Here is a 127,011-nt window from a genome sequence, read left to right on the forward strand (position 1 = left end):
GTTGCATATTTTAAAAAAAAACCCTAAAAACCTAACATATTTCCTAAGAAACCCGAAATCTCGATCATTTATCTTTAAAACAAAATAAAGTTTTGATTTTACCCCTCAATTCACTACACCTAAGAGAGACTCATAAACTGAAGGCCTAAAATAATCCCAAATTTAAAATCTAGAAAAAGCTCATTGTGTTCATCATATCTTTCAAGGGCCAATTGAATTATTGGTGATGTAGTCCTACCATTCGGCGATGTACTTTAATTTTTTAATAAACAAATTAATCAAACTCTTCATAGGCAGATTGTAGTGGAAATTTGGAATGTCGAATATTATTTTAGTTTATCTTTCGAACTCCAGATGAACCTATAGAAGACCAACCTTGATACCTAGATCACATTAGCATTCTTCAAGTTGTGGTTCTTGCTTCAAAATTTGCTCATTATATATAGGATCAATCATTGGAGTTGGTAGTGCAGCTTGATTAATTCCTAGGTTGATATTTGACACTAAATCTTTGTTGTTGTGAGCACCCTTTTCTCGATGAATGATATTTTTAAAATAGTTGCAATCCCTTATTTCTGGTGACCTCTCCTAGAATTCCATAGATATCTTCTCAAATACCTTCCATGGATTGATTTACGCTTTGGTTAAAATATTGTTTCATAGCTTCTATAATTTATGGTAATGGATTATCGATCACATGAGTAGATTTTGGTGACATTGTGACTGATGAATCTTGTAAAATTCTTATACCACTTGATATAAGTTAAAGGCAAAAGAAAACATATTAATCAAATAAAAAAAATAAAAATCAAGGGGGGAGAAGGGGAAAAAAAAAATAAAAACGGAAAAAATAGAGGGTGAGAGAATGTTCACTCTCTTAGGGAGCACCCTAAAATATCTCTTCACAAGATTTTAAATAAACTCTTTTTTTCTCTCTTCTTTTGATCTAAGAGTTACATATTTATATAAAAAAAAAAACAACCCTAAAAACCTAACTTGGTCCCTATGATACCCTAATTAAATCCCAACCTTTCATCTTTTAAAAAATAAAGTTTCAATTTTACCCTGAAGTTCTTTACAACTAAAAAAGATACAAACACAGCTAAAGAAAACTAGAAACCCAAACTAATTGCAAATCTAAATTCTAGAAAATAGTAAAATAAAAAAAGAAATTCATTACATTAGGATTTGAGAATTCACTATGAGGATCCATGCTCTGTTTGAGGCTCTGAGCCTTGTATGCTGAGAGTAGCGCCCGTTGCATACTTGGTACATGGTTTTAATGGTACATATTGCCCTACTAAAAGTAGGGATCGACGTAGACGATACTTCTTGCTTTCTATTTTCTTTATGTTGTACTTTTTTATGGAAAAGGTTTATATAGAACCGAAGCTCTAAACAATCAAATTAGAGCCCACCTCAAAATTTCACTAAGAAGATATTGTTTTGATGCTCAAATATCCTCAAATTAGTCATCTCAACATCAAGTTGCACGGATATGAAAAAAAATAGATTTCAAGTTTTGGAAATAGCGCATCTTGTAACGCAATTTCATATCATCAACTTTCAAGATTTTCAAGTTTTCATAGAGTTTGAAACTTTAAAGTTTATAAATAAAGATGGAGATATATTTTAAGGCTATCGCAAATATTTAGAGCATTGAAACTACATTTTTCGACACTATTTGAAGGTGTGCTTTACTTTGAATGTTTAGAGCTACGGTTCTATACAAACCACACCCTTTTTTTTTTTTTTATCTTTGCTTTCATACAAAAAAAAGAAAAAAAAGAAAGAAAAAGAGGAGAAAAGATAGAGAAGCACATATTCAACCATTATTTATGTGCTACACTTGCCATATTAGTTGCCATTCTTAGGATTTGCTTGTAGTATTTAGTTCTATAAAATATTTGCCAACTATATTTCATTTTCATAAGAAGATTTGCCTGCAATATTTTATTTAGATAGAATATTTGCTCGATTATTTTGCTATGTGCCTGTGATTGTTGTACCACATCTACTGAGTGTAATTTTCTACACATCTCGCACACACCAATCAAAAAATCATTTCAAAAATTCTAAAAACCCCCTAAAACCGGTGATAAGGTTGTGAGGGGCATGTAGCTCACTAGGGTCGAGACGTTTGGAGTTCACACAATCTTAAGGTGATAACCCTTCCGTTAATCCCATCTTTAAAAGCACCCCACAATAGTAAGACCCCATAGCACTCCCATAAGGGTTGGCTCAGGACTTATGTGGACCTACTTTAACCCGAATCACATTTCAGCTTTTTCATAGTTTGGAACCCCATCTTGAGCCGTCTACTCTTAAAATTAAGGGTAAGTTTTCCAAATCTTTGTGTGGTGGTTGCTTGGACTAGCTAAACCCCATGGCTCATGCGATGAGTCCATCGCCTCATCCCCATCTCCTTCCAAGGCATTGAGCCACCAGCCAGAGAGGAACCATGTCCCATGGACCTATGAGATTGTGGCCAACAATCCAGTTGCCTAACTTAGCATTCCCCATTAGTACTACTAAGGAACCATGGGCCACAAAATGAACATGGTTTGGAGCATAAAACCAAGAACGAAACACCAGTTGGGTTAGTCTAGTCAAACTGAGGTACGAACCTCAAACAACCTCTAGCTAGTTGGCCCGATTCGAGTTAACCCTGATGACCAACCATCATCCAACAACTCATTTCCAAGTCGTCTCACTAAGCAAAACTCCTAGTAGAGAATCTGGTTTAGACTGTCAAGTTTCTCACGAATTGAACCTAAACCCATCAAACCATAACTTGCCTCAGAGGTGTAGGTCATCACATTGAACCACAAAATTCACATCAATTGTGTTGGCTCTCAAACCTCATTTAGTGAGAGCTCTGTCTTGTAAGCTTATCTCCACAACTTAGCATGTCAGGGCTGCAATATTTGAACACCAGACAACCGATAAATTCAACTCAACAACCTTGTTAACCAACAACCAACATATCCAATCCAATCGGTTCCTTGAGCCCAATCTATGGTGCGATCTAGCCAATTCGCCTATCAAGTGCGAATAAAGTCGTACCAAGAAAGATTAGGTAACAAGTCAGCTACCCAAGTCATCGTGTTGTCGATAACTCTATTATCCAAGATGGAGGAAAATGTAAAAACCCTTCATGGCACCCTCGAGAGAATGGGAATTTATGATTTCTCTTCGACACCTAGGAGCTCTGTACAGGAAACCCTTGGAAATTTGGGAAGATCTTTCAGTCCGATTCATCATATCAGAATTCAAATATAAATTCTCTATAAAAAGTGATCTAAAATCATATATAGGCACCAATTTGCTCACAATACTAGCCCTACCCAATAGGCCTCATTGCCTTGAGGTGATGTTCTAATATAACCTATCGAGAGAACCACTTTTATAGTATTGAGAGTTAATGAAAAATCATCCTCACATCACCCCCGACGAGATGTTCAGGCATTTTCTTTACACTATCACAAGGCCAAACCTTGGTGAATTAACTACCATGAGATAGGAGACCGGCGAGTCTATCACTAACTATGTCACTGGGTTTAAAAACACTGCTTCTCGGATCATTGAGTGTCCACTTTCAATTCTAGTCAAGATTAAGTTGGTTATCAAGAATGCTCGCTCGAGTGCAAGTACTTCTTCAATAATGGATTCATGCCCTTCTCGTTTGACTCCATATTAGAGTGAGTTGAACTCTATGAATGGGCTAAGGGCATACGGCCAGCATCGAACCGATAGAAGGCCAAGTCCTAGCCGTATCCCTATAAGTGCATAGTGAAAATGAGGACTCAACCAATAGAGAAGTCAACATGATCGATAAACCACGGGAGAAAGTAAAATGCCGCACCTAGGGAATTCACACTCATAGAAGAACAGATGAGAGACGTCCTAGAGAAATTACTGGAGCATAAACTTGTTGAATTGCCTACACCTTGGAATCCTCCTCTCTCTATTGAGAATAAATCAAAGTGGTGTGAGTGGTATCAAAATTATACTCATCACACCAAGGACTGCCTTGCCTTTAGGCAATACAGTTTAGGGCCTAATCAATAAATGTATCAGAAGTCGTGGAAAATGATGCTAACAACAAAGAGGAAGAAACAACTCTAACTGCCTAAACAAATGTCGAGGCTAACCTGGTGTTGGGGGTGATTTTTGGGCACCCAAAATCAAGATGCAAAATAAGAAATCAACGAATGGGATTAATCTCAAATCAAATAGTCCTAAAGTGCATGCAAGCTTAACGGACAAAAGGACCTAATGGATGTTCAATCAATATGTAATTTGTGGAAATGTTTCTATGAACCGAACTTACCCCACAAGGCCTCATATGCCTTGAAAGTTTTGTAGTTGGTTATCATATATCTTGACTGTCAAATATACTCAGGGATTGTCACAAATCGCATTTTGAGACCAAACAATGGGATCAATGATTCCAGGGCCATTATATGCCTCTCGGCCTTATTTAGGAGAAGTTTGAATAAAGTTGGCAAGTTTTGAGGGATTCTTTCAATTAGCGAACATACTCCAAGGCAGTCATAGATTTATTTTGAGATCAAACAATGAAATCAATGAATGTCAAATATACTTAGGGATTGTGACAAATCTCATTTTGAGACCAGACTATGGAATCCATGATTCCAACGCCGTTATATGCTTCTCCGCTTTATGTAAGGGACGTTTGAATATAAGTTGGCAGTTTTGATGGATTCTTTCAATTATCGAACATACTTCAAGACTGTCACAGATCTGATTTTGTGATCAGACAATAGGATCAATGATCCCAGGGCTATCATATGCCCCCCAGGGCTATCGACAATAGGATCAATAGGATCAAAGACTTCATTTGCTAAAAGGTCTTTAAACGGTTGAACTATGAGTGTATAGAAACCAATTCTCTTGACTTGGACTACAATGTAAACAAAAACAAGCCAATACACCTTGAAAATTTTCAACACACTTTAAAATTACAATGTGTATAAACAAAATTTTCCGCAAGGTCACTGTAACTTCAGTGAACTATTGACTTTCAAATACACTCCATTGAGAGGAGACAACTCAATTAGGGTCCCTTGCATATGAACAAAGTAAGTTACAAAAGGGGATCATCAAACTACACATGTCTAGTATGCATTTGAAAAGTCTGCACCACTCAAACTTGCAAAGCAAAATTATTTAAATAACAAGAGATGAGGTGATAAGTTTATATTACGTGCAATTAAAGGAAAATTTGACCGATCCTATGACAAAAGGCCTTTCAATGCGATAATAACAAGTTGTTCACGTAGTTAGTTGGTTAGCAAACAAGATATAAATATCACAAGCACCCATTCTAAAGAAATTCATCAATGGATGAATCTAGTAAGGAGGACATGTATATGAGGAACTTGAGCAATACTTTTAATAAATTCATTTAATGAAGTTTTGTTAGAGTGTTATATATGCAAGGGCTTGACCTATATAATTGTAGAAGTAAGGTTACTCTTCATGAGATAGGACTTATTTCTAGAGCACTTACGAATCGGGAAACAAGCACATAGCCCCCAATATGCTCGTAGTAAAAACCCTAAGAGATTTATGTTATTTGTGTGTTGTGCTTTAGGCTTATTGAATAAGATTCTTGTTTTAAAGATATGCATTACCATGGGTCTTGATGGATTAAATCACATGCTAATTGAGGCTCGCGTCGATAGATAAATACATGGTGTGCAAATAATGTATGGATGCCTAATGTTTTCATAAAAATTTCAAATAAGTGCAGGAAATTGTTATACTTCGGCATTGAAGAAATACTGGGTATTATTCAAAAAATAATAAGAAAAATTTTACACAAGGGTCAGGCCCTAAACAATCAAATTAAAGTGTTCCTCAAAATTCACTAGAAGAGGTTGTTTTGATGCTCAAAAATCCTCGAATTGATCATTTCGACCTCAATATGCATGAACATGAGAAAAAAATGATTTTAAATGTTGGAAATAGTGTATCTGGTAATACATTTTCTGGACCGTCAATTTTCAAGATTTTCAAATGTTCATAGGTCTACTCGATCTACACTAATCTTGAAATTTTAAATTTTATAATTATAGATAAAAATAAATTTCGAGGCCTCATGAAGATTTCTAGTATTGAAACAATATCTTTTTTTTTGACAATATTACAAAATTTTATTACTTAAAATTAATTACAAATAGATCATATATGAAGAAGCTCATATGCCACAATTGTCTCTTCTAAGTGACCCCAAGCTTTGCCGAACCATCTGCTAAATCATTTGCTTCCCTAGAGACATGATTAAAAGAGATTGTTAGTAATTGACACAACTCCAAAATCTCAGCCCAGAGAGAATAAAATCTTCAAGGTGGTTTTGCAAATTTGATACACAAATTGATAACATTATCTGTATCGCCCTCCACCAAGACTGCAAACCCCATAATCGTTTTCTTGATACATCTCAAGCCTTGTAATATACCACGAAACTCTGCTTCATTTGATGAAGCCACCCCACAAGGCCCAGCATAAGAGAGAAGAATGGCCCCACTTGAATCTCTCAGGACTCCTCCAAAGCCGGCTGGAATCGGATTACCAAAAGAGCTATGATCAAAATTTATCTTTATACAACCTTCTTCTGGAGGATGTCACATTCCCTTAGGCTTAACCTTCTATGTTTTATTTGTGACCACACTCTTCAAATTCACCGATATGTCTGTCTTATAAATACCTATTTTTTCTCTTGATACCGACAATCAATGCCAAACGCGATATAAAATGCTCTCTTTAATCTTCATCATAACACAGATTTTCCCATCAAAAGTTCTACAGTTTCTTTCCCTACAAACTTCCAACAAAATAGCTGCTCTAAATACTATCCCTACAATCGAACGACATTTTTTCGTAATCCTGGAATATCCATTTGAAACAAGAGCTCTCCATGACTTATCGGCATCACCATTTGAATTCCCATCTTAACAAAGTCCCTCTCCCAAATAGTTCTTGTAAAAGAGCAATGCAAGAACAAGTAATCACAATTTTCTTCATCATCTTTACAAAGCAGACAAACGTTTTCCATCACTCGTCCTTTCTTTTGCAAATTATCTACATTTAGAGTTTTCTCTTGAAGGAGGACCATAGAAAAGTTTGAACCTTATGAGGGGCAGCTATTTTCCACACCCCATTCATAGAGTGTGACAAATCTCTATGCCTATTATTATAAAAATTATCTACATTTAGAGTTTTCTCTTGAAGGACCCATAGAAAAGTTTGAACCTTATGAATTTTCCACACCCCATTCAAAGAGTGTGACAAATCTCTATGCCTATTATTATAAGCAACATATATACTAATCTAACCGAAAAGACACCACCATCATTCTCAACCTCCCATATCACCTCATCTTTTAAATCCGTCGCAATATAACGGAGTTTAAATCATCCAGTAAAGCTGCAAATTCTTCACCCACTTCATCCGAAACCTTTTCATACAGAAATGACAAGTGCCAAACTTGGCAATTATTCATCATAGAACAACATTCCACTACCTTGGCTGCTTGGTTCACCATTCTTGCATACACCTACGGAAAGGCTAACTTCAACATGCTCTTTCCAATCCATTTGTGATGCCATAAGCTAATATTCTCTTCAGTACCCAGCAGCCACCTTACATTCCGCCTTACTGCCTCTTTAACTCTCACCACAGCCTTCCAATAATATGAGGCTTTCCAAAAATCTGAGGCTTGAACTCTTCTCATTTGGAGTACGACACTATGGAATCTCTGAAAACCCTATATTTCTCTCTTACCACCGCTCTTTTAATACTATTTGAAGGTGCGCCGTATTTTGATTGGTTAGAGCCTCAACTTTATACAAACTACACCCAAAATAATATCCTTTAAAGTCATAGCTATCGGAAAAGATTGTATTGTATATAGAGAGAATGTTAAGGATTTTTAGCTCCAATTTGATGAATGAGGCAAAGAGAGTGGAGATTAGGTTTCATCATCTTCACGTGCTCATGCAACCAAGGTGAGAGAAGGCCTACTTGCTGCATGCTAAACACATTTACAAGGGAATTGACCGAACCCGATTGAACACAACCCCAAAATAAAAAAAGTATATATTTAAATACGTTTATATATTATATTATGTTAAATATATACCTCTTTTATTTAAATATTATAACTAAAATATATGGTTATATTTATTTAAATATTATATATTAAAATATTAATTAAATAAGGGTGCGGTTTACATAGAGCCTAAGCTCTAAACAATCAAATTAGAACCTACCTTCAAATGGTATCGAGAAATGTGGTTTCAATATTGGAAATCTTTATGATAGCCTTGAAATATCTTTTTATATTTAAAAGCTTAAAAAATAGTGTAGATCTATAGATCTGAAAACTTGAAAATCTTGAAAATTGACGGTCCAAAAATGTGTTACAAAATATACTATTTCAAAATCTTGAAATCTATTTTTTTCTCATGTCCATTCTTCTTGATGTCGAGATGATCAATTTGAAGGTATTTGAACATCAAAACAACCTCTCCTAGTGAAATTTTTGAGATAGGCTCAAATTTGATTGTTTAGAGCCGCGACTCTATATAAACTTTCCCATTAAATAATAACACTATTCGGGGTGGGTCCACTTGGACCTTGCTCCGGAACGACCTGCCAAGTTCAATGTTTGGACCCATACCCGGACCCCGTTCGTCGGGTCCCAGGTCCATTGCCACCCCTAGGTATATATGTAGGTACATGCGATTGGGCACAAGGGCAGCTAAGGAACACGTTGTACTCTGTATGCTCGCAGCTGCACACTGAGTCCACGTTTATGTGTATGTTGGGTTCATGGTTCGCATTATGTTTTGCACAGCTAGTCAAACCTAGTTGGTGGAAACTCCCATTCAAGAGAAACCATAACGGTGGGTGGTAGGGAACCCCACTGGAGTGCTTGATACCACACTATTTGGTAGTATAGATGAATGCTAAAATGTGAAAAAATCCACTCCCAATATTGTGATTGCTATAGAATTGTTTGGATGCGAAATAAACTGTTGATAGTGCGACTCCCTTCACTCTAAGGTGCTCCCACATGGTGAGACTTTTTTCTTTTTTTAAAATATTTAACGGTAACTTTTCATTGATGGGATGACAAATTACGAAGAAAAAGCAACAAAGAAAAAAAAAAGAAAAAAGCAAAGTTGAAAAGCACATGGTGAGACTTTTAGCTACATGAATGCATCAATGTCGGTTGTCTCTCTGCTAATGGATGAATGTGAACTATTGTGGCTCTTCTAGGTATTCAGTTACATGTTCACTGCAACTATCAGTCATTTTATGATCGTTAAAATCTAGAATAAAAAAAATCACTTCCTTTCAATTACATATAATGGTGGTAAGGTTTTTTTTTTGAGAAAAGTCTCTAAACAATCAAATTTGAGCCTATCTAAAAAATTTCACTAGAAGAGGTTGTTTTGATGTTCAAATATCTTCAAATTGATCATCTTGACATCAAAAAGCATGGACAAGAGAAAAAAATAGATTTCAAGTTTTAGAAATAATGTATTTGTTAACACATTTTTGGACCGTCAATTTTCAAGATTTTCAAGTTTTCATAGATCTGCCTATCTACACTCTGTCTATCTACACAATTTTTGAAGCTTTAATAAGTATAAATAAATATAAAAACATATTTTAAGGCTATCACAAAGATTTCTAATATTGAAACCACATTTTTTTATACTATTTGAAGGTAGGCTCTATACAAACCGCACCCTTTTGTTTTTTTTGGGTAATTCAGTGGGAAGATAAACCCCTACCATTTTTTCAAGTAAATTACTAGTTACGAGTTAGCTTTCTAAAAGTATTAGTAAGATAGTGTTAGCGGTGAGAATAGAAACCACAACGTGTTAACTAGAATATGGGGTGCTACCACAGTGACTCTAAAATAATTTACTTGAATTTACTATTTATATAGACAGACATGCATGTTCAATTTTCAATCCATCATCTCTCTTTTGCTAACGCTTTGTCTACCAAAGGCAACTCTGGTACTCTGGATTCCTACCATTTAACTAGGCATTCAGATGACACATTTGCCACTAAGTATCTATCGGTCAGGGGCATATATCTTCTTGAGAAAACAACTATTCATACCTAAAAATAGGAAGATCTTTAGTTGCTGAAAATGTTTGACAAATTGTTTCATACATCATATGCTCTGTTTCACCCTCCTTTTTATCAAGAACAAAGCCCCCCATGGTCCAAGCCTCTCACGCTTAAATCTATGAACCATAAGGAAAACCATCAAATGGAGGATAGTTGATCGTCTTGATCAATGTTTAAAACAAGCGTAACCACCTTGAATTGCTAGGGGACCGATTCCTAGTTGACCGACCTGATTGTGGTGATTTATGAGTCGAAATATTGTATAGATATAGCAGAAAATAGTGAAAAATTTTAAAAAGAAAAAGAAGAAAAGGAGCAACCAAGCAATTGCTCCCCAAGCAATTCCAAGGTTCGCTGGCTCGCTCACCACCAATTCTGAACTGTGATTCCGAGTTGGCTCAAGAATTTTAAAAACACTGGTCACAAAAAAAAAGAAATATTGGTTTCTATGCCCAAAGTTTGAATAATTAATTGACGAGCTCTTATACGTATTCATGCTGATATAACAAAAATATATAAATTAATTAATGAGGTGTCCCAGATGTAAGAAAAGGGGGTTACCACCTAGGATTTGAACATATTGGAAAGATCAATGGTTTGCAAGACAGAAGTCTCCATGCAAGGTTTCCTTAAGTCCTAAAAAAAATGGGCTTTACTTCATGCATTCTTCGATGACTGTTATGGGGATGTTCCAGTCAAGACTACCAAGGGGTGCTTAATGATCATGTAGTCCCTAATATAATCAAGCAGACTTTGATTACAAGGGATTGTATTCTATAAATTTGTTTATATTTGATCAAAAAGACCACAATCATTATTCGTTGTTAGATAAAATTCAGCTAAAATCCTTTTATAGAGTTCGAGAGATTTCTTTAGACTTTGAACAAAGTCAATAGTTACATTTCCAATTGTCTGATTTCACATGTAACAGTTGACAAATTGTGACATTCTCATGCCAAACATAAATTGCCGTATTGTATACGTTTCCTTGAGACAGTAGGCAAGTGACCCAAATCAAAGATGACCCAATCTTCTAATACAACACCAACTAACATAATACTATAAACTTAGTGCCTTTATAGATGACTCTTATCATCTCATACTTAATTTATTGTACATGGTAACCATATGAACACATGAACTGTGGTTGAAAATGGTCATCACCGTCCAATGAATTGCTTGGACCCTTAACAAGAAAGCAAGAGAGTGGATCACCTCTCCCTCCATCAGTCACCAACCTAAAGTCGGACATGATGGCCCTTAATCACGTATTTCATATACTCGTGGATCATAGTGTACTTCCCTCAGGTATAAGGTCCAGTGCAAAGTGTTCCAAGTGCTCTTTTTGTAACCCAACTTTAGGGCATAAGGGGAATAGTGGAAAAAGGAACACATGTAATTATCTAAGTTTAATATTCGAGTTTCCTCCCACTTAGTTTCAGTTATCAACTCAAAAGGATTTGTTCATAATTTCATATGCAGAATAAGAGCTTCTAAAAATGACTTCTTTCACAGTGATTTTGAAAGCATTCTTTGAAAACCCCTCACCGAAGAAGAATTCTATCTCATCCCTTCTGCTCAAATTCACAAACTAAACTTATCCATTTATCCATTTAAGGAACTGTATACTATGATCCACATGACCATAGAAAAACCTATGTGAAATTGCATCCTAGACCACTGGATACACAGTGATAACAAAATGGTGCGACCTACAAGAACATGACATGTGCTCAAAGGAAGGTTCCACTCTCTCTCCATCACCACCAACCATTCATTGGACACACAAAGACACCCCACCATGATCTCGTGGATTATCATCGTCATTATTATCCATGCCTTACCCCAACTATCTGGGGTCGGCTACACGAATCATGTTTTGTTCAGGATTAGGATTCTAATCAGGAATAGATACAGCATAGTTTTATGCTGACTGCCCCAACCTAAAACAACTCTCCTCTTTGATCCGGGCTTGGGACTGGCATGAACAGCTTGTGACGCGCCATTACCAACCATAGTCTCCTGAGTGATTTTGAGAATTAACAAAGGCTAGAAGAGCACCTTGGATATGCAAGGAGCTTGTTATTCCTTCAACTCCATATGGGCGTTTAAGCAAGGAACTTGTTATTCCTTCAACTCCATATGGGCGTTTAAGCCACTAAAAGTATGCAGAGGAGGTCCCAGCCCTCGCAGAGTTTTGAGCAACCAGAGCTTACTAAAATGGTTCAAGAGTGACTTTGCAAGACTGACCACCCCCACTTAAACCTGCAATGAAATAAACCGAGTTTAAGAAAGCAGTAGAACTCTTTTCATATAGATCTGGTCTCCGTGTATATTTATGCACTTTTCTTCAGTACTATAACTTTGACATACTGTCATAAAAAGTATCTTTTATGCATTAAAACATACATAATTTTCTTTCTCAGGAACCGATATTATCATTTTTACAAAATGAAAACAAGCATGCAAAAGAGTTGTTCCATTCTTTAGTAATTAAAAATATATATGATCTTCTTTTTGTGAAAACTCAGAAACTATTACATGGTTTCTGTAAAATGAAAACAAACAAGCAAGGAAAAGTGTTCGAACTGTTTAGTTTTCTCCATAAGTTAACATCTGGAGCATTTTACATTGTTTTTGTAATGGGAAACTAATAGACAAGCTTATGACAAATGACAAAGTTTTATAGAATCTTTCATCACACAGGTTCATTGTCCAATCAGAGATGAATTCAGTACTGAGTTCCAAATTACAATTTAATTTGTGAATCGATTACTTAATTAGCAAAAACAAAGAAGCAGCATTTAGCAACACAATGAATAACAAAATAACACAATAAAATAAACAAACTTTTTGTTGTTAGTTCAGAAAATAAAACAATGAGATAATAGCATTACCCCCACAAGTCCTTAAATTTCTAGAATCTGCTTAGGCTATCCAGCTGGTAGTAGAGAAACCGTAAATATCCTCATTCAACAATAAATAAATAAATAAATAAAACCCATAAAAGTACAATGATGATGTTTGGCTGAAAGTGGGGATGACAGGAAGCAGACGAGAAAACTAAATTATTATATTACAGATTTGTTAAGTACATTCAACCAGCAACCAACAAGAACTCAATCAAGAGAGAGAGAGAGAACAAAAAAGCATACAACAAATGTGTAATTAACAACATTGTAATAGAAACCACTCAAGAACATAACCTCGCTAGAGAAAAACCGAGCAAATAAAGCTAGCTAACCTTCATTTCATATCTCACCTCAAACAGATCTTCTAACTCAAGCCTTTACAGGTGAAAATAAAAAAGAAAGAAAACAATATAAACATATATGTAATAATGAAGTAACAGAAAGAAAAAGAGAAATCAGTTAGTGAGACCATCGGATGATTGTTTCTTGCCAAGATGCACATTGCCACCATTGTAGAGAGAGAAGCAGATTTTGTGGATTTCTTGTCAACTAATACAATTTCAAGTCAATCACTGGTTCGTTTTATTGGAGGGTTGGGAAGTGGCATCCATAGCACTGGGACCAGCAGTTTGAGAGAGGGGCATGTCATGGTTGTGTTTACCCTCATATGTAGAGATAAAAGCTCGTGGGTCATTCGATGCACGCTCGACATGCTTCCTTACATTGCACCTCAGGCTGGTGCATCTGTAATAACTTCTGAAATAACACAGACACCAGGCAGAACCAGCAGGGAAGGAATCAGCCTTCTCTCTAAACCAGAGAGGCTATTACAAGATACCTAAAAGAAGCATACATAAATAGATGTGTGCAAAACGACATGCTTGGAAAAACCTATCTATAGTTTTTGTGTGTGTATATATAAGAGAGAGAGAGAGAGAGAGAGAGAGAGAGAGAGAGAGAGAAACCTCTGTGACATTAGAAAAACTTGGAGTCTGAGGATAGTAAGCTTTTTTAAGAGGTATGGGAATCAAATAATTCACAAGGTTTAAAAGATCTGGTAACTAGAGTATGACATTGATAGTTATATTTGTCTTTAATGGTTCTTTAATGGCAGTATGGCCAAATTTTTACATAAAAAAGTTCCTGTGCATGTCTAGCACATTCATGCATGTGCGTGCATATAAGTAAGGAATTACTTTCAAGCAGATAAATCCATATCTGTATGGGGTGTGCATCTGTGTTTCTGTCTGATAATTATTCAGGGTAATAATTTGAATCACAAACATAAAAAACAATCTGCAATCTATTTATTGAGTGGACATTTCTTCAAAAATGAAAGATAGAGAAATCTAAAGAACCACGAAAAGAAATTAAACACAGGGACACATAAGCTCTTGTGTCAGAACTTCAAGGCTCAAAGATGACATGAAGATTTACCTAGGGTATGGATTTCCTTTCACTACTTTTTGCCCATATTTTCGCCAACGAAATCCATCCTCCAAAATTTCAGATTCCGAAGTCTTCACCACCACGTGAGGGTCATGATCGCCCCCCAGGGTTGCACTCACTTCTTTACCTTTGTTCTCTGTCTTCCTGAAAATCCATGACGATAATATCATCAATATCTAACACAAGAGAGACAGCAGTCGAACACTCAAGAAAAGAACAAAGTAGAAAGAATCCAAACAAAATCACAAACACAAATAGGCCTACGCGCGCAGACTTAATACAGTAAAATCTACGTATGCTTCCAGCCGAAGTCTCTCTCTCTCTCTCTCTCTCTCTCTCTCTCTCTCACACACACACACACACACAGACATCGATAGTGAGATCAAATAACAAGTCCCGAAAATAAAATACAAATACATGACTATGCATGTTTTGGTTAACTTGTGAGGGGGTGTGTGTGTGGTGGGTATCGGCGTAGTGTGGGTGCGTGGGTGTGGGTGTGTGTGGGTGGGTATGTGAGAGAGAGAGAGAGAGAGAGACAAGAGAGTCCAAAGAGAGAGAGAGAGAGTCCACCTTCTCTTGTTATTGGGTTCTTCACCATCCCTGTCTTCTCCTCTGGTCCCTTCTTCACAATCCTCACTCATCCCACATGAATTATCAGGACTCCCAACCACACCAGTCAGTGGCTCATTCGGAAATGCTGATTTCCCATGATTGTAAACCTGGTTCCCCGATATATCCATGTCATTCTGATTCTCCAATAGACCAGCATCAAAACCTTTGGTTCTATCTCCACTTGAATCCCATAAGTGACCACTGGTTTCACGAGCAGCTCCCTCAATCATAGAAGCCTCAATCGGCAACCCTGATGAAGCTCTCTTAGGTGGCTGAGGTTTCACGTGATTGTGCTCTCCTTTATAGACAATTTCAGCAATCTGGCCATTAAAAGATCTCTCCACCTTCTTCTTAACAGGGCAATTGGGGTGTGTACATTTGTAATAGCTCCTTGGATACTCGCTCCCCTTCACCTGCTTTTGCCCATATTTTCTCCAGTTATATCCATCATAAGATGGTTTCTGGTTGTGCTCATGGCTCTGAGAACTTTCTCTCACTAAATCGTTTGGTGGATTAGTTTCCATGGGCACTATGGACCTCTGGTGAGGAAATGGAGAGGTGGGTTGGGCATGGATCTGTACTTTTAGTGGGTTCAAAGTTTGTGCTTGAGGTTGTGCTTGGAGTTGGGATTGTGCTTGACGCAATGCTTGTTGATGACTGGTTTTGAAGTTTCCCTGTGGATAATCAAAGCTCAGTTTCTCTCTCTTCCGTACATCAAGGATAAAAGGTTTTGTCTTCTTAGCAATGTATAAAAAATGGAAAGCCGAACAAAAATGGATTTTCAGGGCATTTAATCAAAATCCAGCTTCTATCTTCTGATCAAACTTTGTTTCTTTCTCTTCTTTTGTTTGCAGAGTGAATACATAAGATTTTGCTTGATCACTATTCAATTTTAGGAATATCATTTTGGTTCCCTCCATTAATTGTCTCGAAAGTGAGAGAAAAGAATCAAATACTTTCTACATGAAAATCTAATGGTTTAGCTTTGAAGGAATTTCCAAACCCATACAGATGACCATAAAGGACTCAGGTGATTTGCACCAGGCCTGTGGGTGGCCTTTCCTCAAATCTTGTGAGTAATTCTGTAAATACTTTAATCATATCAATATATATTGTGACCTTTATAAAAACAAAAAAGAAAAAAAAAATACGGTATGTCATTGGAGGTATTGGTGTATTTGTAAGCACTTAGAAAGCAGTAAATTCATCCTTTTGCTTTGAACGGAGAAAGTTGAGAAAGCATCTCCAAAAGTAAGAAATGGTGGGTTTTGAAGAATAAGAATCGAGAAAGGGCCTCCAAAAGTGAAAATAAATGAAAAAAATCGCTTACTGAATCAGAAAAGTAGAGCTTTCTTTTTAAGGAAAATCCATAATTTTATTCTCATTAGCAAAAATATAAAAACCCTCTTCACAGTGAACAAATAAATCAAACTATCAAAATAATACAAGCTTTCAACTTTAGACAGAGAAGAAATTAAAGAATCAAGGAAATTTGGAGTAGATTTTCGAACCAAATTAGGCAAGAATGCGGCAGTAGTCCTTGAAACAAGCTTGGCCATGGGCTTGTATATCACACTAGATCTACTCTCCGGCTTCGAAACCTTAACAGAAGAACCAGAGGCTTGGGGCATAGGTATCTCCCCCTGTAAATTTTTACCATAAATTGAAAAGACAAAAGGATTACACTTCCAGAAAACCTAAAAAAAGCCAGTGAACTAGTCTCCTGAAAAGGACAGAATAAGAAATTGAGGGGAAAAGGACAGAAAACCCATAAAAGAGAAGAAGAGAAAAGAAGGAGAAGAACCCACCTGAGATGAAGGTAGCCAACCTGGTATCTGGTTCAAAGGGGGCTTGAACCTAACTGTTTTTGGTCTAATGGCTACTGTGGCCTCTGCACACGACCTCGGAGGAGAGGCGTTAATGGCACCAGCAAGAAGCTTAGAGAAAGACCCGAAACCAGAGCAAGATGGCCTTGTAGCAACTGGTCTCGCCACCGCAGCAGGCCTTTCCACCACTCTGTCTTCCATTTTGTTATTTTCTCTCTCTAAGATTCAGTCTTTTTGCTTCGAAATGGGAGCTTCTCAGCTTCAGGCGCCATTAGAACTCACCCAATTAGCTTCGATCCGTCTACGAATTCGTAGGCTCGCTGGTTTTGTAGAGAGAGAAACATGTAGGGTCAAGTAAAAAGCTCCCAGTTCTCTTTCAGTAGTTTTTAGAGAGAGAACATGAGGTGAAGAGCTTCAATATTGCTGCAATATTTTTGGTTTTTGTTTTGATTTGTAGAGAGAGAAAGAGAGATTGTGATTATCTCGTGTGAAGATAGAGAGAAAATAAAAAGGAATAGCTTACATAAGGTTACAATCTTTTGCAGAAATAATACATCTTGTAAGACATTATAAAGGGTGCACTTGCATACGGATGCATCCCAGCTGCAAAGGTAAGGTGCACTTTCAAATTTTATCATGGTATACTTTCAAATTTTATCATGGTATATAATTTTGATGTAAAATATTTTTAGGATTATTTTAAAATTTATTTTTATTTTTAATTATAAAATTTTAAATTTTAAAAATAGTTAAAATTAAATAGATAGATAAATATATGAAAATCTTGAAAGTAAACGTTGTAGATAATAAATTGTAAAATGCACTATTTTTAAAATTTAAAACCTTTTTATTTTTCATGGTCATACATCTTGATTTTGAGATGATCAATCAAAAAGTTTTTCAACATTAAAACTACCTTTTCTAATAGATTTTTGAAGTGCATCCGTAGTTCTATATTATAAGGTTGCATCTTTATATAAACTTTTTCCTTATTTAAACGATTTGGTTTCTATGCAGCCAAGCCCGTGTATGTAGAAATATGAGCCTATTGATAAATCTATTTTTATGATGAATTTTAAGGCTTAATTTTTAAAGATATGTAATCTCTAACATGGAGACCATAAATATGAAAAAATAAATAAGTTTTAAATACTATATATAAGTTTTAAATAACTAGAAATACTAATTCTAATTAAAAAACATTCGGACGAAACACTTACTTGAATCTATCTTTAAAATGGACGCTTTACATTTTCTGGACCGCATATGTAAAAATGTGGCCCAGCTTGCATGAAACAATTTTTCTTATTTAAACCATCAATTTTCAAGATTTTCATATGTTTATATATTTACTTGACTTCAACTATTTTTGGAGTTTAAAATTTTATAATTAGATATGAAAATAGATTTTGAAATAATCTTAAGAATTTTTTACACTAAAATTACATGTTATGATAAAATTTGGAGGTGCGCTTTAATTGGATTGTTTTAAAGTATCTAAAGTTACAAAATTCTAATTTATCAAAAGATAAATTAATTTTACAGCCACCCAACGTTTTAGTAATCCACCCAATGGCTTTCATTGCATGAGGGGCTGGGTACCACTGGTTCTCACTTTGTTAGGAAGATAACTAATAATATGGCATTTCTAGCAATATGATCGAGAAGTATATTTCAAGCTCAGAAAAATGAAGCATTTCAAGCTTGGAAAATACTTAGATTTATACTTATCATGGATTTTTCAATAAGTGTTTGGAAACTTGGAGATCTATGTCAGATCGCTCAAGTTGCTGATCTAAGTCGGTTCAAATTGGTGATCTCGAAACATTAAAAAAAATTAAAATTAAAAGAATATAATTGAAGTTAATAAGAAGAATATAGGGAAAAACCTAAAACAATATTAGATAAGTTTAAAAAAATATATTAGTTTTAGGGTGTGGACCGAACTGGTGCTAATACCTTCTTGGAAGATTAAATCCTAGCCTATTCCCTTTCCAAATCAGTTGGTTTTTCTATTTTAATTCTTGAAAGTCATCAATCTACGTTGTTTTTGTAACTTCAAGTTCATGATTTGATGCCAGAACAGATTGGACTATCAAATCCTCATGGATCATCAGACCTTCATTAATTTTTAGATCTCCAAGTTGATGAATTTGATGCATTTTAAGTTATAATACCATACTATGTCGGCTAAACTAATAAAATGCTTTCCCCTCACTAAGATGGAGAGAATAGTTCTAGCCAATGTTATTATATTCGCTTTGCTTCCACTGAAGAGAGCAAAGTCTTCAGATTTTTTACCCAAACCAAAGTGAAATGAAGCTCTGGTACATCTGCTTCAGGCTGCTTTGACACACTTTGGTTTGATTAAGCCTATTCGGTCAAAGCACAAAATTACCTTTTTTTTTAATTATTTTTCTCAAAATTTTTATTTATAAAATTTGTATTATTATTTTTAATATATTTTTATACATAAATGTATACTTCATTCATATCAATTTTTAAAAAAATTAAAAAATCTTCCACTAAATCAACTGAAGCATCAAATTGCTACATTTTTCCACAAACAAAAAAGGTCGCTCCAAAGCAACATTGGCCACAGCTAGTTCTAGTAATTTAGCTAGTACTCCCAATGCTATTGGGTAATGCATGAAGCTCCAAATCTTACTATTAGAACAGTAAACTAAAATGATTGTTCTTTCATAAACAGGACAATTGTACCCTCAACAACCCGTTAATATTTCAAAATCCCATGGTACTGATTAATTAGATGCCTCTACTCTAACTTTGTTAAGGGAAAGTATAGAATGGGACTATTTACCTTTAATACAAAGTGTTCACATTAATATTGATCATTGGATGTGATATTGGGTGGTTGCAATTATTCTATTGACCAAGCTCAAAGGTAAATGGTATCCCCGTATACAATATCTTTTATTAAATACATGAAATCCTATTTTTAAACTTTTATAAAATTGAGGACTTTCATTCAAATCATTGTTTTGAAATCTGGCCATTTTTTATCTAGATCATCGATTTAGATAGGAATTAGTCAGGGCGAATTGGTTCTGGCATGATATAGGTCCTTGCCTAGTACCCCCAAAAACTCCCCCACTTATAAATTTCTTCTTTCGTTTTTTTAAGCTCTTAAGCTTGTCTAATATTTTTTTGGGTCCTTTTTAATCCCATCCCATAAACCCCAATTTTTATTTGTTTATTTATTAGTATTTTTTATATCAATTCAGACCAATCCGGACTTGATCCATGTCGCCAATCCAGCGTTCGGATACAAATTTGTGAGTGAACGATCCCATTCACTAATCTGTGATTTAAAACACTGATTCAAATAGATGGTGAGATTCCGTGATGGGTTTATGGGCAGAAGTCTCTGCTGCGTGCCTTGGGGGATTTTGAAATGGAAAATTGTTTCATGCAGGCTGGACCACATTTCTACAATATGCGGTCCAAAGGTATAAATCTTCCATCTTAAAGATGGATGCAATAGGTAGTTTATCTAAAACAAGTGTAACTAATGGTCCAAATGTTTTCTTAATATAATTATTGTTTCTAATTTCCAATTTATATATTTATTTTTCATACTCATAATCTCCATATCAAAAATTATGTATTCTCTAAAAATTAGGATCAAATTATATTTTAAAAATATATTTATAGCCAAGCCCACATTTCTACATGCCCTTTTAATTTGGGGCTTGTTTTTTGCCATAACTTAAATGGCGAGGGACATTTTAGTCTCCAGGGCGATATTAATCATCTTCACAGATGACTTGGGAAGTAAAGACTAATCCATCATTTAAATACTATAATAAAGTTTTCCCTACTACTTAATTATAAAAATCTTTGGAAAAATAAAATGCCCCACGAAAATCCAGGCACTTTTTTTTTACTTTATGTTTGCTTAAGGAAAGACAAGACAATCACGGATTACACGATAAGGCATCTGTCAAATTTCTCCTTTACTTTTTTTTTTTTTTTTTTGAGTGTTAACTTCTTGTGTGAAATGTCTTTGGTAGTAAGCTTTGTTTCTTTCGAGCTTGGTCTTTTATAAGAAGCTGTATATTTGATATTGGGTGGTAGATCATGTAGACATGGTGCAGATCTTTCCTAGGAAAAGGTCATGGTACATGGCATCTTAGGCAACTATGATGAATTTTTTATACTCATAATGTAGGTATGATCCATATATCATAATCAACCATAGAACTGTACGATTCTATCCTCTATATCAACCGATTATTATTATTTTTTTAAAAAAATTAGAATAAAAAATGGGACAAGTTCTGACCAGTTATTTGATAGAACTGGCCGGTTTGACCTGTTCCCGATATTTAGCAGGACCGATCGCCCCCGATGATTCCCAATCTGAATCAAGCGATCCGGATTCGAATCGACGTTTTTTTAAACCTTGCTTCATATTGAACATTGTCATAGATGTTTGGTTTCTAGCTAATCACCCATGGTTAGAAACTGAACATGGCAGTTTTTATACAATCAATTACGACCATCCATTTTTCAAAATACATGGTATAAGATGTTTTGCTATGCGCACTGTACGGATCCATGTGTCATAGTATGAAGTTTGTGTTTTAGTTGAATTAGCCCCACTAAATAAACATGCCCTTTCTGTTCAAAGTAAGGAAGTTGTCTATAAAGAGACCATTTACCTTTTAAGCTAAGAGGTTGCAGCTATTCTCTCTCATTAAACCTCAAGTTGGATGGCTTGGGGTGAGTCATGAAGTCCAAGAAATTTTTTTTTTGAATATTGTGTCTAATCAATGACACTTTTACAACCATTCATTTTGAAGTCTAAGAAATAAAAATGATTGTGACCTCCTTGTACAAAAGGTCAAATGCTCTCTTTGTAGACAATCCCTCAAAATAGACATTCCCTTAGCGTTCAAAATCCTTTCATATATTTTAGTACAATTGTTTACATACATTTGAAGCATATATTTTAGTAAAATTATTTATATATATTGTTTATCAGGTTAATATGAAAAGTGTATATGTAATCAGTATATATAAGAAGGATCGGTACCATATCTTGTATTTTATGGTAAGTCTGGATATAGTATGGGTATCTATGATGTAGTTTCTATTATTGTCATAAATAATTTGTCTATAAAATACAAATTTGTATATTCATATCAATCAATAGACACTGAATCTCTTCAGAGAAACACTAAGATGGTCGCAGTTTCCTATATCGTTTGAGCCCCAATTTGAATGCCATAATATTGCCCCTTATTGTTGCATGGTACAGATGAAATAGTATTTCTGAACTGGTATCTATGTAAAAGAGTATCTATGAACTGGTATCTATGTAAAAGCCACATGATTTTCAAAGTACCACCAGCCAGGGTGAAGAAGACTCAAACTTAAGATGTAATAGTAGGAAATATTTTGTTTTAAGAAGGAGACCATATAAGTATGGAAAAGAGCCTTTTGGGGAGAGTGAATATACATATGAAGTGGAGAGGCGCCATTTTTCTCCAGATTCGCCTCTTTTGGCCATGGTCACTACTCCTGGGCTCGCCCCGACTTTGATTTTGGTTGATTGGGCTGTGAAATTGTCAGAACCCTTGGTTTATGATTTCACGTCGGGAATGATGTGAAGAATGTGAACCCATGGTTAGTTTTGAGGAAGGCAGATCACTATGAAAAATTGTGGCTTGCTTAATCCGTTCCCTTCACAACACATACTGGGAGAGTAGGATGTAGGAAATGGCCTATTCATGGAGTAATGCATCCTATGTCACAATATTTATTTAAAGGGTTTTGTTAGGCTACATCTTTGATATTTTTGGACTTTTAGATACCTTTATCTTATATGTAATAACTTTTTTTCTAGGGGTATTTTAAGTAATTAGTCAAGTGTAAAATATAAATTTTTAATAGAAACAAAAGCATTTATTAGCAATAGTGGGCAATTTCACCATTTGTGACATCTCCCTCAAGATGCATTAAGTATTTGTTAACTATTAATAGAATGCCACTATTTTTTTAATAAAAATATCCATTTTATCCTTCTAAATGACAAAAAATGCCCCTACTTGAAAATTTTCATATTACAATTCTAGGGTATTTAAATGTCCAAAAATATTGATGAATTTAAGGGCGCGTTTGTTTTCTCGAAAGATATCTTCTCGAAAGTTGAATGTTTTTAAATCTTTTGGAAAGTTAAATGTTTTGGACTAGAATGTTTAAATAAATTTTGGGTGCTGTGTTTGATAACATATACATATTAAAGCAATATAAATATATAACATAATATAATATAATATAATATAATATATAATATATAATATATAATATAATATGTTTTATATATTTTATTTATGTAGATTTGTATTATATAACATATAATATAATATTTATTATATAATAGATAGTATAATATACGATATTTGTATATTATGAATATAATATTTATATTATTATTTGTTATATTATATATAATATTTATTTAATAGAATAACTATGTTATCTATAATATTATATATATATATATATATATATATATATATATATATATATATATATATATATTATAATATTTAGTATAATATAAAGAGTAATGTTCCTATGAGACCCTCCCACCCCAAATGATCACTATTAAATTTGATACGGATCTCTAAAAAAATCAAATCCTACACCCATGTGATAACTTTTCTAGAGATCTGTACCAAATTTAATGGTGATCCTTTGAGGTCCTACATATATGGGTGTGAGAGGGTCTCATATGATCATTACTCTAATATAAATACACAATATTAGTGTTATTAATAGAGTAATGATCCTATGAGACCCTCCGACACCCATGTGTGTAGGACTCTAAATGATCACCATTAAATTTGATATAGATCTCTAAAAATGTTATCACATGACTTGACTTTTCTAGAGATTTGTGCTATTTTATTGGTGATCTTTTGGGGTTGCATACACATAGGTGTGGGAGGGTCTCATAAGATCATTACTCTTATTAATATGATATAATATAATATGAGTAATGACACTATGAGACCCTACCACACCCATGTAAATAGGATCTAAATGATCACTATTAAATTTTGACACAGATCTCTTGAAATGTTATCATATGGGTGTGAGAATTGGGTGAATGGGTTTATTGATAATTTTTCTAAAAATCTGTATCAAAATTTAATGGTGAACTTTTGAAGTCCTAGTGTGGGAGGGTCTCGTAGTATCGTTACTCTTTATATCATGCACAGGAAACATTGATCAGTAAATTTTTTTAAAAAAATTAAATTTCTAATTATTTTTTAACAAAGGAATGAGATCTTTTGTTGAAAGAGTAGTTTCTTAACTTTTCATAAAAAATGTGAAACAAGCGCGCAGCTTTTTAAAAATTTGAAATAATACGTTAAAAAAAAACATCACTTAAAACTCTCCCGTCTCCATTGATAGCAAATTCCCGTTATCCCACTCCTTAAAATATCACCAAAATACACACACAAGTGTGCTAAACTCAAATGAGCCAAGGAAAGGCAAGGACGCATTTTACCCGAAACTCGTCAAACAGCCCCCTGCCATCCACGTTGTATAGAGAGAGAGCACTTATTCCAAAGATGCAATGTTTAAAAGTACGTGAAAATCAGTACGGATCGCGTGATCGGCGCTTTGAATCAGGTGAATTGATTGTATTTGGTTTTAAAAAATATTAAAAATTAAAATTATTTAAAAATATAGTTTTTTAGGTTAAAAGAAATAGCAAGAATTTACAAATTTTTAATTTTTTTATCAAAAATATGTAAATATTCATGATATGTTTCTTAACCAAAGCAACCTTATTTATTCTTTAAAACGACTTCAGAGTCTGCCGCCTATAAGCAAAAACCCAAAATATTAAAATAGAACAAGAAGCATCATGAAAACTAAGAAAAATATACGTAATAGTTTATAATTAATTATTAATTATGCTGTTCCTTTTGATTTAGGTTCCGAAAGCCACCTTTTTTAAAATAAAAATTATGAATTCAAGTATCAGAAATCTAGAATTCTACTAATACAAGTTAAGGTTTGGTGGAAAACTACATTTTATTTTAGCGTAACCCAATATCTCATACCTTTAATAAGATCTTCAATTACCTCCAACAAAAAACAAAGTTCCTCCACCATCAAAAATGAAAATTGAAAACCACATGTGAGAGAGAGAATAGATCATGTCAGCCTATTGGCGGATGGAATAGTATAAGCCCAACAATCCAGATTAAATATGGGCCGATTTGATGGTCGCAAGTGTATTTTGTATTTAAATTTTATTTATTTTTTATAAATATAAATTACTTTAAATTTGGAGCATCCATTCTTCACATCAAGATACACTTAATATAAATATTAACAAAAACAATTAGAGTGATTTACTTACGGACCCTAAATATTTTTTTAAAATACGAAATGCTCCATTTATAAGTAGAACTTACAAAGAAGTTTGTTCACCCCACCTTTTTTTATTTTTTCAAAATTGTCCCTCTGTCTAAAGACATCCTCAGACTCAATTTTAAACTTTTTTTTTCTTTAGCTGTTTTTGTTAGTAGGGCACTACCATAAAGCTTGGAGTACTGCCATACTAATGAAAGAAGTAAAAAAAAAAAAAATAATAATTCGGATCGAGAATTCTATCATCAAACAGAAGGGCAATTTTGACAAAAAAAAAAAAGGCAAGTTGACTGGCCTTCATTATAATTTTGCCTATAAATGGATCATTCCTTATTTTAGAAAAAATTTTAATGTCCGTATGTAAATCACTCAAAAAATTATTCGCAAAAAATAATTAAACAAAATGCCCATATAACTTTTAGGCAACGTTCTAAGAATCGGACGAGGCCACTCGGACTCGACCGAGTATCTCATCTTATGAGTGAGGCAAGTTTTAGGCGAATGAATTGTACATCATATATCTTAGTTTAATTGTATTAATGCCTCAAATTTAAATCAGAAGAGTTGGAATCAGTGTTTAAAAACCGTCGAGTCGAACCGGACTCGCCCGGTTCGACTCGAGAATCGGTCATAGACGTATCGAATCGCTCAAAAAGTCGAGAATCGCCCGTTTCTAGAGAGAACTGGGCGATTCTGTACAGTGACTCGCCGATTCATTGTACTGAATCGGCGAGTCCTGTGAAGAACACGGGCTGCATAGTGTTCTTCGCGGGATTCTTCAAAATTTATCATTTTTTGATCATTTTTCTTGTTTTTTTTGGCATGTGATCAAATATATAGGCTTTAAACAGCTTTATTCAGCTTTTTCACGTATTAAATGGTTGAGAAATTTTGTGTTTTTGGATCACGAAAGTTGCATTTTTAGGGTTTTCGCCTTTCCTTGTGTTTCATGCCAAATAGGGCATGAATCTGTCAAAATTTGTAGACATTTTGATCGTAAAGTTGTTCATCAAAACCTTCTCTTACAAATTTGTGATAATCGTTGAGAAAAACAGAGTTATTTGGAGATTGAAGGCTCGGGGTTCGCAAAACCAGGTACGAAGTTTGGTTTTTTTTGTTTTTTTCGCCATATGATTAATTTCACTGCATATTTTGAAGATAATGAGTTCAATTTGTAGGGTTTTTAATCTTTATTGTGTCTATTATGATTTAACATATTCAATTTTATTTAATTTGGTCAATTACAACATGATTTTTTAGATGAACACAGTGATGTCTGTGAAAAAACATTTCTGCTGTTTTTTTTTTTTTTTTCCACCTTTCGATTTTTTGTTCATGATATATTACAAATAATGTGTTAGATTTCTAGTTTTTTTAATCATTATAGTGTTGTTTATAATTAGATGTATTCAATTTGATCTGATTTATTCAATTTGAGGTTCATTTTTTAGATTCAATGACTGTTGTCTGTGAAGAACTGCGTTTTTTTTTTTGCTCAATTTAATCGATTTGATTTGATTTATTGATGATAATGTGTTCAAAATTTAGGGTTTTGATTCCTTATATTGTTGTTTATCATAAAATGTACTCAATTGAATGTAATATATTAGCTTAGAGGTGGATTTTTGAGTTAAAATGGCTTATGTAAGATGGCTCTGTGGAGAACATAATTTTTTTTTGTAATCCATGATCAAATTTTTTGTTTTTTTGTTTTTTTGTAATCCATGATAGAATTTTTTGTAATCCATGATCGAATTTTTTGTAATCCATGATCGAAATGTTTGTTTTTTTTTTTTGTAATCCATGATCGAATTTTTTGTTTTTTGTTTTTTTTGTAACCCATGATAGAGTTTTTGTAATCCATGATCGAATTTTTTGTAATCCATGATTGAATTGTTTTTTTTCTTTTTTTGTAATCCTTGATAGAATTTTTTGTTTTTTTTGTTTTTTTTTGTTTTTTGTAATCGATGATCGAATTTTATGTAATCCATGATCGAATTTTTTGTAATCCATAATCGAATTTTTTGTATTCCATGATTGAATTTTTTGAAAATTTGTGATTTTTTTTTTTAATCCATGATCGAATTTTTTGTATTCCATGATTGAATTTTTTGAAAATTTGTGATTTTTTTTTTTTAAATCCATGATCGAATTTTTTTTTTTTAATCCATGATCGAATTTTTTGAAAACTTGTGATTTTTTTTTCTTAATCCATGATTGAATTTTTTGAAAATTTGTGATTTTTTTTTTTTAAATCCATGATCAAATTTTTTTTTGTAATCAATGATCGAATTTTTTGAAAATTTGTTAATTTTTTTTTTTAATCCATGATCGAATTTTTTTTTGTAATCCATGATCGAATTTTTAGAAAATTTGCGGTACTTTTTTTTTAATTTTTATTTTATCCATGATTGAATTTTTTGAAAAATGATGATTTTCCGAAAAGATGTGAAAATCGTGATAAGGTTTTGATTATCATGATGTATTAAACCCAATTTTCAATTTTTATTGTTTGAGTTTGCAGTACTTTTTTTTTTTTTTTTCCATGTTCGAATTTTTTGAAAAATGATGATTTTCCGGAAAGATGTGAAAATCGTGACAAGGTTTTAATTATCATGAGGTATTAAACCATATTTAAAATTTTTATTGTTAAAGTTTTTGTTGAAAAAATTGTATGTTGATAGATTATTTTTGCAAAAAAATGCATGTTATTATATTTTTAATGCAAAACTGTATTTTTTTAATCTGTTGTTAATGCATTTTTTAGTTGGAATGACTGATGTTAGGTGGCTCTGTGAAGAATTGTTTTTATTATTAACTTTTTAATACAAAAAATGTGTGTTCTTGATAATTGAGTTGTAGCCATGTTTGGAGCTTGTATTTTGTATTATATGATCCTGAATGTTTGTAATTGATATGTACGAAAATATTATTGTCAATAGAGGTATTTTGTAATAACAAATAACAACAAATATGACTACATGAACTACCCCAACATGTTATCACTACACATGGTGATTATTTTTCTTGTTGAACTGTTAGGTTAATTTTTAACTTTTTACATCTTAAAACAGTTGAATCATGTCAAGATCTGCAGAAGACCCTGCATGGCAACATGGGGTTAGACTTGATCCCAACAAAAAAGGTAAAATTATTTGTAATTACTGTCAAAGAGTGATAAGTAGTGGGATACATAGGTTCAAGCAACATTTGGCAAGGGTTAAGGGAGATGTTTTTGCATGCACTAATGTCCCTAGTAATGTAAAACAACAGATGGCGACAATTCTTAATGCTAACAAAAGTAAAAAAATTACCAAACATAGGATGAATGATGAGATAGCTAGTTTATATACGCCATCAAGCATGAATGATGCATAAGAGCAATATAATATTGACCTAGAAGAGCAATATAATAATGATCTGGACATGGCCACAAGATTGAGTTTACATGAACAATATCAGAGGGAACGTGGGTTTAGAATGCCCTGTGGGTCTAGCTCAGACATGCATAGTGGGCCTAGCTCAGACATGTATGGCGGGCCCAGCACGAGCATGTATGGCGGGCCCAGCTCAAATATGTATGGAGGGGTTGGTGGCAATATGTATCAAGGAGAATCAGATGTTGAAGAAATTGTTTCTATGTTACCTAGGAGTGCCCCCAAAAGGTATAACTTTTTTGTCTAGCAAAGAAGTATCAGGGACGAAAAAGGATGCAAACTTCTACGTACGACTATATGATCATATAGTGGAGGAGGTGGGAGATAAGCATGTAGTCCAGTTTATTATGGACAATGCGCGTGCATGTGTTTCTACGGGCAGCAAGTTGATGGATAAGAGGAAGCATCTAGTATGGACCCGTGTGCTGCAGACAGCATCGATCTAATGTTAGAGGAGATCGGTGAGATCAAAATTGCGAAGGAGACTCTAGAAGAAGCAAGGTTGGTGTCGAGATTTATATACAACCACTCTTAAATTTTATTTTTGTTTAGAGAACACTCTAAGGAAAAAGAGAAATCAGGCCTGCCATAACCCGCTTTGCGACCGATTACTTAGCTGTGGACTCTATTCGAGACTCTGAAGGTGCATTAAAGAGATTGTTTACCTGTGAAGAGTGGTTAAATGACCGCCTCTCGAAGTCCAGTACCGGTATAAAAGTGGACAACATAGTCTCAAATAGGCGGTTTTGGTCTCGATGTTCCAGCGTTGTAGAGGCCACTGCCCCTTTAGTCACGATGTTAAGAATGGTGGATGTTGACAAGAAAGCTACCATGGGTATCCTTTATGAAGGTATTGAGAGGGCGAAATCAGCTATTGGGGAGAAGTGTAGTTTTGCTAGCAAAATGATCGAGATTATAGAAAGGAGGTGGAACACCAAATTTGGACGTCCAATTCATTATGCTGGTAAATATATATTTATATCATTACAATGTTTCATTTTAAATAATTTTTTTATGAAATTGTAAATGACATTTTTCTATCTATATATTTTGTAGGTTACTACTTCAACCCAAAATTTTTCTATTTGACACCTGAACATCCCCACAAGATTATGGAAGGAGTCAGATACATTATTGCAAGGTTAGAGAGAAGCCATCGAAACCAAGTAGCAGCAATACAAGAGGTATTATTTAATGTTTGGGTAAGAACTTCATTGAGTTGTTATATTTGTGAGAAATAATGCACTAAAACGTAATATATTTGTTTTAGCTTGCTATGTATAGGGATGCTATAGGATCCTTCGGAACTAGACTTGCTAGGAATTTTCGAACTATGATGGATCCAGGTTATTCCCTCGCTAATATTTTGTTCATTCATATATTTAATCTTATGAATTGTTCTTGCCCGTACAATGCTTTTTGCATTTTAATCCAGCTGAATGGTCGGAGATATATGGTACTGAAGTACCTCACCTAAAGAGGATAGCAATTAATGTGCTCTCCCAGACATGTTCTGCTACTGGCTGTGAGTGCAATTCTAGTACGTTTCAATGGTTGCACACTACTAGGAGGAATCGACTTGATTCTGAGAAGCTTCATAAACTAGTGTATGTTCATTATAATTTAAACCTCTGAGAGCGACAAATAAGAAGGAAGCTTGAAGACTATGGGCCGATAGACTTAGACACAATATTTGTCACAGACACAGCAGACCAATGGGTATAGAAGAGGAGGAGCCAGTGTTGCACAAGAGAGCGTTCCTTGAGGCTATTGGTGAGGAAGATCTTGAATAAGGTGAGCTAGCCAACATATCCACAATTCGTCGGAGATGTCGGTGATATTGCACCTAATGAGGGAGAGTGGGAAGGGGGTCTAAGAGAAAATGAGAGAGACGATGATTCTGAGGCCACCCTATCCCAGCCATATTATTCACATATCGAGTCCCAACAGCAACAGTGTAGGGATGAGCACGATAGTGTAGGTGAGCATGAAGGTAGGACAAGCTTCGGGGATTTTGGATTGGGAACACAACAAAACACTAACACTCAAGGATTTGGGTATAGTCAGACGCCTGCTAATATCGATGATTCATTTTTAGATCGAATCAATGAATTGTCAAACGAATTCAATCAATGGCACCAGCGTGACCAAGAAAAACAACAACGTCGTCTGTCATTTTATTTTTAGATCGTATGTTACTAATTGTATGTTTTATTGTAGTCCATGTATGTTGATATACTTATTCTATGATAATTCTATATTTATCCTTTTGTGTGATGTAAATTAAATGCTGAATAGTAGTTCATGCAAGGAAAGAACATATCAATATTCGCATATTCTTGCGAAAAACATGAAAATTCTTAATGGAGTACCTCATTTCTTATTGAATTCCTAAAAAACAATATTTATAATGAATTTTAATAATTTTTTTGGATTTTTTTGAAACTTTATTCTGACCGATTCACCCGATTCTTGATCCGGATCGCCGATTCGCCGATCCAAATCGGTTTTTGAGGTACCCGATCCGAGTCACCGATCCGCTTTTTAAACCATTGGTTAGAATGCTTTTCTAGTTAGTCCTAACGCATAAAATTCTCTCTCTTCTTGTCCTTTATACACTTTGAGCGGAGGAGTGATGCAACCTACTCATTCAGTTTCACATCTAAAAGTTCGAAAAAACGGGGAAAAAAAAGATTGGGGTTAATTCAGCTTTTCTAGCCAAAGGTCAAAATATCCGCACTTTTTATTAGAAAAATTAGGTAGCTTTGCATGATCCATAGTAAAAGCTTTAGAAATCCCAAACCTTTTCCATAAAATTGTTGACTTATATTGTGTAAAGCGAGTTTGGGGAAATATGTTAATTCTAAAAATACTAAGGGAAATGTTTCTTTACTTCCCCACAACATATAAGATCTATGCTGCTTCTACCATCTATCAATCTAATTTTGATCAAGAGAGCCATTCACTATTTGATCTTAGATCTGATGTCTCAAAATATTTTATTTTTAATTATCTTCCATCTTCTCATTGAAGAGCGCTATAAAAATATTAAAAATATTTTTTCGATAAAATATAATAACCAAAATACCCTTGAAATTTTCAAGGGTATTTTGTCATTTTTTTTATTGGAAATATTTTTGTATATTTTTCGCTAGTGCGAGTTTAGTAGAGGATTGGACGTACAAAATTTGATGTCAAAATAGTTTATAGGAAAATAATTAAAAATAAAATGGTGTGAAGACGTGACATTGTGATTGGGGCATATATAGGTGTTTTTAAGAGTTTTCCATATATATATTTTTATATATGGATCAGCTTGGGCCAAGTTGCTGCAAAGGTGGCCTCCGAGCTCATAGATAGTGAAATAAATAAAGAGAAAAGTTTATATAAGGTTGCAACCTTAAAATGTAGAATTACATATGCACCTCAAAAATCTATTGGAAAGACTATTTTAATGTTGAAAAACCCTCTATTTGATCATCTCGATATCAAGATGTATGAATATAAAAAAAGAAGTTTTTGAGTCTCATAAATAGCGCATCTTGCAACACATTATCTAGGCCGTCCATTTTCAAGATTTTCATATGTTTATAGATCTCTATGATTTTAAGTATTTTTGGAGTTTAAAATTTTCTAATTAGATATAAAAATAGATTTTAAGATAATCTTAAGAATTTTTTATAATAAAATTATATGTTATAATAAAGTTTGGAGGTGCGCCTAAATTGAATTGTTTAAGGTTGCAAGAAACCGCACCCATAAATAAAACATACTGAGTCGCCGTACATTAACTATCGAAAAATAACAGTGAAGTCTGCATTAAAAAATGGGTTAACACTTAGCACTACATTCCTCAAACTGTTACAAAGTTCCAAATACAAAAACTTGAACTTCACTTGAAAACTCAATCAAACTATTTATTCCAAAGATTGGACCCTGATACACAAAATACTCAGTCTTTGAGGTACCTAACACCCCTGACTTAGAGAATCCAAAATGCAATTAGGTCACAATAAGAATACCCCTAGGATATGACCAACCTTAGTGAAGCATTTTATATCTAAATCTTAAGTTGCATCTTAAGAAAAGACAAAAAATCAGTATTGATTTGCATCATTGTCGGAAAAATCATCCGTTTTTATAAAATTAAAAATTATATAAATCACAAAAAATATGGGATTTTATTTGTATTTTATTTTTTTGATGTTTTTTCATCATTATGGCAAAATTGGAAATTGTTTTGGCTGTTAATATTTATTTTTATTTCTTTCATCTTTTTTGAAAAAATCTAAAAATACCCCTGAGTACAAATTGATTTTCTAAAATTCATTTTTTTCATTAATTTTCAATTTTATTTGGATATGATCTGTTTAATCATTTTTTAAATACATTTTTCATATTTTATAGGTTTTATTTATTTTTTGTATTTTTAACACTTTTTTTTTTTACCACCCATGACTTGCCCAGTTAAAACAGTTAAATTTGCTAATTTATCAATGAGGCCTGTTGAATTGCTTCCGGCCCATGTCCTGTTAACCGTTGCGGTTTGATTTTTCCTACACTGATTTGCACTTGATAGAAGCTTGGATTTTTAGTTAAGCTCGGTCAGTACTAACGATTTGAAATTTGATTGAAAATTAGAAGTTATGAAGGTTTTTCGGTTAACTGAGGGCAACTTTGCTAGTCTCAATTACCTGGACAAAAACCAAAATGAGGGAGAAAGAAATGAAGTTAGATCTCAAAGGGGATATAAAAAGAGGGCTATACAAACCGCACCCTTAGATAAATGCAGTCAAAATTTATTGGTTCTTGAAATAAACTGTCAAGGACAGTGACAAGTGACGATGCACAAAAGTCAGGACATCCGTGCTCTAAAAGGTTTATACTATCTTTTATGGCACGTTTTGCTTGCGCGTAAATATTTTTGCATGAAAATTAATTACATATGTTTTTGTAGGAAAAACTTTTGTAAACTTTCTTGTCTTTATATTTGTTAACATGTTTAAAAAACACAGTAGTGAATTTCATATGTTTGGTAATTTGATTTAAATATATTTCATAAATACATATTTATATATATAATTTAAAATTATTCCATGAATATGTTAAATATATACATGCATTATTTACTATAACTAAAGTACATAGTTATATTTATTTAAATACTATTTAAATATTATTATATTAAATATTATTTATATATTAAATCTAAAATATTATATAACTATATATAGAAATGAAATATATTATATATTGTACAATAAAATATATACACGATATTATATAAATATATATATTGTATAAATATGTATTAAATATATAATACAATACAATACAATATAGTTTCGATATTTATTAATTATATATATTATATTACAGTATAGATGTATAATATATTTAATAAAATATATATTATCTATATATTAATAATAATACAAAGATATATTAGCATAATACAAAAATATATTAATAATATAAATATAATCCTCAAATGTGTAGGGCTATTTTGGTGATCTTGACCCACTCAAGTGACCCTATCAAAATAATGTAAATAACCTTGCATATATTGAGTTTGAAACATTAAACAAGCTTTTGTCATTAAAATATGTTGGATCCATAAAACAAAGTATATAATGATCTTGACCATAATGATTGACCATAATGAGAAAGACCATTGGATGTAAAATTGGGTTGTTGCATTTATTTCATTCATCAAGCTCAAAGTTCAAAAGAAATTTTCTCAAACTTTATGACACATCCAAGCTATCAAATTTCACATCAGATGGTTGTAAGTAAATGTGACCTTCTTGTGCAAAAGGTAAATGGTCTCATTGTATACAATCTCTTTATTAATTCAGCTCAAATTAAATGGTCATCTAGCTTGAGTTAAATGATCAAGCTAGATGACGAAAGTACACTTGACCTAGGTCCCAAAACATATAAGTTCTTCATAAAATGACTTGTTGCGGTTTTGCAACATTGACAAGTAGTGATTTGGCGCCACTTATGTCATGGGCCAAGCTATAAAAATATCCCTTTTTATTCAATATTTTAAACCTTGAAGAAATGTATTTTGAATATTTTTAACAAAATACTATAAGCGCTTGAGTGAAATGTTCTTTCTAAAGTAACGATCATGTCGATAATGGGTGATTTGACCACCCTAATAGTTTTTTGAGGTGGTTCTTATTTTAATGACATTTTTGCAAAAAATTCCAATGTTAAAACTGAAGTCATATAAGATTTACTACTTTTTGGCCAAAAAGATTACAAGGATAAATGAGAACTTAAACCTAGAAAATCACTGAAATGTTTTAGGATTTCTTTGAATGACAATTAATTTTATCTGGAATAAACTATCTTATCTAAAATTAATATACTTTGAAAGCTTTTATTCAGTTAATTGTTTGGAACGTACTTGCAATATATACATAGAATTTAATTATTTAACTTTTTAGTAAATTTCAACTATTTTTGGCCAATAATTTCAGAAAATTATCTTAAATAAAGTAAAAATAGCCTTTTAAATAGTAAACTTATACGTAAAACTACCTACAAGTTTATCTCATATAACTTTCTGGATACTGCCGAACAATAGATAATTCAATTTCATGATTAATTTTATTGAAACAGTAAAATTACATCAAATTAAAAGTATACTTTTTAGATTTTATAGTAGCCTATGTCCACTCATTGTATATGACAATGCACGAATGTGAAATCTTATATCTAAAACATTTTCCCACACTTGATTACCCAAAAGAAGTATAGTTGTTATAATTAATAATATTTCTCTGGTATTATTGAATCCACATCCTTCTTCACCAAAAACCTGAATCTGAGTATTTATTGATCTAAATCCTCAAGAGTATAGGAGTCCAACATTTTAATTATTGATTGTGAGGTTGTGGAGGAGGAATACCAGGATTGAGAAATACATAGTTTCCTTAGAGCTGTGCACGGTGTCACGACTATTTGATCAGAACATTGCACCATTAGAGAACCCCAGTGTTTATACTTGAAAATGTCAGTACGGAATGCGGTCCCTGCCTTAGTTTAGGGCGTAAACTCGTTTAATTGGACTTCCAATAGAGCCAGCTTCCAGCACGCCTGAGCCTCGGAGTTTGAAAGAAGTTTCGAGTATTCAATGAGACGAGAGGGGAAATTTATGAAGAATTTGGAACTAGAGGAAAACAAATAAAAAAGTAAATAAAACAAAGAGAAGAAAGAAAAATGATACTTTAGGCCCGGCCCTTAGGCTTGGTACCCAGAGTCGGCGCCAGTTCAGAGTTAGTAGTTGCACGGCTATTTCTGGTTCTTCTAAGATTTTACCAGGCAAGTAAATGTAGGTAGAAAAGGGCCCAAAAAGTCAAGTTATCCAGCCCGCTTTCGATTTTGTTAAGCATTCATTAATAAATTTTAGATTCCAAAAGCTACTTCTTTCGAAATAGATTTCCCTATTTTGGATTTTTTTTTTGGGTAATTAAGTGGAAAGATAGGCTCCTACCCGTTTGTCCAAATACATTTGGAGTTTTAAAGGTATTAGTGGTTGGAATGAAAACCGTGGTGAATGGCAAATATAAGACAATTATCGAGTGTCATTTTTTCTAGGGAAGATATAATGTTGGATGCCTAAATCTTTTAACTTATAGGGTTCACTTGATGGAGAAATCAATTGTCATTAGTTAAAGGAAAAAATGTATATGGAGCTGAGGTTCTAAAGAATCAAATTAGAGCCCACTTCAAAAATTTTTTTAGAAGAGGTTGTTTTGATGTCCAAATATCCTCAAATTGATCATCTCAACCTCAAGATGCATAGATATGAGAAAAAAAATGGATTTCAAGTTTTGAAAATAATGCATCTTGTAATGCATTTTTTGACTGTCAATTTTCAAGATTTTCAAGTGTTTATAGATCTGCTCGATTTACACTATTTTTGAAGCTTTAAATTTTATAATTAGAGATGAAAATATATTTTAAGGTTATCACAAAGTTTTCTAATATTGAAATCACATTTCTCGACACTTTTTGAAAGTGCGCTTTACTATTATTGTTTGGAGCCTTCGCTCTATACAAATCACACCCTTAATTAAATTATCACAAAAATGTGCTACATATTAATGAGTAGGGTTCTTTTTATTAGATATTAAATTCATGCTAAAACAACGCTATATGAGAGAGGTTCAAAAATTTAAGACAACTGAAGCATGCCATTACCTCCAATCCATGAATTGAAGCAACACAACCAAATGTTAATTAGCGCAAATATTGTATTCTTTGCATTTGCATTAAATAAGGCCGCAGTTTCTACAAGGCCTAGGTTGTAGGAAAGGAAAAAGTCTATATAAGGATGCAATCATATAATGTAGAACTACGGATGCAACTTAAAATCTATCGAAAAAGGCAGTTTTAATGTTGAAAAACTCTTTGATTGATCATCTCGACATCGAGATGTATGACCATGAAAAATAAAACGATTTTAAGTCTCGAAAATAATACATTTTATAACATATTATCTACACCATCCATTTTCAAGATTTTCATATGTTTTAAATTTAAAATTTTATAATTAGATATAAAAATAGATTTTGAGATATTCCTAAGAACATTTTACATCAAAATTATATACGACGATAAAATTTGAGGGTGCACCTTACCTCTACAGCTATGGATACATCCGTATGCCAATTGCACCCTTTAGGAAAACAAAGAAAACCTCACCTAATCCTCGTTCCAAAAGAATTTTGAGCATTAGAAATCTCTATGATGGCTCTAAAATCAATATCTAATACCGACTATAAAATTTGAAGCTAAAAACAAGGTACAAATCTTGCAGATCCGTGAATATTTATTATTTAGGACGAAATAGATAGTCTAGACAATGTGTTACGATAAACACTATTTTTAGGGTTTGAAATCCTTCTTTTTTTCACAACTATACTGCTCAAGGCTGAGATGATCAATTTGAAGCTTTTCCAACTCTAGAACTACAATTTTCAGTGAATTTTGAGGTGAGGCTTCTCTTAGTATGATATAACTGCAACCCTATCAAAATATTTTCTTAAAATAATGTCTTGGTGTACTACTGGGCTCTCAAACTCTCTAATCTAGGTTTTAACTTGCTAAGCTTTTCATACCCTATTTAATTTAAATTTGTTTGTGAATTGCGGCACAATTCAATTCATTGGTAGTGGTTTATGTTACTCCACCAGCCCATCACTTCCAAAATCATCTTGGGAACAAATGCGCTCATCAATTTAAGTCTTTCTTTGCATACAAAGGAAGAAAAATGTTCCATTAAGTTCCATTAAAATGTGGGCCCCTACCAAAAACTCATCTTTTAGGATATGCATCCTCTACTTTAAGTGCACTTTTGCTTTAGATTCAGAATCTTTTAGCCCAAAAAATAGTGCAAATATGATGATTTGCATTAAATTAAAATGAATAGTGATGAATAGGCGGAATATAAAGTTCAAAATAATCCATTTAAGTTTTAAAGTCTTTTTTTTTTTTTTCCTTCATATTCATAATTTCCGTGGTGAAGAGTATCGACATGTAATTTATTTCCAAACCCCATCTCGAAGATGAGTTTTTGAAGGACACTACATTTGACTAACATCCCGAAACTCTGTCCTTAATGGATACAATTCTTTCAGTTATTTCAAAATTTACTCTTTAGGTTTGATCATTTCAATCCAGAGAAATTTTAGGAAAGAAAAATATTTACGTGGGATATTCAAGGAGTTGTTTAGTGAAATTCAGTAATGCATGTTTGGATATATAGCCTCAGTGGTCTACATTCTTCACCTTCAGCACTACATGTAAGTCCGAGATGACCACATGATCATGTGGATTATCACCATCCAATTAATGGCTTGGAGTGTTGGCTTCTGTGGCCATTAAAAGCTTTATGAGAGAATGAAATCAATAATTGATATAGTGAAACAAAGAACTCCAATGGGAGTGTGGAACAAAGAACTCCAATGGAAGTGTGGTCTAGGTCAGTTGAGTTGAAAAATCCTTAATTACCTTGGCTTAATACACAACTGATGAGGGTTAGCAGAATCATCCCTTGATGAAGTTGGAGTTACCCAGGATAGAGTGTTAAGGGATTGTGTGACCCTTGTGTGTGATGGTGGGCTTGAAGAGATAATGGCCGAAGCCTCATCATAAAACCATCACATGGTCTATACATATAATAGCCGTGCTAGGAAAGCGAATCACCATTGAGGGTGATACTTGTACATATGCAAGAGATTATCCCCATGCACCATATAGTTGTGGTTGCATAAGGTCTATGTGCCCTTGGACTTGTCTCTATAGGGAGAACTTGTAATATATAGACTGCAATTATATTCTCTTACCTATTGGCTAACTTTGGTAGCCCAATCGTGAACCCCTGCGATAGTCTGTGGGTTATAGGAATAACTGGGTTAGTTTGATAAAGTGAGTGTCGATTATAGTTTGAAGTAGAAAATCGAGTGTTTCAATAATTTTGTAATTCCTTGACCCAGTTGGATCTGATTTCCATCAAAATTATTTACAATTATTTATTTTAATCTTAAATGATTTTTAGATTGATAGTGTAATTTTTAGAAGTCTCTTGATATTTTATTTTATCAAAATGGATTGATAAATGGAGAAAAATTAAAATTTCAATATTTTAAATATTCAGAGAGAAAAATAAAATAATAACATTTTTCAAAAAATTATTTTCTTTATTTTAAAATTAATTTTACACATGGGGGCCTATTATACTCCATGGGCCCTCTAAAATAAAGCATGTGGGGAGGTGCATGGGGCTTACTTGGGGTTCCAGAAGGAGCATGCCCCACTTAAGAGAGAACTTTCCTATTTTAGTGGCTTGTGAAAGAAGCCAATCATTTTTTATTGAACTTTATGGGAAGTGTTTTGTCGAGATTTCAATTGAAACGACAAAGAAAAGTTTTGAAAATTAAGAGGTTTGATTTTCAAGTTAAAGTATGTGTAAGAAGATTATGGAAAAAAAAGGCAAGTATAATATATTTTTCATTTTAATTTATTTGATGGGATTAAGTTAAGAAAATTGAAGTATAATGTTCTAGCACTATCGTTTTAATCATGATGGCTGATTTAAGGATTGCATGGTTAAGATCTCTCACGCACAGGTCTCTTATAATCAATGGTTTGGATCTAATTTCCATAATGTTGGTTATTCCTAAAAAACTCTAACTCCAAAAAAAATCTATAAATAGGGGCCAAATCACTACTTTCTCTTCACCCTTGAGCTCTATCTCCCTAAGATTGACACACCAATCTCTCTCTACATATCAGATCTATTTACCTCTTTAACCTCTCTAAGATAGAGCTATCTTTGAGAAAAGAAAAGAGGGCTATGGCCCTTGCGAAAAGAAAAGAGGGCTATGCCCCAAACCTACGTATTGCGACCTAGTCCACCATACTAAGTATTGAGCTTTACCCTATAGTTTTACTATTGCTCTCTGATTTAAAAAAGTTGATAACTTAAGGTTTTTTGTACTTTAAATATATAAAAACGACTTTGATCTCGTGCGCCATCAGAGGAGACCCGAAGTGGCGTATGCAAAGTCCAGTTGAGGTAATTTTTTGGTAATTTATTTTTTGTTTATGCAGTGTGTTTCATGATCCCAAGATCAAGTTTATGCAATTTCTGTGCAATAAAGGGATGTCAAAATGGCAGTAAGCGAGAGTGATTGGGATTCTTTGCATTTTTTTACCCTTTTTTTATTCTTTTTTATGTATTTGAACATATGTAAGTAATCTGAGTGGTGAAAAGAAAGAAAATTTTGAATTGTATATACTTGCATGGGCTACATTGCCCTAGTCCAACTTTCATAGAGGGTATCCAGGTTTTAAAATGCGGTCGCATCCCTGCATATGCGGCCTCATAATGCATTATATGTTGACAACCGCATTGCATCCAAGTTTTAAAATGCGCTCGCATATGCACAACGTCCTCGCGCATATGTGTTGCATCCTGTATAGGGCGTATATGCGGCCAGCGAGTGATGTGAGTAACTCTAGAAGGGGCATTTTCGACTTTTTAAGCCCCAAAAAAGGGGAGAAAGGGTTTGGGGGTATTAACCCCCCCAAGCTACCTAAAACAGTCACATCCGTGGCGTTTAATTATCAAATCAATAATAATAATAATAATAATAAGTGGCGGAGATTTATTTTTTTGAAATTTTTAGATTTTCTTCTTGATTGATCTTTGGTTGTTGATTTGTTTCTTTTGGGTGTTGATTTGAGAAAGTTTTAGCAAAGTTTTGACAACAAGTCTTCATGATCTATCAAGGGATAGTAGATACAAATTTGTTTGAAGTATTTAATCTTCATGAACTTTTAGTTTGTATTTTGTAACTTTAAAGTTTGCGCTTGCAAATTTATATTATGGTTATTGAATGATTTATGAAACTAGTTTCAAGTTTCTAGTTTCTAATGTCTTCTATGATTGTCAATGGATAGTAAATACAGAATCTCCTACAGCTGATTCTTCTGAAATTAATGAATACAATAAATACCTATTATCACATAAATTACCTTCATATTTTTTTATGCATTAACTTATTTTTTAGATGTTTTAGAAATTTTTAATATTTATTGACCATATTGGGGTGATGCACCCTTATCTAGACTGCATCGCCGCATCAGTCCCCAGCGCATCGGACCGCACCCCGCATTTTAAAACACTGAAGGATAACGAAGGGAGCAAGTCCCACCACGAATGTCATTTAGATTTCATTTTCCCTCCATCATGTTCAACTCCTTGTTCGCATAGTGATAATCCTTGCAGTCGTGCGGTCAAAATGATTGCATAGCTTATATTATATTTGTCGCAAATTCATATACTTTTCCAGTGGACATGAAGATTATGACTACCATCAAAGAAGATGATGCACATTCTCATGGCTACTCTTAAATTCTTATCAGACTAGCCATAGCCGGATTAATGTTGTTTTCAAATTTATAGACAAGATAATTTCTTTAATTTTATTGGGATCTCTCAAATATTTTGATCCCCCAATAACTTCTCAAGAAATTCCAATGGAAATGACAAGAGGCAAAAGAAAAATTCTGGAAGAGGAACTAAAAATTGTTTTCGCCACTTTTTTAGATCCAATAACTCTATGAAGTTAAGGAAATAAATACAGTGGGACCAGTTTTTCTTACAAGGTTTATAGGTGATTCGGATCAAAATTGTCCAATCTGGATTGGATGTTGCACTGCCCATTCTGATTCCTTTCGTGTGATGATGTGTGGTTAAAATTTGAGGTGAATAAAATATGTTTAGAGTACATAATTACCCAAAAAAAAAGAAGTGCATAATGCATGGGACATTAAAAAAGCAACAAATAATACTAACTCATAGTGTACTTATAGTCCATATGCCCATTTTAAAATGGGAAAGGTTTCTACACTTCCCCTACAATATAGAATATCTATGCCTCCCATACCATCCAGCCGTCCAATGTTGATCAAGTGAGCCACTCATCATTTCATCTTAGATCCAACGTTTCAAAGTATTTTATTTTTAGTTTTTTTCATACAAATTGTATAAATATGAAATTTGATATCCCATCTTCTCATTAGAGTGCATCTACAAAATATATTAAAAATAATTTTTGATAAAATATGATGACCAAAATACCTTTTGAATCTTTCAAGGGTATTTTGGTTATTTTATTTTATTGGGAATATTGTTTTTTATATTTTTTACAAGTGGGAGTTTAATAGATGATTGGACACTCAAAATTTGGTGTTACAATAGTTTATAATAAAAATAAAAGAGCGTAGAGATGTGACATTGTGATTGAGATCTTAGCCCTCCATTCAGAATGGACGGTTGGATAAGCGGAAGTATATAAGTTTTATGTTGTAGGGGAAGCATCGAAAGCTTGCCCTTTTAAAATTTGTTTTCAAGTTTCTCTATCCATTTTCCTTATTAAAAAAGTAAATTTATGTTATATATTTTTTTAATTTCATTAAATTTTGATAATAAATTCATTGTTTTAAATTCTATATTTTTGTTCGTATAATTATTACAACTTAAATCTATTTATTCAGCAACATATACTTTTGCTTGCTAAATCTCATATAGTGGAGAGGAAATTTTTTTGTAATTGTAACCATGGCAAGACTTTGGAAATAAGTTAACTCATCTGAAATTTGAGGTTTTTCAAACCTTTGTTCAAAAAAAAAAAAAAAACTTTAGAATAGTGAAAGTATATGTGGTAAGAAAGGAGGGCCACAACTTTATTCCCGATTGCCATTTTGGTTTAATAAAAACATGGTAGCTCATTGTGAGTTTCACATCCTTTTTCTAATTTATTAAATTATAAGGTCCAAACTTATTGTATGATCTTTTTATTGTTTTTCACTATAAAAATTTAAGTTAGGGAGATCCATATTATTGCAATGAGTAGTATTTTAAATCTTATCTTGGCCACAAAATAGATGGAATAGATAACAAATACTCAAGTATGAGACTTGTTCTTAGTATTGATGTATTTTTAGTAAAATAATTAAAAATTATAATGCAATACCATTATTTTCTTTTAAAACCTAAAAAACTAAAATTTTAAGAAATTATAGTGATCTTGCCAATCTGGTTGATTCTCCAGTTCGAATCGTCGATCCACTAATCCGACACGGTTTTTGCGGTTGCCGTTCCATGTCACAAATCTGTTTTGTTTTTTGTTTTTTTAACCTTGATCTTTTATACAAGAAGTTCACAATCATTATTGACAGTTGGATGTAAAATCGGATGGTTGAGGATTTATTGTTGATTGGGCACAATGTACAAAATAAAATTCCTAGAATGTTGTGACACTTCAATTTATTAGATTTCACATCTAATGGCTAAAGATGAACGTGACCTATTTGTACCAAAGGTAATTGGTCTTCTAATATACAATCCCTATACGGAAAACACTATGTGTGTGTGTGTTTGAAAAACACTTATACGTACTCATAAACAAAGTTCTATAGTATTTCGTTGATGGCTCATAATCATCAAAAGTCCATTATACGGTCACAATTGTTTGATAGTATTTGAATTTTACTAATTTTCAACAAATCAGATTGACCTAAAATTTGAAGCATATGTAAATCTAACAAATTCGTACCTTAATAAAATAATAAAAAATAATTCTCAAAAATAAAATGATAAAAATACCCCTAAAATATTCATAGGGGTGATTTGGTTATTTTTGTCGTAAATTCCTATAAAATTTCAAGTCAACTAGATTTGTAGAAAAAATATTCAAATGCTATAAGACAACGTTGACTGTATGATAAACTTTGGATGGTGAAGAGTTATGAGTAAAATACTTTAAAAGTTCTATATATAGAAAAACACTTAAAAATATTTAAGAGTGAATTTCTATAGCATTTTGCACATGGCTCATCACCATACAATGTCTATTATATGGTCATGATTATGTGATAGTGTTTGAATTTTGATAATTTTTTCAAATCGGATTTACTTAAAATTTGGAGCATATGTACATTTAACCAACTCGCACCTAAATAAAATATTAAAAATAATTCTGTAAAAATAAAATGATAAAAAAATACCCTAACATATTCATAGGGCCAATTTAGTCATTTTTTATCTAGATTAATTTTTTTATATTTTATGTGTCTCATAAAATACACACACCTTCAAATTTTCATGTCAATCTAATTTGTAGAAAAATGATCAAAATTAAAATGCTATCAGACAATCGTGACCGTCTGATGGATGATGACGAGCCATGCACAAAATACTTTATAAATTCACTCATTACTATTTTTAAGTGTTATTCATATAATGAAACCATTTACCTTTGATACAAGGAGTGTAACCATCCGATATGAAATTTGATAGTTTGGTTACATCACAAAGTTTAAGAAAATTTCTTTTGAAGTTTCAGCATAGTCAAGTAAATAAATGCATCCATCAAATTTCACATTGAATGGTCAAAGATTAATTGTGACTACCTTATGGGAGTGGATTATGTCAGCCCATGGGCTGACTGCTACAGTGTCAGCCAATGGCTCAGATTCAATCTGGGCTGATCTGACAGTTACAATCTGATTTCGTATTTGAATTTTTATATTTTTTATACAAATCCAAATCATTTAAAATTTTAGGTGTTCGTTCTTCTCATCAATGTACACCTAATAAAATATATAATAATAAAATTCGTAAATATAAATTGATTAAAATACCCCCAAAATATTTTGGGGGTATTTTGGTTAATTTATATTTTATAAATTTATTTTTTAATACTTTTATTAGATTATTCTATTTTTGAATAATAGATGATCCAAATTTCAAGTGATTTAAATTTATAAAAAAAATAAAAATTTAAATATAAAAATAAAATCGTGATCGTTAAATTAACCTAAATTCAATCCAAACCATTGATACTGTAGCTGTCAAGTCCTTTAATGATATGAACTTTTACCATATATAAAATACGGTACTTGGGACCCCAAAGCCCAAATTTAAAAAAAAGAGAAACCCAACACATGCTTTATTGAGTTGTTGGGAAACAAAAGATAAAAAAGCACTTTTATAATGGCGTGGCAAAGGATTGAAGGGCAGGAAGTAGTGGTTTTGATTTTTTAACATTTGAAGTAGTCAATGCATTCATCTGTAGGTAGAGACACGTGGGTAAATGGGAAAGGTAAAGGTTGGATCTCTGAGTTTCTTCTTCTCATTCCGTAAGAAAGCAATCCTTGGAAAGCGTACTCGGTTTAGTGCGCAGTTAGTGGACCCAATTAACTTTTTTATCACTTGCTATCGATGAGATCTTCATCTTTTTCAACAAAAGAAAAATGTGCTCATCTCTTTATAATCTCTCTTATTTCATTCAACAAAAAGAAAAGGACCTCTCTCTACTCTCTCTCATTTCTCTCTAATTTCATTTAACAAAAGGAAAAGGCACCCCTCTCTCTCTTTCTCTCTCTCTCTCTAGGAAGAGGTGTGGGAAAGAGTGGAAGGGTTGGTATGAATATTGTGAGGTCAGCCATCTAACCTCTCCTGACTGGTGGTTGCCCAACCACTCATGTCTTTATACTTCCTTTTCCAACTCACACTAACCTCTTTTCATTTATACTTTTCCTCTCTCTCCCCTTACAAACTTGGGGCTAATGTACAAGGCCATTTCTAATTGATATCATGCTGGTTTTGTTTATTCAAGAAGGAAAATTCGGGCGAGCCAACTCGGACTTTCCCGCGTAACTTTTTTTTTTTTTTTGGGTAATTGAATGGGATGATGAGCTTCGACCCTCTTTAAAATTGTTAATGGTTTTTTAATGTGTTAGGTAAGAATGGAAGCCTAGACCTTAGTTTTGAGTTAGAAGTCCAACTTAAAGATCTATATATATATATATATATATATATTGAATTTTCTAGGGTTAACAACTCCCCAAATTATATAAGTTCAAGTTAGAGACCCTTGTGAACCGTATTTTTACTTTTAATGCCTCTATATTACTTGAAGACCAAAAGATATTAAATGACATTTTAGACTTTTTACTTCCAAACTTGAAAAAAATTGAATTTTGAAATTTAAAGCTCCTCTATCTCACACGCATTCCCATCCTTTCTCTCTCCTTACTGTCCCTATCCTTTCTCTCTTTATCTTACCCCCCATCCTCTCTTTATCTCTCTCCTTGTTGTCTCCATTCTTATTCTTTTTCTCTCCATGTTGTCCTTCTTTTTATTATTTTTCTCTTTCTCTCTCCTTACTGTCACCCTTCCTATTATTTATCTCTCTTAATCTCATATGAGAGATTTCGTATCAAAAGAGAGCGAGGATAGGAGAGGAAAAGAGATAAAGAAAGAGAGGATGGGGGACAGCAATGTGAGAGAAAGAATAGGAAGGCATGTGAGAGAAGAGTTTTAAATTTCAAGTAAAAAGTTCAAAATGCCTTTCTATATCTTTTGGTCTTTAAGTAATATAGAGGCAGTTAAAGTAAAAATATGGTTCACGAAGGTCTCTAACTTGAGCCTATTTAATTTGAGGGGTTGTTGCCCTAGAAAATCCCCATATATATATATATATATATATATATATATATATATATATAAATTATTTATAATATATCTTTTTATGTTTTCTATTATTTGGCAAATGTTTTAGCCATAAATACTTATTTTTATATTGTCTCTTCGTTTTAGATTATTTTTAAAATACCACACCTTTACAAATTGGATTTTTTTAAATCCATTTTTAGATGTTTTTTAATTTGTTCACTTTAAAAATATTTTTCCTATTTTTGGGGTAGTTTTATTTTATTTTTTTAACAATATTTGGCTGGGCCGAACAAGGCCTGATTCAAACTGAGCAAATCTGGCCGAGCCTGAGTGACTCGGCTCGGCCAAGGAATGAGCCCTGTGGCTGAATTGAGCATTTTTATGTTGGTATTTTTTGGTTTTGAAAATTAATTTGGCGTATTTCAATATAACATAATATTTTGTGTGGTTTTTTAAGTTTTAAATTATGTCGATAGATAAAGATTTGGGTTTTTTTCCACATTGATGAGGAGAGTATAGATTAAGTGGTATTTAGGTATAGACATGCGCATACTTTATGTTCTTAGAACAAAAATGAAAGTGTTGGTGCATGCATGCATGTGCAAGGGTGTTTGATTTTGCATTTTTCATGTTCGCATCGGCGCAGGTGGCGTCCCTAACCCTGCGAGTCATTTTCAATGGAGCCTTGGCACTCATCTCTCTCTCTTCTTGTTTTTTTCTCACATTCTCTCTCATAAAATACAATTCTCTAGACTTTTGGTTCCAGTGCATAAAATCTCTCGGTCTACTGTTTTTCTCACATTCGCTCTCTTAGAATACCACACTCTATGACTTCTTATTCGAGTGCATGAAACCTAGAGAGCAACAAAGACCTTTTATTTTTTTATGTCTCGAGGATGAATTGTTCTTCTATTGCACTCTATTTACAAAATTGAAGGGGGCAAATATCGTATTAAAAAACGTGCTTTTACGTGCTTGAAAATTGGAAGAAAATTCGTTTTATTTTTGCCCTCATACTTCCAACAATTCAAACACTGATTTATACAAGTGGCTATCTCTTCAATCTCTCCCTTCTCCAAACCTCGGCATTATGTGTCAAGCCAAGACGATTGTTATGAAATTATTCTGAGAAAATAAGGAAAATGGTTTGATAGGGCTGTAGCTCTATCAAAATAAGTAAAGTCTCAACTCATAACTTATCAAAAATTGCAGTTCAACCACGGGAGAAAGTGTACATTGATCAACTCTGCTTCAACATTATGGTTGTGAAAGAAAAAAACAAAAGGATTTCAAACTCTAAAAATAGTATATATTATAACAAATTATTTAAACCGTCTATTTCATCCTAAAATAAGGGTTTATAGATCCACAAGATCTGTACGATTTTTTAATTTTAAATTTTATTGTCGGTGTTACAAATTAATTTTAGAGCCATCAAAGAGATTTCTCCAGCGGACGAGGATTTGCGGTGAAGCTTATTTGGTTTTTAGAGAAAACTACATAAAAATCCGTTATACTTTGCATTATTACCGATATGCCAAATAGTTTCCGTTATTATATATATGTCTGTTTTTGACCTTTTATATCGCAATTTTTTTAAAAAGACCACTTTACCATTTTTCGGATGTTGAACTTCTGAATTGGTGGGATTTTCGGATGTTTATCATACGACAATGGGCCTAAAGTTAAACGTTAAATTTCCTAATTTCGGATGCTGAACATCCGAATTTAAGGAATGTTCGGATGTTCAACATCCGAAAATACCCCAATAGTTTAATGTTACGTAAAGCATTTTCGGATGTTAAACATCCGAATTTAAGAGATTTTCGGATGTTCAACATCCAAAAACAAAGAAGACGAATGTTTATTTAACTATGAGGGTATTTTCGAATGTTGAACATCCGAAAATGTTACTTTACGTTAAACTATGGGGGTATTTTCGGATGTTGAACATCCGAAAATTCCTTAATTTTGGATGTTAAAATAGGAAATTTAACATTTAATTTTCGGCTTAATTTCGGATATTGAACATTCGAAAAAAGATAAAGTGGTCTTTTCTAAAAAATTATGTTATAAAAAATAAAAAAAGGGATATACATATAATAGCATATACTATTTGGTGTATCCGTAATAACGCAAAACATAACATATTTTTATGTATTTTTCCCTTGTTTTTATAAAGCTTATACCCTTACAAATATTCATCGAGAAAGTAGAGAGTAAATCTATCTTTTGGGAAGATACTATGCTCCTGAAGGAGCAAAATGTACATTTGCTCCCGTCAGTAAGGCCCTCACTAGGAGTATTTTTAGTACACTAAATTGTGGGGATGTGACCTCCTCAAGGTAAACCAATTAACCAACCTAAAAGAAAGTATAACCCAAAAGTGCATTTCATAGAAGTGGATAAGAATTGCAGTGGTGCCTGAAATATTTATGCCCTAAGATAGAATACGAATCATCCTGTTGTTGGATCATCACTACATTTGTATAATAATTCAAAACTCTTTTTTATTTCCCCTTCAGATTACTTATATGATGATTGTGGATCCGAAATTTCATTAAAAAAAAAATCTAAGTAATTTGCTTCATTAGGAGCACGTATACTTGCTCCACTTCTTTCATCCCTTCTCAAATTTAAAAGATGCCATGCACTTAAATTTTATAATTTCTCTCTTGTTTAGGGGTCAAATTTAGTTGCCTGACATCGAGATTTACAGAATTTTATAGCAATTCCTAGTTTTGAAACTAAAAATGCTACACTAAAAAGAAGCCCATATTTCTCAAAATGAGAAATATGGTCTTCAAACCAGAAAAGTAAAATTATCAAACAATAGAACAGGCGGCTTTCCCATTTTTTAAGCCATATGGTCATTTTGAAAACAAGGTGCACAAGTACCTTTTAATGGCTCAGATTGATCCACCCGCATCCAAGGGTCAACTTGAATTGCATTTTTTTTTTTAATTTTAATTTTTTATCTAAGAAGGACATAAATATGAAATTTGATCCTGTGCTTCACTTTTATAATTAGAATTGAATAAAAACAAATAAAAATATTGCTCAAAATAGATTTAAGGGTAGTTTGGCCATTTATAATGTAAAATATTTTTTAAGCATTTTAATGTGGTTGTGTTTATAAAAATACATCTGCCCTCCAAAATTTAGATAAATATCATTTCTAAACGAAGAAATAAAAATAAAAAATAAAAAAAATACAAGAGTAATTCGTAGTCATTTTTCCCTTATGAGATCTTATAGCCTTTGGAAGGGTGCTTGTGCAACCTTGTGGAAGGGATACTTCTCTTTTTCATATATTTTAACTTTCCCAAAATTAGATCCAAATAAAACTTGGATTGCATGTTAGCCTCATTAGAGTTCATCTATAAAAATATAAAACAAGTTTTGAGAAAATAAAATAAGAAAAATAGCCCATAAATTTTTCCCGATATTGCAATTAATTTATTTTTCACAATCTATTTATTTATATCTTTTATAGGTGTAGAGGTTTATAGGTAAAGACACCCAAAATTTTAACCCAATGCAGTGTATATAAATACTTAGACACACTCCCATTGTCCGATCAAAACTTAATCACTGAGATGGATCGCATTTTAGGTGAACTATAATGTAGAGTTTCAAGGGAGTTCTGACATTGTCGTTTTTACATTATTTTCTACAGGTGAATGAGAATGAGAAGCATAGACGCTTAATATTTTATCCCAATATCATGCACAAGAAAAACTAAAATACTCAAGCATGCTCTCAACCATCTATGACAATATTTTGATCATTTGTTTTCCCAAATATTTTTCTATGTCGTTTATAGGTGAATGGTGAGGAGTGCATAGGCCAAAAAGTTTAGCTCAATTCCATGTATAGAAAAAATTAAATTGTAATACTCAAGCATGTTCTCAGTTCTTCCAATTATTTTATTTTTTAAGTGATGTGGAATGTTCATTTTATTAGACTACTTTGGATTTCAAAATCTATTTCATTTAAGAAACAATGCCCCTCACAAACAAAGACTTCAATGAATGTTGAAATTTCTTAATTTTTTAGATCTATTGGGTTACAAAATTCTAGCTTCAAGCGAAAACAGTTTTCCCAAATCACCATTATGCTAAACAAATTAACAAAACACAATATATTTATGCATGTTATTGAAAGAAAGACCTATGTGATCTTTTGCCCGAGAAATACAATTTTTTTTTTTTTTTTATCAATAATAACAATCACCCTTTTTGTTTTGGCAACAAGATCACTTATAGATGGTCTTATTACAAACAATATATATTTCAAAATTAAGTAACACAACAATAAAATAAAACTCAACCACTTGATGCCATTTATACAACTTAATACTATGCTTGAGAATATAAAAATAAAAGAACAAGTAAATAAAAGAGCAGATGCCGGAGATTACCTCAACCGGGCTTTTTATACCCCACACCGAGTCATCACATCCAATGGCGCGGGATCAGCGGTCTAACTTCAATCTCAAACCGAGAAAGTTGATTTCGGCCAAACTAGGTAACTACCCTTAAATCTCTACAAGGCTTAACCCCAAAGTAATTTTTTAGGCTTCCCTCTGATTTCCCAACCCTTAGTATCTTTTAGGTCTAAGAGAGAGAGAGTACTTCACCTAGGGTTGGGGCGTGCCTCCTATGGAACTTTTAGAGAGAGAAAGTTGGAGAGAGAAAATCAAGAGAGAGAGAGAGTGGGGCGTGCCCCTCTAAGAGAGAGAGACTATGGAAGAGAGAGATTGTGTAGAGAGAGGAAATAATATCCCCTTTTATGGTACAAAGTTAGGTTTAGGGTTTCTTCAGGTTTTCCCATAGTTTGCCTCTTTCATGAGATTGAATCTGGACCGTTGATCAATGTGACTTGTGGAGTGAGAGATCTGAGCCATCCATTCCATAGATGTACCATCAACATTATGAAAAGTGCATGAACAATTATCTCCCATTTCTTAAACCATTTTCTCATCAATATATTTAAATAAAATAAATATCATGCATTCCATAAAGTTGCATGATCCATCTCACATATTCCATGAGGATATGTCAAATATTATCAAGTTAATATATACTACCATATTTAAACAAGATAAGGTCAATGTCTACTATATACTCAAATTGATCATATCCCTTAAAACATGCTTTCCATAATACAAAATAAGATATGGCCAATATTTCCCTTCCAAGATTTGACCACATGCTGCAAATCAAAGTTACCAAAACTTAAATGACTTAAACACAAAGCAATCAAGAAAGAATCCAAAGGGGTGGGGCGTGCCACCATTATGTGGCACATGTGGGCCCCCACCCACATGCCACATTGGTGGGCCAACGTACACTATGAGCCCCCATGAAATTTTATAAATATTTTTTAAAATTAAATTAAATAATTTAATATATATTTGAATTTTTAGAAATTTGTAAAATCAATACCTTTATTTTTATAAGTCTAAAAATCATAAATAAAATATTGAGAGATTCATAATTTCAAATAATAAAACTAAAATGATTTCAATAATAAAATGAACACAATTAAATTAATATGATGAAAAAAAGATCCATATGGTTTTAAGAATTCAATATATAATTATGGGGTACTCCACCTTCCACTATGGACTACAGACCATACTTATTTTATCGAACCGATCTAGTGTTTTCCATGACCCAAAGTCCAAGTAGGGGCTCATTAACGGGTCACCAAAGTCTGCCAGATGAGTCAAGGGGTCGCAATCCCAGTCTGTGGATTACAGGTCCTCCCCTAGAGACGAGTCACGATCACCACGACCTAATGCTACCACAGCTCTATGGTGCATAGGGATATCTCTCGCACATGCATACGCTTCACCAAAAAAGGTGGATAACTGGCTTTTCCAAACGATCTATCATATGCATGCCGTGAACATGGATGAGGTTTTGGCCCCCGTCTTTTTAGGCCTACCATCACACAACGGTCACACAGCCCCTCGACTCACTCATCCGGGCATGTTCTTCGACCTCATCAAGGGCTAACCCAAAATCCTTCTCGATTTATTCTTTATACCCAAGTATCTTGGGTTTTCCAATTGACTGGCCTAGATCGTCAAGCATAGTCCGGTATCAGCTAACATCATTTGCTTAATATGGTCCTCGAGGGACCACAATCCCACTGAGTTTATGATCCACTATAATAAATGCTTTCATTATATACTCATAAGGCCTTTAAAGGCCACATAAACCCAACATCTCCTACTTGGCCTTTGAAGGCCTTACATTCTGTCTTCTTCACTTTCTCTCATCCCCATCTCTCTCACATGTCTTACAAAAACATTAGGGACAACTCCCTTAGTCAAAGGGTCTGCAATCATCAAATAAGTAGATATGTAGCTGATCTCGATCTTTTTTAATCTCACCTCATTTCTCAGGTGATAGAAGTATGGCTTGATATGCTTGAAATTCTTGTGAAATCGATGCTCCTTAGAGACACAAATAGCCGTCTTGTTGTCGCAGAAAATTTGTACTGCCTCACAACGTACAGGATGAAAATTAAGTTGATTCAGAAACTTCTTAATCGACACGGCCTCCTTGGCTGCTAAACAACATGCTACATACTCGGATTCCATGGTGGACAAAGCCACAATATCTTGTTTCTTTAACTTCCAAGAAACCGCACCTCCTTCAAGCATAAACACGTACCTAGATGTAGACTTCGCATCATCTGGATCAGCGAGATAGCTTGCATCTGAATATTCCTCTATTGTTATTTCAGTTCCCCATTTGTATGTGAGCGCATAGTTCATGGTCCCTTTTAAATATCTGAGAATTCTTTTAACTGCTTTTCAATGCTCTTCTCTTTGATTACTTTGGAAACGACTCACCATATGTATGACGAAAGATAAGTGAGGCCTTGTTCTCGTCATGAAATACATAAGGGACCCAACTGCACTCCTGTATGACACTCTTTCCATGGCTCTTATATACATGTCTTCGGTAGGACACATTTTATTACTAAGCTTTGTCTTTTTATCTATTAGGGTAGACATGGGCTTTCACATATTCATATCAAAGTCTTCCAGTATCCTGTTACAGTAAGTTGCCCGAGAAAGTTGGATAGTCTTCTCTCTCCTGTTTCTTATTATCGTGATGCCCAACACATATGAAGCTCCTCCAAGATCTTTCATATTGAAGTGTTGTGCAAGAAAATTTTTCGTCTCTACTACTAGGGAAATTGAGCTACTAAAAATTAACATATCATCCATATATAACGATATAAAGACCACATCACTCTCACTGACCTTTTGATATATTGAATAATCCTTATTATTTGTAGAGAACGCTGCAAGAGCAAGGGTTTAGAATTTTATGTACCATTGTCGCGATGCATATTTCAGGCCATAAAGGGATATATTAAGTTTGCATACTAGGTTCTCTTTCCCTTTCTCCTCAAATCCCTCAAGTTGGGTTATGTAAATTTCTTCTTCTAAATCCCCATTTAGAAAGACTGTTATGACATCCATTTGATGAACCTCAAAGTCAAAATGGGCTGTTATAGCTATAAGGATTCGAATAGATAGAAATTTGGCAACAGGGGAAAATGTTTCCTCATAATCTATCCCTTCTTTTTGGGTGAAACCCTTTGCAACTAATCTAGCTTTGTATTTTTCTATTTGCCCTTCAGAGTTTAACTTTTTCTTGAAAATCCACTTACAACCAATAGCTTTACGCTTTTGAGGTAGATGTACTAATTTTCATACATGGTTTTGGTTAATGGAAGCATACTCATCTTTCATAGCTTCTACTCAGTATTCCTTTTCAGGACTGGTCAAGGCTTCATGGTAAATTCTTGATTCTGAATCTGAATAGTCCTCGACCTTATCAAAGTATTCCCTTAAGTAGACAAATTGTTCTAGATATAGAGGGGGTCTACTGACTCAGTTACTTCGTCTTGGTTCAAGTAAATGTTCACTTTCTTTAAGGAGTTCAAGTTCAGGTCGGGTTGGTTTAGAAGTTTCAGATTCAGGGTCTCGAATTACATCATTATTTTTTGCCTTATCATAAAAGTCGGCTTGTTTTCTACTTACCCTTGCTTCAAGGAACTCTTCCTCGAAGAAGTGAGCATCGCGAGTTTCATTAAGTGCTCCGGTTTCAAGGTTGTAGAATCGATACCCCTTACCATGAACTGGGTAACCAATGAAAATGATTTTGACAGTTTGGGTTGCAATTTGGTTCTATTTTGATGTGGGATAACGACATGGGCTGAGCAACCCCAAACTCTCAGTTGTTCAAGGGAGGGAGTACGACCTGTGAAAATTTTGTAAGGAGTAAGTGAGGCAGCTTTTATGGGAGCCTGATTAAGGATGTAGCATGCCGCCAACACGGCTTCTCCCCAAAAGTCTAAAGAGAGAATTGCATGCCCCATTATACTCCTTACCATTTTAACAAAGGTCTTATTCCATCTCTCAGTGACACCATTTTGTTCGAAAGTATAAAGAATGGTATATTGATGGATAATTTTATTTTTAATGTAGAGTTCTTTGAAAATGTCAGATGAATATTTTTCCTCTCTATCGGTTTTAAGAACTTTGATTTTCAGGTTGGTTTGATTCTCTACCTCGACTTTATATTTTTTGAATTTTTCTAGGGCTTCTGATTTTGTTTGAATAAGGTACACATGACCAAATCGCAAGTGATCATCAATAAAAGAGATAAAATATATTTTTCCACGTTTGATGGTTGCATTCATAAGTCTACATATGTCACCATGAATGATTTTCAATACGCTAGTAGCTCTTTTTGCCTTGGTGGTATTTTTCCTTATACATAAGACTCGCACACTTTCGATAAATCTTCCTTATAATTTTGAAGAATCTCGTTCTTTTTCAATATTTCCATTCGTTTGATATTAATGTGTTCTAACCTCATATGTCATAGGGTAGCATCTAATTCATTAGGGGACGAGACATAAGCAACATTATCTTTCATTTCAGTAATAAATAGTCCATCTACAAGTCATCCAGTCATGATCACATCTTTCCCCTTCTTGACCACCACTTTCTCCTCAATGAAAAGTGGTTATGAATCCAGCCATGGACATCTTAATACTCGAAACCAAGCATTTCCTCATATCAGGAGCATAAAGTGCTTGTTTTAGGATCAAAGTGCATCCACTTTTCAGTTTCAGCTCGAAATCTCCAACTCCAAGTACATCAGTTTACTAATTTCCTCCCATGTAAATATGCTGTTGTCCTAGCCCCATGGGAGTGAAAGAACGGAAACCATCCTTGGTGTTTGTGACATGGGTCGTAGCCCCCGAGTTAAGACACCAAGAAGTTCCCTTGGCATCAACCAGCATAGATTCAAAACCACACATGTCAATTCTTTGTTGGTCCCTCTAGATTTGTTGAACCGACAACTGTTAGCTATGTGGCCCACCTTCTTGCAAATAAAGCAAGTTCGAGTCTCTCTCCTTGTTCTCTTATTTCCAAAATCTCTCATTTTGAATTCTCTTTTCCTTTCAAAATTATTTCTTCCATTTCTTTTCTTAAATTTAAAATAAAATGGAGATTTTACCATATGCACGGCTTCCCTTGGAGTTATTGTCAGTAGTTACCTTGAGTTTTTCCTCTTCTCTTCTACTTTGATTATAGTGATGAGCTCCTCCAGTTTTAGTGCTTTCTTTCTAGCTGAGACGGAAAATATGAAGGTCTCTCATGAATTAGGAAATGAATTCATAAGATGAATCACTTGCATAGATTCATTGGGTTTTATGCCTGTATCTTCTAGCTCTTTGACTAGTACACAAAACACGTGCACATGATCTGCAAACTTGGTACCTTCTGCCATCTTTAACTCATTATACCTCTCATAGTCATGGTTTGCTTCATAAGAGAGGGTTCAACATACTCTCTCTCAAGTTTATCATAAATCTCACTTACAGTAGCATTTGACTCATACTCAGAAGCATATGAGTCAGTCATGACAAATAAAAGAATGTGTTTGCATCTCAAATTCCTTCTCTTCCAATTGGCGTACTCCTCTTCAATGACTTGAGATCAGTCGTCAATTGGACGATGAGGTCGGTCCTCAAAGAGTACCTCATGCAAGTTTTCCTCATAGAGCACAAATTTGATTTTTTTTTTTTCCATGACGCAAAGTTGGTCTCATCAAACCTTTCGATTTTCAGGATCTCTGCGATGAAGGTACGAGCAGCCATATATTTCTATTTTCAAGCAGAAATAAAAAAAGACTCATAATGGCATTAAGTAAAACTAGCTCTGATACCAATGAAAGAAAGACCTATGTGATCTTTTGTCGGGGAAATACATTTTTTTTTTTAATCGATAATAACAATCACCCATTTTGTTTTGGCAAAAAGATCACTTACAGATGGTCTTATTACGAACAATATATATTTCCAAATTAAGTAACACAACAATAAAATAAAACTCAACCACTTGATGTCATTTATACAACTTAATACTATGCTTGAGATAAAAATAAAAGAGCAAATAAATAAAAGACAAGATGTCGGAGATTACTTCAACCGGGCTTTTTACACCCCACACCGAATCACCACATCCAATGGTGTAAAATCATCGGTCTAACTTCAATCTCAAACTGAGAAAGCTGATTTCGGCCAAACTAGATAACTACCCTTAAATCTCTACAAGACTTAACCCCAAAGTAATTTTTTAGGCTTTCCTCTGATTTCCAAACCCTTAGTATCTTTTAAGTCTAGAAAAGAGAGAGTACTTCAATTAGGGTTGAGGCGTGCCCCCTATGGAACTTTTAGAGAGAGAATTGGAGAGAAAAAATCAAGAGAGAGAGTGGAGCGTGCTCCTCTAAGAGAGAGAGAGACTATGGAAGAGAGAGATTGTGTAGAGAGAGGAAATAATATCCCCTTTTATGGTGTAAAGTTAGGTTTAGGGTTTTTTAGGGTTTTCCTATAGTTTGCATCTTTCATGAGATTAAATCTGGACCGTTGATAAAGGTGATTTGTGGGGTGAGAGATCTAAGTCATCCATTCCATAGATGGGTCATCAACATTATGGAAGGTGCATGAACCATTATCCCTATTTCTTTAAACCATTTTTCTATCAATATATTTAAATAAAATAAATAGCATGCATTCCATAAAATTGCATGATCCATCTCACACAAGGATATGTCAAATATTATCAAGTTAATATATACTACCATATTTAAACAAGATAAGGTCAATGTTTACTATATACTCAAATTGACCATATCCCTTAAAACATGCTTTCCATAATACAAAATAAGATATGGCCAATATTTCCCTTCTAAGATTTGACAACATGCTACAAATCAAAGTTACCAAAACTTAAAATGACTTGAGCACAAAGCAATCAAGAAAGAATCCAAAGGGGTGGGGTGTGCCACCACTATGTGGCACATTTGGGCCCCCACCCACATGTCGCATAGTGGGTCTATGTGCACTATGGGTCCCCATGAAATTTTATAAATATTTTTTTAACATTAAATAAAAATAATTTAATATATATTTGAATTTTTATAAATTTGTAAAATCAATAACTGTATTTTTATAAGTCCAAAAATCATAAATAAAATATTGAGAGATTCAAAATTCAAATAATAAAATTAAAGTCATTTCAATAATACAATGAACACAATTAAATTAATATGATAGAAAAAAGATCCATATGGTTTTAAGAATTCAATATGTAATTATGGGGTACTCCACCTTCAATTGTGGACTGCAGACCATACGTGCTTTATCGAACCGACCCAGTGTTTTCCATGACCCACAGTCCAAACAGGGGTTCATTAACAGGTCACCAAAGTCTGCTCGATGTGTCAAGGGTCACAATCCCAGTCTGTGGATTACAGGTTCTCACCTATAGATGAGTCAAGGTCACCACGACCTGATGCGACCACAGCTCTATGGTGCGTAGGGGTATCTCTCGCACATGTATGCGCTTCACCCAAAAAGGTGGATAACTGGCTTTCCCGAACGATCTATCGATATGCATGCCATTTGATGGAACATGGATGTGGTTTTGGCCCCCGTCTCTGTAGGCCTACCATCACACACAAAGGTTACACAGTCCCTTGGCTCACTCATCCAGGCATAAGCTCCGACCTCATCAATGGTTAACCTAAAACCCTTTTTGGTTTATTCTTTATGCCCAGGTACATTGGGTTTTCCAACCGACTGGCCTACATTGTCAAACACAGTCCGGTATCAGCAAACATCATTTGCTTAGTATGGTCCTAGAGGGACCACACTCCCACTGAATTTATGTTCCACTATAATAAAAGTTTTTCATTTCACACTCATAAAGCCTTTAAAGGCCACATAAACCCAATAGTTACTTCATTTTTTACCCAATAAAAAACACAAGATTTGCCATTATAAGTTACTCAAAATTCTACCTACATTCCTGAAATGAAAATTTTTATTTCTCACTCCATCTTCCGTTTACCAACGACAACATGGTGCTTTGAAATGCTATGGTGACTCAATGATGTCGAAAGCGCCCAAAAAAGTCTAGGTAATTTCAAATTTTTTCCCGTTTACATCATGTTCATGTATTTTTATGTAATAATTGACAATATTTTACATAGACACTGGGACTTGTGAAGAATAACACATAAATACAAGTGTTGAAAATGAAAATTTCAAAAATGGCCTTTAAGATACAACATGCCCATACACCATTTAAAGAAAGGGAGGGGGTGGTGGGATTTTAGGTGACATGCATTTTAATACTGAGATTTTAAAGATGAAATGCTGCAAAGATGTGTTTAGATTTCTAAAATGTCAAAAGATTTTAAAGATGAAATGCTGCAAGGATGTGTTTAGATTTCTAAAATGTCAAAAATAGGTGTTGCATCCCTGGTATTTCAACATAGGCAAAAAACCATGAACATGTATGTCCATTGACCATAGATTTGGTATTAAGTTAACTGATATTGGAATAATGGTCCTGGGTGATGACCATTTGACTCATGTTTCTACTAATACAAAACAAGAACATGAGGAGCATGGGCGGAATCATAGTTATCATTGTTCCTATCTTTAATTTTGGATGGGAATCATAGTTATCAATGCTAGATGGGACTCAGATAGACCTCCAACCCGTTCTTTATTTTTCCCAATGCAAAGTAAAAGTCAAGTTTGAAGAAAAATCAATTAAAACAAATGTTTGACTCGTTTTGGCCAGTCGAATTAAATACTTTTGACTAGGTAGATTGATTAAACAAAGTTAGGTGAATTTTTGTAATACATTCTATGTTTTAAAATATATTTTATATTTTAAACTATCTTCTTTTATTTTAAAAAAGAATTACTGCAACTTATTCAGCTGGTGTTCAGACAGTGGGCCAAACTCCTTACTGGTTTGGTAGCCAATCGAACTTTGATAGCACTAGTTATAATAGTAAAAACATAGGTGCAAAAAGCAATTCTCATGTATTAATTAGGAAAGGGCTTAAATCTAGATGATCAGGATGTTGGATTACCACAACATGATGTCTTGAGTTCCATTTCTACCTCAGAAAGAGAGCTCCATCCTCACTGAACTACAAAAGAAATAGTGGTTGATGGAATATAATATATCAATTATGAGAAAGGAAATGCAAGAGGCAGTTTCTTTCTGGTTTTACTTCTTTTTTACTTCTATTTCAATATTTAATTGAAGGAACAATGGAAATGAAATATAGGTATAATGATTAGTGTCATAAATGTAGTTACTTGGCTAATTTTGGACCAATGAGTTTTTGTTTTCTCATCCTTTTTTTGTTTCATTGGGCCAATTAGTAGCATAAAGCTTTGTAGCATAAAGCTTGTTGTTCATAAAATTAAACTGAAAACTTTGGGGCTTCCTTAAAGTCCCCTAGTTTTGAAAAGTGATCCTAATGTCCATCTTCATTCATGGAAGGTGGATATTAGTGTTTGGCTTTGGGGACTCGGAAAGCCCAAGTTTTGAATGATCTCTCTTTTCTTCCTGCCTTTGGATCGATTTCTCCAAAACTACATGGTAAAAATTTGCAGATAAGCTCCTCACTCAATCCTGTAATTGTTATTATAACTACAAGAATGAAGAGTGGATTGAAGCCCACATGTAGCTTAAAACAGATACTCCTGCAGGATGACCGTTGGTCAATCAAATATCCGTAACTCCATGGATTTATAATTGAAACTCGAGACAAAATGACCTCAACTCAAGTCCCCGCAAGTCTCTGAAGAAAAATAAGCATGAAAGCATGAAAATATATCCGAAACAATACGGAAAAGTGATGATACAAGAAGACCCAAAGCTCCTGAAAACTATAACTAACTTGCTCTTTTGATAAGAAATGAGACAAAAAGTTAGTTTTTCACCTTGCGATGATCTAAAATTTTCGTTTTCCACCATTGGTCAGGAATCTTGAATTCAAGGTAGTGAAGTTATGACAAGATCAAACCGAGGATACAAACGAAGCCCAATGAAGTGCTATGTCAAATAAGTCCTGAAGCCATAGTTTTTGTAATGTTTTGCCCTTGATAATGATTCAATTTAGACTAAGCTTTGAGTAGGGAATCAACAGGTAGAAATTGGGTTGAGAAAATTGAAACAAATAGGGAGTTTTAGTGAAACACAGCCAAAAGTCACAGGTCTTAGATTTCCAAAGCAAAAAATGTAATTAAGAGAGTGAAGGATCAAACAAAAAGATGAGACAAAAATGAGATATTTCAATTTAAAAAGGGGTTGATCAAATAGCAAACATAGATGAATGGTGGCAAAGCTTTGTTAGTTTTATGCACAATTAGTAACTTGAAAGTACAATAAAAGCCCTCCATAAAACTCTCTTCTGAGGTTCCACAAAATCAAAGAAAACTCATAACTTTTTCCATATCTTGCCTTCAATTAAACAAAATGTTCAAGCAAAGCGCATACAATACTGGGTTTCAAGCACCCCCTTTAAAATACTTATTTTTGGTGCATTTTGTTTGGTGAATGATTGTACCACAATTATAAATATAAATACCATATGCATTGCGTTTATGGTAGATTTATTTTCCCTTGAAGCAAGAGTTAATAAAGGGTTAATTAATTCCTAACCGACGATGCAATAGGAAACAAACCGAAGCCAAAAGGTTTCATGCTCCTGTCGGAGCATACTTTCCAATTACTACCTCAAGAAAAGCCCAATCTAGGAGTAATTGTACGAACCCAAATTTTAGGGATGTATTCTCTTCAAACCATAGAGTAATCTTAAATTTTCAAGTCTCACTCTGTGTGCACTTGAAAAAAATAATGTCTCATAAATGAATGGAGATAGTCCAATTTTTTATGGTGAGATCTAACGATTAAATCCCTTAAAATTTAAATTTTACATTTCAAAAATAATCTAGTCATTCTTTGGTGCTCAAAATATTTTAGATTGAAAAACTTCCTCCCAAATCGGTCATATGCTTGAGGGATTAGGTGTATAGTATACTCCCGGAGGAGCATAGTATACCAGCTCCAAAGCCAAATGCCAATGCGGGCAAAAAACACAATGCCTATGCAACATATATATTTTTTTGGCTTCTGTTAGAATTGAAAACAAAGTAAAGCCTCATCATGAATCCTCATTTCAAAGCGTTTTGGACATCTGAAATTTCTCTAAAATCAATTTCCAACACCACCTATTGAAATTTGAACACCACCTATTGAAATTTGAAGCTAAAAAAAAACTACAGATCTTACATATCCTTGAACACTTATTTTTATAGTGAAATGAACTGTCTAGATAATGTGTTATAATATACATTATTTTTAGGGTTTGAAATCCTAATTTATTTTCACAACCATGATGATCAAGACAGAGATGATCGATTTGAAGGTTTTCTAATGCTAGAAATGTAATTTTCGATGAGGTTTGAGGTGACGCTTTACTTATTTTGTTAGGGCCACAGCCCTTTCAAAACATTTTACAAATGTTTAAAAGGTTAAGGGCACATATATTATGCTCCCTTGGGAGCAATACTACCTACTCCCTCAATCATATTACTACTTGGGAGGATTCTTTCAATTTAAACTTTTAGGAATCGCCTAAAAATCACTAGATGATTATTTTCAATAGATACAAATCTAAATTTTAAGTTTTTTTTAAGACTTAGATCTCACCTTAAAAAAATTGGATGGTCTCTATTCAATTTTGAGTCATTATTTTTTAAGTGCAAAGAAAGCGAGACATGGAACTTGTTTTTATAAATATTAATCGATGAGTTGAAGAGGTACATCCCCAAACTTTGGAGTAAATAAACAATCTGCTCCCACGGGAGCTATAAACATAAATACTAAAATTTTCCACGTAAAGAAAAGCAAGAACTCGTTTCCATTCCAACTAGAAGTTTGAGAGAAAAATGTTCAGGTCCTAGTACTGGGTTTTCCCTCTTCTCTCCTGTAAATGAAAAAATAATACGTTAACTTGTAAATCTTTGTTTTTCAATAGTTCTTACACCAGCATTGAAATTAAAGATACCCAAAAATTTAAGAGAAAAACACTGGTGAATATTGGAGATAAAGATGAAAACATTTTGTCCGGGATCAACTCTTGGCTTTGCGGCCTGATCGCTGAGGGCCACAACACTACGTTTTAAGTTCGCATCCCCGATAAACTACCCATAACAAGTCGAAATAAAGAAGAAAGGAATAATTTACAAATTTTTTCATGGTTTCTGAAAAATAGTAGAACTTCCCAAAACTCTTTCATACTTTTCTTAAACCCGGATCAGTGTGGTGGTTTATGGTTATCGAGCTTGTCTAGTGAGACATTAGAAGCTATTGAAACAATTGATTATATTCAATAACTAACTAATTATATGAGTTTGGATAAGGGATTATGTGAATGACTCTTCTCTTTGCTCAATAAGCCCCTTAGGTGCTTGATTACAGAAATTAGAACAAGTTGCCTTATTGGATTTGTCATCACAAATAGTTAAAATGTACAAGGTGCAAGAAACAATGTCTTATAATCTATGCTTTAATCAAACTGACCAAAGAGAAGAAAGGAACCTGACGTGGTTGAAGCATGTGCTGGACCTAAAATGTTTGCAGTCTCTAGTGTTCATGTTTGGTGTAACCTTTGTTGGTAGCAGCCACACAATAAAGGGTAGGGACTCTTTAAGTGTTGCAGCCATGAAAGTATCCAAATTTTTAATAATATCTAAAGGACAAATTTTAGATAAAGCCATAACTTTATAATATAAATGTAAGACGCATCTCAAAAACCTCAAAAAAGTTGTTTCGGCAGTGGAAAATCCTCCAGTTGTTCATCTTGACTTGGAGAAGTATGATATAAAAAGAAGGATTTCTAATCCTAAAAGTGGGGCATCACGTAACATATCATCCATATTGTATAAGACTTGAACATTTGCTCAGGATCATATGATCGATTAATTATATTTTTGAAGTTTAATTTTATAATTAGGAAAAAATATATCCACTTTTATGCAATAATAACAGTTTTCAGCATTAGAACTACATCTTCATGTAAGATTTAAGGGTATTTGATTGTTTTAAGATTCATGCCTTATATAAACTACATCATAACTAGAATGTATAAGAATTTTATAAAGAGTAATAGATCTAATTTTAAAAAAATATGAAAGGTGTTGGGCCACGCCTCACATACAGTTGGATCTAGCCCACAGGCGACCACTAGTGACCATCGGCGACCACAGGCAACCTGCATACGAGATCTTTGGCGACCTACGAGATACCACTAGCAACTTGTAACCCTACGGGCTTTTCCAATGAGTGACGATATATTGTCCTTTTTCTGGCGTCTATTTCTTATCTTGATTCATTTCAGCCTCATATTTGTGCTTGTGGCTGCAAATCTGTGGGCTTTCTGCTACACATCTAAGGCATGTGCTTTAGATATGAGTGTTTCTTCTCAGATTTGAAATTTTCTCGTATCTGAGCTCTGATCTATCTTTTTTCTCAACCACTTCCACCATGGTTTCGAACATGATTTTGTTCGGGAGCCCAATTGATATGCATGTAAATATCGCCACTTGGTAGAGTAATTTGAATCACGATCATGGATTTTTAATAACATTTGATGTCAAATATATTTATGCATTAATGAATGAAAACGTTATTCCTAAGAAACATATTGAATGTATGCCTACGTTTATCAATTCATGCAACCTCATTGATGAATAACCTATAACAATAATTATAGTACATGCAATAAATTGTTAAAGCGTGTAAGAATAAATGAAATAAAATACTTTTACATTCACGCCTATTTCATACAATACACTCCAAAGTCCATATTGAGATAAGGAGAATTAGTTTGTACCAAGATCTAGTTTAGCTTAGAGTAGTAATGAAAAATAATTCACAATAGAAGAAAAATACAATATGATTATGCATATAAGCATTGTACGAATGTGATTATCTTCAAATACACTCCTATTTGTAGGTCCAACTATGGGTCCCCCATTTGTAGGAACAACTACACGTCCATGGCGACTTTGATAATCTTGAAATTGTGTTACTGCCTCTTCTATAGTGGGGCAGGTGCAATGCATGGCATTTGAGTAGCCTACCACTTGTCTGGAGTTTTCTGCCCACGTCATATGCACCCTAGGGTTGCGGCCAATATATACTCTCGGAATTTTCTATAATATTGAGCAATGCATACACATGGGGAACATTAAAGCCATATTTTAAACATACACTCACTGATGATTACCTCCATAATAGATTAATTAGTTACCAAAACAGTAACAAAGTTAACATGTATTTCACATGCCAATACCAAACTAGAAAAGATCAACATAGCAACGAAAACTAGCACCATTATTGTCTCCGACAAAACAACATTAGTCAAGAATAGAACTACTTAATTTCAAGTAGTGCAACATTAGTCAAAGAATAGAACTTCTGCACATCACTCAACCCAAACGAATTCCAAGCAGATTCTCCAATGTTCCGAAATCCAATTCCCAAGTAAGGATATGCTAACAAAAATTTCTAAAATTATTCTTGAGATGGAACTCATTCAGCCTATAACTATAAACTCACCATATTGGTTGTTTAGAAGTATAAGTGTAAAGTAAGGGTCAGTGAGTAAATAAGAGTCTTAACGCAGTTCGCACTTCTCTTGAAGGTTGCCTATCAGCAAAGTACATAAGAGGTGCTTTTTCTAATTGGCTGATTGACCCAGGGTTCAATAGAACTCTGAAATCAAACCTTACCAGTTATATTGGGTACCAATCTTGCTTAGTCAGATTTAATACAAGTCTTCCTAAATCAATCAGAAGCTTAGCATTCTTATACTATCAAATCATCCAAGAAAAAGCATCATAGCTAATCCATCATTAATAACACTCACAATGATATCAAACAGAAAAAATTAACCTTCAAACACTACTATGATCAAGCAAAACTAGAAGTTAATAACCCATCAAACAAAAACATATGTAATTCTCCATCACCAAATTCAACTTAAAAAACAATTACACTATGGCCATCCAACATTGGGCATTTCAACCAAAAGTAGAAGTTATTAGCCCATCATCAAGTGAAGTATTGAGGACACAGTAATGGGGGAATTAAAGAGCACTAGTGCATCTATGGAGATGGTGATCAGCCATGCACACCACACACATCAAGAACATATTATCCTCTATCCTCTTCACTCATATTTAAGAATTATGTTGTCACATCCGCATCTTTGACAATTTCCTTAACTGCAGTCATTCTAGTTGTAGGTGTGAGCCCCCAGATCTTGTCTATGGCCTCGCCGACCTGAGCTGTGAGTGGATTGCTTGCTTATTTATTCATCATCACCCCCAGATTGTCTATGGCCTCCGCCATGACGTCAATGGAGTCGGTTAGTGTCATCTTCTTATTTGGCCCAACAACTGCAGTCCTGGGCACTCTGCCTAATGGACATGACTGTATCGCTGATTTAAGTACATCCTCCTCCTCATCCGGCACATCATCTATATTGATACCTAAATCCCTCATCGATATATCATTTGTTCCAATTGGGGCATGGCTTTATTCTTGACTCTCTTGTGCTAACATTGACAGGGTTCTGGCACTAGATCTTGTAGCAACTTCTTTGTTGATGATTATGTTAAGTGCATCGTAATAAGGGAATGGCTTTTCTTTCCAGCCTTTAGCATCTAGATGATTCTGTATTGGTAAGGTGTGAGATATTAGTACATGTTTTTTAGGCAACATAAAAAACAACTAAAATGTTAAAAACAAAATTACTCACATCAACATAGGTATCACACACGTCATCATTAACAAACATATGGTGCCTGATACTGTCCCACCCAAAACCACTTTGATTCTTGATTTCCCTAACTATCAAGTAATTAATCTTTCAGGTCTTCAATTTATTCTTGAATTGGTCCCTTGTAATATCCATTCCAGGTGTCTTTAAGAACTCCCATTCGGCAGCGGCTCAGTGTAGGGGTTTAAAATCTTTGCTAGTTTATTGGCCTCCAAAGTCATTTCGGATAGGATATTCAATAATGTTATCTCAATTTTCTTCGTCTACATCAACCTTTTGGCCTTCGAAGAGGCTAATTGTGTCTCCACCACATCATTATCTATACTTAGTATAATAAAAGCTATCATAAAAATACATACATACTACCAAAACGAGCAGTCACAACCTTCATACACTATCCCATAGAATATTAAGACTAAATCAATGTAACACATGAATTTCCTCATTGTTTATATATTAAAATCTATTTCAATACACAATCTTCAACATACACTTCATCAGTATCCATAACATAATAAAACAAATAAAGATGCATACATAAACCAAGTATGTGTCTTCAGGCATAGTTCAACATAACATTTCATACATTCAAGGGAAAAATACATACTCTAGGCACCACGATGCCTATATTTTTCCCACATGCTCTTCGCAATTTCTTCTCGAAATTCAAACCATTCATCCCTATCGCTTTGACTCCTCCCAAAGCCTCTGAATGTCGGTACATTAACACCATCATCACTGTCTCAGAGGACCTCCATCTCATCGTCTGGATGAGTACTATCAATACCCATGATAAAGTTGTGCAATATGAAACAAGCTATGAGTATCTTCAGTTGTATCTTCAATGCGTATGTAGCCGCGACTTTCAATAACGAAAATCAATTTCTTAAGACTCTAAAGGCTCGTTCTATAGCATTTCTTAAAGAGAAATGTCTTTTATTGAAAAGTTCCATGTAGTTTCGGTTCCCATGGTCACTACCACAGAAATCACCAAGTGATAGTGAGTTAAACGATAGGGGGATAGAAATCCTGCAGCATTTGGGTACTTTGTATTTAGTAGTTAGAATTTCCTACAAAAACACCATATTTATTAGCTCATTATATGGCTATGTGGATGTATAGGTGTGTTGGGTCAATTAGTAATGCCAATATATTTTTATCTGAAGGAACTCTAAGTGGGTCAGCATTTGATAAAGAAGAATACAAAATACGAGAATCTGATGCTAACCCTTCCCAACCGGCGAGGACATATACCTATCACATTATGAGATATGAATCCCTCTCAATTTCAATATGTGCCTTTCAATGCACAGGAAATAGTGGCTAGGATAGGAGTACCATTAATTGCTCTGATATAGTATTAAAAATTTCAAAAGGAACAAGCAAGCAATTTCAAGTTCATATGACTATACACTAATTAATAACAGAATGACATCGTAAGAATATGTTAAAAATACCTTAAAATATAGGGTGGTATCATCGTCTCTGGAGGTTTAATGAAATCCCTATGAAGGTCTGTGCATGCTTCCAAACTCGGTTGAAGTGTCAGCTAACAGTCTCCCCTGAACAGCCAAAATCATGATTGATCTTGCGATTCTTCAAGTTATGATTCAGAGTATGTGGGAACATCACTAGTTGTTTATCTAGTGATACTCCCATCTTGTCATTTGTCTTTTTCATTTTTCCAAGGATATTTCATAGGCTGAAGAACGCATCCCTACTCATACGAAGTTGGTCCCGATAATCTACCTCTCTATTTATTATTTTGAGGTGGTATCTGGTATCCAATGACCTACGTAGTGGACCCTTTTGTCTATGACTACAAGTAGCTAGAACTATAGATACCACACATAAAGTTGCAATATAAATAGCTATCATTTTCCTCTTCCTTTGTTGTTCATCAGCCTCATCCATTGCCCTCTGGCACAAATAATATGTACTCCCTAATTTCTATAAACACAAAGATATTCGCCATTTAAACTTCATTTGGAACAAACTAGAAACTATTGAAACAAGAACAATTATAAGATTTGCATGCATCATACAACAAAAAAAAACATCAAAATTGTTTGACGTTAACACTCAATTCTTTGATGTTTGGGACAAAAATCCAAGAGCAATAAGATATCTATTATGAGCACAAGATATCATGATCAACAATCAACTTAACATGTATGGAGGACCTTTACAATCAACTTAATATTTATGGAGGACCTTAATGGATATACATTGCTATCTCTATATCCACCTAAATACCACCAATTTCCAATTGAAGGAATTTGTTTTTTGTCCATATTTATAACAAGCACACAATCAGAGTGGCTTGCTAAGAATTAGGACGTTTTTCATTTGGAAACACTTGCACATACAAAACAAATTCACAATAGCCTAATATAATGTCAATGTTAGGAGACAGTTTTAATTTTGAACCGGCAAAAGGCACAACTATATTCATCTAACAAGTACTGTCCCAAGTGAAATATGACAAGAATCATGAGCAAAAAATCAGCATCTATAATTACAACAATTATATGGAGGACATTTAGAGCATAAATTACTGTTTGTATGTTCACTTAAAACCAACCAACTTCCAATAGAAAGAATTTTGCTTTCTGTCCATATATACAGCATGCACAAACGTACTATATGCTCTACTAAGGATACATAAATTTTTCATTTTGTAGATCCAAGTGCAGTAATATCCTACTCCAACTTTCACTTGTGATAAGCATAACTTAGAAATAAGTACCTACTACGAAAACCAGTCATTATATCCATACAGGTGTCTCCAATGCAAGAGATATGCTACTTATACTAACTTCTCTGAGTAAGTCACAGATGCTTATTGTAAACTACATGGTGACATTACAATTTTAAGTATGGTTCCTTATGATGCAATTATGCTACTTATAACACCTTATCCTAATAACTCAATAGAAATTTGAATGGTAAATCTACATAAAGATTGAGAACATTGTCTTCGAGAGCTCAAATCCTTGTATGGTATCTATGGCATTCCAATATCAAGTACAATAAAGATAGAAATTAATTGCATATAACCAAAAGCAAGTTACCAATCAATACAATATCACCAAAAAGCCTACAATATCACTGCAAAGACTAAAAGAAATACGATAATAAGTACAAAAACACCAAAAAGTTGCAGCCAGCATAACATCACAAAAAAAAATACAAAAATAGTACAATATCCGTTCAAATCTCACAACAAAAATAGAAAAATGAAAAGAGCACCTAATGCTTGAGGGGTTGGCATGATGGAGTGTTCTTTGGTTTGATTAGTAAGAAATATCTTGAACCTTGTACGGACTATCTGCAAGCTTGGAGATTAGGGCAGACACGGTTTCCTTGAGAGGGACTATGTTCAGATTTTGAGATATCTGAATTTTGAGGGTTGTAGGAGAGGAAGCTTTTGGCTTTGGAAAGGTGAGGTTTAACGATAGAGAGAGTGAGATAGCGGGGTTTAACCAGAAAAAGAGGGCTTATTAGAGAGAGAAGGGGAAGTCTATCCAGATGAAGATAGAGAGGGGGAGAGAGAGCGGGGCAAGAGGTTGAGAGAGTGATCGTTACAAAGGCTAGAGAGAGATGAGAGGTTGACAGAGAGTTGCAAAGGTTAGAGAGAGGCAAGGGAAAGCTTTATAGCTAAGGTTTTTTCTTCAACGAGATTCGGGGACCTCAACGTGTGATTAAAATGCCGATTATACTTTTTTTTTTTTTTTGGCTCTGACTGAGGCTCCATGAATAAGCCTCTCCGAAAAAAAGCCAAAGTGCCCTGTTAGTCGAATCCAACTTTTTGTGTTAAAAGGGCAGATCAATGGTTTAAAAAACGGATCGGTGACCCGGATTGGGCATCCAAAAAATCGATCCGGATCGACGAATCGGCTATCTGGATCGAAAATAGGGTGAATCGGTCGGAATAAAACTTAAAAAAAATCCGAAAAAATTATTAAAATTCATTATAAATATTATTTTTTAGGAATTCAATAAAAAATGAGGGTACTACATTAAGAATTTTCATGTTTTTGAATGAATATGCGAATATTGATATGTTCTTTCCCTGCATGAACTGCCATTCAGCATTTAATTTACATCACACAAAAGGATAAACATAGAATTATCATGGAATAAGTATATCAATATACATGGACTACAATAAAGAATAAAATTAGTAATATATGATCTAAAAATAAAATAATAGACGACGTTATTGTTCTTCTTGATCACGCTGGTGCCATTGATTGAATTCGTTTAACAATTCATTGATTTGATCTAAAAACGAATCATCGATATTAGCAGGCGTCTGACTATTCCCAAATCCCTGAGTGTTAGTGTTTTGTTGTGTTCTCAATCCAAAATCCTCGAAGCTTGTTCATCCTTCATGCTCACCTGCACTGTCGTGCTCATCCCTACACTGTTGTTGTTGGGACTCGATATGTGAATAATATCGTTGGGATAGGGTGGCCTCAGAATCATCATCTCTCTCATTTTCTCTTTGAATAATATGGATTAAAAAAAATATTAACAAATTTTCAAAAAAATTCTATCATGGATTACAAAAAAAATTCGATCATGAATTAAAAAAAAAAATCACAAATTTTCAAAAAATTCTATCATGGATTACAAAAAAAAAATTCGATCATGGATTTAAAAAAAAAAATCACAAATTTTCAAAAAATTCAATCATGGATTACCAAAAATTCGATCATGGATTACAAAAAATTCGATCGTGGATTACAAAAAATTCGATCATGGATTACATAAAATTCGATCATGGATTACAAAAAAAAAAAAAAAACTTAAAAAAACAAAAAATTCCATCGTGGATTACAAAAAAAGAAAAAAACAATTCGATCATGGATTACAAAAAATTCAATCATGGATTACAAAAAATTCTATCATGGGTTACAAAAAAAACAAAAAAACAAAAAATTCAATCATGGATTACAAGAAAAAAAAACAAACATTTCGATCATGGATTACAAAAAATTCGATCATGGATTACAAAAAATTCTATCATGGATTACAAAAAATTCGATCATGGATTACATAAAATTCGATCATGGATTACATAAAATTCAATCATGGATTACAAAAAAAAAACAAACAAAAAAAAACAAAAAATTCGATCGTGGATTACAAAAAAAGAAAAAAACAATTCAATCATGGATTACAAAAAATTCAATCATGGATTACAAAAAACTCTATCATGGGTTACAAAAAATTCGATCATGGATTACAAAAAAAAAAACAAACATTTCGATCATGGATTACAAAAAAAAAACAAACATTTCGATCATGGATTACAAAACATTCAATCATGGATTACAAAAAATTCTATCATGGGTTACAAAAAAAAACAAAAAATTCGATCATGGATTACAAGAAAAAAAAACAAACATTTCGATCATGGATTACAAAAAATTCAATCATGGATTACAAAAAATTCTATCATGGGTTACAAAAACAAAAAATTCGATCATGGATTACAAAAAAAAAAAAAAAAACAATTCGATCATGGATTACAAAAAAATCGATCAAGTATTACAAAAAAATCTATCATGGATTACAAAAAAAAAAAAAATTCCATACGGGACTCGCCCATTCCGTACAGTGAATCGCGAGTCACTGTGCAGAATCGTCCGGTTCTCTCTAGAACCGGACGATTCCCGGTTTTTTCACCGATTCAATCCGTCCATGGCGATTCCGAGTCGAACCGGGGCGAGTCCGGTTCGACTCGGCGTTTTTTTAAACACTGGGGCAGATAATGCAATCTGCAGGATAGGCTTATTCCTACCATTAATGCTACCCAAATTGTGGTTTCCACTCATAATCTGGATTGGACTATCCTGGAGATACCCAAACATGCTCTTGATTCCCTTAGTGTCTCTTTTTTTTTTTGTTTATCTAGTCTTTCCTCTCCCCTCTCTTTTTCGGAAAGGTTTCTATGCTTCCCCTACAGCATACAAGTTATATCCTCCCCCTAGCATCTAGCCGTCCAATTTTGATCAAGAAAGCCACTCACCGTTTGATCTTAGATCTGATGTCTTAAAGTATTTTATTTTTAGCTTTTTTTATACAAATTGTATAACCATCTTCTCATTGGGGGTGCACCTCTAAAAAATATTAAAAATAAATTTTTGATAAAATATAATGACCAAAATACCCCTTGAATCTTTCAGAGGTATTTTGGTCATTTATATTTTTTGCTAGTGCGAGTGTAATAGAAGAATAGATGTCCTAAATTTGGTGTCAAAATAGTTTATAGAAAAAAAAATTAAAAATAAAATAGTGTAGAGACATAACATTGTGATTGGGGTAATCTTAACCCTCCATTCAAAATGCCTACATACTAGAAGCTCACCCATTTTGTCTCGCTTCCAGTGTAGGAGGCCAATCATTCTGCCAGACGCCTTGGCCTAGAAGTCCTGTTCGTTGTTCGCCTTTGGTATTTCAGTAGCTCTTCAAAGCAACTTCAATTCAGCCTTAACTACATTACGCAAGCCCCACACCTACTTATAGATAAAGTGAGTCAAAGTATAAAAGTGGTTGTGAGAACCAACGAGCACCGATTTGAGTTATAGATATATATATATATATATATATATATATGATTTGTCTAGAGTTAACAACCCCTCAAAATACAATGGTTAAAGTTAGAAGGGGTTGTGATGGGTGTATATCTCAAAAAGTTGATTACTTTGTGTTTAGAAAATTATTTTAATATGTAACTTAACTATTAATCAAAGGCAATTTTGAAATTTTTACAAAAGTATAATGCCATTTTCAAAGTTAGCGTCTGAGAATTTTATTTAAAGAGTGCTCTTGTCTTTTAGTAAAAATTTCAACTTTACCTCTTATAGAGGTGACAAAAGTACCCTTTGTCATATAGTAATATTTACAAATTTTCACATACTTAATGATGAAGATATCTCAAAAAGTAACTTTTTTAAAAAAAATAAACTGCAAAAATAGTAAATCCACCTTTCACAACTCTCTATATCTTTAACCTTTGTAATTTGAAGGGTTGTGAAGTTTAGATTATTTCACACACACACACACACACACACACACACACACACACACACACACACACACACACATATATATATATATATATATATATATATATATATATATATATATATATATATATATATATATATATATATATATTGTTACAATGCCAGCCAACTGCTCAGATTGAATATGGGCTCGATCCAATGATCACGACCTCATTTCATATTTAAATTTTCATTTATTTTTTTTACAACTCCAGATCACTTGTAATTTTGAGTTTCTATTATTTAAAAATAGGAGAATCTAATAAAAATAAAAAAATAATTCACAAAATAAAAATTGACCAAAATACCCCCAAAATATTTTTGGGTATTTTGGTCAATTTATATTTTGTGAATTATTTTTTTATATTTTTATTAGGTGCACCTTTATGAGAAGAATCAATGCCTAAAATTTCAAGTGATCTGGATTTGTAGAACGATATGAAAATTCAAATACGAAATGAGATTGTGACCATTGGATCGGACCCATATTCAATATGTGCCATTGGCTAACATTGTAACAGTCAGCCTGTGGGCTGACACTATATATATATATATATATATATATATATATATATATATATATATATATATATATATATATATATATATATATATATATATATATATATATATATATATATATATATATATTGTTACAGTGCCAGCCAACTGCTCAGATTGAATATGGGCCCGATCCAATGATCATGACCTCATTTCATATTTAAATTTCCATTTATTTTTTTTACAATTCCAGATCACTTGTAATTTTGAGTTTCTATTATTTAAAAATAGGAGAATCTAATAAAAATAAAAAAATAATTCACAAAATAAAAATTGACCAAAATACTCCCAAAATATTTTTGGGTATTTTGGTCAATTTTTATTTTGTGAATTATTTTTTCTTATTTTTATTAGGTGCCCCTTTATGAGAAGAATCAATGCCTAAAATTTCAAGTGATTTGGATTTGTAGAACGATATGAAAATTCAAATACGAAATGAGGTTGTGACCATTGGATCGGACCCATATTCAATCTGGGCCATTGGCTAATACTGTAGCAGTCAGCCTGTGGGCTGACACTATATATATATATATATATATATATATGAAAGATACTACAAAATCACCTATAGGTAAAAATGAACGATGAATTCGCTTATCCTCATCACCGTCCAAAGTTCATCGCAAGGTCACGATTGTCCGGTAATGTTTTATTTTTCATTTTTTTCTACAAATCAGACTGACTTGAAATTTGGAGTGTGTATTCATAAAAACTAGGCGAATCAATAAAAAATATTAGAAAAATATTTTACAGGAAACCATTGACTAAAATACCCCCAAAATATTTTGGGGTATTTTGATCAAATTGTTTTTCGAGAATTATTTTTTTATATTTTTATTAGGTGCGCCTCACTAAAATGTACACACGCTCCAAATTTTAGATCATTTTGATCTGTAGAAAAACATAAAAATTGAAACACTAGCGGACAATCGTGACCGTGCGATGAACTTTGGACGTTGATGAGAGTAGGAGAAATCACTGTTTATTTTCGCCTATAGGGAAGATTTTATATATATATATATATATATATATATAAACTTTAAAAAAAACGCCTATAGGCGAAATTAAATAGTATTTCGCCCTGCCATGGATATGTTATGTTCGTAGTAGTTTTACCTTAAAAACCATCACGGATTTATGGAAGCCATGGTGGTTACCTATATTTTTTTGTGTGAAAAAATACTGCAACATACATGCTGTGTTTGTAGCGATCCTTTAATTCATGCTGTTCGAAAAAATCAAATGGTACCGAGCCTTATGGGCCAAAATACTATTCATTTTCGCTCATAGGCATTTTGTAGTATATATATATATATATATATTGTGTTTCTCTTCGCTCACTCTCTCCCTTCCAAACTTATTTCTCTCCCATTCGAAATCCCTATTTGTTTTTTCTCTCTATTTTCCTCTGCAAAACCCCAACTCTCTCTCTTTCTCTCTTCCCCTGTAAAAGCCCAACTCTGTCTCTCATCTCTCTCTCTTCCTTTGCAAAAACCCAACTCTATCTCTTCTATCTCTTTCTCTCTCTCTCTTCCCCGGCAACTGTGAGTTCTCAACTCTCTCTCGCTCTCTCCCTCTGTTTATCTTCCCCTATGACCCGCCAAACCCTATTTGTCTTCCGAACTGGATCTTTGATCAGCAAAAATGATAAGTTTTTTATTTTATTTTCGTACATTATTTTTTGCATCTTGGTGCTCAATGAAATATCAACAAAAATGGCAAGTTTTTATTTGATTTTTATGCATTTGTTTTTTGCATCTTGATGCTCGGTGGAATAAGAGCAAAAACGGTAAGTTTTTTATTTTTATTTTTGTGCATTCTTTTTTTGTATCTTGATGGTCGGCTGAAGATCAGCAAAAATGATAAAGTTTTTATTTGATTTTCGTTCATTCTTTTTTTATATCTTGACGCTCGGTGGAGGAAGAGCAAAAATGACAAGTTTTTATTTGATTTTCGTGCATTCTTTTTTTGCATATTGATGCTTGATGGAAGATCAGCAAAAACGACTAAGTTTTTATTTGATTTTTGTGCTTTCTTTTTTTGCATCTTGATGCTTGTTGGAAGATTAGCAAAAATGGCAAGTTGTTATTTGATTTTCGTGCTTTTTTTTTGTATCTTGATGCTTCGTGGAAGATCAGCAAAAATGGCAAGTTTTTATTTGATTTTCATGCGCTTTTTTTGCATATTGATAGTTGGTGAAAGATTAGCAAAAATGGAAAGGTTTTATTTGATTTTCACGCTCTCTTTTTTTGCATCTTGATGCTCCGTAGAAGATCAGCAAAAATGGCAACTTTTTATTTGATTTTCGTACTTTCGTTTTTGGATTTTTAATGTGGTATTTTTTTGGAACTTTCTCTCCATTAAAGAAGCTGCATTAACAAAAATTAGGAGTTTTTTACAGAATTATGCATTAAAAAAAAGGGATATGCTCATTTTTTGTCTAGGGTAAGGGTCTGGGTCTTGGGTCCTAATCCATACCCCAGATATGGGTACAGGTCTAGGACTCTTTGGACCCGTTGGGTAACTGGTCGTTAGACGGCTCTCATATGGATTTTCAGTAATGCCGGCCTTGAGGGGCAAGGAAACCGAGAATCCGCGAGAAGGTCTAGAAAAGAGTTTTCTGATAAAAGAGGGGGATGCTAGAAAAGGATTTGGAAATAGATCAGAAGTATAATGAAAATAAGGAAAGAAAGCTAACCTCAAGCTGAGCCCCTAGGCCCAGCACCCGGAGTTAGAGGTCAGTTCAGAATCGTACTTGGTGTGCCAACTTTTTCGGTCCGTCAAAGTCTGTCGGATAGGACATATCGGTATCAGGGAAATTAGGGCATGTGGGTATTGGGATTAGGATTTAAGGATGTCAGGCTTAAGGCTCGGGCTTAGGTTTTCCAAGATCTGGGGTGGAGTGTCAAGTGCAGCACAATTTCAGCTAGGGTTCAAAGTCTCTCCACTGATCCAAAAACGAAGACTAAGGCTCCTATTTATAAACAAAGGCCCCTTCAATAGTGGCACAAAAATTTTGATTCAATCTGAACCATCTATTTATAGAGCGATGGCAATGCCCAAGTTAGCACCAGCAACGCCACGACTTTAGTGCCTTTAATCATTTTGAAGTCATGTCAATAGTTTCAACAATATCGACGATTATAACGTCGTGCATAACACGCTTCCTTTCATCAGTGAAAGCATTAATCTGGTGGATAACTTATGATTGGGGTTGCTTATAGACAATGTCACCACCACTGATGCTAGTGTTGTTGCCACTCACGCGACTCTAATGTTCTTTCACTAGTGTTGTCACTGCAAACACGGGAGTGGGCACCACCTACACCAGCCTTAATGATTTCATTTTCAATAATTGGTCCTTCCTATTTAATGGAAACAATGTTTCGAAGGTGTATGGGGCTAACTTTTGCTAGTGTTGTCACCCTTGACTCAAGCGTTAACACCACCAACTCCAAGCCTAATCATTCTTTTTTCAATTATTTGCACTACCTCATCTAATAAAAATATTGTTCCACACATGTCAGGGTTGTCCAGTTGCTAGCGTTGGCACCACCAACATCAACTTGACCGCCACTGACGCTAAGTTCACGTGAGGCTTCGGCCCTTGTCTTCCTATGGGTCCTCAGGTCAGTGGTTCAGGCCAATCATTTCGATACATTGTTGCTGACAGCGTTGCCACCCCTGACTCAGGCATTAGCATCCCTAATATCAGTGCAATTATGATGTTTCCATTGGGATTTCAGACCCAACTTTTGGCGAATGATTTGTTTATACTATGGATAACGGAAGGCATGTGGCATCGGTGGTCCTAACATGGGCATTGGGGGCTCTAGCCCCGTGGTGTAGCCCTTTTACGGTTGCGTTAACTGTCTTGATGCCAGCATTGATGGTCCTGGTGTTGTGGTCTCCGGTGTCGCCGACCTTGACTTTGGCGTTAACATCTCTAATGCATGGGCGTTTGCTATCCTGGCTTGGACATTGGTGGTTTTAACGCTAGCGTTGATGGTCCTGATGTCATGGTCTTTGGCATTGCCAGCCCTTACTCCAGCAATGTCGTCTCCATCGCTTCAACATTTGATGTCCTAGCTTGGGTGTTGGTGGTCTTGACACCAGAGTTGGTGGTCCTGATGTCGTGGCCTCTGCTATCACCAGCCTTGAATCAAGAGTTGGCACCTCTAGCGCTCGATCGTTTGTTGTCCTAGCTTGGGCATTGGTGGTCTTGACGCCTCGGACTAAACTATCATTTTTTCAAACAAATCTCCCATGGCCACAACTTTCAAATCATGCATCGTATTTGATCGATTCTTGAGCTGTCGAAAAGCTTGTGATCTCTATGTTCATTTAAAATCCATTTTGGACCCAAGAGACTTATTATTGAGGGGTCTATGAGGATTGGGCTTCAGGGTGCTAGGTTTCAAGGTTCTAGGTGTCAGAATTATGTACGGATTGATTTATGAGGTATCTGGTGATCCTAAGGCCTATGGTTCTGGAATGGATTTAAGGTTCCTATGGTTCCCAGGTCTTCGGTTTCCTGGAATTTCATCAACTAGGGATGAGGTATCTACAATAGTCAAATACAATTTCTAAGGGGTTTGTGTGAGAGTTGGATGGTGCTTTTGGGGGATGGTCTCTATCCATGAACTCCTCCCTGCTCACTCTCCTCCTCTTCTTCGAATCCCTCCCATTCTTAATAGCTCTTCCACCTAATTCCCTTCGAGATTCCTCTATGTAAGGACTAGGACGTTCTGAAGGTGATGGTTAAGTATGGAATTGTGCGTGTGTAGGCGAGTGCGCACTAGTGTGCGTTAGAGCTCATACAGGGGTAGACGAGTTTGCATTAGAGCGCGGGCAGATAGGTACACTGCTGAGAGCGCGAATGGATGAGCGCGCTGGCGAGCGTGAGTAGATGGACGCGTGTTGAGAGCGCAGACAACTAAGTGCGCTGCTGAGCGCAGGTGGTGTATAGTGGTCTAGGGGTGCTTCTTCTCTCTCATGGTTGCTCGTTCTCTTCATGCATGAGTGTCATGTGACACATGCATGCTTCCACCCTATCATTGTGTTTCACGTGCTTATTATCTCTCTCTGTTCATGCATGAGTTCCAGGTGACACATGCATGCTTCTACCCCATCATTGTATTTCCCATGCTTGCTCTCTCTCTTCATGCATGAGTGTCATGTGACACATGTATGATTCTACCATCCATGCTTATTTATACTCCCCACTCACTCAAGAATTGAGGTTTTCTATCTCTCTCCTCACTGCCCCCTCTCTCTCATCCATGTTCTCCTTCTCACCCCTTAATCATTTGACCTCCCCAAGCCTTAATCCCTTAAGCTTGGACCCAACCTATTGAAACTTGACAGTCAAGGTGAAGTCGGTGGAACACTTTGGAATTTCGATTGGAATAGGTAAGTGGATCTAGTTTCTAAGGCTTCATGCTTATGTTAATGCAGGTTTCCTTATCTAATCAAAATATGAAACTCATGTATGAGTATGGGTGTGAGTGTGAGTGCGGTTGCTACTGAAATCCTTCTAAAGAGTATTCTGTTTTCCAAAATTATAGCACATGTTTGAGAGATCATTAGGGTATCTTAAAGCATGCATTAGATGATGAATTTTGGTGGGTCAATAGCGCATTGAAACTATTTCAGCATAGAAAATACCTCTTGTTAATATCTCATTTAATTTGAAAGTTATTAACCTTTTTCTAAAGCATGCCAGATTTATGAAGTGAAATTCCAGGGATTTAACATGTTTTTGTGTGAAGTTTTTCACAAATCAAAATATGCTACAATGAAGTCAAACTACTTCGAAATGATAGATATATTAATTTATTTTGAAATTAGTTTGGGAATCATGATAAAATTTTCTGTGGTCTGAAAGTTACGGTCATTTTTCTATTAGGGTGTCACATTGGATTTTCTACAGTGCAAATAGAAACTTCACCCAAGAACATCAAACAGTTTGACAAACTTGAGACCCCTATTTAGGGTTACACCCTATACGAAAGTTGCTTTTTCATAAGCCTAGATTGTCATGAAACTGATTTCAAGTTTAAATGATCTTTGAATCTCATGATATGCCTTTAAAAGTGAACTATATTCATATTGAAAAACTAGAAAGACAATATTGTGATGTCTATTTCCTTGATATACAACATGATATTGACATGATGATATGACATAGTGATGTCTCTTGCATCGGTATATTACATGATATTAACATGATGATGTCTCTTGAGCTAATATGCATGATGATATGACATAGTGACGTATCTTGCATTTGTATATTGTATAATATTGACATGATGATGTCTCTTGAGCTAATCTGCATGATGATATGATATAGTGATGTCTCTTGCATTTGTATGATATTGATATGATGATGTCTCTTGAGCTAATGAGCATGATAATATGATTATACGCATAGCATGCCTTAGACATGTTGATGCTTCATGTGAGTATGTATAACATGCTCCTTATGTGATATGTGGTTGGGCACCTACTGTGTGAATGAGGGTGCGGGCAGCTGAGATCTTATGCTATTGATATGTGTATGGGCACCTACTGTGTGAATGATGGTGTCGGCAGTTGTCTGTATGGGATGGGCACCTACTGTGTGAATGATGGTACCGGCAGTTGTCTGTATGGGATGGGCACTTACTGTGTGAATGATGGTGCCTACAGCTGCCTAATATGGGATGGGCACATTCTATGTGTACTCATCGTATTATGTTGTTTATGGTATGTTATGTGCCGATGGGAACATGCTCTGTGATGTGGATGGGCAGCTACTGTGTGAATGATGGTGTTGGCAGCTGCCTGAAGGGAAGGGCACCTACTATGTGAATGATGGTGCCGGCAACTGCGATCTTTCCCTGACTCTCCATGATAGGAAGGGGAGGTAGGATGTGAATGTTTGGGAGTGTCGCGCCCCTCAAAATCTATTGAGGAAATATCTATTGGGACCTCTTTGATAGTGTAAAACTCTCTTGCTGGAAGAGCACATGAGAGGGTCGCATTTTGCAAGGCCACCGCCTATCAAAAGCCCCAAAGCGCGTCGAGGACTGTGTGTGTGTGTATGTAACGCACTACATAACGGAATACTCTGTTAGTGGTGCTTCCCTCCTGATGAGATGGTAGAAGTTCTAAGCATCGAGATTTGATTGGCCTGATGGATAGGGCTTCTATTTCGAGAGTAGGTGAGTCAGGGAGCGAGTTAGTTAGTATTTGTTGATCTTGTTTATGCATGCCTAATTATGTTGATCTGTTAAGATGTTTGAATGATTTGATCGATTTCTGATTCATATCATATCTGATTAATCTGATTTGTTATTGCTCCCTTATGAAATGAATCATGCATGACACATAGGTAAGTATGATTTTGACAAATGGCTTCATGTTTAGTAAGATTTGCCTAACACCCTAAGTATTGTTATGAGATAAAATGTGTAGGCAAAAATTATGGTACCTTGATCTACTTACTGGGCATTACACCTCACTCTTTTAACTTTCCTCTATGTAGAGTGAAAGCTGTCGGGTTGAGGAAGGGCGTTCTGGTGATCGCAACTGGAGCATCGCATTCCCTTCCTAAGGAAGCTCTTTTTACTTGTATGTTTTAGTAGTAGTTTGGCCTTATAGACCACTTTGTATTGGAATTATGTCTTGTTGATTGGGTCTTTTGTGCCTTGGACCCATTTGTATTCATCGTTTTGGGACTATCATATGAAATTTGTGGGACTTGTTTGTCCATTAATTCATGGTCGTGTGTGTTGCGTTTGGTTTTCTTTTATTTCATGGTTGGCTTTGATTCATTCAATATAAAAGCGTTAAGCACACTACACCTGAGTGGCTATCGCTACCTATGGTCACGACCCCATACCCTATTGTCCTCGCGGTGGGCTTGGGTTAGCCCTCCATGGGTCCGGCAAGGACAGTAGGGGGCGAGTTTGTGACACTCTGGTCTCACCCTCCTCTCCTTTGACCAATCTTGTAAATCCTATTTATTAGTCTTTGGTTGAGTTCCACTGCCCGCTAGTGCACTGCTACAATCTTATGGCTTTTCCTTTTGGCCGCTGCTACTAAGCTAGTTGTACGATGCCCCAACCCCAGCCTGTGAGGTGATTGCTTAAGGGATAAGATGTTGTAGTATGAATTGTGTTCTAGAGGTCCATGTGGGGAATTGCATTGAAGTCTCTTGTGGCTTAGTAGGGGTGCTTAGGTTGTAGGAGGTTTGGGACCCTATGAGGTGATTGCTTAAGGGATAAGGTGTTATAGTGTGTCATATTGGGTAATATGAATTGTGTTCTAGAGGTCTATGTGGGGAATTGCATTGAAGTCTCTTGTGGCTTAGTAGGGGTGCTTAGGTTGCAGGAGGTTTTCTAGGTAAGGGTTGGGTTGTATATAGTTGTTTCGAGTGATCATCCCCGTATTTAGAGAGCACTTCTAGTATTTCGTTGTTTCTTCCTCTTTCCTATTGCACCTATGGAACTTTACCTTTTATTAATGAATTTAACTTTCAAAAATGGTGTTGGGTCAAGTGGATGGGAATGAGCCATCAACTTGGCTAATAAGAAAACAACACATGATGTAATTTAATTTGTGTACATGTGATTTGGACATAAAAGACCGATAAAGAGGCGTCACTATTCTATAGTACCATGCATTGGATAAAGGGCAAATGAGGTTAGCTCTAAGGCTAAAATCGTAGACGAGACAAGTAAAAAGATTAGAAAAATGACACACGCGTAAAATATGGTCACTTGAAGACTCAGAAAAACTCTAACACAACCTTCTTGCCACCATGGACTACAGTGTTCATGATTCGTCATACATAATATTTTATTAAAGAGACTACACTTGTGTTTGGCATTTTAGAAACTTAACTCCTTTTTATATTATTTTTATTTAAATGTTACTGACATAACACTTAATATCACCTAAAATCTAACATCCATTTTTTAAATGTACAAAAATATCTTGTCTCAAATGTCAATTTTGATATTAGCATTTTCGATACTTTTGTCTATGTCAAACATAAAGATACATATCTGTCTATCTATCGTATATGCCTCCTAAGAAACATTTTGCCTAATTTAACCCAATGTGGTATATGAGTTATTCACGAAATGAATTAACCAATGTTTTAAAAAGCAAACCAATGGGGTGGATCCCCACCTACTAATTTCAATATGGATCGTTTAGATTGGTGATCCAATTGGCCAAATAGGTGATTAGGCAAGAAAGGATATAAACAATAAATGACTTTGTAGTTTATGTAGGGCACATTTACCATGTTCACGTTGGAGCATACCATAAAGTTACTCCCTCGAGCAGAAGACTAACTTGGGAAGATTCCTTTGATCTGAAATTTTGGGAATCACCTAAAAATCATCAAAAGATTATATTCAAACGAAAATTTTGAGTTTTGATTTTTCAAACACTTAGATCTCACCCTTTAAAAATTGAATCATTTTTATTCAATCTTGAGGCATTAGTTTTCTAAGACCATAGATAATGCAATCTAGAAAAAAAATTTATGAAGTATAACATATTGAGAGGTTACATACCCAAAAGTTGAGGTCCTAAAATACTTCTAGGTTGGGTTTTACCAAAGGGATGAAATTGGGAGATACTCCTTCAGGAGCATGAAATATTTTGGTATATATAATATGTAGGGATTGTATACTATGAGACCGTAGACTTTTGGTACAAGGAGGCCACAATCATGTATAGTCATTGGATGTAAAATTTGATAAATTGAAATGTATTACAACATTCGAGAAATTTTATTTTGGACTTTATGCCCAATCAATGATACATCTTCAACTAACCCATTTCACGTTCTAGTCAGTAATGATTGTGACCTTCTTATCTCAAAAATAAATAGTGTCATTATATATTTTTCCTAAGGGTGCAATTGGCATACCGATGCCTCCGTAGGTGTAGAGGTACAGTGCCCTTCAAATTTTATCATGCTATATAATTTTGATGTAAAATGTTATTAGGATTATCTCATAATCTATTTTTATATCTAATTATAAAATTTTAAATTTTAAAAATGGTTAAAATCAAGTAGATCTATAAACATATGAAAATCTTGAAAATAGCCGGTGTAGATAATATGTTGTAAAATGCACTATTTCTGAGACTTAAAATCTTTTTATTTTTCATAGTCATACATCTTGAAGTCGAGATGATCAATCAAAGGTTTTTTCAACATTAAAACTACTTTTCCCGATGGATTTTTGAGAGGCATCCATAGTTCTACATTATAAGGTAGCATCTTTATATAAACTTTTTCCTTTTCTTAATATATATTTCTTATTTTGTTAACATAAAATGGCTGATTTGACCACCACACTTGAAAGTTCAGCAAACATTGAAGGACATGTTCAACCAACTAGGTCATTTCAGCTCTTTGTAAGTAGATGTATGCAATAAAGGAGAAAGTTTACATAAGGTTGCGACTTTAAAATGTAGAAATACGGATGCAGCTAAAAAATCCATTGGAGGCGGTTGGTTTAGAGTTGAAAAACCCTCTCATTGTTCATCTCGCATAAAGATGCATGAATGTTACAAAAAAAAAAATATTTTGAGTCCCAAAAATAATGCATCTGACAACACATTATCTAGAACGTCCATTTTCAAGATTTTCATATGTTTATAGATCTACTTGATTTTGACCATTTTTTAAGCTCAAATTTTTATAATTAAATATAAAAATAGATTTTCAAATAATCCTAATAATTTTTTACACTAAAATTATATATAATGATAAAATTTGAAAGTGCAACCTTATAGAAACCACACCCTACATTAAATTAGAGCAAATAGCATGGTTCCTACATGCCACTCATTGTATAGATTGATTGGTATAGGACATTGATTGGACACCTTGATTGGGTGAAGATGACTTTCAAAGATGTGCGGGGCCTAGTAATAGGTATTTAGAGGTCTGTGCAAGGTCTGTTCTTAAAGTCAAGCGCGGGCGAGTAGATTTGATGCCCTAGTCCCACTAGATTAGATTTGGTTCGGAGATTTTTTTTGACATATATATTATATATTACAAAAATAATGTACCGCTAATTTAAACTAGGAATCGGCATAGTCACGGTCATTCCAAAGCTGGATGACAACTTTTCGATGTTATTATTTAAGGAAAAGTAGTTTATGCGTCAGGAGTCGCGCGTCTGCCTAGGCGTAAACCATCCATTTAAAGATAGATGTAAGTGATGGTCCCTCCAAGAAAAAAGTAAAACAAATGGTTCAAATATTTTATTTTAAAAAATATCATTTTTAGTTTTAAATTTTTTTATTGCACAATAAGGATCTCCATATTAGAGATTGTATATTCCTTAAAAACGAGGGTCAAAATTTATTTCAAAAATGGATTATTAAAGGAGCCACACTTCTAGATATAAGTCCGGTGACTCATAGAAACAGCGACCTTATGCTATTGCAACTTCTCTTTTTTGTGCGCCTCCAAATATAAGGGCATATGAAATGCAATCCAACCAAACTTCCATATCTTTGGGTGAGACAATCAACCACGTGTAGAATAACAAATTACTCCATTTTTTTTAATAAGGAGCACATATCGGAGTGTCAATATACATGGACAAGACACAAGGCAAGCTGAAACGTTTCAATAAAGCATTAGCAACTCAAACTCCTCCGATCTTTCTCTCCGCTCCATGAACTAGACCAACAAGCCCATGAAAAGAATGAAGATGAGATGAGATGAGATGAAAAGCAAAGGAGATGTTGAAAGCAATGAAAGTGGATTACACTGGCCGGCCCGATTCGAGTGGTGGAAGACGCCATAGGCCTTGACAAGATCAACTGACAAGGAGGAGAAGACGACATAGCGAAGCCCAACGCCTTGCTATCCCTGCAGACCCTTCAAGGATCACTAGGGGTGGTAAAGACCAAATGAAAATACGCTCTTGGAATATCAAGGGGTCAGGGAATCAACGGAAGCGAAGAGTGTTGAGGCGGCTTGGCTCGTTAGAGAACACAAGCCGCACATTTTACTTGTCCAAGAAACTTGATCTCTTTATAATTAGATGTTTTAGGAGTATGGGTTCCATAGATTTTAGTTTGTGGCCTTCGGTGGGTTTCTTGGTAGGCTACTGATGGTCCAGGATCACCAGGGTGGTCTAGGGGACCATCTTTAACATTTCTTTTCGTTCTATATATGTTGTTCTCTAGGGCATGGGCTTGTCTTCTTTTTGTGTGACGAATGTATAGGGCCCCAATGCCATTTCTGAAAGGAAGGTTTTTTTTCTTCGATCTGTCTTCTATTTATCTGATATTGATGTGCACAAAGGATTATGTTGGATAACTTCATCACCTTTAATGCATTACTAGATCTGCATGTTACGGGGACTCTGTACATTTGGACAAATACTAATGTAGGGTTCTCAAAAAACCCCTTAGCTTGCGGAATCGGGATTCCAAATACCAGAATTTCACTCAAGATTGTGTACTCAATTGGCAAAATGCGAAATAGATGAATACAACTATAAATTGAGTACGAGAAATAAAAAAAAAATAAAAAACACACCACAACAGCACTCGATTTACGTGGTTCACCCTGTAAGGGTACATCTACGGCCTCGGCAACTAGAAATCCACTATCAAAATAAAAATTACAGTTTTTTATTACAAGAGATAATACATATCTCTAAACATCGGTAAAATATCATCACCGATCTTCCTTTCTAAATCTACTGTGCTGACCGAGCAACACCGTCGATCAACATCATCTTTCACACCGCAATACCGCTATTGGAAAGATAACCTCGAGAGCAACATATAGATTTTCTCTCTCTAAAAGTGGAAGTTAACCAACCAAAAACTCATGGGAATACTGACCCTCTTTCAAAGGTCATGTCTCTCTCTTGAAGACTCATCTTCATATTAGAGATCTATTCCCATAACCCCCAAAGGTGTGACCCTTAAATGATGGGTATTATGTTCTCATTCACTCTCTTATAAAGATATCACTTTCTTACTTCTCAAGAAAGTCAATTTTCTATTTTCCATAATACCCTAATCTTTAGAAGAAAATATGGGTATGATGATTTAGCTATCACCAAACCCAACAATCTCCACCTTGATAGCAAAATCGTCATAATTGCCTTGACAACCTTCATTGAATAGATTTCTTGATTTCTTCATACTTGCTTCCATTGTGGAATGTTTACAAATATTTTACCTTCATATTTCTCCACATCAAACCATGGATATTTCTTGATTTCTTCTCACTCGCCTCCATTGTGGAATTTTTACAAACACTTTGCTTTTATATTTCTCCACCTCAAACCATGTATCCATAAAACTTCGTCATTCCTCTTTTTCTTAATATAAACCTTAGCCTCGTACACACCTTGTGCTCCAATACCGATTGTAGGGTTCTTGGGAACTCCAAAGCTTGTGGAACCGGGAATCCCAAATACCGGGATCCCACCCAAGATCGTGTACTCAATTGGCCAATTGCGAAATAGATGAATACAATTATAAATCGAGTGTGACAAATAAAGCAAACATAAAAAGCACATCACAATAACACATGATTTACGTGGTGCATCCCGTAAGGCTACATCCATGGCCTCGGCAACTAGAAATCCATTATCACAATGAAGATTGCAGTTTTGGGTTACAAGAGATAATACCTATATCTAAACATCGGCAAAAGACCATCACCGACCTTCCCTTCTAAACCCGCTCTCCCAACTGAGCAACACCGTCAATCAACATTATCTTTCCCACCTTAATACCACTGTTGGAAAGATAACCTCGAGAGCAACATAAAGATTTTCTCTCTCTAGAAATAGAAGTAAACCAACCCAAAATTCATGGAAATACCATCCCTCTCTCAAAAGCGCATGTCTCTCTCTTTTGGAGACCCATCTCCATATTGGATATCCATTCTCATAACCCTCAAAGAGAATTCTTCTTTTTTGAATTCCTTTCCTCATTTGGCTTCTGACCATGTTACTGATGGGGAATGCTTTGGTCCATCCCCATTTCGTTTTGAGTTGATGTGGCTAGGTGAGAGATCACTAAGGGAAGAGGTTTTGGAATAACACCATTATTGATGGCTGGGCAGGTTATAAAATAGCTCTAGAGCTTAAAATCTTGAAGCACAAACTAAAACAATGGGAATATAAAATTCGGGGACATTGGTAGAAGGATTTTGGAGGTCACTAGCATAATTGAGAACTTGAACTAATTAGAACAGCAAATGGAGGCTTGACTTTGGACCAAAAGACAATAGGGAGCAGAAGAAACATGAACTCCAGAAGCTGCTAAGGGATGAGGAAATATTCTGGTTTTAACGGTCCAGATCAAAGAGGGTAAATGAAGGGGACATTAACACAAAGTATTTTCACACTATCGCAAATTCTTGAAGGACTAATTATGTGAGTAGTATCTCAATTTCGGGACTAACATCAGGGAATGTTCAAAGGGCAAAAGCGGCTTTGTGAATTTCTTTTGTGTTGCTTTTATCTCGTAACCTAGGATTCAGTGCTCGATTGACAACATCCTTTTTCACAAATTGACTTAAGAAAGAGCAAATCATTTGGAAAATCTGTTCACGGATAAGGAAATAGAAGAAGCAATTTTTTGTTTTGCATAGAGATAAAGCCCCTGGCCCGAATGTCTCTCCAATGGCCTTCTTTTCAAGAATTTTGGAATGCAGTTAAAAATGATTTTAAGGCCCTATTTGAGTGATTCTTTAACGATGGGATGGTTTTGAAAGCTATCAACTCCACTTTCATCTTACTAGTTACAAAGAAGCAAGAATCCCTACAGGACATAAGGCCTATTAAAATCATTGCTAAGGTGCTAGCAAAAAGGCTACGTCACTTGACAAAGTTGTTCAGGGGCCACAATATGCTTTTATTAAGAATGAGTAAATAATAGATGACATACTAGTAGCCCAAGAAATCATCCATTCCACTAGAGTGGAGGGTAATAAAGGGATACTCCTTAAGATTGATTTTGAGAAGGCATACAATTGAGTTGAATGTGACTATCGTGATAAGATTATGGAGTTAATGGGCTTTGGACTTAGATGGAAAAGTGGATTTTAGGTTGCCTCTCATCATCCCACTTCTATATTATTATTGATGGTAAAGCATGTGGTTACTTCAAAAGAACAAGAGGGCCCAGACAAGGAGACCCATTATCCTTGTTTTTTTTGTTCACGTTAGTGGCAGGGTCTTTCAGTAAAATGCTGGCTGGAGTAACTCATAGGGGTTTGATTACTGGCCTACCAGTTACAGCACATGGCCCGACCACTACAAATCTGCAGTATGCAAATGGCAAGTTGTGTGCCTCTCGGGAATGGTGTTGAGGTCGTGATGGTAGTACCACTTGAGCCTCAACTACTGGTCTGGGTTTTCATTCCCACTGACGTATTCGAAAACTGCTAATTATTTCTAAAAACAGCTATATTCCCCATTGATCTATCCAAAAAAAAAAAAGTTGTGTGCCTCCCTAAGTATGAAGGTAGTTTGGGAATCCGGACATTGAAAGTAGTTAATGAGCCCTTATTGATAAAGTGGTGGTGGACAATCATTGACCGGCGGTCAAAACCAAAAATGGTTGCGTTAAAGATCATCTTGTACCTAGAAGGCTAGTTAAAGGCTCTACTGCTTCATTAGTGTGGAAAGGAATTGCTTCATTAGGAACGTCTTTTTGGTTCACAACCGAATTATGCTTGGAGAGACCACTTTAAAGCTACAGTTTCCAGAAGTATACAAGAGATCTCACTACAAAATTGCTTGCCTTAAAGAAGTAGGGAGGGGGTAGGCGGATATGGCAGTATGGAACATTACCCTTGATGTAAGGAGGGCGGATGGGTGTGACTGAACATCAGTATACTGATCTCTTACAACAATTATATCTACTCGTTTATTACCCCATAAAACAAGATAGGGTGGTGTGGGAATTAGAGGTTGGCGGGAGTGAGATCCCTCTATAATACTCTCACAGAGGACAGATTCAAACCTAGAAGTCCTCCATCTAGAAGGCCCTAGCAATGCAAGGCCCGGCCCGGCCCCGCTCCTTCATGTGGTTACTGAGTCAAGATAAGGTCCTTTGAATGGAGGAATTGAGAAAAAGTTGAGTGATTATAAAAAATGTATGCATTTTATGTAAGATGGATGTCGAGACAAACTCCCACTTATTTTTGTACGATCCCTAATGGCAGTGGATTTTTGAAAGAAGTGTCGGGTTATGCCGAGTGATATTCAAGCTTTGTTTCATCAATGATGGTCCCCACCTTTCCCCAAGGACTCTCCTTAGGGAGAATTATTGTGGCAGCAGTTCTACGGCATTATTTACAAAGTAAGAAATTATAGGATTTTTTAGGACAGAAAAAGATAAGAGAACAGATGTGCAAGGCTATTCACTCTTCATGGACACAAGCTCAACCGCTCAACCAGTGTTTCTGACCGTACCAAGAGTTTTCTTCCTCACCAATCTTAGGCATTATTTAGAAAGAAAGAAAAAAATTATAGGATTTTTTAGGACAGAAAAAGATAAGAGAACAGATGTGCAAGGCTATTCACTCTTCATGGCCACAAGCTCAACCTGTGTTTCTGACCGTACCAAGAGTTTTCTTCCTCACCAATCTTGGGCATTATTTAGAAAGAAAGAAAGAAATTATAGGATTTTTTAGGACAGAAAAAGATAAGAGAACAGATGTGCAAGGCTATTCACTCTTCATGGCCACAAGCTCAACCTGTGTTTCTAACCGTACCAAGAGTTTTCTTCGTCACCAATCTTAGGCATTATTTAGAAAGAAAGAAATTATAGGATTTTTTAGGACAGAAAAAGATAAGAGAACAGATGTGCAAGTCTATTTACTCTTCATGGCCACAAGCTCAACATGTGTTTCTGACCGTACCAAGAGTTTTCTTCCTCACCAATCTTAGGGAGCTCTTGGCCACTTCTAAGAAGAGGGTGATTAGGTCAGGCTGCTGGGGCCCACCATCCCAGGGTTGGTTTAAATTGAACTTTGAATGTAATTGTTTATAGAGGAATGTTGCAAGATTCGGTTTTATGGAAATATCAAGGATGCCTTCATTCTTGCTTTGGTGAGTGTGGCAGAAAGAGTAACATGCAAACCACACTGATGATCCGATCCAAGGACATTCTTCAAATTGGAGATTCTTCGACTGTTATCAATTGGTGCAGAGCTCTAAAAACTTGTTCGTTAGGCAATGAAGCCAGATAATGGAAAAAATACCACAACCTCCATGATCGGGAAGCGTGCTTCAATCACATCACTAGGTAACAGACCTCCTGAACTGGCCAAATCAGCAACGGCCTCGCAGGCGTGATCCTCCCTCCTTCCTCTATTCCTCCCTTCTACACGTTATTTTCACTCTCTACCCATTTTTTCGTTTTTCTACCTTATGCTCTTTATTCTTTTCTCTTTTTGCTTTTCCTGATTTGTACTTTTCATTCTCTCAATTTAATCTTGTTTTCAAATAAAAAAAACATTAGCAACAGGAAAATATTAGAAAATGCCCTCACAAAGAAGCATTTGTAGCCATTACCATCGAAAAAACTTATTTACTAATCAAAGGATTTCAAACTATAGATGGATACAAGTGATTGAACGTCTAAACAAGTTCTACTGAAGATGCAAAACACACATGGCCGAGGGGGGAAACAAGAAGCCGTCTTTTATAACCAACTTTCCACGTGAATGTAATCGAAATGAGTCCCTCTGATCATCTACATGACTACATGTATGACAGTGCTCAAATTGCTACTTACAAGACATCCACAGGGTTTGAACCCCCTCCATTTCAGGAAATAACCAAATATACAACGAATGCAGCCCTTAACGGATAAATATTTCCAGGCTGAAGACATAAATATAAACAAACTCCATTTTCATGGACAACCCATTGCTGGAGTGTCAAACCCCAAAATCGGAGGCGGGGTTAAAATAAATGGGGTCGAAAATCTCCCCTTCCTTTCATCCATTAGTGAATATATAAGATTGCCCGATTCTCTCACCCATCTAAAATACAAACCAAGGAAATGGTTTGCAACATTGGAAGCATTGGAAAAAATCCTCTTTCCAGCCCCACGAAGACCTCGTAAGAAAATCAATGCAGAACTACTTGAGCAGTATTCTCCAAATACCCCTTGTATATACTACTAGTGACCAAATGGCAAGCCCTGCTGACATGTAAAGCAGAACGATGCCGCAAGTAGCCAAAATGCTAGGTCCTGTTTGACTGCATTCAACAGAACACCAAAATTGAAAGACATCAATTAGCTTCCTTGCATACTTCTAGGGTTTAGATTTATCAGCTCTGTCTCACTCTCACAGACACATACACATGCAACATTAAGGCATGCTAGCCACAAAAATCCAGATCTCTCTCTCTCTCTCTCTCTCTCTCTCTCTCTCTCTCTCTCTCTCACACACACACACACACACACAAGTTGTACATCTAATAAGTTCAAGAAAAAATTGCTGCTGTCGATACTTTATTGCTCTTGTCAAAACAATATCAGCAGAAATGTTTTTGATAAATTGTCATAGGGGATAATTTCTAAAAAGAAAGAAAATATATATAGATCCATAATATTTTATGAAAATAATAAATAGTCAATATTTTTGGAGATTTTATGGTGAAGTCCAACCTTTTTTGAGTTTTTTATTTCCATTCTACCCCCTATTCAAAGGTTGGATTGTCGAACGACTCTAAAATAAGAAGAATCCAAAATAAGAAATAACTAAGTGTATGGGCAGTTTAGAGGTCATATTTTCAAACCACCCTTTGTACTGAGCAAGGTCATGGTTCGAAAATGCAATCTTCAAACTGCTGGCTGGTTCAAAGGTTGGACCTCATAAGCAGTGGCTTAGTAACAAGCCGTGCACAAACATCAGCGTTGGTTTAAAGGTTGGACTTTTGAACCACCCACCACACTTTGTTGTGGGGTATACAAAGCAGTTCAAAAGTTCAACCTTCGAACCACCCTACAATCAGTAAGGTTCAAATGTTGGACCTTCAAACAGCCCATACACTTAGTTATGTGTTTAGAACGGTTCAAAGATCCAGCCTTCAAACAAGGGGTAAAGAAGAAATAAAAAACTCAAAAATTATAGCCTTCATTGTAAAATATCCCAAGATACGGATTTTGGATCCCAGTAGAAAATATTTTGTAAAGGTGCTAATTTTGCTATTTTTTTTTTAAACACCTCTTCTATTTCAAATAATTTTTCCAATATAGAAGTAGAAATAAACCAACCTCATGTCTCTAGTGGCCAGGAGAACAGTGAGAGCTATCATTTGTGAAGCAGTTTTCCATTTTCCCAAATTGTTCACAGCTACGGCCTGCCAAAATTGTATACCTAGTTAGTACAATAGATTATAAGGGATGTACACTGGAGCATTCTGGTTTGAAACAAATGCTAGCAGCTTCTGAACTGAGGATGGTTAAGGAGCTCCTAGAATGCCGTTTGAAACCCAAAATACTATTCAAAGTACACTCACAAACAATAGGCATAAGTGGTGTTTTAGAATTTGTAATGAGAGTCTGTGTTTCTTCTTTTAAGTTGCAAAATAAAGTTAGGGTGGAAAAGGGGACCTCCAGTACAGAAGCGCCTTGAGATGCAGCCCACTCTCTGACTGCAGACATTGTTATCTGCATGTAAACAAGAACAAATTAGTGATGAAGAAACCAAAAGCTTGTTATGAAAAAAACTTTTTTCGATTAGATAGAAACAGACGAAATATCAAGAATACATTAGATGGATGATGGCAATAAAAAGGTCAAAGAGGCAATACTATACTTTGCATGAGATTCCCAAAATAGGAAAAGGGCTCTTAGTTCAGTGGTCAGGGTGGTGAAACCACAACGTGATGTCAAAGGTTCCATTCCTATTTAGCTTACCAACCCAAAAGGAAAATGAGGTTTTCAAACTAGAGAAGTGTCAGATCTTCTCAAAATAAAGACATGCTTGCACATATAACTCTATCCATATACCTTTCTGCAAGCAACAATATATATGCCTTAATTATTTCCTTTCCAATTTGGAAAGTACAACACAGGCATTTTGCCCACAAGACACTGAAAAAAATATCATGAAGATACACGGTTGCCAGAATTTTTCTTTTAGCATGGCCTAGTGTATCAATAACTGCTCAGCTTCAAAATTACTGAAATAAAGCTTGGGATGAGAATGGATCCACGACCCATCACTCGACAGGGCTTAGTATAAGCAACTCAAATTGTGACTACCACATAAAGGTGCAATTAGAAAATATGGATTTCATCTAGATCACACACCAAATATATGGAACATCAAAACATAACCCAGGCATGAAACAAGGATGTGAAATATCCACTTACACAAGAGATACAGTGAAAGGCTTTCACTCGCAAGTCAACATATGATTTAAATGAGAAACAAAGACAAAAAAACTAAAAACTGTCCGATATTTTCAACATTAAATTTTCATTAGAGTAGTATCACAGTAACAAACATTTGAATAAAATTTTATCGCACATATTATTTCATGTAATATGAATCATGTTACAAGAACACTTTTTTTTTAATGAAAATCAATCCATATGTTCGAAATTTAAACCGATATACCTATACATAACTAAGGCCCATCTTGACCTGCCCAGTCCATATGCCCTGAAGCGACCATGAATTGGCCATCTTCACAATGATGGTCATGGATGGTTCACCTTTGTAGAAGTGTCTGTGCAACACACCTATACAATTTAGATTGTACTGCACCAAAGCCAAAGGCATTACTCAACCTAACGTTACCATTAACCCTAGTTGGATAGACAATTACTACCAACTTTGGAACATCATACTTCCCAAATACAGTGTGCATATTCAGTATGTTGATTAAATTAATTTTGTTTTTATAAACATATAGCATGTCAATAGTTTCTTAACAAGCCCATATATTATCTACTTTGTATCAATTAACTACAGTTTGTGGAGCCTAAGGTTAGACATAATAGGAGATTTACATATATGTCGACGTATAATTAAATTTTCTACAGTTTTTTACATATCTGTTTACAGAATTACATATCTGTTGAGGTAAATTAACATTGCAGTATAATTTTAGAGTAGCAACCCCTCTCCATCTCAAATGCCACATTTGGGCTGCCTAACACCACAGAACTGCTCAAAACCCCATGGCCTTCTGACATAAAGATAAGATACCGTGATTGAAAAAGATTCATTAATAGTTTTTAGTTATTTACTCTTTTGGTAAGAAAAGGAAATTTGTTTTACTTAGTTTATTCGTTCACTGGACGTAAGGGGTAATTAAGGGTTTTGGGTCGTTTTTTTATTTATTTTTGGTTAGGGAAACTTGGGGCTTTGTTTTTTTGAGTTAGAAGGGAACTTGGGGCTTTGTTTTTTTGAATTACATATGTATAGAAGGGAGTGTAACTATGTCCGGTTCCTTGGTGATTGATTTGTCAAAGAAACTTGACGAAAACTACCCTAGAAAGGGCTTCTTTACTTCCTCTGATTGAAGGCATTTAGAAGGCTTGGTAGTACCGCTCAAATGTCCCTCCCTTCCAAGGTATTCCCCAATACTTCTCTTTTCCTTTTTATTCCTTTCCTCCTCCTCCTTTTCCCTCCTTAATTTCTTACTTCTCCATATTCTTTTCTTTTCGTTCTTTTCCTTCTTTGTCCCCTCCCGTTCTTATTCTCTTAACCTCTTTCTCTCCTATTTTCTAAATTTTTTCCCTTTTTTATGGCCTACCCAACCAGCCAAATCACAGCCCCATCCATAGTTCACCAAAACTCTTGTCCATTTGCTCTCCACAAAAATTGTCTCAAACACAATCTCTTGAATTTGTAAACCCTAATTCCACCTATAAACTCAAAACCCTAATTGCAACCATTAACCCCAAAACCATATAACTAACTTGCGGGAGTCCTTCCAGAATCAAACTAAAGCTAGTCTATGCCTCTTCTTCACTCTAGGCTGTAGGCCAGCTGTAGGTTCGATAGCAAGCAGATTTTATTTGGCTGATTTTGTTAAAAGACAAATTTCAATCCACTCCAGATTCGGAGACTCACCTCCCCAGCATTAAAACAAGTTCCTAGATTGCATGTTGGCTTGCTAATGGCTGCTTAATTAGTTTTGTTGGAATATTACTGGTGAATCTATAGATTTTTAGCCATGTTTGGATTCATAATGTTCTCCAAACGTGTTTTAGGATCTTGTAATCGGAGATCAGTTAGCCAATCTTAGCTTACATCAATTTGGTAGCAAAGCAACTTGTATCCTAGGGCTTGAGGTCTATTTTGGAGTTGTTTACAGTATGTCCTGGAGTTTTAAGGCGGCTAAGTCATTGCCCCATAAATTACTAAGTTATCTGTTAGACCTTTAAGGGGCAGTCCATAACTTTAAGTTTTAAATCCATTACGTGCCATCCTATTTCGTTATGTAGTACTCATTCCTAATTGTTTTACCTAGAGCTAATATAGAGTTCTTTGTGTATTTACGTTCCAACCTAGAACTCCCAAGCAGTTAAAATTGCCAAATTATAGCCCTCTAGGAAAGGGAATGTTCCAGGTCTAGGGAAGCTCTAGTTTAGACTTAGGTGAATTCACATTCCATGGCCGATCAAGGCTATGTGAACTAGGATCGTGGTTGTGACCAAAGCCCTTGACATTCTCAACTCAGAGGCGGCCAGCAACAGTCCATCCAACACAAACTTCCAGCAAATCAGGAAGCAGTTGGCACATGTAATAGGACAATCCTTCCACCTGACCTCTGCAGAAGCTTCACGAAGATGATATTGGGCAATGTTCTGAGAGGAATCAAACACTAGTAAAGAAGAACATGGAGAACATGAGGACAATTCCTATGAGGATCCTAGGCAATACCCTAGAAAATACTGGCAAGCGACCTACAAAGGTACTTTGCACATGGGATAGAGATCGATGTGGAGGACAATGGTGGTCACTTGGATTCAAATGAGTGCCTCTAGTGGTTAGAAAGAGTCGATCGCTTCTTTGAATAGAAGAACCTCTGAAGTCAGGAAGTTGAAGTTTGCTGGTATGAAGCTGAAAGGTTCTAAACTTAACTAGTAGAAACCTTTGGAGGAAAGGGAAAAATTAAGGTTAGGCACGGCAAGTAGAAATCAGAACATGGACCCAAATGAAAGAAAAGATTTGGCTGAAATACTTACCATTTGATTATAGGATGGCTCTCTATCAAAAGCTACTTTCTTTGAAGCAAGGCACCAAATTCGTGAGACTACACACAAGATTTTCATCAGCTCACATAGCGTAACAGCCTTCAGGTGGATGATAAGCAAGCCATGGCATGATATGCAAGCAAGCCATATTAAAAAAAATCCAGTATCAGGTCTCCATTCATACCATGGTTAAGGGAACCGTGGGGGTAAGGTGGCGTTCCCGATCCGGAACCTTGATCCCACAGTTCCTCCTAAGGATCTCATAGGGACCCTGGTTTTTCAATTTGGGAATCTCGCTCCCAAAATTTCCGGATCTTGCTCCCAAATAAATGGGATCACGTTCCAACCATTTGTGGATTCCAATACTATTTCGAAATAGATTCCCAATCCCATCAAACATGGTTCAAGTTTTTGGTACATTATAATCTTGGGTTCCATGTATGTGGACTCTACTTTCAAAAACAGATGAATCCAGTTCCACAGTATTCTTACACCTCCCTCTCCGAATTCCTACACCTCTCTCTCTCTCTCCCCCTTTTATATAAGTGGCAAGTTTTATAACATAGCAACAAATTCAGTATTCATGCAAATGGCAAGTTTTATAACATAGCAACAAATTCAATATTCATGCCCTAATCAAATACTAGAGTATCCAATAAAATGTCAAATCAAGACAAAGTAACCAACACAACATTCATATTCTGATCCTAAATCTAGATTTATCACATAAATCTTAGAAATTCAATGCATCAAAACCCATGCAACATTAGTGTTTCAATCCAAATACCTTATTATGGCATAAATCACAAAATATATACGAAAAGCAACAGAAGAAAAACATTCATCTAGTCACTATCTCTTCACTCTCACTCTCTCCCTCACTCTCACTGCTCCCTGTGCACACCTCTCCCTCTACTGCACACAACTCTCTCTCTACTACGCACACACACACAACTTTATCTACTGCGCGCGCACACACAATTCTCGCTCTACTGCACACACAACTCTCTCTATTGCGCACACACACACACACATACCCCTCTATCTCTACTGCACACACACACTGTGATGATAAAATAAAAATAATAATCATACAAAAAAAAAAAATACAAGAGTGAGGTGTCCATCATTACACACTCAATAGTGTAAGGTGGCACAAAGTGGCATTATATGGCCCATAAAGAATGAGAGGTGGCACAAAGTGACATTAGGTGGCCCATAAAGAGTAATGAAGTAGCACAAAAAGGCATGAAGTGGCTCACATTAAAAAAAAAAATAATGACACATGGAGGACATGTGTCAAATATGGATTAACTCCCCCACTTATAAATAACCTCCATTGGCCCTTAACTAACCCCCATAATTGATTCACTCTTCTCTCAAATGTGAGCTTCTTCTCTCTCTATGTAAGTTTTTTATCTCTCTTATTTCAATCATTTTCTCTCTCTCCCTCATCATATCTCTCATATGATATTAATTCTATTATGATAATATTATCATTCTTATGTATTATTAATACCTCATAATAATGATATGATTTTAAAGACATTCTCATTCTCATAATAACATTATTATTTTTATTATCTCATATTTCAATCATTTTCTCTCCCTCATCATATTCTCATAATGATACTCATAATTTTCTCATTTCAATTATTTTCTCTCCGTCATCATACTCTCTTGATGATATTATGATTAATAATATTCTCATTATTATACTCTCATGATAGTATTATGATTTTAATAATATTTTATGATATAATAATAATATCATGAGAATGGAAATATTCTTAAAATCAGAACATTATTATGAGGTAATAATAATACACAAGAATAATAATATTATCATGATAGAGTTATGAGAACATCACTAATATCATATGAGAGATATGATGAGGGAGAGAGAGAAAATGATTGAAATAAGAGAGAGAGAAAACCTACATAGAGAAATAAGAAGCTCACATTTAAGAGAAGAGAGAGAAAACCAATTATGGGGGTTAGTTAACGGTCAATGGAAATTATTTATAAGTGGGGAGAGGTAATCCATATTTGACACATGTCCTCCATGTGTCATTATTTTCTTTTTTAATATGAGCCACTTCATGCTTTTTTGTGCCACTTCATCACCCTTTATGGGCCACCTAATGCTACTTTGTGCCACCTCTCATTCTTTATGGCCAACCTATTGCCACCTTACACTATTGAGTGTGTAATGATAGACACCTCACTCTTGTATTTTTTTTTTAATTAATTTTTATGATGCAAAATGGTGTTAAATAATTTTAAATGATGGTTCATGGTGTTAAAAATACACCATGGGACCACCTTTTTTATTTAACACGATTTTGCATCAAAAACATTAATTTAAAAAATAAAAAATAAAAACAAGAGTCAGGTGCCCATCATTACACACTCAATAGTGTAAGATGGCAAAAAGTGGCATTAGGTGGCCCATAAAGAGTGAGAGGTGGCACAAAGTGGCATTTAATGGCCCATAAAAAGTGATGGGTTGGCACAAAAAGGCATGAGGTGGATCACATTAAAAAAAAAAAAATAACACATGGAGGACGTGTAAAATATGGATTAACTCCCCCCACTTATAAATAAGTTCCATTGGCCCCTAACTAACCCCCATAATTGGTTCTCTCACTTCTCTCAAATGTGAGCTTATTCTCTCTCTACGTAAGTTTTCTCTCTCTCTCTTATTTCAATCATTTTCTCTCTCTCCCTCATCATATCTCTCTCATATGATATTAATGATGTTCTCATAATTCCATTATGATAATATCATTCTTATGTATTATTATTACCTCATAATAATGTTATGATTTTAAGGATATTCTCATCCTCATAATAATATTATTATTATTATCTCATAAAATATTATTAAAATCATAATACATTATTAAAATCATAAAACTATCATGAGAGTATAATAATGAGAATATTATTAATCATAATATCATCAAGAGACTATGATGACGGAGAGAAAATAATTGAAATAAGAAAGAATGAGAAAATTATGAGTATCGAATGAGAAAATTATGAGTATCATTATGAGAATATGATGAGGGAGAGAGAGAAAATGATTGAAATAAGAGAGAGAGAAAAAGGATATAATATTATCATAATATTTTATGAGATAATAATAATAATACTATTATGATAATAGGAATATCCTTAAAATCATAACATTATTATGAGATAATAATAATACATAAGAATAATAATATAATCATAATAGAATTATGAGAACATCATTAATATCATTTGAGAGATATATGATTAGAGATAGAGAAAATGACTGAAATAAGAGAGATAGAAATCTTACGTACAGAGAGAAAAAGCTCACATTTGAGAGAAGAGAGAGAAAACCAATTATGGGGGTTAGTTAATGGCCAATGGAAGTTATTTATAAGTAGGGAGCATTAATCCATATTTGACACATGTCCTCCATGTGTCATTATTTTTTTTTTTAAAGTGAGCACTCCATGCTTTTTTGTGCCACCTCATCACTCTTTATGGGCCACCTAATGCCACTTTGTGCCACCTCTCATTCTTTATGGGCCACCTAATGCCACTTTGTGCCACCTTACACTATTGAGTGTGTAATTATGGACACCTCACTTGTATTTTTTTTTTTAAAAATTAATGTTTTTGATGCAAAATCGTGTTAAATAAAAAGCATGGCCCCATGGTATATTTTTAACACCATGGACCATCATTTAAAATTATTTCTTTATATAATTATTTTTATTTTATTTTTTCTTTTTTTTATTTGTTATTTACTATTTTTTATTATTATTACCATTATTATTACTATTATTATTATTATTATTATTACTATTATTATTATTATCATTATTTTTTTATAATTATTATTTTATTTTATTTTATCATCACACACTCAACTCTCTCTCTCTCTCTCTCTCTCTCTCTCTCTTATGCACACACAAGAGTCACCAAAATACACAAGGAAAGAGCACAAGCGCACATACCTGTAGCATGAGAGAGTTGGGAGGAGCGACCGAATTTACCAGAATGATCACCACAAGCAAATGGCGAAGGAGTTGTGTGGGCTGGTTTTGGGCAGGTTAATATAGAGGGAAGGGGTATTGGGCGGGGACGAGGGAAGGTGGTTGAGGGGGGTACGTGTTGGTGATCTAAATATGTAGTTGATTATAATAATAGAAAAAATCCAATTTGGGTACTTGTAGATTATTTTTTGGATTTATGTGTGGTCCGAGGTACTATGCAATTAAAGTTATACCTCAAATGGGATTTGGAGTATATATAAGAATGGAGTAGATAGTATACTATGGACTATCTAATAGAGTGATCTGTAAATGCTAAGATAGAGTGATCTATAATTTTAGCATTTATCAAGTAGTATATGGGCACCTGATGTATCAAATGTCAGTAATATGCATTTAATTAAATAGGGTATGTCATACACATTAGATTTTGGATTAAGGATCACGGACTAAGTAGCAAAATAATCCTTACTATTTAGATTTATCAAGCATATAGGCACGTGTTGCATAAGAATATGGTTTGATGCACTTATTTGAACATAGGATGCCATAGATATTACATTTTGGATTATGGACCACAGACTATATAGTATTGTGCCTAAAAGTATTTAATACTTCATCAAGTAGCATGTATGCCTAAAAATAGGGAACTATGGATTTATTTAATTAGATGTTGTCATAGGCTCATATGTACATATTGGATTTTGAAGCATGGACTATGGACATATACAGTGAAGTGTTCACTAGTATTTCGCATTTATCAAGTAGCATGTAAGCATGTGATGTCTAGAAATGAGGCACTATAAATTTATTTAACTAGAGGATAGCATACATATTGGACTCGTTCCCTTAACCAATGGTAGTTGCGGAAACTGAGGACCTTGAATCGTATAGTTGAAGAATCTAGATATTAGAACAAGAGGAACCCCGTTTATGACAAACGGAAACCTCGATCCATTAATGAAGGAAACCCATACTAGCTCCACTTGATAACCTCGTTTAATGTGTAGTGGAGCTTAGATTCTTGCCAATCAAACCCTTGAACCCATCGATATGGGATCTCGCTCCCATAAACCTAAGGATCTCGTTCCCTCGCTTGTTCATTGTACGGACCCCAATCCCAAATCCAGGGAATTCCGCAATAGGGCAGTTCTGCGATTCCCGAACCGATCCCGCTCCTGATCCTGTAGCCAACAACTACGATTCATATACTTTGTCAAGCCTTGATAACCTTATCGACTTGCATTAAAAGTTGAGAAGCATGAAGCATCTCCACATCCTAAGAATAGAAAGGAGAAATCTAACAGAGGGTCATCACATTCCTCAGGAAAGGTTCATGCAGCTGGACATGTTAATGCTACCACACCTTGTGCAGCACCCTCATCCATGAGAACAACAGTAGGTGTCATGAGGAATGTAGCATTCTTGGCCCCAGGCACTCACATAGGTGATACCAACCTCAAAATAACTTGGTGGAATAGGTAGAAGAAGAAGGAAATTTAGAGGGAGAAGAGGAGCTTTAGGATAGAGTTGATCACGGCGAGCACGTAGGAGATGAGGGACATGAGGATGATCCTGATTCCATCATCGCCGGAGATATGCATGGGGAGACACTTGTCATCCATTGGGTCATTATGTCTCTAAAGATCTCATAATTTGATAGTTGGCTGGTATGCAGCATATTCCAATTTGCACACCACTTGCACAGTAGGTGAGACATTTTGCGCTGTTATACTTGATAGTGGAAGTGCTGAGAATATGGTTTCTCAGGAGAAATTGCAAAGCTTCATTTGAAGACAGAGAAGTTTAAATAACCCCATAACATCTCCTGGTTTAAAGGAGGGAACAATATCCCTATTACATCATGGTTTTATGCGAGCTTTCCACTAAGAACTTATTACAATGTTGTGTGGTGTGATATATAGCTTCCCTAGAGGTGTGTCACATTGTACCCAGCTGTCTCTGGCAATTCGAAAGATAGATGAAAAATGATGGGAGAATAACACCTCGTCCTTCACAAAGGATGATAAAAATATCACACTCCTACATAAGGATGTGTTAAAAACAAGGAAAAAATAGTGAAGACACCAGTTCCACAAGAAAAAGTGAAGAAGGCACCTATTCTTTTAAACAGATTGCAATTTGATATGGAGTAAGGATATATTTACAATCCTCGCTTTCGTGGCTAAGAAAGAGGGGGAGAGTATACCAATTCCTCAAGACATTTGACCCCTATATGAGGAATTTAGTGAGTTCATCCTATGAGAGATTTTTTACAGTCTTCCTCCTATGACAGATCTACAACATTGTATTGATCTCATTCTTCGCACGAGCATTTCGCACCCATTACTGGCTGAGTCCAGCAAAGCATTTAGAGTTGCATAGATAGGACATTGTAACTGCTGAGAAAAGGATTCATATGAGAAAATCTTGAGTCCTTGCACATTTCCTGCACTCTAACTCTGAAGAAAGATGGTGAATGCGAATTGGTAGCTGCACAATGAACAAGATTTCCATCAAGAATAGGTTTCCCAAAAGGCCATAGCCCAACTTGATGACATGCTGCATATGTTAACAGGTGCTCAAGTTCTTCTCCAAGAGTGCCCTTAAGAGTGGTTATCATCATATCCGCATTCAATTAAGAAATGAATCATAGACAGCCTTCATGATTTGTGAGGGTCTTTATGAGTGGCCAGTCATTGACTTCATTTTGCCACACGCACCGAGAAGAAGCCAAGTCTTAAAACCACAAATTGGGAAATTCACGGTTGTACACTTTGATACCATTTGATCTGTACTATAAGCAGATATGATCATTAACTTCACTTGTGGCGAGTACTAGAGATCCCAAGCAAGAGCAAGCTGTATGCCAACCTTAAGAAGCATACCTTCTTGCCCTACAATTTGTTTTTCTAGACTAAAATGTGTAGGAAGAAGGGATTAAGTTTGATCCAGCCATGGTGGAAGCCATCAAGACACGGCATAAAAGAAGTACCATTGGTGATGTGTGCAGTTGCCATCCTCTCACTTCATTCTATCAGAGATTCATCAAAAACTTTAGCACCGTGATTGCACCAATCACTAATTGTATGAAGAAATTATTCAGATGGACTCCAGAGGCAAAAGAAAATTTCCAAGTTCAAAAGGCCCAAATGAGTTCCAGTCGTAGTTCTTCCTGATTTTGAGGTCTTCGAGGTGGATTGCGATGCCTAGCATGTTGGGAGAGAAACCATGTTGAGCCAGGTGAAGGGTCCTGTGGCATACTTCAGTGAGAAGTTGAACGAATGCCTAATCCTGTCACTAAATATACGATGCTAAATTCCATGTGATTGTTCAGGCTCTTCAATTCTGGAGGCATCACTTAATTCAGAGGGAATTCACATTATATTCATATCATGAGGCACTGACACACACCAAATAGCCAACATACCACATAAGTCATGTTATTATACAAATGCAAAACCAAAGTTCATGATAAGATAACGGATGACTGAAGTCATCAGTCGTTCCTCATCAGAACATTAACCCACACTATGGTGGTTTAGAGTATCTTAAAAACCAATATGTTAAAAGATCCATACTTGGGTTCTATATGGCAGTATTATCAATAGTACAAATCCTACATCTAGGTTTGTTCTGCAGGACAGATTTATGTTCCATAGGACTTGCTTGTGTGATCCAGAGAGTTCTCTCTATGATATCATTCTTGAGTTGCATAGTGAGAGTTTTATTGAACATTTTGGTCAAGCTAAAAATAATGCATTAGTAATGGTGAGCATTCCTTAGCACGATTGCACATTCCAAAGACTTCTCTCCGCAAGAACATCATTCTTTTGAGTTGCATAGTGGCATCTTGGAAAATATTTTGGTTAGATCATGATTATTGCATTAATAGGTAAGGGTGATTTTTACCTGGGTTGATGTGCAGAAAGATGCAATTTGTGGAGCACTGTCATGTTTGTTAGCTCTTTAAAGGCCAATCTCAAAATATTGCCCTCTACACTACACCTCCCATCCCAACTGCTCCTAAGGAAGACGTCAACATGGATTTGTGTTAGGGTTTGCCTAGATCTGCTCGGAGGTATGATTTCGTGGACCATTCCAAAAAATGGCCCATTTCATGCCATAGAGAAGTTGTTCATCTTGAAGGTGTGAACACGTAGATAACATTTGATTGAGATACTAAATTTCTTAGTCATTTTTAGAGAATATTGTGGTCAAATGTAGGTATGACTCAACGATTCAGTAATGCATATCATCATTCTCAAAGTGAGGAGCAAATAAAGGTGGTCAACCATAGTTTGGGAAAGTTGTTGCGTCATCTTAATACAAATAGGACTCCTAATACAATTAGAACTTCTACACAAAAAAGAATCAAGAACAAAAAATAAAATTGATAAATAAAAATGTGAAGACTTACTGAACCTTCGCGTAGAGCTGCCCCTTTAGGACTTCGCACACTCCACACCCGATTACCAAATGGATGGCACACTCTGATCCTTTGGTCCTACTGAATCTTCAGAATTTGGGAAGCACCTCTACAATACCCTCTAACAGATCTATGGGGCTGAGAGTATGGAACAAGATGAGTTTCATTCAACCCTTAAACTTTGGGTCAAACCACAAAGGTACCTATGACCTCAAAACAGGATATGGCTTGAGCATACCCTAGCATGGCTAGCCTAGGTGGTGAGAGCCACCCTTTATGGCTTTCCCTTTAAGGTGGGGCGTAACAGCCCTAGAGAGAGAGAGAGAGAGAGAGAGAGAGGGAGACAACTAGAGAGGGGCGTGGTGGGGGCGGAAGGGGAGAGATAGAAAGAGAAGTCTAGTCACAGGTAATGGAAACGAGGGGAGGACCCTCTTTATATAGGCCTCAATAGGCTTAGGGTATCCCAATCTTAATTAGGATTCAGTTTGACAAAAAGGATTTCCTAATAATCTATGGGTGAGAGAGAAACAAATCAAAGACATCTATCTCTTAAATCAGCCATCATGATTTAGAGAGTTATCTAGGAACCTTATTCTTCGAATCTTGATGCAGGTTACATAACATTATCCCCTAAATCTTTGACCGATATTCACTTCGAGTCAATCCAGGACAAGACTAGTCAAATCTCAAATTCTATTTTGATTAGAATTTATTTTCTCTCACAAAGACATTGTAGAAATTCAAACACAAAATATTCTCTACTCCAACAAAATATTCTCACTGCCTTTTCCAAAAATTTCCAAGATTATTTGAAGGTTTCCCAAACAAGTAGGAATATTTTATCAACAATTGGGGCATCCCACCTATGCGTGTGACGTGTAGCCCAAGTAGGTCCCACGTTCCACAACATATGGTACCCGCACATGTGGAGGCTGCCCCTCCCCTGGTGGATCCCACTCAATAACCATGCCCCTACAAGTTTGGAAAATATCTCCACCATCAGTTTTACAATTTTTAAGCATAAAATAATTTCATAAAAAATCTAAAAATATTTAAAAAACAAGGAAGCATAAAAGAAGTTAAAATAACATTTCTGAAGTTCTTAGAAATTCTAAAACACTCGGGAGTACCTCTAAAGTGTAGTGGCGCCAATGTGTTAAGGACAGTGACTGTCAAGGCACTTCACTGGTGGTAGAAACCAAGATCCACGACTATCTTCTCAAACCAACCCAACGAGACCCATAACCAATAGTCATGTACAAGGGCTCGTGATTGGCCCATAAAAATGGCCCCATAAATAGTGGAACCATGGTCCTAGTATATATATTGCAGCTTTCCTCAAGAAAAAGTCACATGCACATATCATCATAGTGCAAAGAGGACTCTCTCTATGTACATGTATACATATCACTCTAAAAGGTTGCTTCCCAAAATGCAGGTGTCATATGTACATACGGTGCGGAAGTTTGTTAATGATTTGACCCTCATTCTCACAAGCCTACAACTGCACACATGAAACCACGAAGTTCTCCTGACCTTCAACAAGGGATAACCCTCCAATAAACCACGAAGTTTCTCTTCGACCTCAACAAGGGATAACCCTCCAATAAACCCTCAATGGTAGTTCCTATGACCAGGGCAAAAGGGTTTTGATCATGTCTTGGGCCATAGACCACCCAACCCTAGGTCAATCAACCAATATACACTCCCACTAAAACGCACAATTCACTATATTTATTATTATTACATGCTCTAACAGGCTTTTAAGGCCACAAACCACAACATTGATGAGCATGATGGTGCCAATTATTTCCAATGGGGAACGCTATCATGGAACATCTCATGCATGAAAGGTACCTAATCCGTACTTACAACAAGTTATGTCAAAGAAAGTTAGAGCTATCTCATGTTCTCATGAAGCTAGGAGATAAATCGTTCCTCCAAGATCTTTCTAAGCACCTTCATATTGCACCCATCTTTAACATCATGAATCTTTGTGAGTTTCAACGAGACCCCATGTGCACTTTAGTTGTTGGTTCGTGGGAGACTTAGGACCAAATAAAGGATGTGGTGGACATTCAGTGTGTTGATACATGTGGTTCATACTAGAGATATCTGGTTCGAGGAAAGAATGCCCGTTAACCCATTGTTCGTGGCTTGATGAGCATGAGTTGCGAAGGAGGCCAGAGGATCTTTATCAACATTGCACGAAGGCATACTCAACAAGGTTGAGTTCTTCTCTATGGAAGACAAGGACCGAGGAAATTGTGGCCCTCTATTGGATTAAATTGCTTAGTTTTTTTTATTTACTTACTTTTTTTGTGGCAAAAGAAAAAAATATATTTGTTCATTGGACCTAAGGGGTGGAAGAGATAGTTTAGTTTTTTTTTTTGTTTAGTTAGGGGTATTATGGTCTTTATTAGTCACATAAGAATAAAAGGAAGGGGGACATCTAGCCCCTTGATGATTGATTTGTTGAAGAAACTTTTAAGAAATCCCTAGAAAGGGCCTCTTCTATATCATTGATCTAAGGCATTGAGAAGCCTTAGTAGTACCACCTAACATTCCATACCTTCAAGCAATTCATCCATAATTCTCTTTTCTTCATCCTTCTACTTTTCTCTTGTCCTCTTTTTTCTTCTTCTGCATTGCCCTCCTTAATTTCTTATTTCTCCTCTTTTCTTTTCCTTCTTGTTTTCCTTCTTTCTAACGCTCCCTTCTTATCAATGTTTACAAATTAGAACTCACTCCAGGACTTAAAGACTGCATGCAGCAAGTGAGTAGACTCAACCAGTCCCTAGTGGACACGTTGAGTCCTGCAAGGTCCTGCAAAAGGACTCAAAAAATCCCAAAAACTACAAGAAAACAAGGAAAATAAAAAATAATACATATAGATCAGGAAAATATAAAAAATAAGAAAACCCATATACAAACTGAAAAAAAAATAGTTTACATGAACTTAAATTTAAAAAATAAAACATGATATCACTCCCCCAATTTTCTAAGACAATCGTCACAAAGATGTGCCCAGTGCAATTGAGGCCTCCAATCTATGTGAATATGTCCTCAAATATCCCAAATCGAAACCCTTAAAATAAATCCAGATTCCTGTTCGTATCTAGTTGGTCCAAGCTCTAAAACTTTCAACCAAATCCTATTTTCACATTGATCATCTCACAATTCCAACACTTCCAAGTGTTGGTTGTAAAATCAAAGCCTTGAATTTGATGGATAACAGAAAAACAGGCTTGGGAAAGAATTTTCAAGGTGGATTTTGCGAGGGTTGCAAATATCTCGCAAAAAACAACCTCGCCCCAATCCCTATTTAAAAAAAAAAAAGGGAACAAAAAACCATGATTTTTTATTTATTTTTTGCTGAATCTGATATTTGGATTCAATAGAAGGTTGAAAAATACACCAACGGACAAACTTCCAAAGCATTTTAAACTGAAATTATGAATGAAATGGAAGGAAGGCGTGTAAGATATTGTGCCCCACCCCAGCCCCCCCTTGTTTATATTTTTTCTCTTTTATATCAAAACAGTTACGGACTTGGTAAGTTTTTATGAAGATGCCTGAGTCCACGAAACGATCCGAATCTCTCAAGTACTCGCCCAAGCTGCTAAAGTATGAGGAAGCACCGCTACATGACAGACCCCCAATGAATCGAGGGCCTTCCGGACCCAACAAGTTACCAAATCCGAGTTGGACTCGGCGTGTTTTTGAACAATGCTTATTTTTCCTCTCTCTTCTTTTTTACTAAATCCTTCTTCGTTCTTCTTTTCCTTTTGGTCTACCCTAACCAGATAACAGCAAATGCCCCATCCCCAGTTAACAAAACCCTTAAGAATCCATTTCTCTAGCTTAAGATTGTATAAACAAAATCTCTTGAATTTCGAAACCCTACCTGCCTATAAACTGAAAGGGTATCTGGATAATAATTTTTCATCAATTTTAGGGAAGAACATTAGTGAGACAGGAGACATTCACAAGAGTTTTTTGTATATTTCATATCTGAGAAGAATGGTAAGTTCACGTGGATTTACTAGTAGACCTTTTTTTTCTTTATAAATGTTTGTTTTTTTTTTCTTTTCTTTCTTTTTAGAATTAGATTTTTAAAAGCTTTGAGAACATCTATTTTACTTTTCTGGTAGGACAAAGGCCTTCAATTTTACCAACAATTAGATCAAATGTCATGAGATTTGTTTCCCTCAAGTCCATGGTGATGTGGCTCAATTAAGGAGTTTACGCAGCACTGATCAAGTACTTTCTAACTTGGCCAATAATCTTATAAGAGAAGCACAGAGTATATAAGAGAAGCACAGAATATATAAGAGAAGCACAGAGAATCACCTCTCTACCAATTATAGCGATGGATGGTACAGTTAGCAGCCATGGCACTTGCCCAAACATAGAATCCACAGGCTTCGTGCACAATAACACCAATGTGGCAGCAACCATGAGCTACATTCAAGTGACATATCAATTGATGTACTCCAAAATAATTTAATAAACTGCTCAACAAAAATAAAAAGTAATAAAAATAAGTGAAAGGCTTCTAATATATTGCATGCCCCAACTCAATAGATCAAAAAACATGATTAACTAGGAAAGCTCTTCCAAATGCACATCACAAGCCTTACCTTGTCAGCCACAGGGTCTAAGAATGCACCAAAAACTGTACCCGATTTCATCTGTTGATTAAAAAATTAATTAACACTTCATACGATTGCGATGGCCAGGATAACAATCCCCTATTCTTAATATTAAAATATTAAAAATAAAAAAATAATAATCATAAAAAGAAATTAACAAGAGCTCAAATGGAAAGAACAATAAAAAGAGAAATGAGTTGAAGTCAACAACAAGCATACTTTCCGAGCAAGGTAGCCATCAAGCCAATCTGTTACTGCTGCCACAACAAAGATGCTAGTACTAGCGGTTGCTGACCACCAACTATTCATGTAAAAAGCTAGTGAGCAAAGTTAACATGTCAGCCTCATTAAATGTCAATTATTTTTTAACAAATACCCACATAAAATGGTATGTCACTAAATATTCATAAGCTGTTAACTTGCCTTATGAAAAAGAAAATACTTCCATAAAATGAATGGACAGTTGAAAAAGCTTCAAGTAAAAACAAAAGACACCAGCGTTAATTTATCATGGTGACAAACTATTCATACTAATAAGAACCAATCTACATGACTCATACTTAATTATTTAATGCATAAAGTTGCTATTTGTAATACTAGGTTATCTGCCACAAACTCAATGTATTAAATGCACATCTAAAAGAATCAACCCCTAATGATACTCCAAATGGACAATAATTCAAGCAAAAACGGCAAATGCTGCTGCAGAAAAATTGTATGATCCATCAACTTTGCAAGGGCCACATCAGAGTTTTGTTACGATACAGGTCGTGGTTTTCTTGGCGAGGATGGAAATTTGGAACTACTTTATATCTGTAATGTTGCAATAAAATTCAAAGTAGCGAGGTAATTTTTCTTCAATATCAGAGGGCATATTGTCAAAGATAAATAACTTGTGTACCACACTTATTATTGTATGTTTAGATATCACAATTATTTTATGTTAATCACACTTTTATTGTCAATCAAGCCTACCAATTTATGGCTCATCCTACAAAGGCTCGTATATAGAAGCAGCTAGACATGTTATTAGTATATCAAAAGGTATGGTAGCCATTGGGCTTTTTTATATCCATCATGGCCAGCATCTTATTAATTGTTGCTGTTTTCTTCACAATCATCAACCGCCACAGGACATTGCTTCTATGTTGGTCTTAACCACATTTCTTCCAGCAACAAGAAGCAGGTCATTTTATTCATCAAAAGTGCCACAGCCGAATGTAGAGCCTACTTGGTCGTGTAATCTTCTACGAGATCTGCCGAATGTCAAGCCTCCTTGGTCATGTAATCTTCTACGAGATCTTGGCTTCACAACACTGCATACATTACAACATGTTGTGACAACAAAAATGCAATGTCCATAACAGCCCGTCCAATGATCCATACAAGATTGAACATATATTATTGGTTAGTTGTCATCGCATGTGAGAAAAGTATAGCCTTGAGGCATTGTGCCCAGCATGTTGCCACGAACTCATATCTTGCAGATGTTTTTACAAAATCACAGCCCAGGACAAGCATCATTTACATTTCATCCAAGCCCTCCAGACATGAACTTGCATATTCTGGGGATATGTAAGAGCAACATTTGGATGCTTATGTCACGTGGGCTTTAAAGTATAAATGCAATTCATTCATTTTTTTGTTTAGGGACATTTAAGTGATCTCAATCATTCTAAAAGTGATCTCAATCATTCTAAAAGTGATCTCAATCATTCTAAAAGTGATCTACTGCACCCACATGTAACCCAAGTGTTGCTATCTTTGCCCTGAAATAATTCATCGATTTTTAGCCACTCCATAACCCTCTTCGAAAAATAAGATTCTTTCCATTCTTTTAGCCTATTTAAAATGACTGTTTATCTAAAACAATGGCCTAATCCAGTTTGAAAACAATATCAATACGAGACTGAAACTAAAAGAACTAAGTCTTCTATTTCAATGCCTTCGTAACACAAGCCATAGGTTTAAGTTCATCTGCAATACCTACTCATAATAATATTGGGTTTGGGGTTTCACACCAAAATATTTAGAGAAGAAAGATATAACTTCACATAAAAGGAGAATGGATTTGTGCCCCAACATTCTATAGTTAATAACAAATTATAGCAATAAATGAGATCACACACAATAAAGACACTCAACCCCCACCATGGAAACTCAGAAACAATTTTGGCTCGTTTTAGATCTTTTCGTTTCTAAGTTTTGTAACCAGAGGGGAACCAACTAAAAGGGAACTCCTTGAACTAGAAAGATAAGATATCGTCATCATGAACTCCTCAAACTAAACACCCCCGCAAACCTCCCCACCCCCCCTCCCCCAGTGGGAGAGCTTCCTTCCTCTCTACCTCTATGAACGAGGTCTCAGAAGTCAGAAAAAAGGCCCTAACTACATAAACAAAAACAACAGCCCTCACTACCATGGAGGTTTCCCTTACAAATCATTCATTAATTCTGATGTCCCACTCCCAAAATGAATACTTTTAGCGCTCCCTAATTACAAATGATCTGTATTTATATCCCAGAGATATGCCAAAGCACTAGTTGGTATCTATGGTTCAGAAATGTGCAGAAAAGAACATACATAACAGTAATCCAGACATCTGCTCCACACAAGCTCTCCCTTGTATGTGTGCAGACACATAAGATGGAGTACGAGGACATTAAGAGTTAAATCTACCAAGTTGCAATATACATTAACATTAGAATGCTTGAGCTTGCTAAAAACCATTGCACATTGATATGCCGGTCTATCATAACTGTGTCCACCAGGCCACCATCTGTCACATTTCCCTCCTAGTGCTGAAAAGACAACTCAATTCTCCATTAGATAGGCACTTGGTCCTTGGCATCTAAGACAATCCCCATGAGTTGGAATGGCTAGTCCAACTCATGAACCAAGCAGAACATTTCTCCTAAGACAGCCCATTACACACACAAATTTGATAATTAATGGACTCCTACAGCAAATCAGCTTTTACTTTTCCTACCACATGTTGAAATTTGGTGTTTGACCTTTTGATGATGTCATGTATTCAGACCTCTTATTTTATTTTATTTAATAATTTTATACTTTATTTTTTGTTTTTTTAATTGGGAAGGCATGTATACAAACCGCATCCCTCTAAATTCCGAAAAAGCTCCTTCTACAATGTATCACAAAGAAACTTTACAAATCTTTCGGATTATTTGTAGTGTAACTGACAATGTTAAGCTCCTGTATTTCAACAAAACAAAAATGGAGTTCGCGCACGATCATACTGTATAACTAGCTTTCCTCGTGTCAGAAACATGATAGCTAGTCCAAAAAAAAAACTGGACATAATATTTGTTTAGAAGCATTATTTAATATTAGTATGTTGTCACAAAGATCACAATTCCGTCCACAAATCTGGAAAAACAAAGGGGGAAATGGTTAGGGATCAGGAGATTGGCCTTGGAATTCATATTGTCTGAGTACAACTCTAAGAGGGATATCTTATCGAATGATTTTTGGGAATATTGTATCCTTTACCTACTAAAAAGAATTTTGAATCTCAACATTGTTTGTACAATTGGCGAGTGGACTGGAGACTCACTAGAGTTGATTCATCTAAACACTCTCTGCATCAACTTCGTATTGTCAAGTTGACTCTGCTCGAGATCAGACCAAGTCCCCAGCAGATCTCGCACTATAAAACATTAAATGGAAAAATACAATAAAATAAAGTAAAGAATTCCAGACCCCAAAAGAACCCTTCGTGAATCTAGATGCTCAAGGTAACAAAGATTATCCAGACAGAAAAATGACATCAGAATATAGCAAATAACCAGAAATCCCATTCTTTTTCCAAAATAACCAAATTACTTTCAATGCAAAATAAAAGCCCCCTCTCTTTTTTTAACGTCTGAATTTCAAATGCCTCAAATACCATAGATGAACGCAGGCCCAAAGATTAAAGGCAACTTATAGGGATAGAACAACTCAAAACCAGTGCCAATGGATTTTTGAAGATGATCTTAAACTACATCCACAAAAAAAAAAAAAGAACAAAGTATGGAAATACCATACCATGGCCAATATGGTCCAAAGTAAAAACCAAGTTCGGTAAAAAACTGGTCAAAACCCATGTTTCACCAATCTGGCCTACTCAAGCAGCTAGATTCGACCGTTTCAACTTGCCAAACAAAGTGGGCAACTTTTTTATTTCTAATATATTACATATTCTAAAACTATTATTTATAATTTAAATCCGATCGAACTAGTTTAAGTGGCGATTAAACCAATTTAAACTAGACCAGATCTCTCACTGGTTCAGTGTCCAATCCAATCATAATAACGCTAGTTTATCCACATTTATAGCAACCACTTACATAGATTGCAATACCATGAACCAAGACAATTCACTGATAGAAAACAACTAGCAAAAGCCAAGAATAATAGGGATTTTATTATAAGCACAAGATATATCCATCTACAATCAACTTAATATGTATGGAGGACCTTTATGGATATAGATTGCTATCTGTATACCCACCTAAAAGCCACCAATTTCCAATTGAAGAAGTTTGCTTTTTGTCCATATTTACAGCAAGCACACAATCAGAGTGGCCTGCCAAGAATTAGGACATTTTTCATTTGGAAACACTTATACATACTTGATACTTCACAATGGCCTAAAGGCACCTTACAGCATTTATAGACCCAAGTGCAACGACATCCTGCTCCCACTTTCACTAGTGAAAATATAACTTGGAGATTAGTTCCTACAAGGAAAATTAGTAATTATTTCCATACATGTGTCCCCAATGCAAGAGATATGCTACTTGTACCAACTTCAATGAGTAAGTCACAGATGCCTGCTATGGACTACAAAGTCACATTATACTTTCCTAAGAAATATTTATGGTACTTATGACACCTTTTCCAAATAAAACAATGAAAATTTGAATAGAAAATCAACATAAAGGCTGAGAACACTATCCTCAGGCCTTCCAATCCTAGTGAGGTGTGTATCGCATCCCAATGATGCCCTTTTATTACTTGATACAAAAAGAAAATATGAAGAATTGGTGGTTTGGAGCTCGTCAGAGAAACTAGTACAAAATTCAAAACATTGGTGATAGCACATTACATTAAAAATTGAGGCGGGGCTCTCTCCTTGGACCATCACATAGTGATGAAAATCTTCAAAATGTTATTCGGAAGACTCTTTAAGTAACTCAGGGAAAGGAAAGCAGTGAACAGTGAGTCATCACAGGATACAGGTAAAAGGAAACCACACAAAAATTCGAAGATAATATTAGATCAAGAAAATAATATCCATCACGTGGCCAGGTCAGGACTGAATTTGGACAGAATGAATACAATAAAATTACAATCAGGAAAACAAAAATTTGTGCAAGACACAGTAATTATCTCACATAGAAAAGGTTGAAGCAAATCGCAGAATTCGCCCCAAGTTGGCTCAGAATGGGACCCTGGCTATTCTGGATAAAAATACCTAAAAATTGAGTGAGTCTACTAAGCCTCAATTCCCCTTGTTATTATCCACAGACTCGGCCAAGTCAGACCTCTGAGTCAACCGATCAGGTGGCTGACGTGGGCTCAAGACCCTGGAGAGTGGTGAGTCCGAGCCCGAGTCCTTGTTTACAGATACTGGTGTGCCACTGTGCATGTGATATATGCATCAATTCATGCATGTGTATAGAGTCGGAGAGATCCATACACGGACATGCAGCAAAGACTAAAAGGAAACTTGACTTCAAAAATGGCATGAAATAACAAGAGAAGTTTATCACACTGACAAACAGTGCCAATTATGAGAAAAGTACCAAAAACATGAATCTGTAGATAGAAATCAATACAACAACAGACGTTCAATGGCATAGGGATTGCAAACCAAGGGCAAGAAGAACCCCCTAAATGTCATACTAGAAATGTGAGAAATAATGTCGCATAAACAATGATGATGAAGAAACTTAGGAATCCCTAGGAATACAAATTGAAAATCACAATGTGGGAAAAACAGGGGAAGATATCCACTTCAAATTTTACTTAAAACATACAGGAAAGAAACAAACTTTGCAAATAAAAGGCTAATTATACATTCAAGCAAATAACCATAACAAAACAAAACCACAGAAAATGAAGATCGAGAACAACTTGATATTCATACATGCGTGTGAAACATACCCTGCAGAAATCCTAAACTAAAAGGTGAGTCCTTAGTAATAGAGATCAATAAAAATGAGAAAGAGATAGAGAGAAACATTACTTTTACTAGGAGACAAGGAGTTGCATGACAATAATAGGTGATAAAACCAAACAAGAACGCAAATTCATATAGAGGCCCATCGCATACAAAGATAATCAGATGCACACTAAAGACAGAACCCAAATAAGAAATTGTTAAAAAGCAAAAGCCCAATCACACACCCAAATATGAAATTGTTAAAAAGCAAAAGCCCAAACAAACACGTAAGCCATAAAAATTAATAATACACAGAGAAAAATGCAGGTGGCGAAACAAAACGAGAACCAAAATCATACAGGCACATTTACCTCACACGCAGATCCTAACTGGTGAAACCCTAACACCAGGTATTTATTTCGTAGCATCGCATGTCAACTAACAGGCAGAAAGCTCAGATAGAGAGAGGCTCATTGCATACGTAACCCAATCAATGAAGCACAAACACAAGAAGCCGAAATCATAGAAATACAAATCAATGAACAAAGAGATGCCAAGATGAGAGATACATCACGCATACATGCACTACTTGGTGAATCCCAGATCAGGGAATGGAAACTACCATTGCAGATAAAAAAACAAACGTATACTAAAGAGAGAAAGATGGGGGAGAGAGAGAATATGAGGTGGTAAGAAAAGAGACAGGAGAGACAGTGAAAGAGAGGATGCGCACTGGTGACAAGAAGGGGAACGGCAGCAACACGGCCGAGCGTCAACACAGTCGGCAAAGTGAGCAATTTGTGCGAAGGACACGAGGAAGAAGAGCACGAGAAAGAAGCACAGCAAGACGGTGGAGGAGGAATTAGCTTCCCGGTGTCTTTGAGGGGAGTCGTCAAGGCCATTGCAGGCGGCGTTTTCACAGTGGTGGCGGAGGCTCGGGCCGAATTGTTGGTGGCGACGCTCCTTCTAAGGGCTTGGAGAGGCGACGCCTTGGCAATGGCAGCTCGATTCTGGCGGGGGGTGCGAAGGGCAGGGGCCATCAGACCACCGCAGGCGCGCTCATAGGGTCGGAGTCCTCCCAATGCCCACATGCCCTTATGCCCACATATAGCTGACACAATCCCAATTTTCACCACCATTTCTAGGGTTAGGGTTTAATTTGGGGGGTCGGAAAGAGCGTTACGAGCTCCGTCTTAACCCCGCCATTAGTGTTGCAGGCACCCAATTTTATGTTTGAGGACGTGGCATACTCCCGCAGGATCACTTTGTATACTTGCTCCTTCACGTAAAGATGCGGTTGCTTTTAGATCCTCGAGTTTCTTTCAAGGAAAAGTAGGGAAAATGCGGTGAGCGGTGTTTTAAGTGGCTTCATGCCTTGCAAGGTATAAAGCGATTTCTCCATAATTCATACACACCATGCTCCTTCGGGAGTATAGTTTACTTCTATCATGGAAGATTGACGTGCGGATTTTTTTCAATAGGAACTACTTAAGAATTTGTAGTTAATTATTCTAAAAAAAAAAACAATTTTAGACTTGAGTTTTACTGATACTTTCATTTCACCATCTAAAATTTGGCCCATCTTAAGATATTATTTTTTCAAATATATCAAAGGTAAAATTAGGATTTTTTTTATGGAGGTTAATCAATAAGTTAATGAGGTTACATCCTCAAATTTTGAGGTGCTAAAATTAATTCTCGATGAAGTTTTACCTAAAGGAGTAAATAGATATTATATTCCTGCACAAGTAAAATATCTTTTGGCTTGGGCCCTCGATGACAATTTTCAAAAATAAAAATTTGGATTTTGAATTCTTAATGCTTGAATGGAAAAAGAAAAAATTTGAAACTCAAGTGACTAGGTTGCGAGGTCCATCTTAAATACATGACCTAAGTTTGAAGAGGTTAGTTCCTCAATATTTAATATTTATACTAAAATACTCACGTATATTGACTTTAAGGGAAGGATCTTAATTGAGAATATTCTCTCGTAAGATCAAAAACTAAAAGACAGATGTAAATGCAATGGGTGTCACGTGTGTAGTTTGTACTAGTTAAATTATGTGTGTATATATGTAATTACTTGCTGCATATTAACTAAATATTCAATAATCAAAGAGATCAACTAAATATTCAATAATCAAGAGATCTATTGATCGAAATTTTGGTTAATCATCAATAATAATAAATTTTAAACAAGACTAACATGTAGTATAATTTATAATTAAAAAAAAAAAGTTAATAAAAATTTATTATTTGTTACCATTGTGTTTGAAAACTGGTTATAAACCTTTTTAAAATGTTTACATTTAATACATATTTTAATCTATATATTATAAAAGCTATTATATGCATGACATCTAGAAGCATAAAAATTCAATAAAAATAAAATGTTTTTAAACCGATTTTATAACTTAATATTGTAATGGAAAAGAAAGCATGCATACTTGTGTTTGTGTGCACAAAATTGTTGAAGAAACTCGCAAATAAAATTGGAGCTCCTTCTTATAAGGCGTCACCGACTCTCAAAAGAAATTGGAACCGAGACAACTATGTATTGAATTGATAATACTTTTTCATTATACAGTTTTCATATTTATACTATACTTCACTATAATTTTTCATTTCCCTTTAAAGTATATATTAGATATTGAGCATCTCTCTCTCTCTGCACAAATAAAGTTTTAAATTTTTAAAATTTTAACTAAAAGAAATAAAACGTATACAAAAAAGCCATTGAAAAGAAAATAAACCAAAATGCCCCCAAAAGAAAAAATCATTGATAAAATATAAAAAAAATAGTAATATAATTTGCCACTAGAAAAGGGAAAAAAGGTTGAAATGCATTCATAAAAATTCAAAAAAATCACAGTAAAACTTGGGGACGTTTGCACTAAGTAATCTAATATGTTAATTACCTCTTGCAGGTTAATCCATCAGCGCTCTAATGCATACCTCTTAAAAAAGAATCTAAAGAATTTATTTTCTCATAAAAGGGTGCAGTTTGTATAGAGTCTAGGCTCTAAACAATCAAATTAGAGCCTACTTTCAAATGGTGTCGAGAAATGTGGTTTCAATACTAAAAATATTTGTGATACCCTTAAATATGTTTCCATATTTATTTATAAAGTTTAAAGCTTTAAAAATAGTGTAAATCGACAAATCTATAAAAACTTGAAAATCTTGAAAATTGAATGTCCAAAAATGTGTTACAAAATACACTATTTTCAAAACTTGAAATCCATTTTTTTCTCATGTCCATACATCGGGATGTCATGATGATCAATTTAAAGATATTTGAGCATAAAAAAAAACCTCGTCTAGTAAAACTTTTGAGGTAGGTTCAAACTTGATTGTTTAGAGTCTCGGCTCTCTATAAACTTTTTTTCCTAGTAAAATGGTATTACTAAAAACCACACAAAAATTTTGAAAAGTAAGAATAATAGAGCCTATCTTGGGTAAAGATTATTTTTGAGAGAGCATTAGGAATGGAGCATAAAAGATAGAGAAGGTATAGGGGAGGCAATGGGTCGGTATGGGTAACCCAAATAGCAATATGGACCAGTACCCATGCTGGGCCCGATGGGGCCAGGGTACCCATATCTGTACCCGTACCCGTAATACTGTTATGGACCCAACCCGTACCCAGAAATATGATAAATAACAAAGAAGGGAACTGTAGATATTTTTCTCAATTTGACGAAGTACTTCAACTAAGTCACTGACATTACACAAAAGAGAGGACTTCAGCAATAATATCATATAACTTCAAAAAATGGTAGAGAGAACCGAACAACAATGACAAAAAATATATATATATATGTAGAAAGGCATCAATTAATATAGTAGAAATTAATGGATTCAAAAATTGAATCACTAAAAATATCGAATAATCACATGAGATACACGACCCAATTGCCCCCGTAATTTTTGTTGCAATGTGCAAAAAGCAAGATGAAAAGGGCGCAATTAAACAGCCATTGAAGAAGAAAAAATTCACCAGATGCTCATATTGCCGAGGATCAAGAGGGATGCTGGATGCAACAGTGAGGGTTTGAGAATGCATCTCTGCAACATCCAATCATCTGAAACATCTCTCTCTCTAAGTCCTAATCCACCTCTCTCTCTCTGAACCCCAGCTGACCTCTCACTCCACGGAGTCTTAAGAAAGGGAGAATACCGGTCAGGACTCCAAAGCTCCTTTTCATATTTGAAATCTCTCTCTCCCCCCTCCAAGGCGCCCTTTCATATTTGAATCTGTGCCCACCATTAATCCACTCTCTTTCGCCATCAGTAATTCTCTCTTTTCTTCTCTCTAAATATTAATCTTGATGTATTAAAAAAAGCGGGTTAGGTATAGCATGGACCCGTACCCAGACCCAAGACAATCAGGGTTTGCTGGATTGGACCGGGACCTACTCGTAGGTCTGAAACTTGGAACCATTCCCGGACCTTAGTCGGGTACACTCGTTGGATCCCGGTCGACTGCCAGTCCTAAGAAGGTATGGGAAAAGAAAGTAATATATGACGAGAGAAGGTATATGGGGTAGAAAAGATTGGGTGAAGCAAGAGAGCGTGTTCAGGAAGTAGGATAAAACTTGGGCACCGGATTTCTAAATATTGGTTGAAAGAGAGATTATCATGCTATTGGATGGGGAATTTTCTTGGATATGGAAACACTCTTAGATATGGTATGGAGATGTGGTAATGATGTTATTTATCTTATCTTATATATATTATTAGTATAAGATAGGCTTATTTTTATTTCTCCTATATATATACTTACCATATAATATGGTCAATTTTATTTCTCCTATATATAATTATAATCAAATAGATTCATTTTTATTTCTCAAATTTTAGATTGTGGGTACTCTCTCAAATTTTAGATTCTGAGTACTCTCTCTCTCTGATTAGCTGGGGGCAATAGGATTGAGTTGGGGATAAAGGGTGGGATCAAAACAATTTCCTATTTATATACTTACGATAATAAGATAGGGTCTTTTATTTTCCTTATATCATTTTTATAAAATAAATCACGCTAAAATCTTGATTTCTTAAAACCCTATTGTAGGAGATTCTCTCTCTTCAAAAGATTTCATGAAAATCTCTCATCCCTTATAAAATCTCTTATTCTCTCTCTTGTGTGCACTCATATTCTATCTCCCTTTCTCTCATTAAAATATAGAAACAATATGGAGATATGGAAACAACGTTGAGATACATCTCTTGTGCATGTTCTCTCTTCCCTCTCTCTTTCTCTCTCAAATTTAGTTTTTCTAAATAAGTGCATATTCTATCTCTTTCTTCCCTTAAAGTTAAGAATGTGTCCTACAATCTCTATAGGACTAGGACTTCTTATTATCGCGATACATATCTACCCTTGAACTCTGACTTAATAATGTAGTATAGATAAGGCATCAACTTTAAACATTCCAAGAAAGACACACCTCGAAATTGTGCTAAAAGATGTAGTTTTGGTGCTAGATAACTTTGTGATGGCATAATAAATTGTTTTTGTCTCTAATCATGGAGTTTATAGCTCTAAAAATAGTACAAATTGAGTAGATTCATAAATCTTTAAAAATCTTGAAAATGGAAAGTCTAGATATAAGATACATTATTTTTAAGACTTGAAATTAATTTTTTCCGCATCCATATATCTCAAGGTGAAGATGATCCATTAGAGGGTTTTACAGTGTCAAAACAATGTGGTTTGGTGGTTTTTAAGGTGTGGCTTACTTTTATAATATAAGGTTGATACCTTATATAAACTTTGTACCTAGATTGATTATTTATGTCACTCATGTGTGCTTCTCTAACCTTCTTCTAAATGCAGTTTTTTCGTGAATAGTGCTATTAATGTCTAATCCCCAATGTTTAAGAAAACATATCGATGACCCAATCATCCATTTAGAAACCGGTCCAGTTCGGTAGATTGGTAGTTTGGATTGATGAATCGGGGGGATTGGCTAGATGCAACCTTAAAAACACCTAAAAAACCAACTAAAATTTCTTATAAATACAACGTTTTAGGTTTATGAAAAAACCAAGTGGTATTACATTATGGTTTTTTATTATTTTAATGGAAATATATAAATACTGAGAACATATCTCATATCTGAGTATTTATTGTCCATTACAATCATTTTACAGTCAAAATGAAATTTAAAATGCAACTAAATTGCTATAAAATGGATCTTTCTAACTCAAATTTTTATTTTTATAATCTTCAACACTACTTACACTTGTAAAGATAAGGGTCTTGCATACTCATTTCTTATTTTCTCAAATTTTTTGAGAATTAATTTATTGAATTAATTAATTATTTTATTTATTTATTATTCATATTTTACATCTAGAGGTGTTTATTCAATTTATGTTTATAGTTGGGGCACAATGACATGCAGGCATTGAGTGTATGTGTGTGTGAGAGCTAGGTGAGGGAGAGGTGTGAAGAAGTCTCAGGTTTCTCTAAAGATACTCATTGTCCATTATTCTTATGAATGTACAGACTTGTCTTTTATAGACAAATTACAAATAACAATAATAAAAACTAAATCATATATCTAAACCATATCTAAACTTATAATAAAGTACCGATAGTCTATCAACCATTCTCATAAATACTGATTGTAATATATACTTTTTATATTAACTCGATACACAATATACATTTTCCTTTCACACTCCCCCTCAAATTCAAGATGCGAGAGAGAGCAACTGGAGTTTGAATACTAATTGTAGAAACGTGCAGTTGGATCTTCAGGTAGACACTCAGATTGCTCAATCAATAAGCATCGAAAGCAATGGCAAATCAACAAGCCTCGAGAACAAATGGCTTCATAAACTATTGGAAAAGATCAAATAGATTAGATAGTCGAAACACGACTCGGCATAAAGACACATCAAGGAGTCGAAACACGATTCAACAGAGAGACAAATTAAATAGTCGAAACACAACTAGGTAAAGAGCACAGATTAGAGAGTTGAAAGTAGAGAGGACATATTAGAGAGTCGAAAGATGACTCAGTAGAGAGTCGAAACACGGCTTGACAAAAGTTGCACCGACTGGGTGAGTAACAGACTCGTCTTGAAAATTGGTGACAATGTTTCAGGGACGAAGAATGGACGCAACCAAGATGAATTTGGCTCTGATACCATGTGAAGAAGTCTCATGTTTCTTTAAAGAAACTCAGTGTCCATTAGTCATATAAATGTACAAGCTTGTCTTTTATAGACAAATTACAAATAACAATAATAGAAACTAAAGCAGATATCTAAACCATATCTAAACTTATAATAAAGTACCGATACTCTATCAACCCTTCCCATAAATACTGATTGCAATATATACTTTATATATTAACCCGATACACAATATACATTTTCCTTTCACAATAGGAAGACAAAATGAAAAATGAAAAACACAAATCCAAGAGAAGGAAAGAGGGTAGGTGGGGCGAGGAAGAGAGAGAGAAAGTGAGAGTGGAAAAAGAAGAGCCCAATCAAATAGCTAGAGAGCGTATGTGACTGCTAGTGAAAAAGAAAAACCTAACCCAAGAAAGTGAAAAAAGAAAACCCAATCCAAGAGTGAAAGAACATGTGTGAGTGAGTGAAAAAGGAAAAACCCAGGGAGAACATGTGTAAAAATAAAATAAAAAACCTAATCCAATCCAATATGCTTTTTTGGTTTTGTTTGTTTTTTATTAAATTTTACTTTCATCAAATTTTTCTAGTACATTTGTGAATTGATCATTAGTTCTTGAAATAAATTTTCCTTTGATATTTCTTTTCTTTACGTTATATGAACAATCAAAGCAATCTAGCATCTAGTTGAATCGAATTTAAACCTTTTTATGTTTTTCTTTAAATGTCAAAGATTTTATATTTTATTTTTCCCATCGTTTCAGGGGTTAGATGTAATGGGGCGAAACAAAATATTGGGCTCGTTTCCTACCCTCTTCGACCTGTCTCTAAATTTTTAGTGTTATAATTGTTTAGGTTATTGAAGGGAAAAGTTGCATGACCTATTTATTCCACACCAGGGATATTCGAATATTACTATAAAAAATGATCATAGCATTAGCCGTAATGTGAAGGGAGGTCCTGGACAATTATATATAAGGTGTGCTTAGTAGAAAATTTTAAAAAATATAAATAAAAAATAAAAAATATAAAAGGAGCAAAAGGCTGCATGCTAACACCCATTCTAGAAAAGTACCATAGTGATAAACTTAGGCAAATCATAATTTTAAAAAATAATTTTTAAGTCAAAAAATATGTATACCGATTTTTTTTTTTTTTTTTCAATGCCTATAAATCATGGACCAAGTTTGAAACTTTAAATTTTAGGGATTGTATACTACAAAACTATTTATCTTTTTTACAGGGAGATCAAAATTGCTACTACCTATTAAATATCAAATTTGGATGGTACACAAAGTTCGAGATTTTTTTTTTTTTTTTTTTGAGTGTAGTCAATTGTACAGTCACAACCACTTGATTTGAAGTATGACGCACAAGAGTGATTGTGACCTCACAAGGGGTATGACACTAAAATTGTATTTTTCAATGAGGTTTTGAGGTGTGGCTTTAATTATCGAGAGCTTGACTGTACATATTATATTTTCAAAGGAAATTTATCAAATGTATCTAAGAGATTAACTATTTTAGCATTTTGCCCATTCCTTTTGATTTCGAAAAATCCATTTAATATGCTTGATCATGAATAGTTGAAAACGGGTAAAATGTTAAATAGTTAATAAGTTAGGTGAATTTTGATAAATTTTTCTATTCTTAATAATTTATTTGTTAGAAATATGTAATGACTTATTTGATTAATGCCATATCCCTAGTTTATGAAGTCATTCAAATAATATCATAGTTAGAAAGAATATTGATATAACAAACAATTTCATAAAAATTTCCATCCATATATTCAATAAAAAATTGTCTTAAAAAACACATGACTGATACATTTCTAGAAAAATATATTCTCCCAAAATAATTGTTTTTCAAAATAATAGGTTGAGTAAGAAGAAGAATAACACAATAAAAAATATTAATTTTCTCTAAATCAAGGGTATAGAGGAAGAAAGAGAAAGAGAAGGGGGGAGGAGAGAGAGACAAAGACGTTCAATTAAAACAAAAGATTTAGGCAACATGGAACACGGGTGATTAGGGTGTCAACAGTTTGCCCCGGGCCTTAGGCTTTTGGTCGGGCCCGGGTTCGGGCCGTTACACAGGTAGTTACCGGTCACTTTATATTTGGTCCGGGCCGGGGGCAAAACAGGCTCATAATCCGTCGGAACGCTTGAAGATAACCCTCTAATCTACGAGACCCAAAACTTGATCTCCCTCCCCAAGCTTGAACTCTCTCTCCCCCTCAATCTATGAGACCCAATCTCTCCCTCTTAAACCTCTTGTTTTCTTTAATATCTCCCCCCCTCTCTCTCTCTTTGCCTCTATATTCTCTCTCTTCTCACCCATTCACCAACCATTCTCTCTCTAAGCCAGGTTCAGGGCATGGCAGGGCCAGGTTCAGGGCATGGTAGGAAAATGCTAGGTTTAGGACATGGCAGGAAAAGAGAGAATTGATACAAATTAGGGTTGTTTTTTTTTTCCACAAAACCATCATTTTAATTTGCAAAGAGATCTTGAGAGAATAAAATCAGCACATTA

At 34.9% G+C, this 127,011-nt stretch overlaps 2 protein-coding genes, 4 long non-coding RNA genes and 1 other non-coding gene across 15 annotated transcripts; 1 reads left to right on the forward strand and 6 right to left on the reverse strand.

The window, feature by feature from the left end:
- Window positions 1–11,765: 11,765 nt before the first annotated feature.
- TTG2 (WRKY family transcription factor family protein) lies at window positions 11,766–17,409 on the reverse strand. Of its 4 annotated transcripts, XR_002283034.2 has the most exons (6): window positions 16,967–17,409; window positions 16,670–16,801; window positions 15,117–15,832; window positions 14,532–14,687; window positions 13,564–13,850; window positions 11,766–12,447 (listed from the first exon to the last, which is right to left on the reverse strand). XR_002283034.2 is itself a non-coding variant. In XM_011629002.3 (5 exons), the coding sequence occupies exons 1-5, from the start codon at window positions 17,183–17,185 to the stop codon at window positions 12,408–12,410; spliced, it is 1,263 nt and encodes a 420-aa protein (XP_011627304.1). In that variant the 5' UTR covers window positions 17,186–17,409; the 3' UTR covers window positions 11,766–12,407. The 4 variants fall into 4 exon arrangements, 3 of the variants coding, with proteins under 3 accessions (XP_011627304.1, XP_006828264.1, XP_088730602.1); XM_011629002.3 differs by lacking the exon at window positions 13,564–13,850; XM_006828201.4 differs by lacking the exon at window positions 11,766–12,447 and having other exon boundaries at window positions 13,236–13,850.
- Window positions 17,410–65,121: 47,712 nt separating this feature from the next.
- Window positions 65,122–70,967, reverse strand: LOC105421489 (uncharacterized). Of its 2 annotated transcripts, none has more exons than XR_967032.3 (2): window positions 70,411–70,967; window positions 65,122–65,527 (listed from the first exon to the last, which is right to left on the reverse strand). It is a non-coding gene; the product is annotated as an uncharacterized LOC105421489 (long non-coding RNA). The 2 variants fall into 2 exon arrangements; XR_016061230.1 differs by having other exon boundaries at window positions 65,122–65,492; window positions 70,411–70,966.
- LOC148781013 (uncharacterized) lies at window positions 66,265–67,498 on the reverse strand. Its single transcript, XR_016061231.1, has 2 exons — window positions 67,138–67,498; window positions 66,265–67,052 (listed from the first exon to the last, which is right to left on the reverse strand). It is a non-coding gene; the product is annotated as an uncharacterized LOC148781013 (long non-coding RNA).
- LOC148781014 (uncharacterized) lies at window positions 67,596–68,720 on the reverse strand. Its single transcript, XR_016061232.1, has 2 exons — window positions 68,616–68,720; window positions 67,596–68,187 (listed from the first exon to the last, which is right to left on the reverse strand). It is a non-coding gene; the product is annotated as an uncharacterized LOC148781014 (long non-coding RNA).
- A 5,150-nt stretch (window positions 70,968–76,117) lies between the features above and the next one.
- Window positions 76,118–82,557, forward strand: LOC110008162 (uncharacterized). 2 transcript variants are annotated; one of them, XR_016060098.1, is made up of 2 exons: window positions 76,118–82,003; window positions 82,327–82,557. It is a non-coding gene; the product is annotated as an uncharacterized LOC110008162 (long non-coding RNA). The 2 variants fall into 2 exon arrangements; XR_002282769.2 differs by having other exon boundaries at window positions 76,118–80,210.
- A 9,935-nt stretch (window positions 82,558–92,492) lies between these two features.
- On the reverse strand, window positions 92,493–118,651 carry LOC18423599 (cardiolipin synthase (CMP-forming)). 4 transcript variants are annotated; one of them, XM_006828199.4, is made up of 7 exons: window positions 118,061–118,651; window positions 111,374–111,471; window positions 111,143–111,193; window positions 110,853–110,963; window positions 94,434–94,490; window positions 94,095–94,180; window positions 92,493–93,073 (listed from the first exon to the last, which is right to left on the reverse strand). In XM_006828199.4, exons 1-7 carry the CDS (start codon window positions 118,464–118,466, stop codon window positions 92,953–92,955), a joined length of 930 nt encoding a protein of 309 aa, XP_006828262.1. In that variant the 5' UTR covers window positions 118,467–118,651; the 3' UTR covers window positions 92,493–92,952. The 4 variants fall into 4 exon arrangements, with proteins under 4 accessions (XP_006828262.1, XP_088730606.1, XP_088730604.1 ...); XM_088874480.1 differs by having other exon boundaries at window positions 111,374–111,455; window positions 118,061–118,407; XM_088874477.1 differs by lacking the exons at window positions 92,493–93,073; window positions 94,095–94,180; window positions 94,434–94,490 and adding an exon at window positions 105,066–105,323 and having other exon boundaries at window positions 118,061–118,563.
- On the reverse strand, window positions 115,623–115,743 carry LOC148781015 (small nucleolar RNA snoR103). Its single transcript, XR_016039875.1, has one exon. It is a non-coding gene; the product is annotated as a small nucleolar RNA snoR103 (small nucleolar RNA).
- Window positions 118,652–127,011: the final 8,360 nt, after the last annotated feature.

This window comes from Amborella trichopoda, chromosome 8 (assembly GCF_054954075.1).
Source record: "Amborella trichopoda isolate Santa Cruz 75 chromosome 8, AtrichopodaSantaCruz75HAP2 v2.0, whole genome shotgun sequence".
In the NCBI taxonomy this organism is placed as follows: Eukaryota; Viridiplantae; Streptophyta; class Magnoliopsida; order Amborellales; family Amborellaceae; genus Amborella; species Amborella trichopoda.

Bases quoted from the DNA above. Each gene is read 5' to 3' on its own strand.
- TTG2 (XM_006828201.4), bottom strand. From the start codon at position 17,185: ATGGAAGACAGAGTGGTGGAAAGGCCTGCTGCGGTGGCGAGACCAGTT. The intron at 14,688-15,116 runs GTGGACTCTCTC...ATGGATTTTCAG, and splicing joins GAACCCAATAACAAGAGAAG to GAAGACAGAGAACAAAGGTA. The intron at 13,851-14,531 runs GTAAATCTTCAT...GTGTTATTTCAG, and splicing joins AAAGGAAATCCATACCCTAG to AAGTTATTACAGATGCACCA.
- LOC18423599 (XM_006828199.4), bottom strand. From the start codon at position 118,466: ATGGTGGTGAAAATTGGGATTGTGTCAGCTATATGTGGGCATAAGGGC. The intron at 94,491-110,852 runs GTGATTCTCTGT...GTTTACATGCAG, and splicing joins TCGCTATAATTGGTAGAGAG to ATAACAATGTCTGCAGTCAG. The intron at 93,074-94,094 runs GTTGGTTTATTT...TGTTGAATGCAG, and splicing joins CTGGCCACTAGAGACATGAG to TCAAACAGGACCTAGCATTT.